At 46.0% G+C, this 109798-nt stretch overlaps 1 protein-coding gene across 6 annotated transcripts; it reads right to left on the minus strand.

Moving 5' to 3' along the window:
* Positions 1-852: 852 nt before the first annotated feature.
* On the minus strand, positions 853-63516 carry JCAD (junctional cadherin 5 associated). 6 transcript variants are annotated; one of them, XM_065050654.1, is made up of 4 exons: positions 31024-31179; positions 17007-17359; positions 6759-10408; positions 853-2692 (listed from the first exon to the last, which is right to left on the minus strand). In XM_065050654.1, the coding sequence occupies exons 2-4, from the start codon at positions 17297-17299 to the stop codon at positions 2658-2660; spliced, it is 3978 nt and encodes a 1325-aa protein (XP_064906726.1). In that variant the 5' UTR covers positions 17300-17359; positions 31024-31179; the 3' UTR covers positions 853-2657. The 6 variants fall into 6 exon arrangements, with proteins under 6 accessions (XP_064906726.1, XP_021145640.2, XP_021145642.2 ...); XM_021289965.2 differs by lacking the exons at positions 853-2692; positions 31024-31179 and adding exons at positions 48188-48323; positions 63352-63516 and having other exon boundaries at positions 2717-10408; XM_021289967.2 differs by lacking the exons at positions 853-2692; positions 31024-31179 and adding an exon at positions 63352-63515 and having other exon boundaries at positions 2717-10408.
* Between the last annotated feature and the right edge of the window lie 46282 nt (positions 63517-109798).

Genomic DNA, 109798 nt, shown 5'->3' on the forward strand with positions numbered 1-109798 from the left:
TTACTGTTTTTCAACTACATCTAGTACAAAAGAAGCTTTCTGTTGACTGCTATTTGCAACGGGCAAAAGGTTTCTGGAAAGGTATTCAGCTGTGGTACCATCCAGCCCATTCCAAGAGCCGACATTTTAATTATAGCACAGGTACTGTAGAAACACTGAGCCACAGTCATTCATATAATTACACTGCATGTATTTCTTAGTTGTCTGTATCATAGTGTGAAATGAAAATGAAAGTTTTAAAGCAGTACTAGTTCTAGTCTTTCATCCACTGGTCAGTCACATAGTACTGCAAAATAAAGCTTACTAACTTTCTGGGTTTTAATTTCTCATTCTTAGTCAATAAAACCTACCCTGCAATATTGCTGCTTCCTTTGTGTTAAGATCTTGTCTGTTTATGTGCATTGGAAAAGTAATTACTTGACATGACTAATGAAACAGACATATTGCAGAAACAACTAACCCCCTCCCCATCAGAAGAAAATAAAATGCACAGAAAACTCTTGTTCCACATAGGCATGAACTGAAGGTAGCAGGACTGGTTATGTGGGACAATTAACAGCTCTCCAGAAATCAAGGATAAATTAAAACTTTCAAGCTATTGTCAGGCATCTCAGCTTTACTAGTAAGTGGGATGATGAGAGTTGAAGCAATTCTTTTTCATAACTGTTTTTTTAATAGGCAGAATTGGTTTGGGGAGTGGGGAGAAACATGTTTTGTAGCTATTTACTAGCCCCTGTATATCCTACATGGTGATGAAAAAAGGTGGATATAGTAAGAATGGTGGGAACAGTTTGTCAACAAGTATTGCTACACAGCATGCACAAGAGTTAATAAAATAAATTATACACCAGATTTTCTTTTCAAACAAGCTTTAAATAGTCCATATGTAACAGAATCATGTGTTACAGACAAGAAATTCTTGCTGCCAAAACAGAAGATGAGTGTTCTACCCTGTCGTTCTTTCCAAATTACAGACTTCGGAAAATGCATTTCAAGAAATTAGAAGATTTAAAAAAAAACAAAATTATGCTAAAAACCAGAAAAGGCCATTAGAATAGACCAGGGAAGTACATGAACAAGTCATCAGAAGAATGTTAGTACATAGGTACTTCGAAAAAAACACACAGGAGTGGACATAAAGGCTTTAAAGACACAGATACTATGCAGGCTAATTCAGTATCAAAGAGCAGAATGCATAGGCTTCATTATAAACTCCATAATTCATGCATTTGTGTGTGCAGATAAAATATACTTATAGCCATGTATTTAAATGCCTGAACTCCTCCCTAGCAACATCAGTTGACTTCAGGGAAGAATTAAACCCAGTTTTGTTTTTTTATACACCGGCCTAATCCAAACCCATCATCTGTAAAAGGGAACAAAGTGAAAGGAAGAAACCAGGTATTATATCTGAGCCACTTGGAGACACTGGGACAAAGATCCAAACCCACTTTTTGGTAATTGCTGTCACTGGAATGCAATGGCAGCAACACCAGCCCAGACGGTTCTCAGCTGTGTTTCAGAAAGTGGTTCCAAGAAGAACAATCCAAGGGTTGAGTGGAAAATAGAAATTAACCCTGTAGTACATACATACATACACACATAGATGGCTCTTTTCAGAACAAAATAAGGTAGTACTACTGAGTATGTGGCAATATGGGGTGTGCATTAAGATATACAAGTGAAATCTGCTTGGGGCACCTTCACTCAGAGGGATAAGTCTTCTTAAAATATAATATAATAATAATAATACTTCTTTATACTTGCCACTTGTTAGCAATTGTTTACATCATAGAAAAATAGATAGCATTCTGTAACAAGAAATATAGTTACTTTGTTAAAATGGGCTATTTTAAACCAGTTACTATTCTTTCATATAAAGAATTTCTAACAGCAAAACAAAAATAGGTAATACTGAGTGCAAAACAGCCAGTGGTATACTTTGCATTGGTTTGAAACACTAGTTGCGAGCTACTATAATTACACATTCTGTACACTGTACTACAAAAGTCTTCCATCTTTTAGAAGTTCTGGGGTTTTCACCTTTCTTCTCTCTAGGTGGCAAGTAAGTATTTAATCCAAGTAAATTCAAACTCTGCAAGCCAGAAATAACTTCACAATCACTCCTCGCTACCATTCTCTTGCATTCCTTCCCCCACATAGTGCAGCAGCACTTTCTACTTATGGCCAAAAATCCCTTAAGTTAAACAAAGTTTAGACTGTAGATACTTAGAAGTTTAGCTTATAAATTCACATTCTTTTAAAAATCATTTCACTAATCGCCCACGTTTACATTTACACCAAGGAGAAAACTCAAAAGCCTCACTTCATGCATTTCATCATCCCCACTGAAGACTGAAATAGAGTTCAGATGAAAACTCTTTGCCAACGGTAGATATTAAGTCTTAACGCTACAAAGCCAGATGGTTCCAATGTAGAAGTCAGATTTTTCTGTGGTCTTCACAACAGTTTCAGATACAAATAGCTAATTCCTAGTGGCAGTGGTAAAGGCATTATCAGTACACCACGAACACCACAAATGGAGGCAATTTCCAAACATCAAAGAACAAAAAAAACAAACAAAAAGCACCCAGAAAAAAAAAATCAGTGAAACATTCGTAGTAGAGAAGAAATCTCTGTTCTCCTCTCCGTTCATCTCACACCTTTTCAACTTTGGTGGGGTCATATGTATCTGAAAAAAAAGACAAGAAAACGCTATTAATAATGTATTGTGAAATCTATTCAACATTGCTAGCTATGGAAACAAGACATTGTTTTCCTAGCTTTTATTAAAACAAACAAACAAACACCAAAACTACTACTGGACTTACAGCCTTAATGATACATACTACATTCCTGACCCAAATTCTGTAGTTACACCAGTGTAATTTGGGAGCAACTTGGATCATATATATGTAGATATAATTTGGGAAACTTTGAGTAGGTAGGAACAAGCACACTGACTGCTAAGTGATTGTTTATAGTTTTCAGATGCTTCCGCAGGGAGAAAAAGACATATGATTTGCCCCGCATTGTACTGAACAGTAAGGACAAGTAAATGCTTTAAGCATCCTAGCAGTGTTTAAGGCTGGCTAAAGAAGTGACGGTGCCATCCACTCATCAGGATTTTTTCATTCGATCACAAATCTTTGGTTTCAGACTAATTCAGTAGAATGTGGGAAAGCACAGCTGCATTGCTTCACTATGACTGGACTGTCTCAGTCTGCAGCTCACATTCTTCATAAAGCACTGGACTGGCTTACTAACACTGGTCTTCATTTTCAGCCTAACTCGTGTCAGTTCACAAGGACAGACCATGCATCGGTTTTCTTTTCCTGAAGCCCCAAGGATGCTCTTCTATCAGATTTTTTTATTGGATTTATCCCAACACTGGCCATGAAGTGAGCCTTTTCCTTCACCCTCGTGACTCTGGGACAGCACTGCCTTGTGAGATCTGCTTACCCCGTGCCACCACGCACACATCTGACTTACCCTTGGCTCCCTCGGATGCACACTAATGTCATGGAGGAACCAGGGCTACCTATGGAGGAGTCTGTAGGCACACAGGGCCTGGACAAACCAGTGCTGCAGTCCATGCTACCAGGTGCTACCTTGCTCGTTTACACAACCTAGGTGTCTGACCTCACCTTAAACATCCCTCCTGTAGGCCGTGCTCCCACAGCACTCGGATTTAAACTGTTGAGCATGAAAATATGCACACATAAATATCACACTTTGGACTTATCACCCTCAGGACTTTCATGTTGATGTGAATGTCTTCATTCAAACAAGCATAAAAACCCTCAGAGGGAAATTTCTACTTCTGTGTGCAAGCGTCCATCTGCAGCATCCACACTCATACCAAGGGGAGACAGGATACGAAAGAACTTCTGGATTTGGCCCCAGTGGGTGTATTCTTGATGCAGAATCCTTTATCGTATCTCTTGCCCACGCTCCTCAAATTGCTAAGCCAGCCAAGAAAGGAGTCTGTGCCAGCAACACCTATGTTTTCAGAACTGCTTATCACTCTTCAGCCTCTTCTGGTATTTCCAAACTTCAAGAACAGACAACACATGAATGCGAAAAAATGAAGAGAAACAAGTTTTTGAGGGCTAGTGCACTCGAGGATAATGCTGTATCTTTCTAAGCTTAATGCTCTGATGGTGTGGGAAGATGCCTGTAAAGAATAGAATAGAGCAGAATAGAGTAGAACAGAATAGAATCGTTTCAGTTGCAAGAGACCCACAGGATCATCAAGTCCAACTATAACCTAACTCTAGCACTAAACCATGTCCCTAAGAACCTCGTCTAAATGCCTCTTAAACACCTCCAGGGATGGTGACTCCACCACTTCCCTGGGCAAAGCAGTAACATTTTTTCAGTTGTAAATATTTTGCCATCTAAACTGCTAGAACATACAAAAATTCTGAACTGTTCTGTGTGAGATTGACCTAAGAATAAAAAAGGCTCAGCATTTCAGAAGCCTGATTTTCCTAAGGCCAGACACATTCACACCAATAGGTGCTCACCGTTTGGCAGGGGGGCAGAAAATCAGGCCACATGACATGGAACATCTGCATGGCTCAGTTTATTACTTGAAAACTTAGCCATACCCACAGCACCCAAACCAAGGACACAAAAGGTCTAGACTGCCAGGCTACATCACACTTCCAGGGGGACAAACATTGGAGTTCTAGCACTGATACAGAAACATTTATTCCACATTTGATTAAGCTGATTTGAAATACTCTCTAGAGGAACAAAGCCAGATCAGCAGCCTCAAGGAAGCAGTCTTCAAACAGCAATGGTGAAAAGTCATCCAGTGCATTTGGGAACACTTCGGAGATTCTTCTAATGGCAGTATTTGCATAATAAGATCAGTTTCTTGCACTCAGTTTCGTCAGAGCTCTTACTCTGAGATGACTGTTCATCTGTCAAGCTGCATTATACATATGAAAACTGGTTTCTGCTAAGGGCTCTAGCCTTTGTGATGGGCCCAGTCTGCAATTATAAGACTTCAGTAATATTCACTCTCTAAAAGCAACAAATACAATGGCTTTCCAGGATTAACTCTCATTTTGGCTAGTGAGCTAGTCTGGAAGTTGGAGTGAGGGTTAACAGAGGAAGACACAGCATCAGGCCTTCCTACAAACATGAATCTTCAGTCCTGCTCCATTAAGGTAAATTGGAGATCTTGCATGCATCAACAAATTCGGGTCTCTTTGAATGGGAAGAAGCCAGTGGAGGAGACACCTTCCTGCCCCACGTGAGTGCATGTCACCTGTGGTACTGGATGTGTGGTGCAGGAAGGGACATCCACGCTACCCAGACATGAGGATGGCTGTTACGTCTGCAAAGGAACTACTGCAATGGGAACACACTGCAAAATACAAGCCTAGCATTGTCAGCAAGAGGGATAAATTTAGACCTAATTTACTGCAGAATAACTCTCCAATAAAACACACACAATCTGTTTTGATACATCCCTGAAGTCATGTCACCACAACAGTTACTGTCTTCACTCCAGCAGAAACCCCAAGGGAGAAAAGCATATGAAACGCGTGTGGGGCATACTAGACTTGATGGGCACAAGGAAGCTGAATTAGTCTGGAAAATCTGGTCTAGGGAAATACGGTTCAGAGCAGAGAGAGACACAGAGCTGTGGGATACAGAAAAAAACATGAAGGGAAAGGCTGCAAGACTGTAGGAGTCAATACTTAGAACTTATACAAATACTTCTCTTCAGATGGAAATACATAAATCCGCTTTAAAGTACGCTCCATTTAATTTCAGTCCCTCTGCACTGGAAAACTGTTAACAGATTTATATCAATGAGGTTTAATGAATAACCTGTGTAGATTTAAAGGTAGAGTGTCAGCTGTTACAGAGAGGATGGAAAATGGAAGGAGGAGATTAATATTAACAGCTTTCACACCATTCATTTGCTCACTCCAACTAATTTAATGGACTAGACATGTGTCCTGGGAGATTTATTCCTTTACACACATCTATAGCAACAACTGATTTTCAGTTGTTCAGCACAATGCCATAGGAAAACCGTTTGGCAGGAAGAACAGCTTATGTTACTTTGGGCATGCATATGGACTACACAAGTTTATATGCTTTTGAGAAATAAGGAACACACACCAAAAAAAAGGTGTTCACTGAAAAAGTAAACTTTCCATTTGACCTGGGGATAATAGTTATTTTCAACATCTGATCTGGAACATATTCATGAGAGAGAGAATTTTCCAGGCCCTTTAATGCAGTCATTTCCCAGAGGCTTCACAGAAGGAACATCAGATTTTTATTTTTAGTTTCTTCTGAACTCTGATATAGCATGTGTCTACTTAAGTATTAGAGAGGGAAAAAATGGGTATTCAAGGAGAGGCTATGATTAAATCACCACATCTTCCCAAACACTGGCACTACAGCGACTATGTTTGAACTCCGCTGTTTGAAGCTGGCCGTTCCCTGAAACAATTAGACAGAGAAAAAACCTCAGGGAGTGCTCCAGTCTCTGTGAATGAGTTTCAGTATCACAAGTGAGTTTTACAGTAACTTTTCCTAAAATGGGATCAGCAAACACTCACGTTATCTATTCCACAAGGAGAGCAAAGGGGGTGGCAAACAGATAGGGGTAGTACCACCTACAGCCTGTTACTATTTGAGCAGCGTTACGTGGGTGTGAGCAAACCGATCATGCCCATTACATAAAGAAACAGAACCCACTTGAATCTCCCATAATAGACTCTTACCTAAAGAAAAATCTCTGTCCATCTTCTTCTTGTCCATTCCACCTAAATATCCATTTTCACTGAGAGAGATAACACGCTTGGAAACAGCCCCTGAGCTTGCTAGTTTGCCTCCTCTTTCCTCTTGTACCCTCGACAGCTTCTCCTCATCCGCATCCTCTCCCGAGTCTGCACTTTTAATGCTCAGACGTCTCATCCGGGACACAGAGTCAACTTCTTTCATTCGCACTAAGCGATCCATGGCAGTCCGGCTCGGTGGAGATGCGAGCTTGCCTTGGAGTGTCTCTATCACTTTCGAGGTGCTTCTCATTCTCTTTTCTGAATGATACACAGCTGACCTGCAAACCAAGTTTTGCTCCTCACCTTGGCTGGGACTTGCAGGTTGTTCAAGAACTTGCTCGGTTACCAGGGTTTTAGCATTGGCTTCCTGCTGAGTGCTCTGGTGTTCATCAGGGTATAAAGATCGGCCTCCTGCTCCAACAAAGAGAGCACTCTCTGTCCAGCCACATTTTCGTCTGCCTTCAAAAGAACTATCTTTTTTTCCTTCTTTGTCACTTACTGTGCTCCCCACTGATGACTCAAAGTCCTGGGCACCATTTGCAGGGCTGGTCCCTGGATGGGGTCCAACATGGTCATCCGGAAGGAGAGACTCCACTGCTATATCTATACCTAAAATTCTTGCAGCTCTTGCCTCCAATGACTCATTCACAGGGATTTCCACTGCATTTGCATTTGAAGAGTGATCAGAACTGTTAGCACCAGGTCCTGCAGCCACATCAAGTCCCACTGACCTCAAATCTGGCTCAGAGCGTCCTTGGTTCCTCTTCGTTAAGGATAAGTGTGCTACCGAGCCTCCTTCTAATTCTGTATCATTTGTGAGAGTTGCACCTTTACTCAGTTTAACAAAGTCTAGGTAATTTTGGTCTTCACTCATCTCCTGCAAGACAGGGTTATTGAAAGGATTACTGGAACATGAACTGCTTGGGCTACTGGACAAAACTCTCCTGAAAGGGCCCACGCGAACTGGCTGCTTGCTTGTTCTGCTCTCGGCTTCCCCTGTCCTGGTTTCTGTTATCAGACTTCCATCTGCTGGCCTGACTCCTTCACTGCTCCCTCCTACCTGCCAGGAGCCTCCAGCACCAACGCAGCCTGGCTCGCCACCATGCTTCATCCCCACGCTCCAACTTTCAGACTTACTTTTAACTCTTCCTGACCTAAGTACAGGCACCTCTGGCACAACCGTTTCCAATTTCCCACCGTGTTTTGGCTCCTGGTTGGACTTCTCATTTCTGGATGCCCTCCTCTCTGTAAGGGCATCTGCCTGTGGAGAAGCTGCACCACTTTCCAAATCTTCTTCACTGCTTGTGCTCTCCTCCTGCTCTTGCAGCTCCTTGTTAAAACTTTCCAGCTCACTTATTGCATCCCAGGGACGGCGACTTACAGGCTTCAACAGGAACTGCCCAAACAGTTCTTTACTGTTGCAGGGAGCGCTTGCTTCTCCTTTAACTACATCTCCCTTGGGAAGAAAGCCGTTTTCCCTCTCCTGGGAAGGCATGGGCTGGCTCTGGTGGGCTTTTGGGGAGGGGGACTGAAGGACCGACGTGGCAGTCCTGGAAAATGCACTGTTGCTAGACTGGCTGAGGTACATCTGACCCTTCATGCCACATGTGCTCTGTCTGCAGCTTCTCTCATCAGAAGGCGGCCCTGCCTGTTTTGACCCGATCATGGATGCTGTACATCCTAGGAGCTTTGGAGACAGTGGTTTGTCACTATTGGGCTGCCCAGGCTTTGTATCAGGGAGAAACTGTGGGCTTGTAGGTTCTTCAGTGAAATTGGTCTGTGTCTGCTGGTCTTTGTAGTGATCACCTGGCCAGGAGCCAGAGTATTTGAGCTCTCTGTGTTTTGCAGGCTGAATAAATCTGAGGTCATTCATTTGTTTGAACTCTTCTGGTCTCCACAGCTCTTGTTTTTGTAACTCATTTTTATTGGTCATGCTTCCTGTAAGTGCTTGTAACTCCAAGTCCGTTGAAGACATACTTAAGAGACTTTGTTCTTGCAAAGCCCCATTGTTATCAAACCCATTCTTATCAGGGCTCTGGGTTATGTTGTTGTTCCTATCTGTATCTGGCAGATTGAATTCTGATTTAACTGGGATAGAGACCAAACAAAATATAGTTTCATTCATTTTTTTCTTTGAACTCTTTTTGCTCTGCATCCCGGTTCCAGGTTCAAACTTTTTCACTTTTGTAACAGTCTCACAGGTGCTGTCCATATGTGAATGTCTTACAGAAAGTTTGCCTCTTGTGTACTCCGCAGTGGCTTCATTATGGGGGTTGTGATTAGTTGTGCTGTAACTGTCTCTTTGGTCCGGCAAGGCACAATTTTCCTGATCTCGGATGGATGGTGCCAACCATCTGTTACTATGGGTGGAGCTGTCAGAAGTTCTTTCTCCCTTTGCAGGATTGGACAAGTTTGCTGCATCCAAAAAGGCACTGTTGTACTGTACTTCAAGATTTCTCTCTTGCAAAGCACCAGAACTGGGACTACATGCATTTTCAGAGTATGTAGTGTTGTCCTGCAGACCTCCTGGTGGTGCAATTCTAATATGTCGTATCCGAGGATCATCAAAGGGAATATACTGAACAGAACGCAGGTGGTCAGCGGGACGCCTTGCATGGCTTTGCTTCCCATGAGGAAGATGGTTGTCTTTGCAAGGGTCACCCCCCGCTTCAAAAGTATTCACGGCTGGTCGTTGGCAGGGGACAACCCGCTCCACGGGACCCTGCTGATCGCTGCTGGCGGGTGTGTCATCGTTAGGCACTTCACTGAGGGGATGTGGGGTTACGTTTTGGTGAGATGGGGATTTGTAAGATGGAGGAGGTACATAGACTGGGGGCTCCAAACCAGAGTCTTGAACACAAGCATCTTGCCTCGGCTCATTAACTTTGGCTAAGTAGGAGGTGGGTTCCTCTTTCTGGCAGTGGTCCTGGAAACCCATAGTTTCTGCAGGTGCCCTGGTCTGTCGCTGCAGGTCGTAGGATGGAGGCTTGAGAGGTCTCCCATACTTGGGTTTTACCAGGGGAACGAAACGGCCTCCTGTTCCATGGTGCTTGGCTGGTTCCACACTCGGTCTGTTTGGGGGGTAGGAGGGGGTTTTAGCTACACTGAGAGAGTTCTTACTGTTGGTCAGGGAGGGCATTTCCACGCACCTCATGCTTTCAGGAGAAAGGACCCTCGGCAACGACTGCGATTTTCCTTTGTTGTGGGCGCCGAGCACGTTGTCTCCCAGGGTCAGCGAATACAGCTCTTGAAGCAGCTTCTCCCTGTCACCCTCGGACATTTGCCTCCCGACCTTTTTTGGCTGGTTCCAGCTTTCCATTCCCAGACTTTGCCATTTGCAGTCATCAGGCACTTCGCAGCTTTCCTGCAAGCCACTTCTCCTGACATATCCTGCAGCCGTCCCCACCTTCAGCTGGCTCTCCTTGGTGTGCCGGGGACCCCCTGGTGCTGCAGCCAGGCCTTTCATTTCCACACAACCTTTCTGGGAATAGCCCAGGAGCACACTGAAGTCCTGTCCTCGTCTTCTCCAGTAGGCAAGATCTTTATCAGTCTTGGGCTGGGAAGACCAGGCTAATGGAGGCCTGTCATAAACCCTGAAAAAGAAACGCAATGTCACAGGTGGCTTGCATAGATGCCCCTTGTGTGTCCCTTATGGGTAAGGCCACGAGGAGGTCAAATGTTGAGTTATGCCAATGGGGTTTGTGAAATCTGTTCGCAAACAGATGACTTTATGATTTTAATGAGAGAATTTAAAAGTCAGTCATTAACACGAGTAAAGGAAGGGACTGATGCTCTGCTGGCATGTTGTTAGCTATGCAAAGCTGTTAGAAAGAGAAACAAATGCACACAGTTCGGTGCTGTGCAAAGATGCACAGCTCTCCTCGACGGACACCAGAAACAATTGTGCTGAACTTATTTCTGCACTCTGCTATATCAAAACCTATAGACATCAAGGGGACTACTGTGGTACACAAGTTTAATAGGAATCCAAAGCTAAAAAGCAGAGGTGGGGAGAACAGGTATGGGGCTATTTCATAAGATACAGAATTGTAACAAGCATGATTTGCATCCTAGTACAAGAGATTAAATTAAACATGTCATTTCCAGTGTTGATTCTTGTTCATCCTCCAAAGGGAACAAATATCTTGAAAGTACTTTGGATGAAATGATACATGCCACAGCAACGGTGATGTATCGGCACAGTTCTGATTAAGATGGAACCACTATTTGAAATCTGAAGTAGCTCAAAAGAAGTATAACGCTGTTCTGTTACATAAAAGACAGATTAACTCCAGCAATGTATTACTGAAATATGAAAGACATTAGACATTTTATTGCATATTAGAAATTCAGAACACACATTTACAGGAACAGAAAAGTTGTCTGTGTGTTCTGAACAGACTGCAAACTATTTAGTGTATTACTGCAGAACAAAATTGGTATCTTTCTATATAAATAATTAATCTTCTACTTGAACCATGTTCTGCTATTCTTGTACCTTAGGTGTCCAACAATATAACTGCCTTTACACTATGAAGCTGCCACCAGCATAAGACTGGAAAGAAAAATCAAAATCGACAGAAATAGGACAAGTACATAGATAGAACCTAAGAATTTATTTCTCTTCCCTCTACCCCAAGGTATATAAACCGTGTCATCTGGTTCTTTTTTACTAAAAACAATGATATATACAAACAGCAGTTTGTGAAAATTCAGAATGAAAACTAAGCAATCCAGATCCACAGCAATTTTCTTGTATGTATGTTATTAATAACTTCATCCTGCGACTATAAAAGTTTAAAATCCAAACTGGGATAAGGAGCATCTTGTTCATATTAATTCAACTGTATTAAGACTTAACATCTGAACAAAATGTTCTGCCTCTGAAGCACAAAGTACAGTTCAATTGCCGAACCCCAGGAAGTAACAAACGACTTTGTTAATCAGTGAGATATAACAGGACACCTCCTATATTGGAAAGTTGATTGCTGTAACAATGAACATTTCCATACCTCTCTGCATGTGGAAACATGCAGCTGAACAAATGCTGCCTTCTGAGATTATCAAAACTACCTTTTCATCTCATTCCCATGCTTCTATGGCACCATTTGTATCTGCTTTTACAAAATGAGGTGAGAAACAGGGCCTAGAAGTACTGAGGAGGGAATGGACAGATAGCTCTGTTTGATTTTAATCACCATCGTAAAAGGGTCTATAGAAACCGCAGGAAGTACAGAGTCATAGATTCCAAGATCAGCAGAGACGGCTATGATTATTTAGTTTGACATCTTGCTCAACACAGGCCATCAGACTTCCCAAAACTATTCCTGCTTCAGCGGTAGCGTGTCTTTTAGAAAAGCATCTAAAAATCTTTATCTTTAAATTTCCAGAGATGTTGTTGCTAAACTTAATTCAGCATTAAAAAAAAAAAATGAAGTCAATCCAAATTCTTATCGACCCAAATATAAAAACTTCGGGGGAAGGAGGTATGGTAGACAATAATACTGAGACTTGCAACAATTGCAACTAACAGCACAAGGGTGGAATAGGATGGTTGCTTAAAGGATTTAATAGGAAATCAGGAATAGGGAAGGAAAGTGTTACTTGACTCTTTCCTAGGAAACCACTAAAACAGAATAGTTTTGGTTAGTTTGCTTTTTTAAAAAAACAAACAATACCCAGGCTCAAACATTCATTAAAGTAAACTAGCCCTAAGTTAGGACAGCTTCAGTTACGGAAAGGATATTCCTCCGTTTATTAAAAGCTGTTTTAAAGACTAAATTTATTTTTAAAGATTAAAAGATGAATAACTAGGCTCCAGCAATCAATTTCTGAGCGTGATACAAACCACTGCGACCTGTACTATGTCATCATTGGAACGTGAATGTAGAAAAGACATTTAAAAGGAGGTACTTGGTGCATTTTAAACCTGACCTTTTCTACGACCTGTTCACCAGGTGGACAGTATCAGCCTCTGCAGCTTCTGGCTCAGGCACTAGAGGTGGTTGCACAGACAGGGTGTTTCCTGGTCCCTGTGAGCCCCTGGCGAGGATGGCACTGCGATGTGCAGGGGAGAGGATGCTCCATCTCCTCAGGAACCTTCCAGCTCAGCTCTAGCCTGAAGACTCTTCTGCTCCCAAAGATGGAGAGAGGCTCCTGCACAGCTGCAGGCAGCAGCTGTGGGAGGCAGGACAGCACAACCACGCTGCTCATGGCTCCTTCCAGGATACACGACACTGTTGAGTCTTGCTGTGAAGCGAAGTGGTGGCAAGGGGAAGCACCCAAGAGCCACCCCAAGTTCAAAATGCTTCACTACAGCCTCAGCAATGCTGCATCTCTGGATGGCAAATGCCCATTTTGCTGCAGTCTTTGCCTTCATGACGTATTATCAGTGAAGGGACCACACAGTCCCCCTCCACAGCAGCCAGTCTCTGGCTGTGCCACCACAGAACTCTGTCTCACTCCAATGGTACCGACACACGAAAAAAGCGCACACCCGGACACAGTGGCTTGTAAGGGCTTCATAGCTGGGAGGCGTGCCAAGGATGGAGCGGCCCCATGGGACCAAGGAGGTAGATTTTAACATTATGAACTCTTTCATAACAGGCCTGCTTCTAACAAATACCACATTCGCTGTCATAGTGCTTTGAACTGATTATATATAAAATGAATCAAACGAAAACCATTAAAACAAAAAAAAGAAAGTACTGCTAGCTTTCTATGAATTTTAGGCCTTTGCAAGAAATAAGGCCATCAGTCCATCCTGCACCAGCTGCATGACTGCATTTCACTAAGCCACCGCCCTCAGAGCAATGGCTTGAAGCTGCCCAGCTCCCCCAGGGCAACGCTGGAGCAACAGGACCTTGCACAACGCACAGAACGGGGCTAGAAGTGAAGGAGTGTGGCACAGACTATGAAGTCAAACCCCTGAAGAATGAGGTCACTGCAGGGCTATCTAGCAACACCACAGGAGCTCCTGTCCCTGTTTCTGGCTTCAAGCAGCCGGCGTTAGACATCCAGTAGCTCAGGCTAGGGGAGCCACAGGCACCAGGACAGACTTTGTACCCAACGAGGAGGCATCGTTAAGAAATTTCCAGGACTTGGCAGCAAGGAGGAAAAATTTTCAGAGGGCTGTTCTGGATGCTGACAGCTTCTCTTCTATTTTAGGATCCTATCCTCACATACACTCTTCCAAGCCTCAACACTGGGAAACACCAGTACACTTGTCTCATTTTTTACCAGCAGGTTATCTCATTAATGATGCTATCTATTTATCTCTACATTTGCTAGCTACCAACATAGTTCCTCCCACATAAAGAGCTAAGCAGAATGCCTCTTCTCTCTACTCAGAAGAGAAACAGGAGGGAGTTCTTCTGCAAACCCTCTCATCTCTACCCACAGGATCATCTTTCCCATTTTCTCTGCCTTGTCTCCTGTTCCAAAGCTTTACTGTGCAGCCTCCTAATGCTCAGTTAAGCAAGGACAGCCAGGACAGTCCTCCCACCATCTGCTCCCCTACTCTTTGCCTGAAGAACAACAGGATGGAGCAAAACATCACCTCCCCGCTCTGCCGGGGTGTCATTCTCCCCTTGCAAGCAGTAAAAGTGGGTGGTGTGATGTGCCCACGTGCAGTTGCTGTGAAGCCTCTTTCCTCCTTCTCAGCCAGGACTGATCAGCAGAAGAATCCCAATGAGCGGAGGTAACTGCATCATCCCCTGCCGTCATGAAACACTCTGAGCCCTGCAAACGTGTCTGCGAGGGCTGCAATGAGGTGGACAACATCACTTCCGTCGTGTTCGGAGGGTGATTAGTTCTGCTACATCAGTGGTCTGAGGATGAGTGTGGTTTAGGTAATTCCTTATCTGAGGAGCCTGAGTCATGCTCCAAATTGTTGTGGAGCTGGTCAAGGTCTGGGAAGGTGGTTAGGACACACACAGCCTTTTCTGGCCTTCTCAAGCCACTGTGCTGCAATGGGAAGGCAGCATCAGCAGCTGGTTGCAGGAAGCCTGCGATGCTCAAAGAGTAGCATCTTCGTGCTGGACCTTGCTGAGTGGTTGTCCCCTCTTTGGGCCCAAATGGTCACCAAGTCTCTGCAGTGTGCAGTTCTATCCCAGCCTCACAACCAGGAACCTTTTTCCTACGATAGCCCAGAAGCCAGACAGCAAGACCAAGATTCCTGGTGGAGTTCACTATAGCCCACATGTAACAACCCAAACCACCCCTAAGTGGGTCATCACAAAAATCTTCTCTTCCATTTCAAAACAGCTCACACTTGCATGGCAGCACTGTGCCTCGGATGCTACTCCCAGGCAGGGGAGCGGGTCTGGAGGGGGACTGTCACCCTGGAGCTCAGCAACCGAAACACAGTGCTGCAGCACCCAAGCTGCAGACAGCTTCCCCGGATCTGGCCCACGGAGCTTGCTCCTTCCTCACTTCTGTGCCAGCAGGACAGCAGCAGCGCCAGGCTCTGCACCAGAGATGCTCTGCACACCCAGGGATGGCAAGAAAGGGACAGCTGGTACAAAGGTTTTCCCTTGTTCGTAGCTGCTAGTGCCTTGTAAGAGTTCCCAATAGGCTCTCTGGGAATCAGAATTTGCTGCAACAATAATAGTAAAAAAACATTTCTATTTTTGAGGAAGTGTGATGAAGCCATTTCCAGGGCTGCATTTCCTATTTTATGGGGAAAAGCCACTTTTAAAAATCAGGATATAATATTTAACTATGCTGTAAACTGACATGTTTCACCCCTTGCATTTTGAGATGTTGGAAAGAGACATTCAAACTGTCAGAGGGTATTAGTTTGTATTTAGCCTCCTCCAGCATTACAGATACCTCTGCTACATTCAAGAGGCAGAGCAGCCCCCTCCCCACTGCCATGCACCCACCCAGGCTCTGCTGTACAGCACTATCACTTCCAGCCTTGTACAGCCATATCTTCTTCATATCAGTTTTTCTACATGCTATAAAATCTGCTCCAAGGCCAAGCATCACCTCCCTTGACACCCCTGCACACTCTCTTCCCCTGCTACAAAACCTTTTTCCCTTTCATTCTTTTTTCAGTATCTTTTCTCATTTTATCATAATCCAGTTTACTTCACTCAAAATACAACGTGAAGGATCCTTCTAACAACCTTTAAACCTGCATCTTCTCCTTCCTTCTCCAGAAGGGATAGTTCCACCTGGGGACCTTCAGTGTGGCTGGGACTCGCTGCCCTCGGACTGCTTTACATCTGTTCCTGCTCCAGGCAAGCAGGCTCACAAGGGGAAGAGATATGAAGGGAAAGAGCAGACAAGCCCAGCAGTCAGGGGACACGTGTCCTTGCCACATGTTACCAAAGGTCTTCGTAAGAGGACAAGCTCCCAAGGCAACAGCATTTTGCCCTCCTTTCAGTTTCAAGCACCAATTAGGCAGGAGGAAGGGGCTTTTCCTCATAAACCATCGTCACACTTGGGCTGGCTTCCAGTCCTGCTCCTGGCTTCCAGTTCTGCTCTAGCCCCTTTCCTTTGTTCATCTGCAGCACCCAAATAGCCACAGAACAATGGCCGAGCGCGGTGTGTACACACAGCTCTTCCTGCCCGGCTGCCGCGGCCCCGGCGCGCACGTACTCCGCGGTTGTGCAAGCACGTTTATGGAGTGACGACAAGAGCTTCCACTGGTTTTGAGCTGCTTTGAAAAGAAACGCACAGGCACCTTCTCATGTTTACTCCACGAGAGTGGCCTTAAAAAAAACAAGAATGTCCTCAGTGAATGCAGGAACACCCAAGGAGACCTGCACATGACTTAATCTACAGCAAAACCCAGGGCATGTATGTGGCAGAAGCAGCTGGGTTCAGGTTTTTTAAAAACTGAAGAAAAGGAAGAGGTTTTGCCCCCCTTTTTTTTAATATACTTGGACTACACTTTTCTAAGCCCACCAGTAAGGCCTCTCTGATACATACCATATTAGTAGATGAAATTTTCCCACACCTGGCCACTTCCCATCACCCCAATATTCTCAAAGGCCTTGCTCTGGCAGAATGTGAATGGATGCACCACTGCTTTGCGTGGATTTCCAGCGCATGGAAATTGTCACTAGATGGGAGCAGGAAAGGATCACAGGAAGATGGTGTCAAGGGTTAGGGTCATGCTTAGTTATCTGTCAGGACCAAAAAGCAGAGAAAGCAAAGCCATGGCATGATGCTGAAACTTACCCCCCTTCTGAAGTATGAAAAGTGGACAAACCCTGAAGGTCATGGTGGTAACCAGGACCTGCTTGCCTCCCTTGGCTCCCACAGCTGCTTTCCGTGCTGCTCGAGTTGGTTTTCACCAAAGGTTTCTTGCTGTAAGCCCCGGCTCTCGAGTCTGCCTCAAACCCATTCAGCATTCTCTGAGCAGATCTATTCCCTGCGATGTCATGCCGGTATCCATCATAGCTGTTCTCATACGGGGGATTTTTGGACAATTTGTATCCATGAGAAATCAGGAGGTCCTCAACACTGAACATATTGTGCTGGTTTCACTCACAGCTGTGCCATCAGAAAGCTCTTTCCAGAAGGACCCATCACTGGAAAATAAAACCAGAAACAAACAGAAGGCCGGTTTAAACAAGGAAAGGTATCTTTGATCAGCTGGTAGGCTGCTGGAGCTAAGAGCCTCATCCCCTGGCTCCAGTCTTCCACCCTTGTAAGAAGACAGATGAAACAAAGTGCATGCAGATGCCAACGCATCGTGTGCTGCCCTTCCCCACACAATACACCTCCACACACCCAGCCAAGCAGCCTGCTGGTGCTGACTCAGTCCGTTTCACTGAAGAATTCACTGGTGATTGCAGCTTTCGGATTTCACTAAGTGATCTCAAAAACATTTCTGCACAGGAGGTAAGCCCACAATTTGAGTCAGGCGTTTCTGTAAAAAATACATTTTCCCCCATCATGAAGAGGTGTGCTCTGTATTACATTTTAAGTTGCTGCAGGAGGAGGAGGCGGATTACAGGGCAATATGCCTCTCCCTAAAGCTCTGCATATTCCAATTAAGAAAAAATGTTCACATGAACAAGGACAAAATATGCATGAGAACAAAAGTTCATTATGCAACCACATGAGAAACCCAGGTAGTATCATGCAGTACTCCAGGTGAACAGTCTCTTTTACAGATTACTTTCTTTTTGGCCTGTGTTGGCCTGTTGGAAACCAGTAATCTTCAACTAGAGTAATACAAAACCTAAGATTTCAAGTGTGGTCTATTTTCACAGCACACTTCCACTGCGTAAAATGACTAGAAACAACCTGAGATGCCTGTGTCTATTGTGTCTCAATGATTTCCAAGACAGTCAAGATTTTTCTTCCCAGTGACAGCCCTCAGTTCTGCACTGACTACAGCAAAGATTCAGCAAACTGAATTATTGGCCGGAAAAAATCTCTATTGTCTATACCACTCTCGCAGCTTGTTATGGCAATTACAGAATATGCATTCTTCCAGAGTTTTAAAAAGAGTGGAAGGTAATGATCTATTCTGTAGGTTGTGCACAACAATGGACACATTCTGGTACATTCCTTCTTGCTTGAACTGTGTTACCAGAACAGGGAAAGAGGCGAGAGAGGGAAAGAAGGAGAGAAAGAGGGAGAGAGAGAAAGAGGGAGAGAGAGAGGGAGGGAGAGAGAGAGGGAGGGAGAGAGAGAGGGAGGGAGAGAGAGAAAGAGGGAGAGAGAGAAAGAGGGAGAGAGAGAAAGAGGGAGAGAGAGAGGAGGGAGAAAAAGAGAGAGAGAGAGAGATGGAGAGAGAGGGAAAGAGAGAGAGAGGGAAAGAGAGGGAGGGAAAGAGGAGGGAGGGAAAGAGGAGGGAGGGAAAGAGAGAGAGAGGGAAAGAGAGAGAGAGAGGGAAAGAGAGAGAGAGAGGGAAAGAGAGAGAGAGAGGGAAAGAGAGAGAGAGAGGGAAAGAGAGAGAGAGAGGGAAAGAGAGAGAGAGAGGGAAAGAGAGAGAGAGAGGGAAAGAGAGAGAGGGAGGGAAAGAGAGAGAGGGAGGGAAAGAGAGAGAGGGAGGGAAAGAGAGAGAGGGAGGGAAAGAGAGAGAGGGAGGGAAAGAGAGAGAGGGAGGGAAAGAGAGAGAGGGAGGGAAAGAGAGAGAGGGAGGGAAAGAGAGAGAGGGAGGGAAAGAGAGAGAGGGAGGGAAAGAGAGAGAGGGAGGGAAAGAGAGAGAGGGAGGGAAAGAGAGAGAGGGAGGGAAAGAGAGAGAGGGAGGGAAAGAGGAGGGAGGGAAAGAGAGAGAGAGGGAAAGAGAGAGAGAGGGAAAGAGAGAGAGAGGGAAAGAGAGAGAGAGGGAAAGAGAGAGAGAGGGAAAGAGAGAGAGAGGGAAAGAGAGAGAGAGAGGGAAAGAGAGAGAGAGAGGGAAAGAGAGGTGCATAAAGAAGCAGTGAAACACAGAAAAAGATTTGTTATGTAAAACATCAAACACTCGAGATGATTTTCCCTGCATGAAGAGTTCATTGAACATGCCTGGTGAGTAGTGTGCGTCCTCAGTAGTAGCAGGTCTACCTGAGGGACAGGAGCCCAGCACTGGCAGCTGTTCAAAAGGAGATTGCCTATGCAAAGATCATGAAAAGCAAGCGCATTTTCTACACAGCCCTCTAATGCTCTCCTTGGGCAAGAAGAGATGGAGAACTTTGTTCACTGCTGCTGACAATAATTTGCTTCAGATGGAACAACTTCTGAGATGGCTGCTGCACATTTATTAGTACAAAGTGTCTGAGGCTACATACACGCAGGAGTTGATGGGTTGGCTTAGAACATAAACCAGTTTCTGCGGTGCAGCACTCCATGCATTATGGCCACCTTTTGCCTATCCAGCACCCCATCCATTTTCTGCTCCCGCCCCTCTCCTGGATGCTCTGCAGATGAAGGAGCTGGTCGGTCCAGCCGCTCCGGGCCAGCCTGGTGTATGGCTCCCAGGCACACAGGGACTCTCCAGCCGCTCTGCCATGTGCTGCCCACAGCCATGGCGCTCGCCCGAGGACAGCCCACAGCGTGGAAAAACAGGCGCGGGTTGTTATGCAGAGACATAATTCAACTGGTAACCTGGAACGCTGCAAAAGTGGCTTTTCAGTCTGAGAGCCTGCTGAGCACTTAAACTGGTTTCTCTCTAGAGCTTAATTAATCTTTTCCCTTTTCACACATGTAACACTACACACCCTTTAAAAACAGAGAAATCAAGCTCTGTGCCGAAGATATTTTAGGAGTATCCCTTGCTAGAATAGGACTCCAAATTCCGAGTAAGTGCTCTAAGTGAGCCAGCAGTAAGTACAAACAGACAGAAAGCAGGGAGGAGCAGGACCCTTCCCTCTTGGAAGGAAGGGAAGGCTTTGTGGGTTATTTTTGAATGCTGACCTAAAAGGCTGATTTTCCATCCACCCGCCGCCCCGAACCGTGCAAGAAGCCAGGTATGAGCAGAGCAAGGGGAACAGCTGGCTGCTAGAGCTGTTCAGCTTCTAACAAGAGAAAGATCCAATGTGACTACCATAAACAGCAGAAAGCCCATCGGAGCGCTCACAGGTGCAAGGAAGAAATGTGCTTTTCCTGCTATTATTGTCAGGCTGGCTTGGAGCACACCTTAACCCTCTCTCTGCCGCCCGTTGCATAGTGCCACCAGAGAGCCAAAGATTAATAGGCAGGAAAGCTCCAGCCCGTGGGGTTTACTCTGATCCTCTTTTTGGCACTGGTGGTGAGGAGCAGCAGAGTGGAAATGCACCATGAGGAACTGGTGCGACCATTTCCTCTGGCTCTGCAAACGTATCACATGTAGAAGGGAAAATCCCGTGGTGCTGCGGGTGGTGGGACAGCCTGGTTAGGAGCCGGATTCTGTCACTGTGCCCACCACAGATCTACAATGGGAACAAACAAGGTGGAGAAGCCTTCACCCCTCTGCCTGCCCTGGTGCCCTCAGCACCAAACCCGACGAGCTCTCCCGAGACCCATCACATGGAGAAAAGCTCTGTGCCCATGGCACAAGCTCCCAGGGGCAGCAAAAGTGGTGGCAGGGAACTGCTAGCTGGGACACTTTCAGGACACATGCCCTGAAAGGCCATGCAGAAGTCACATGGACGTACCATCCCCCTGCACAGAACCCAGTGGGGGGCAGGGGAGCCGGAGGCCCTGCCCCAGCAAAGCCTGCAGGACATCAACCGTGTCGGCACCCAACATCCACAAAGGCCAGCTTTCCAAACCTGGCTGCAGTGCTGGGACGCTCTTCCCACCCTCCCTTAGATAAATAAATCTAAACCAAAAAAAGAAAAAATATCAAAGAAATTAGATTGGCAGGAGTAAAAAAAAAACATTGCTGCAGCACTGTCTTGTAAATAATCTGTCAGACTGGGCCAAAGAGTAAAGGCAAAGAGCTTCTAATTCGAGGGAAGATCAACAACGCTGGAAAACAGTTTGTTTTTCCAGCACTCATTTGTTTTGTTTGCCAGTGACATCAGTGCTTTCTGATAGGGTTTGCTTCCTGAGGATGCCTGCTATCTTGCCAGCGTTTCCGACTTGTCCCCGTCAGCCGGTACAACTCCACATTATGCTGGAAACAGGGGCCAAGCTTTTCTCTGGAAACTTCTCAGCAACACTTTCAGATGCAAAGAAACAAGCACAGGCTGACTGGTGGAAATCAGCATCACTCCCCCTGTACGTGGACACAATGGGGACCCGCAGCCTCGGCAAGCGGGACACAATGGGACCACCAGACGGAAATGTCATCAGAGCACCTCGTCTCAGGGTGCTCTGTTCAAAAGCAAGGATCTCATTGCTGTCCCTGAGAAAAGCCCAATGCACTTCTGAAAAACACCCTGGAGAAATCTGGTGCTAGAGTTTCCGCTGAGCTGCTTTTGGAGACCATTCTTGGTGGGGGAAATGCACTGGTTCCTGTTGATGGCCTGCTTTTACCTGCAGGTTTTTCAGTGGCAGGGGTTCCCAAGCCTTATTATTTTGGGAGGTGGCACCACCACCTGTACGATGACCAGTACAGCGATGAGAATGCCAGCACTTGCAGCAGTGGCAGGGGCAGCTCTGACCTCCATGCTCTGATATGGCCTGCATGCGTTGAATTCTCTGCGTGGCGTCCAGAGCAGCCCATTGGCGTGCTCCTTCCCTTAACCCCGCTTCCAGAGAGCATCCTGGCACAGCACCCACTTATTGGGTGGGAGACCAGAAGTGACCGAGAATTTGGCCCTGGTTGCCCTGTGTTACATCTCTCCCACCCTCTGCTACCTGAAATAAAGTGGAAGGTGGCAACCCTTCCATTGTTTGAATATGACCCCTAGAAGCCCTTCTTGAGCATGATTTGTCCTGCTCACCTCTGCACAACTACTTATAGCATTTTTGTAAGCAATTCTGTACAACTTCACAGAAAAGAAAACATCAAAGGAACATGATTCGTGTTGCAAAATGAAGCATATAAACATAATGAATTGCCAAAATCAAGGCACCTTACATGGACACACGATTTGCCACAGTCTGTAATTACATGACTTCAGGCTACTGAAGGCTGCAGCCTCCTGCTTCAGTTGTACACAGGCTAGGTGATGCTAGTCTTCCCAGGCTTTATCTACAGCAGCTATCCAAACACTGCTCTGACGACAGGGTTACTAACAGGCATTTGAATTACAAAGCATATTATCCAGATGGGTCACACATTAAACTAGTTTATCTTCACTCACGTCTGCCTGACATTATTCCCATTTCATATCAGACGTGTGCCAGACAGAAGTATTTATGCAGACAGACTAAAGTGTAAACAATCCTCTTCACTCCAGGCACCCATTCTGAAGTGTCTACAACCTGATTTTTTAAAGAACATAGCCATAAAACTGAACCAGGAATAGTAAAAGCAAGTGCTGCAAGAACCTAGTGCCTCTGCATGTCAAACCAGGTGTAGCAAGTCAGGTGCCCATGCAATGAAGACATGGGATATGCCAAAAAAATCAGTTGCAGTAATTTGTCTACCTCACTCTACTCTGTACCTATGCCTGACTAATCCAGCACCAACACTTTTGCCCAGGCAGCCCCCACCTCTCTCCTACTCCCATTAGTTCTTCATCACTGTGCAGACTGGTGCCTTCATTTCCCACTTTTCCTTCCCACCGGCCCCAGCAACCCTTCCCTGCCTTCCCATCTCCCAGTCCCACCAGTCTGGTAGCTCTCCCTGCACTGCCCACTGCTGTGTCAGCCCACCCTGCCCTCCTGCAGCCCTCAACAGCTTCTCCCCACCAGTCCTCCCTTCACATCCCTCACCCCAACTTTCCTCCTTCTCCTCCTGACCAGCTTCTGTCCTGTCTACTTTTCCGGCAGCAGCACTTCTGTGCCAGTTCTCTGCTCACAGAGACACCATCTCAGCTGTACCTGGCAAAAGCAGGAGCTGTCATTATGGGGACAACCCAGCTCCACCGCCGCAGCCCTGGCAGGGGCACCGTGCTGCGGCTATGCACACACGCTCTGCTCGAAGAGCTGTTGGAGGCATGAGCACCGTCCCTGCGTGGGGCCTGGTCACGAGTGGGCTGCTCAGCACCAGAGCATGAAGGGTGCTGATGGATGGGAGGGAAAAAATCTTCAGAAAATAGAGCAGCTAGAAACAGAGACAACTCTGGAGAGAATGTGTGTGGACGTCTCTGAGCCTTGTCACCATAAATCCTGTTCCCGAATATGATGGCACCGCCGGTCTCAATCAAACAGCTGGAGGATTTCTTTTCTTTCCCCTTTTTAATGTGGGCAAAACAACATTCCTTCTCTCGTCCCTCCTAGTTTTTCTTGGAAATGGTTGAATTGGTTTAGCTGACAATATTAAAATAAATTTAGCCTGAGAGAGAGACACAACCTGAAAGTCTCAGATCAAGTGATAAAAGCTTGACAGACTACAGCAATGGAAAACAGGTTCTTGTAGTAGAAGTTTCAAAACTAGATGGTAGTACTTGCTCAGTCTAAATATAACCCTGAACAACATCCCAGGAGAATATGTAAGTCTTTGGTCATTGTAATCACTCCTGTTTTCTCACCCTGGTTTTGCATGTGTGCATGAGACAATTTATCAAAAATAAACACATGAGACTTTTACCTTAATCATTTCATCTTTTTTGGAACAGTAAAGTCAGATGGGACTGTAAACGTCAGGCTGCTGTGTGTGCAGCTGCCCCGGAGTTCTGTGCCCCTGCCCTCTGCTGCAGAAACAACCACCAGCACATCCCTGGCTTGCAGACACACGCTCCGTTGGGAAAGACAAAATCCATGTGTTTGAAGAGCCTTCAACAACAATGTTCACTATGAACAAATACTAGATATTTAATTCAAAGATGATAGTCTAGAACACAGAAGAGATTAATTTTATTATAAGTAGGATGTATTCAACTCAGCAGAGCTTAGTTAAGCATAGACTAGGAGTAAGGAAGTAGGGAAGTAGGGAACTAGTCATGAGTAAATACCTCCCAGAAATTCTCAAAGGATGGATGAAGGGCAAACATAGTATCTAACTTCAAACAAAAGGGGGAAGGAGACATCTGAGGGTATCATAGATCAAACAGCCTGGTTTTGATATCAACTCAGACAAATTATTATTCAACCCACTTGCAAATACTTATAACAGGTGTTGATTTATCACGGAGCAGGAGGGAGCAAATGTGTGATCCAGTAGGACCAGCGGCAATTCCAGCTCCCTGCTTCTCACCCCGCACTGTAACTGCATCCACTCCCACATGACAAAGTCATGAGAAAAGAGAAAACACAGACTTGTCAAGAACAAATTAAGTCTAATCAGTCTAATTTTCTTCTTTGACGGAGTTGGGAGCATAGTGACTAGGGAGGAAAAAACAGTAGAAATCACACACTGGAATGAGGAAAGCTTTTGATGGATACATGTGACAGTCTTATATGCAAACCAGATTAATATAATTTAGGTATAATTTACTCTAGTGGGTATACAAATGTTTTGAATCTGTACTCCAGGAATAGTTAGTAAATTCAATGTCAACCTGAAAAGACACATAAGGGCTGTGCCTCAGGTCTTGCTCTGTTCAGTATTTCCATTAATGACTTGTAAATTAGAATAAAGATTACAATTACAAATCTGTAGGGAGTGCTGCAAGCATTTTCAGGCATTAAAATTAGAATAAAATCTTAATAAATCAGAGACGCAGTCTGAAATTAGCGACTGAGATTCAATACGGGCAGGTGAAGAACAAGGATGCAATGCAGAAGTGCAAAATGGAGCAAAAGAGTCTTGGGGGCTAGAGCCACAAAGAGAGAAGACATTAAGAGAAGCACAGGGCTTGGCACACAGAGGTGTATAGGCTTGGAGACATACTAAGAGGAGCATTATGTCAGACCCTTTACTCCCTATATCAAATTTTGGGCCCTACCTCAAGCAAGATGCTGCTCCCTACCACTTGCTCACAAGAATTAAAAGTTTGGGAAGTGTGACCCCTTGAGAAGAGGGTATAAGAAACGGTCTTGTTTAGCTGAAAGAAAAGGGAGGAGGAATGAGGGTGAAAGAATGAGAGATGATAACAAGTTTCAAATATGTCAGGCTGCTAAATACAGTGATAAACTTGAAATGCTCCCTGCAGATGTGGAAAACCAAAGGGACTGGCTTAGCATGCAGCAAGGGAGATTTAGGTTAGATATTAGGAGGAACTGTCTACCCATGATGATAGTTAACTACTGGTTATGCTGGGAGGCTGTGAATCTCCATCAACAGAGGTTTTCAAGAATAGGCTAAATGATGATCGATCAGGAACAGTGCAGATGAAGCAGATCTTGACTCAGAACCAAGGGATTTGGGATGGAAACTAAACATTTTTACAATCTTCCTCTCCTTCCACCCCCCAAAAAGGTATTGTTTTGTTGGCATGCCCCACACCTGGAGTTTCCAGACTTTGAAAATTGTGTATTTCCCATCTTGATTCCTCAGTTACAGTTTGTTGGCCTCCATTCTCTCCTATGGGGCTGGCTCCCGGTCTTTGTAATCCCACATGAACCTCCATGGTGAGACACATAGAGCTGAGGAGGATCAGTGCACTGATTTTGGGGAGCAGAAGTCCTCTGGGGATGTACAAAGAAGTAGTGTTAGAAGTACAACTCCCCGAGGTAATACATCATACACACAACTTTGTTTACCTGTCTGATCTTCTCTCCCACAAAATCAAAATCCTTTTGTACAAGACACCCAGTCTTATAAATAGCCACTCTGCCTGAATTACAATGTGGCTTCCTCCCCCCATCCCTGATACTACTGTCCAAAGTAAAACAAACACTTTATCACAAAATGCCACCAGTGACCTACCTCGCACCCCGCTGTCCTGACATCCTCTGCTCTGCAGGGAAGGGGACAGGGTGCCAATGGCAGGGAGGCTGGGCAAGGGAGAAAACACCACTCAGTAGGAAGAGAAACATTGCCTCTCCCCAGAGATGGGAGGGATGGGGAGGCTGAGGCACAAGAGATGCGCTCACATGGAAGGATCCCACACAGAGAAGAGGCAGTGGATGACCTGAGTGGAGGCACAAGAACAGAGTCCTGGCCAGAGGACTTGTATCAGATCATGGACACGCACCAGACAAAACTTCAAAAATTTCCCATTGCAGCCAACACCAAGAGCTTCAAAGCCACTAATGCTAAATGCATAATCATCTCTGCTGACTACATGGGAAGAAGATGTGCCAAAGCCATGGTGTAAGATAAGCCAACTTTATGTTGGCTCTGCACATCTTCCCAGACCTGCATGTCTCTCCCATTCATCTCACAGAAATTAAAAAGAAGTCTGTGAATTTTTGTGTTTAACCCTCATTACCTGTGGGCAGGAGGATTCACATTTTTTCTCTAACACAGAGATTCACAGACAGTGAAAATTACAGCTCACATCCTCTTTGCATTCTTTGAGCAAAAAGTCGTCACTGAAATCACTGAGGAACTGTGCCAAAGAATAAATTAATGATACTACGTGTCTCCAATAAAAGTAGGAAGTGGGGAGGAGAAGTGTGTTAAAGAGTTTCTTTAACTTGAACAAGGTAGTTATTCCTGTCTTGCATTTCACTGGTGCAGATGCATCAGCAAACTCACTGTGGCATGAAAGACAGCACAGAGCATCTCCTGGGGGAGACCCTAACGAGTGACGGCTGCTCTCCAGGGATTGCCAGCCCCATTTGTTAGGAGGTTTCAAGTCATGTTTTAAAGTTTACCTTCTCAGATTTGCCACGAAAAAATGGTAGAGAGCTAGATTATTTTTTTTAAGTACCGTGGGTACTTTAGTACTGTATTCACACAATGCTGAAACATGTCTGACGATGCATGGATGGGAGTTTGTATTTGAAATAATGTTGATTTTTGCATTTGCCAAATCCAGCCCCAATCAAGCACTGATTCGCTGAGGCTCCTAAGCATCCACATAGAAGTAAATGCATACACGGAGAGTGGAAACGTCCAAGTATGCACAGATACTGCTGCTTGTATTAGCTGGTTTTCAAAATGTCAACAGCTTGCTTCCACCGATGACAGAGCAGCACATTACTCCACTGAAATTGGTCCAGATTTTTTTCAGAGAAGGAGCAATTGTTGAAGAGCACTCATTGCTACTCTGTGCTCCAGATACAACCAGTCCTTAGACCAACTGGCAGCATATGGTGTATTTCCTCAAATGACAGCTTTTGTTTGTCACAATAGGAGAACAAAATAGTACATTTATTAAACAAAGTGTAATTAGCCAGCTCTTCCCTCCCAAAAAGGAACTGCAGAAGAGGATATTTCTTAGGGCTTGCATGAATGTTTCCAATGGTGTTCATGACACTTTTGTACAGATCAATCTACTATGGTGGAACAAAGCACAGGGAATCACATTTCTGGCTCACATCTTAAAATCAAGATGTTAAAGGCTAACCATCACACCTAAAATACCTATGGGCAAAGCACTAATAAGCTACTCCCATGCTAGGATTCCATCATTATCATTTAACAGAAAAGCCCTCCATCTGTACAAACCAAAAATAACCCCAAAACTCAATAATAACTGTATTAAATCTTTCGAACTACTAATTTTTAATAAGGGATCCATCACATAGCTGAACTTCTTTGAGGTGACAGTGACATGACTTATAGAGCCTGGGCTCTGTGATCAAAAGGATTACACACATTAGCATCCTCCTAATCACAGCAGGACCGGCCGGCCCATCAGGCCAGGACTCACGGAGAAGAGATCCGTAAACAAACACTTCGTCCTGCTCACAAACGTGTCTGGGAGCGGAGGCACTCCAAGGTTGGTGGGGTCTTCTCCTCTTTCAAAGAGATAAAGATTATGTCTGCTGGAGTAAATAAATTCTCAGCATAGCCTCACATATCTGTTTGTTTACTTATTTTCAGACATTACTATCCTCTTCTGTGTTGTTATCCCTTTTATATTACCCTTGTATGTATAATCAAATGCCCTCTCTTCTGGATTGACCCTCTGCTTCTTCCTGTATTATAGACGCCTTTGATCTTTCTTTCTTGCATCTGTGCGTCCTGCCTTGTAGTCCCAGCAGGATTTCCCCCTGACCTCCTGCACTACCAGAAAACAAATGCCAAAGTAGCATTTGTGTGCATTAGTGCTTAAAAAAAAGAAAAGAAAGACCGACACTGGAGAAGCCTACGGGGAAGCCCTGTGGTGCTGCCCGCCGGGGAGGTGAGCCCAGGCTGCTGAAATGTGGCCCAGCTCCTGAGCACGGGTGAGAGCCCCGGGCCAACCAGGTGAGCAGCCATCATCATGATGGGGGAACAGCGACCATCCTAAAACTTCAGAAACAACTGTTAATTTTTACCTCTTTGTCATACACTTGATGACATGCAGGGTGCCCTTGGCACTTTCAAAAAGCATATCTTAGCCTTTAACATTTTTTTAGCTATCTCAGATTCCAAAACCCTTTCCCTTGTCCCACCATGTGAGATGGTCCAAGTTACGGCAGGAAAATTCTATTAATATCCTAACTGTAATACACTTGGGTGCCGAAGAGGCTGCTGCTGATCTTTGTTCTCGGCAGGCACTGCCAAGACCAGAAGAACTGAGGGTTATCTCTCAGCAGATGTAGAAAGATGCCATCAGTTCACATAGAGACGTTAACAATCGCATCAAGCCGGCTGAAAGGCCGACCAACCCCTTCCTTCATAGCTGGAACTAGTGAGTAAGCTTCCCCAGCAAGCCTGAGCCCACTGGGCTTGAAACAAAGCACAATAACAAGGTTACAAAAAGTGAGATAACCCTTTCCACTCAAGAAGTGGAAAACAACATCTGTTAAAAAACAAATAAAACGGTGTAATGGCTTCAGCAAGAGACCCAGAGGATTTCAGAGATGCAGCTCGTGGCTTGGTCAACACATTGTGAACAGCAAATTACAAGAGAACAATTGTTTCAGACGAAGGTCTCCCACCCCAGAACTCCCTCAAGGTTAATTAGAATGGCCTCCAGCCAAATTAATTAGAAGAGAAGACTTGGGTAGGACTTTGCTATGCACTCGTAACTAGTTCCAAGGTGACTTAGAAGTTCAGAAATGCATCACCTTCCAAATAAAGCCTGCTTGGCAAAAACCAAGCTCACATGTGCCATGTCATTTCTCTGACAATCAGAAGAAACACTTAAAAGTAATCTTTCCCTAACTAATGGATAAGGCAGAAGAATTTTCTGCATCCTTCCTACCAAACAATATGCCCTTGTTTATTTTCTGTGTGCTTTTTAGGTCATAAGAGGCCAGTGAAGTTATGCATATAAAGAACAATATACTACTGTAAAATGCCGCTTGATACACACAGCCCAGCCGACTCTGAAAGATTCGCCTTTTCCAGGACCTGGTGAACACATATTGCACCATGGAGAAATCCTGAACATCACCAAAGGAAGGGAAGATGCAGAAGTGGGCCCAGCCTTCGAAAACAACAGACCAAACTGGTATTCTAGTTGATATTATACCATGCCCCGGTGGCACAGCTTAGGAGAGCACCCTGCCGTGAGGGGGACAGCCCTGCCTAGCTTCTCTATCCCGTGGCAGCAACCTGCCTCGGTCTCCTCCGCGCTCCCGCTGCCCTCAGCATCCTTGGGAAAGGGAACATCTGGCAGGACCACACTTTCTTTTTTCCTCCAAGTGGTTCCATGGTGAGTGGTAGAACTGCAAGAGCATAGCAGGGTAGGGCAGATCTGGCCTCTGTGATTGCAAATGAAGCGCTGGCACAAATTGAGGCTTTCGCAGTGGCTGTATCTCCAAACTGCAGAGCCCTTCTCTGTCGTTAATCTGACATTCTTTAGTTTGAAGCTGGAAGGTTTCTATTTTCCATGTGTTTCTTACCCACAAACAGCAATAGTGTTTCTGGACAGAATCAGAACTTTTAAAGTAACACAGACAAAATGCTTCAGCTCATGCAAAGAAGTGTAGCTGAATACTTTTTGGCAGGACACAATTCTCATTGTCACTAGCCAAGACTTAATGTCTTGACTGTGTGGATCAGAGTGACTACTCATAATAGTACGTCCTATTTTTACTTAAAGACATGGGCTGGAGTAACTTAGCATGTAGGGTCCACGCCACAAAAAAAGCCATTATGTTCAACTCTTGACAAAAAAAAACCCTCTTAATAGATGCAAGAGTCCTTTGGCACAGATCCAGCAGCAGACTAAGGCCATAATTCGTAATTCTCAGGCAATTATGAAATTACCAAACAGCACAGATCTCCCTCTAACATAACAGGTTTTTTTCATCTCCTTTGCAACTGTACATGGTTCAAAACAGCCACCAAAACCGAAATAACCCCAAAGATCTCTTTGACTGCTGTGTAAATATGGGAATAAGAATAAACACCAAGAGGGGCGGCAGTTGATGTGATGCCACAGCCTGGTTCAAGGGGCCGGCACTGAATGGCAGCCGGTGCCCGGTCCCAGCGCAGGGGACGGCAGCAACGGGCGCTACATCCCGGGGAGCGGCTCCGGCGAGCGGCACCGGCAACTTCCCGGGACCGCTGCTTCACCCGGCTCCCCGGGGAGCCGGGCCCTGCGCTGGGCTCGGGCTGTGGGCAAGATACACGGGGGCGAAGAGAGGAACGAGCAGGTGCAAAGCGGCCGGAGCAGCGCTGGGAACCCGAGGGATGTGTCCCCCCGCTGCCGCCCATCACCGCCCCGCGACATCCCCAAGCACACCCCGTCCTCCTCCTCCCGCTGCCCGCTATCCCCCTGCCCGACCTGCCGGGACTCACCTCTCCAGGCAGCCGCCGCAAGACCCTGGGGTGGCGGCTGGGGCCGCCGCGCTCAGCGGCCGCGGCAGCCGGGAGGCGCCGAGCCCGCGGCGGGACGGGGGGGGCGGGACGGGGCGAAGCCGGCCCCGCCCTGCCCGCCCCCTCGGTCCGTCCCACCTCCCCCGCCCGGACCGCGGGCGGTTCCTTGCGCTTCGCGGCCCGGCGGCGGGGCAGCGTGCGTGCGGCCCTGGAAGTGGCTCCAGGCGGCAGAGCCCGCCCGTCCCGGGCTGCTCCCTGCGCGCCCAGCTGGGAGGCCGGCTCGGAGAGAGAAGCCAGAGGGGCCTGGGCCAGAAGCCCGCCCCGGGAACACGCTCCTGTGGCGGGCAGGTTGTCTTCTCCGACAAGTTGAACAGGCACCTTCTGGCCCTTTGCTCCTTGCCTGACCTAAGCGCATGGCTCAGCTGAGAATAAAGGCATCAGCTTTCTCAGCATGAAGACAACCTGCAGACGGGGGCCACCAGGGACAGGGAGGCACTGGAGGAGACCCTCTCAAAGCTGGTTGTGCCTGCTGCCACCTGGCCGCACACTCGAAGGGCTCATCCTCCCCATTGTTTTCACTGGGACATCTGCAAGTGTTTTTAAAGCATTGCTTGTTGCCAGCATCTCCACCTCTCTCCTGCCCGTCATTTATTCAGATGTTAGAAACAAGTAAATAATTTGCAAATCTGTTTTGATTTAATGAGACTCTCAAAAGGGAATATTTGTGAATCATTCACTTCACCAATTGCTTGGGCCCATCAACTGCTCACCATGTCTTTAATGACTTTCACCCTAGGCTATCAAAAAGTGCTTTACACATGTTCATAAACTGAAGTCCTATTCAATATGTGCTCTAGTTAATAGTGGGAAAACTAGGCCAGTGAAGTTATGTGGTGAGTCTAAGGTCAGGGGAGAAGTCCACAGGAGAGGCCAGAACTGACTGCAGGTTTCCCAGTGCCCCCGTTTCGTAGAACACTGGGAGTAGCTGTCATTGACCCACTTTTCCGCAGGCGTCTTCTCCTTTCATGCTCCAGCAGCGAGGCTCTGGACCTGCAGCCGCTGACACATGAAGCGCTGACCAAGGGCAATGCCACCAGGAGCAGGGGGACCTCCAGTAGGACCCCGTGCCAGCATCTGTTGCCCTGTCCCTACAGGGTACCTGTGGAGTTCTCTGTGGCTTTTGTGATTGGGAAAACTTGTAGCCGGCATAGTAGAAAGTTTAGGTTTTGTCACAAAGCAGTTTCCTGTGGGTGTGATGGTAGCACGAGTTTCCATCAAGGAAGCCATGCTGGCACAAGTTACGGTTTATTATTTAAATCTCTTGACTCTGACAGGCAAATTGGGAGTTGTGGGTTTTAAAAATACCTGTCTCTACTGTCTTGTATGAAAACAATTCCAGGATTATTTTCTCATCTGCGCGTCTGCAGCTCTGAGCTGTTTGCCCTCCTTGGTTGTAGGAGACAGTCCTGTTTACATCCCTCCTTCCCAAGCCAAAAATGTTTTGCTCCCTGTTGGGTAGTTATGGTGCACCATACAGAGCAGCTCCTTGCTGCCAGAGCTCTCGGCTCTCCCTTGGGAAAACTGCTGTGGCACTGGCTTCAGGGAGTGGGAAGAGTGGGGCACAGGCTGGAGCTGCCACTCCAGTGAAGGAAATCTGGATCATTTACTCGACAATGTCAAGGTGAAGGGAAGGGACACATTTTTGTCTTCAGGAGGCTGCAGCCTGCAGAAGGTACGATTAAAGCACAGAAGACAGCACACCTCAGAGCTGCCTCTCTGCCTCTGGGGGTTCTTTTTGTTGCACCTCTTCTGAGAGCACTTTGTGGGCTGTGAAGGGAGGTGTAGCCCTTGGAAGGAGGCACTTCAACAGATTTGTTTGGAGTCCTGCAGTCACTGAAGATTTCCCTCAAGTCAAGTCAAAGGGTCTTGACCTGAGAAACAGAGCTTTCCTTCTGAAAAAAAAAAAAAGCAGCCACTTCTGCTTGTAGCTCTCCTGTTACAAAACAAAACCTGGAAACCTGAGCTGAAGTTAGCTCCACGGTCAGACACCAGAAAACAAATTGCATGATTTTTGAGATAATCTGAGGGATCTCCTGGGCTGGATTCACAATTAACGACTGATGGTGACTGATAGCCCCAAGTCACATCCAAGTGGGATTGCTCAGTGGGTGGTGTAATGCATGAAGCCATTATTCTGCAGTTTGGGAAGTCTGAGTGCCATGCTCCTTGGTGGCAACGCAGCTTTCAGGGACTCTTTCTACTCCTGCTACATCTTGCTCTCTGCCTGTTAGAGTGAAAACTCTTTGGGCAGATGTTGCTTCTGGTTTTGCCTAAGGTCAGTGCCCAGATCAATGAGGCTGTAGTCTCAGGTGGCTATTGCAGTGCAGACTATGACTACCAGAAGGGCCAGGATGAAGAATAGAAAAGGTGTCAGGAAAGCAAGTCTGCTTTTTCATGGTCAGAGTGAATGTATACAACTGACGGAGCATTGCTCCTCTGCAAAGCCCATGGTCCTGTGGCCACCTAGGGAGATCTTCCTCTCCCAGCTCTTTCCAGAGAAGTGGATTACAGCCTGACAATCTTCAGTTTAGATTTTCAGCCTCAAAAAGGCTGCAAGTACTAAACATGGCTGCAAGAAAAGTGTACAAATGGGGTTTGTGGAAGAGAAAAAAGTGCTGAAGCCTCTGCCCTGCCAATGAGGACTCCTGAGGTACGTGAAAATCAGTGTGATGGGACAGGGTGATATGATGGGGCAACTGAGGAAAGAGCTGTTATTGCTTTGCATGGCTTGTAGGGCGTAAGGAGAAGGGCGAAGAAACCATGAATCAAATGTCATCAGTAGCTGTGTGCGGCAAAGGTGTGTCTGGACAGGAGCATGGAGGGGCTGCACAAACCCAGCAAGCAGTAAAGCTGTCCCCTGTGTCGCAGTGGTCGGGTTCAGACCAGTGTCCTGTGGGACATGGTGGAGCTGGTCCACGTGCTGGGGCAGTCAAAGAATGCCAGGGCTTGGCTCCTCAGGAGATGAAGAGCAGCGCCTGCAAGTCTGAGTGAGTGGCCGTTATGGACAGAAATCCTGGAAAACAGAAACACACGAACACAAGAGAGACAGGCCAGATGGGGGAAATACTGATGAATTAATGCACAGGGAAGGGAAAAGGAAAAACACAGGCATGCTGCACGCCAGCCAGCTCTTCAGCAACAGCACTGCTGCATGCCATTGCTGTGTGATGAGTGAATGGGAAGTCCTGCTCTGCTTGGTGCAAGTTATTGCTGCTTTATGCCTTTATAATTCTCCCTGAACTTAAAAAGTCCCTGATCAGGACTCCTCTGTTTATGTTTTATGTCCCATCATTAGTGTTGCTGCTCAGGGCCAGAGCTGTCCTGCCATTCCTACCAAGCTTGTTGCAGGCTTGGAGCCTCATTTCTGGAGGTGATCCTACATTCGTGGTTTTCACATTGAAATCAAACAGATTTTTTCATAATTTGGTGTGGTTTGAAGTGACTAGGTGCATTAATTATCCCCTGAAAGACTGTTAACAGTTTCTGTCTTAGATCCAGTTGCCGGGAGTGTATTCAGGAACATACACTGAAATCACCACATACCTGAAGTTTACCATAACTAACTAGCCACAGATGTGCTATTAAACCCGTGCTTATTTTTTCCTCTTGTCTGTCCTATATAGCACGTTACAGCCATCATATATTAAACTTTCTTAGAACAGATGCTAGTCATAAACAAAGCAGCTATTACCGTTTTGCAAGAAAACATGACACATTACCTATCCTGTCAGTAACCACCTGTTTATAGAATCAGCGCCTCTTTTTAGTTTGAAACAGAGGAGCTTCAGATATTTTATAGCTACATCAAGGGAAACATTAAGCACTGCCATGGAGAGGAGTTGTTTTCATTTGACAGTTCTTTGGTGCTTCTTTAGCTCTATTTTGACCTGGTATTTGGGTATGCGGGTCTTGAACTACTTTATCGCTTCCTAAGCATCCCAAAGAAGCAGATAGGATGGGTGTGGGTCTGTATCGAACAGAGGGAAATAGCTCACGGTGTCGGGTGCTGAGCACTCTGCATGGATGATTTAGTCCGCAGCAGTTGGTGTCTGTGCAAGGTGTTGGTCCACGGGCCGCTGGGAAGGAGTAGTAGTTCGGTGCACTAATGGAGCGTTTTTTCCTTTAATGTAAGGGCTCAGCTATCAACTCTGTTAGATGTACCTCAGAGTCCTAAAATATGACACATGAATGTGTGGTGGAGGGGAGGGAAAAAATGGGGGAAAAAAGCTAAACAATAAAAGAGTAGTCAACATGGAGGAAGTGTACACACATACTGTGTGTGTGAAGACACCTGAACGTTGTGAAGACTGCTGAAAAGACTGAGGTGTGGCACACAAATTACCCTTCAGAATTTGGCTGGTTTACATTTGGGAAAATTAGGTAGTGCTCCCAAAACTTTTGAAGTTTCCTTTGCACTTTTTAAAGTGTTAAGTATTGTTAAAATAATCCTTATAGTTTTTCATTCAAGGACTTGGCTCAGGGTACTCAGCAAATGTTAATGAGTTTCTCATCATAACACCCAGGAGAGATGGGAGGTTATCACAGTAATTAGCCCCGTCGCCAGGCTAAGGAACAGAACAGTTAGGCCTCGTTTTTCAGGAGAGTGTCCTGACCAAAATATTTGTGCAGTCGTTCAGCTGAAAAGCCCTTGAGAAGGGTTAGGAGCTCCAGCTGGCCACCCAGCAAGGTGTCGGGACTGGGGATGGAGAGGGTCATCCCTAAAGGTAGGGTAAGATGAAAGGGGAATAGTGACGCAGTAGCAAAGCACACTGGTGCTGGATATGTCCTGTTTTTCCTAGTTTAAAATTTGCTTGCTTACTACTCTAGAGAAGGCTAATCCCTGCATTCACTTAATAATGTAGATTTGATGCATTACGTACAAGGGTACATGAACGGTACAATACAGATCTTATCACAGGTCCATCGATCTCCACGAAGGTACCTATGTAGTCCAAGCTGTGATGGCCTGTGATAGTAATTTTTGCTAGTGATGTGAGCTTCAGTCATTAAGGAAAGAAGTGTTGTACACACTGGGAAGTGAGGTCATGGCTGAAATGCATCCAGACAGGAAGGGGTCTTTTTCCAAGCACAGGCAGGGTTTTAGCTTGATTTCTCTAGTCAAAAAGAAGGGGCTAGCAAGACTTGTGGATCCTATTAACATTACTATGTGGACTGGTGCTGATGGAAAACACACTTCAAATAAGGCAAAAGAAAATCACACCCTGGTTAGATCTCATGTGTTTTCACGAGATGTGGGTGACCTCCAGGCAAAATGCCCACTTCACCCTGACTTGTGAGCAGTCAGCCGCTACCAGCCAACACTCAGCAGCCTGTTGGGTCATGCTCGACATCCAGGGTAGGTCTAGTCGAACAATAGGGTGCACCCTGTCCTCTCACTGAATTTCGTGCTACACCTCAGCACGGTCCAGGTGTGACTCCAGGTTTAGTGTGGCAAGAGCGGATACTGACCTGTTGGTGTTAGAGCGAAGGTTGAGAGCAAACTCAGGGTGTCCACAGGCGTCAGCTAAAAATTCTTTGCCTTTTTCATGAAACTAATTGCAAACCGACTTCGAAAAAAAGCAACTTCAACTTCAGCTGCAAACATATTAGCAATGTAGGTAATTTAACTCACAAACACACAGCATGTGCTGAGTGGCTCTTTATCTGGAAGAACAGAGTCTGAAATAGCCAGGCACCTGGGGGAGGAGATGCACAAGGGGCAGGGTGATGAAGGTATGTGAAGTAATGTAGAAACAGGAGCGGCAGTTTGGGAATGTCTCCTCCCTTTCCTGAACATATATGTATAAGCAATTACCTGGAAGGTGGCAAATACAATACTGATAGAAGGATTCTTATTTATTTTCACTGATACTGTGAAAATCACTGCTGTAAGATACACCTGAAGCCCTGAGGTTCATAAGGAACAAGCAAAAATATATACTGACCAGAAAAAAACATATAGTTATGGCAGTAAATGTCAATAAATAGAGTCTGGAGGGGTTACACTCTTCAAAGCTTTGGCCAGGCTGTAATTATGGGCAAAATGAAGGAAACCTGCCCCAGAGCAGGTTACCCACTTCCCCCAGCCCCGGTCAGAGCTGCTTAGCGAGGCTGGGAGGTGCTGGGGAACCTGCGCACAGCCAGGCAAGGACATGCAGCAGGACAGGGCTTTGGGATGGTGACTGTAGGCTGTGGGCCAGCTGTTGGCATCATAGAGATGTAGGAGATAAACACAGCTTCAAAATCGAGAGTCCATCCTTCCCACAGCAATTGCCGTGGTTTGAGCGGCGTGGCTTTGGGAACGGCTCATGCTGGAGCTTCTGGGAAAAGCCATTCCTCGGGGAGCGCAGGTTTGTGCTGGGGAGGGGGGAGCATTGCTGAGATGATGCGTTTTAATGCAAAACCACAGCACACAAGGAAAAGGCTGTTTTTATAAATGCTCTGTGGCATAGTTCCTATTAGCTCCATAAGGACTTAAATAATAGCTATTTAAATTTAACTTAGAGAGTTCAGCTTTTAGCTGCGGTAGCATTAAATTTTGAATCATATATTTCAAAGGGCAGAACTGTCCTTTCTGAAATACTGTCTCCCTCCTGTAGATCTACATGAGCTGGTTTCAAGAGATCGAGGGGACAAAACTATCTGTAGTAGGTTGCTTGATCTTTTTTGTAAGAGAAGTTGAGCACAGGAGCAAGGGCAGAGCATGAAGAAAGGCTTGTCTGTAACGAGTCTGCTCAAAAAGTTCAACAAGAGTTTGCAAGACCCCTTCATGCCAATGCATTCCCACAAAAAGCCTCACCCAGAAAGCTGAAATTACAGTCCTTCTCCATTAAAGAGAAAAAATGTGAGAATGGCTTGTAATTTTTGAACCAAAAAAGCTATGTTTATTTTCCAAAGAACAGCCCCTTTAAGATGTGATCATCATCCAGGGTTAAAGAACAGCAAAAAGCCCACAGAGGGATGGGCCCTTGGTGGCTTAACACCCAGCACCGGGCATCTGTCTCCTCAGGCGGGGGGACACTCCTGTTATCTAGCTGATATATACCAGAGCGTCACGGCTTTCTGTATCCAAACACATCTTGACATTGGAGATTACACAGATCCCAGAGCCCTGGAGAGAGGCCAGGGACGTGCACCCGCCCCGGAGCAGCTCACCACCACGGGAGCCGGCAGAGGCCATGTGGAGCATCGTTATCAGAGAGCAGTGACATGTCATGGACATCTCAAACGGGCCTTGGGGTCAAAGGATTAAGGTTCAAATCCATTCTTCATAGAAAAAAAATCTCTTCCAAATGCTTGGCTTAAAGCTATGAAATAACACAGGGAGTGTGCTGTTATCTGTGGGGGTGGTACAGACCCACCTCTGCTTCAAGTGGGAATCCGAAAAAATAAAAATATAGCTGTGCAGAACATCCCTGTTGCACAGACTGATGCTTGCCAAGCTGCTTTCCTTCCCCCTCACACCTGCTGATGGACAGGTTTAGAGGAGCGAGTGGGGACGTGTCGTTAGACCCACAGTAATAAACTTGCCATATGCATGTATGTTTTAGTCTTTAATTTAACTCTAATTTGCTCCCATATTATTTTACAACAGGGTATGCAGTTCTGCAGAGACTGCTGTCATCCCCATTTCTTACCTGCTCTCCACTGGAATTGCTTTTAGAGGGGCTGGAGAGGAGACACTTTTTTGGAAAACTACTTTTGCCAAGAGCTTATCTGAGCAGCATCACAGAAACATGGTTTTGCTTGATAACCTTTAAAGTTATAGCAACTGTGCAAAAGATTGCAGCACCAACACCAGAAAGTCAGCCTGCACCATAAAGGTTTGTAGGTCTATAGGGATTGTATGTGGGTTTGAAAGTCATTGAAATCTATTAATTATCTTGTAGAAGTTGATACTGAAATTCCACAGTGCTTTTCCTGCCAAGCTGAATTCTTCCGTTTCCCGCCTTTTGTCTAGGACTAGAGGGAAAATGGAACCAAGCACCAATATAATAGAAGATTTTGATTAGGCAAAGCCTCATTCAGATTAATCAGAAGGTATCCATGTGCATTTTACTAGGTTATTTTGGTCTGAGGCCACCTTCTGTACAATTTTATGCAGCCCCCTGATTCACTAGAGGGCTCTCAGACTCATCAGTGGAAATTACACCTATTTACACCCTATTTTCTGTGCTTTGGATTAGAAACAGCCACCATGGAAGCCTTAATTTATCACACCCTTTCTTTCGCTGGCTCAAGCTTCACCACCGATATTTGGGCACATTGCAGTGCTGTGATACAGAAGTGTCACACAGGCTCCCATTCAGAGACAGGCTGGTTAAAGACCAGGGGCATTTGTACCACACACACTCTTTAATCACATCGCCGCTGTGCCCAAACCCGGTCATCCCCACAGGCATGTCCCCACCCTGGGAGGTCCCACATCCCCCTGCCCGGGCTGGAGGGGACCTCCCAAGACCTCCCTTCACCTCACAAAGACCTGAACCTAGAAGGAGGCCCTTTGTTCAAGCTGTTTTGGAGAGCCTTGTCTGTCCTCAGGAAGGGTCTGGGAGAAAAGCAGCCAGCCAGCCTCCAAATGAACTGCTGTTTGAAAGGAGGTTAAACCCTCTTCTGTACATGCAACTTATAGTCAGGCAGACAACATTAGAGGAGCCAAGCTGCATCCACTCGAAGTAGAAAGTTTAAATAGAAATGAGTCTTCTTAATTCAGGTCTGCCTGTTGTGCCCTGCAGGCAGTGTGCACCTGCGACTGTGTGTCCTCCAAAGTCACAGTGCACTTGCCCAAGGTGAAAAATGGCACATACAGCCTTAAATTTAATTTCCATCATTTCTAGAAGAGCCTCTGTTTTTCTTCTATTGAACATGACCATAGTGGTCATGAGCAGCACCAGAAACCATGTAAATACTTGACACACCTCAGCAAGGAAATGGAAGGGTGAGTTGTGAAGCTCAGAGTGTAGCTCAGGTCCTTACAAGCGGCCACTCATATTTAAGGAAAGAAGCAAACAACCACGACAGGAATGACAATACTACTGTAAGCTGCTGTCCTCTTCTACCTGCTGGGAGCCACCTTCCTCCCTAACAGGGATGGTGGGAGCTGAAAATCTGTTTCAACACCATCAGTGGTACTAGCATGGCTGGTTTTCTGGAGTGCACTAGGCCGATGGTTTTGCAGTGAAGCCAGTGAGGAAAGCTCTGCTGAGGGATGTTTCCTTGTAGAAGTGATGAAGGAAAGGGCTTGGGGCAATGACACCATAACCCAATACAGCTGTTTCTGCAGTCATCATTTGTTCACATCCTAGGATGCATTAAAAGAGCAGCTTGGAGCATTTCTGTTGCTGCTTATCCTCTGACTGGGCTGTTGTTAATGCAACACTCACTCAATGAAGTGTTTGGGATGAGGTCCAAAAAAGCACTTAGGTGCCTAAATCTAAGACAGCAATTCACAACTGCCTAAGGACTTAGGTTCCTCCTTTTATACAGCCCTTCCCAGAACCTCTTTAAAGACTTGGACTTCTGCAATGAGGGTGACTCTGGGTTCTGCAGCTTTAGCTGGGCTTGGCCACCAGAGCCTGCCTTCTGCCTCTGTGCCATCCAGCTCTGCAGGCGAGGTGGCTGTTTGGGGTTGCTCAGATGCTCTGTGGCTCTACCCTGAATTCTCCAGCCATGGCTGGTGCTGCCCTTCCCCATGGGCACAGCCACCATAGAGGTGGTGGTGCTGTCTGGCTCTGTGCAGCCAGAGAGTCATGACGAGCGTGTCACAAGGGTGACAAGGAAAGAGGCTGCCTCTAGCCTGGCTGGAGTACATTGTCCCCCATGTAACACTCCCAAAGAGGGGTGCAGGATAGATGTGATGAACAACACATCATTGCAGAAAACGGATGTCTGTCTTCCATTGCTCTTGCTGGTGGCCTGACAGGGAACAGTGGAGCCAGGTGGACTCTGCAGTCTGGTGGCTGCTGCCGGTGTGGAAGCTGGGTGGGTCATGGGATGCCAGGCTCAAAGCTACTCATTCTGTCACCTGTCTGTAAAGCTGTACGAGAACTACCTAAAGTCATTCCTAACATGGTATAGAATTCCTCCATTTACCAACTCTCCTACTACATTGCAGAGTATGTCTATCCATCTGCCTCTTTCCTCAAGATAGAGCTCAAAATCATTACAGAAATCTGTTTATCAAACTTCTGTGACTTACGGGGAGTGAGAGAGTGCACAGTTGTTCTTCTGTTACAGCTTGTTCACCTTGCTCCTGGAAAAGCTGATTACCTCCTGGGAAGCTGTCTGGGTAGGGGACAAGCTGGGGCGCGTGTGCTGGGAATGCCTGAGTTGGGATGGCAGCACCCCTTCCCGCAGCCCGAGGATCTGTCTGGGTGAGCTGACAGACACCTTTCAACCACGTTCACATGTCTTGCCATGAGATCTTTAAGCTTTGTCAGGTTTCTTCTCTTGTCTGACAAAGCAGTTAGGGGTCTGTGTAACAGACACTTGCACTTTTCCAATGTGTGTCTCAGGTAGGGCTCTACACACACAGGCTGTTTTTCTCATTAAGCCCTTTGGTTCCTGCAGTTTACCTAAATCCTTGCTGGACTGTAAAAGGCTTAATCGATGTAACACATTCACTCCTGATGATGTCAGGGAGACACTGTGCCAATCTAACAGATGAGCTGATCTGATAGCTGGTAAATTTGGGATGACAAACAAGGTTTATCATGTTAAACCAGATGCCGTCAGCACCCTTCAGTCCTGTAAAAATGCTCTAATTCTTCAAAAAGCTATTACTGAGACATATAAGGAAAACATGAGATCTGAGCTCCTTCCCGTTGCAGCCTTCTGCTGCTGGCTCCTCTTCCTACAATCAGGAGAGCCTGATGTGGAGGCATGTTTCTGAAACGATCTCAAAGATTAGATTCTGTGTCTTCTCTGCCTACATGTGTCCTCAGCATGAAAACTACAGAGCAGCAGAAGAGAGAAGATGAAGGCTACTGTGGGATGGAAAATTAATCTCCTGTGGATCTGTCCATGCATGTGTATCTGGCTGGGCCCTGTACTTCAGCCATACTGCAATCTGTATTTCAAAGGGACCATCATTCTTCCTCAAACTGATGGTGCTGGCAGAGCAGTAGAGCTGGCAAGTGAACTTTCAGGAATGTCTGTATCCTTCACAATCCATGTGAAATAGGTCCAAGTAGTAATACTCTTGGAGAGCCAGATAGACTTTGTAAAGGTTGGAAGCAGCAAAGCACGCTATTAATAAAACAGTCACAGTGCCCTTGGATTTGTTGTGATTGTGATAATTATAAGCAGAAGTTTTCTTTTGTCTAAGCCAAAGTCTTTGTTGCTTAGAGCTGTCAGAGGCAGATGAGTAAGAGGGCTTCATTCAAGGGACAGCGGTGTCCGATCCAGCGAGTCCCATCAGTCCACTTCGGTGATTTCAGTGGAAGAGCAAAGAGGTGAGGTTGCCCGAGGGCCCTCTCTCCCATCCACTGTTAACACTAGTGCAGCTCAGAGTAGCTTACCAAAGGTGTCCTGGCTTAGGGAAAAAAAATGAATTTTTCTGGATGTGTACAAGCATACCCATGACCATATACAATGGTAAAAGCTAGTATTACATAAATTGTCATATTTATTATACTATTAATGCTGGCTTATTTTAAGAGAGTAGCTTCAACAGGGATAAATAAAGGGCATATTCTCAAAATACTGGGAACCAGATAGAAAAGAAGAATCTGCTCATAAGTGTCTTTTTTATCCTCAGCCAAATGTTATGAAACTAAGTTGGTGCCTTCTGGCAGTATGAGCCTGCTTAGGAGGGGAGGGTTTGTTCTGATAACAAATAAAATTTCCCTACACGTTTTCAACTGTTAAGTCTCAGTCACTACCATTAAGAATCAAAGTTTTTGTTCTCCGGAGACCCAAGCACCCACCATTTCACTTCATTTGCAGTTGAACAGGTTTACAATTTACACTATGATGTATCTTTTAAAATAAATCCTGGTGGAATTAACCAATATTAAATTTCAGGTGCAGCGGGAAAATATACAGCAAAGCACATTTATGCTAGAGACAGAATTTTGTGCCTAGGTATGCTGCAGTGGATATTGCTGAAAAGGGCAGCTTTTCTGCAAAGTTCTGTTAGATCCCCTCAGCAGGAAACAATTATCTGTAATACCTATTTCCACAGAATTTCGTAAATCCTTCCCTACAGGGATTTCACCTTTCATTGTTTCTCCTGCACAGGACAGAAAATCTAACTGCAGTGGTACAAAATCAGATTTTAGCCATTTTTTTTCAGCCTCTGGCATCTGAAGGGAACAATCTCATCTCTGATTAGAAGGAGATGGGCAAACAAGGTAAGAGCTGATGACCTGAGTCTCAAGATGACCTCTGGAGGTTCCTTCCCACTGCACCCGTTTCGTGGTGCAGTGCTCAAGAGAGGGGTGGAGAGTGCAGTGGTGGAGTCCTTGCTTTGGGGACACTCATGCCTCGGCAACAGAACAGGTCAAAATCCAGGCATGCCAGAGCCCCAAAACATCCATGGGAAGGAGCACGGCTGTAACCTGTGCCTGCAGTGGGGAACCCCTCACAACACCTGTCATCCCCCCTTGTGTCCTCTGAATGTCATGGCATCCCCATGGCAGAGCCCCAGGCTGCCTTCAGCCACCTTCTGTTTTCCTTCCAGCTGAGGACGACAGCCATGGCAATGGGGAGTCACATTCTCAGCATGTTTTTTGCATTTTTCACTGATGTCCCTGTCTGCTCTTACATAGGGAGGTATCTCACTGCATGGCTTCCTGACAGTGTGGGCAAGCCCTGCCTGTGCAGTCAGTCCCAGAAATAACCCTTGACTTATGTGAGGGTCTGCTTTCTTCTCCCATGTTGGAAAGAAACTCCTGGTTCAGCATGGCGGTGCACAGACCCAGAACTGGGCAGCACGTGCCCAGGGAAGGAGGGTGTGTGAGATGCTCCAGGGAGGTGATTGTACAGCCAGAGCAGGGACTGCTCTCTACAAGCATTTCAGCGTATGCAAGTTACCATGTACCAAGGTTTTCTTGCAGAATCCACCTTTTTCCACCTCTTCAGACATTTCTAGTGGGGGGAAAAGACAAGGATTTTGGCTATGTGGTTAAGGTTGCAGGTAGGGTGACCCTTGAAATACAAGACTGTCCATTTTGGTGTCCACGGTACCTGGCAGCCTGGCAGCAGCAGGACCTGGCCTGCTGAATGACAGGTGCAAATAAACAGTTAGATGTCTTAGCTGCATTTCCCAGCAAGAGAAGGCTTGTGAGGTTGCACTGTCTGTCTGTCTACCCATGGCAGTGTGTGGCTCTGCCAGCTACTTTCACCCAGTCCCAATGAGGGAGGCGTTTCAAAGCCATGAAGTCCGCACAGGTTTGGGACGTGCAATGAGCTGGGTCCATGCTCAGCACCAGCTGCCCTCGGCCCAGGCAAGCACTGGATGCCAGGGAGGGCAACAGACAAGGCAGCGCAAGGTGCTGGGCCCCGCAGGTGAGCAACCTCATGAGCAACTCCATCCCTGTTTGTCCCTGTCTGTCCTGAGCTGTTTATTAACTCCAGCCCAGATGACCTGACATTCAGGTAGGCCGAATCTGATTTTCCGGCTGAGAGAGCCCTCAGATCTTTACCATTTCTAACTAGATTTCATTGTGGAAAGCACGCTGACCTCTGAGACCTGATGTCCAATGCCAGCAGCAGAAAGCACCAAGCACGCCCAGAATCCTCAGACCTTTGCTGAGCCCTGGCTGCAAACTGGGGGGACGAAGTAATGCTGGAGCAGCCCCTAGACACAACACTCAACTGGGGGTCTGACCTGGGGTGCCGCATGGGTGCTCGTGTGTCACCTGGCGTGCAGCTCCTCCCTGCATGGCTGGCATTCACGGGCTGCTGGATCTGGAAAATGCAGCCTGTGCCGGGAGGACACATGGGGCAGTGAGGTCCTGGTGCCAACAATTTGGCAAGGCGTGCGGGAAAGGCAGGAGGCACCTGGGCAGCTGTGGAGGCTTTAAGGGTAAAAGAGAAAGGGATAAAAAGCTGGGAAAGGCGGGGGGGACGGTGCAGAAACAAATAGAAAGAACCCTCTGATATTTTTTGAGTTGTTAGGTCTTGTACCAGAAGATAGAAAAATGAAATTCAAATTTCTCAAGGTATTTTGTTTTTCAAAACTTAAATTACAGGTGTTGTATTTTAAATCCACTGGAAAAACTTGCTCAAAAGCAACATTTTCCCACAACAAGGGACTTAAAAACCAATGATAAAATCCCTTATTCTGGGAGGAACACTTTTAAGTCACAAAAGTCTTGAGTAGCCCTGCTCCCCACTGTGAATTCTTTAAGACATGCCCAAAGCTTGCCTATGCATATATGGAGCAGTGACTTGCTCTTCTTTGGGGTGTCTTTGTGTTGGCCTTGAAGCTGCAGGAGAGCTGCCTTGTTTCCTCCTCAGCAGAAGGGCATACAAAGTCTGATGCTACCATCCAAGAAATGTGAGTACAACTGTGGAGGCACACAGACCCACAACACTGAAATTTAAAGCAATGGACCAATTCTGCAGTGCTGTTAATATCACTTGATGTTCATCCCTGATTATCCATTTGTATTCATGGTCTTTTCACTTGCTAGAATCATACTGAATCCCACTTGAGATCTCAGAGGAACAGGGTAAAAAAAAAATTGCACAATAATCAAGGTCTCCTTCAAGGAAAGCGTAGGATCTGGATAAATCAGCCACAACCCAGTAGGAGTGGGGATATCCATCAAAAGTCTGTTCCCTTAATTCCAAAGTCCAGGTGACCACAAAACATTGTTTTGTAGAAGCCAGGAGAACAACAACCAAAGGTAAAATATTTGTGCCAGTAAGCTCTGTATACTGGAAAGCCCTGCTGAAGTGGTCACAGGAGAAAAATGAGAATAATCACAGGCTGCCCTTGCTTCCCATGGGAGGCAGGAGGTGAAGGGCAGCAATGAGGCAGCTGAGGGCAGTGGGACAGGCTGCTGAGGGCTGAGGGCTGCGAACAGGTTCAATGAGTACTGTCTTGGCCATGTGGAGCAGCGCCTGCCTGGCAGAGGGAGAGAAGCTGGGGATCCTCCCTGGGGTCTGGTCAGCCCCCTGGGGGTGCAGCTGTCCAAGCAGAGATGCTCCACCTTGCCCTTGCCCTTACCTCGCTGAGGTCTGGAAAGGGGGTTTGCTGCACCATGTCTCAGCATCTTTATAGAGGATTTCTATTTTTCAGCCTAAGTGCCTAGTTCTTATTTTAAGTTGGATATTTTTGATTTAGTTGCAGCATAGCCATGGTGTCCCATGACATGTCACAACATTTACAAAAATCAACAGTAGTCCTTTGTTGACTAGGAGCACTCCTGGTTATTTCCAAGTGTGATGGGAGGAGCAGAGATCCTGCCCTTCCTCAGCAATATGTCCCCAAGGAGGATGTAATTAGTGAATTGGGTTTTTCAGTCTTTCTGCTGGGCGATCTCTGATTGACAGCGTGGGCCAGCCCGCGCTTCTCTCCTTCATAATAGTGGAAGCTTATCTGCCTGCAGTGCCAATAAAAATAAATCATCTGGTTGCCTTATGCTCTGTGTGGATGAAAACAGAGTCATCAGTGGTCTGTGTACTTATATGCTAACTTTACGCCCACAGCATTTTTTTTTTTTAATTAAATTGCAGGATTTAGAAGAGTACTACTATGTACTGGAGAAGAATGGAGGGGTGAGTCTCTGTGTGTGTGAATGATGAAGTTACAATACATTCATTGTTCAGTTTAAATAATGGTTTTTCAAACTAAGTTTGCATGTATGAGTGTAATGTTCTCATTGACTAGAGTGATGAACAATAGACCACCCACAATTTGGGAGAGTGCTATGAGTTTGTCCCTTTGTGGGCAGACATCACTTAGTTTTCCAGCCCCATTCTGCTGGTGTATCTCCAGCCTGCCTTAATTGTTCCTTCTAGATGAGCTGGAAGCATATCTGGAGCACATAATTTTCCAGAGTGGCCTTATATGCAGTTACAAGAAGATTTGAAGTTGGGAGTCCACAAAGCCTGGGGAGTTGAGACATTTACCACTTATCCAAAATCCAACTTCAGCATTTTCCACTCATTCAGTGTGGGAGTAAATCAGGATTTATTCTTCTAAGTCATGTGTTTACATCACTTTAGAGTGGGAAAAAGTGAACAAGCCTCAACTGCCAAGGGGAGACCAGGTAGCCAGCTATTTTTTTTTACTATATACTGGGTATCTTAGCTGCTTTGCAGTAGTTTTGTTATCTTCCCTGTTACCAGTCCCCCTTCTTTCATAAAAAAATGTGTAGGCAGCCAAATACAATGCAGTTCATGGAGGAATCACTCCCACTCAGGTCACATTGAGATAAAATTATACAACTTCAAGCCACCGAGGGCACAACCCTGGGTTGTATTTCCATCTGGAACATACATCCTTCCCCCTTCCCCCAGCACTTGTAGGGGAGATGCTTGGACAGGTTGTTATTTACGTCGGCGCAAGCTGGTGGTACCAGGCATGTCTCCATGGTAGTGAAGGAAAGGATTAGCGTCGGCATCATTGCACGGCATATGTATGCGATGAGATAATAGACATCTGGCTCTGAGCGGCTACTGGGACTCTGTAAATCCCTTGTTTTGTAGTTTTGTGCAGAAAAGCTACCTCCATGACAGTATATGACTGTATAGTCTGAAGTAATAAATTAAAGATTGTGTTGGTCCTTACAAAGCACTGAGCTGTGTAACACTGCTTTTGGGTCCCCAGCTTGGCACTTTTGCCTGGATGCCCCTGCAGACTCCAGTGCCTGGAGAGAGACTCAGGGAGCTCTCAGATGTCTGTGAGCTTCCTTGTAAATCCCCAAGGTTTGCTTTGCTTTCTTACATCCCAGCAATTTGGCCAGGCCCAGCAGCTCAGCATCTACCCTTGGGCTGGATGTCTCCCACCCAAGACCCCACATATGATGCCTGGCTGAATCTTCCCCAAAACCACAGACCAGGTACCCCTCATCACCTCCCCATCCCACACCACTGCTGACAACTTGCTCTCCAGGACACGGGATGTGCTTACCATTTTCTGGGCCCAAACAGATGAAAATGTCACATCTGTCACTTCTGGGATGGGAGAGATGAGCGTTCAGGTCCCTGCTCCAGGCTCAGGTTGCGCATCACATTCAATTGCTGTTTAGGATACACACCCTAAAAACCTGTGTTATTAACTCAAGGTTAATATATAGTTAACCTTATTACACATTGAGGACATTACAAATGCCATTAACATTCACCACTGTTGAGAAGCATGAGAGTAAACAACTCATTAGAGAGTGCTGTGACTGTGTCGAACCTGCTGCAGAACATACAGCACGTTCACTTCTGTGATGGGGCATTGCCAGCTCAAAATCCCTCAGGATGTGTACGGGACCAAATTCAACCTTTTCTTGTCCTGCCCTACAGCTAAACTGACTTCAGTTTGCATCCCTGTGGCTTTATGTGGGAAACTGGTGGGATTATTTGATCTCCAGAACCAAGAATAGGAATGAAGTTTCCGATTCTAGTGCATGATATTCTGAAAATATCTATTTGAGTAGCCAGGTCTGAGTGAAAAAAGAAATCAAATAGAGGGATATGGAAAAATCTCTTTATGCCTATAAAAGGATCATTTTGAAACCGCAGGATTTTGTATAGGAACCTTTTTCCTTAAATAGTAGAAACAGTCTCTGGGTGCATTCCATCAGTGTAAAAAATGGGGGTTAGAGGAGAGCCTCTGTGTCCGGCAGCAGTTTCCTCTCCTTCCGTCTCTCCCTCTCCTCCCCCCGCCACACATGTACCTTGTCTTAACCCCAGAAACCATGCTTATAGGAAGCATGAAAACAGTATAATTCCAAAATATATATATTTATACACACAGATATAAACAAACACATACATATATATATATGCTGTGCAGTTAAAGAGGAACTGCCTGGAAGGATTTTTTTGCATTCTTCAGGAAACACCTTTCTGTCCCGTTTTCCCACCAGGATAAACAAAAGCTGGCAGTGAATTGTGCTGTGTAGCTGAAACCCCAGCGCAGGCTCCTACTGCAGGCTCACACCTGCAGCCTCCCCCTGCCCGCCACCGGCCGGGAACCAGGGGAATCCAGCCCAAAGTGCTTCGGCAGAGCCCAGGCGAGGGCAGGGGGCCAAATCCTGCCACGCAAAACCCTGCTGACATCACGGAGATTAGATGGGCTGCTAATCAGGACAGCAGGATTTGTGTCAATCTTTTGCTTAGGATGTGATGCCAAGTGCCCCAGCAAAGGGTGGCTGGGGCTGCCAAGGGACCGGGTCTCCCCAGGGGCAAGCAGCCATGAGGGTGGCACTTGGTTTTGGGGTCCCCTGTGTATGCTGCTGTGGGGAGGAGCAGTAATGTGGGACCAGCTCTCCCAGGGCACGGGACCTCAGTGCTCCTCAGGACAGAGGTTCTGCTGCTGCCCTTTCCAACTTGGGGCTCCCAGGCCAGTAGAGGACAGGAGGGGAAAGATTTATGTGACTTTGGGGTTCAGTGTCCTCTTTGCAGTGGGTTGGTCTGAGGGTGTGATGGGGAAAGAATTCAAAAGGTTTCCATCTTCAGAATGGAAATGGGCTCAGTTGAGACTGAAAATTTTCTGAGGGTTCTTTATAAACCAGGGTGATGGTTTTAGTGCTTTCTAAGAGAAGTCTCCTGTGTTCACATTAGCATGACGAAAATCTCATGCAGAAGGGTCCCCAGAGACCCAGGCTGACTCTAGCCCATCCCTCCACCCCACGCTTAGGTCAGTCCTTACAGATGTCTGGATAACCTGTTCTTAAAAACCACTAATGACAGAACCTACACAGCCTCCTGAGACAAAGTATTTCAGTGTTTTACTGCTCTTGGTATAAGGAACATTTCTTAAATCTTTCTTAACTCCCTTCCAGTCAGACCCAGTACCTACCCTCATTGAAATTTTAGCACAAAACTGCTATCTACAGCAGGGACAGAGAGCAGCTTTCTTTTAAATTACTTTTTAATTTTTCTTTTCGCTCAGCCCCTTATGTGCCTGAAAGCCATTATTTCTCCCTTCAGATGTCTTTTCTTTACTGAAACCCACTTTCTCCAGCTTGCACATACCTGTATACACCTTTCTTGAGGAATAGCATTCTCATCCATAAAAAATCTCTAGGTGAAGTCTCATGCTAACAGGGGGAGCTGAACAGAGGGAAGGCAGATGTCTTGCATGCTGTATTTCTGTTTATGTACTTGACAATGGATTCTGGTGTGTTTGTTTTTTTCACCAGTATGACATTGTTGGCTCACACTCAGCCTGTGACCCATCACAACAGGCAAGTCCCTGGAGCTGAACAGCATTCAGGCAGCCAGCCCCAGCCTGGCTCGGGGATGCTGGTGAGAGGTCTCCGTTCATCCCTGCCAAACCGCATCTTGGGGCTTTTCAGTCCCTGTCTCCAGTTTGTCATTCCTGCAACCTACAGCCAATGCAACACCTGCTGTAGCTGCAACAAGCACATTGCTCTATTTTTCTATTGCCCAAGCTGTCAATGAAAATGTTGGCTAGTTCTGGTATGAAGGGAGAACCAACTCTGGAGTGACTGTGTTTCTACTTCTTGGACCCTTGCAGCTTTTGCTAGGTCCTGCTCTCTACAAAGGTCACATGCACCAATTTCTAGTTGTTAGTGAAATTAGAAAAAGACAAAAAGTACCTCTAAAGCAATTGCTCAAACTCCTTTTCAAAGGGCAACACATCGTACTGCTGGAGAAAGCACGCTCCATGTACTGCTCTAGCAAGCACCTCTTGAACATTTTTTTAATGTGAGCTGGCAGCAGACCAGGGTAAATGGCACGTTCTTTTTCCAGTGCTTTGGCCCAAAGTGTGTATTTCAGAGGCTTAAAAGAACAGTCAGTCAATTAAATGTGATAAATGAGGCCATTTGTCACCAGCATTTTATCTTTTCTTTTAAAGTATAAAACGAGATAATGAGCAGGGCTTGAAGAAATCCTTTGTGGTTTTGGGAGCCAAGGGCACATGATATACAGAACGGATTTTCTGCCTCTCCCATCATGAGAATGTGATCTGACAATACTCACCCTCATGACACAGAAATCAGAGACAATGTTAAGACAGGGTGGGGGAAAATCACTAATGGATGAAAAAACAGTGACATGTTGCAATGAAGATAAGAAATGCACTTAGTTAAGGGCAGATCTACCCCCACTGCAAGCCTCCCATTGCAGGTGCTGGTCAGTAAGAACTGACAGAACACAGAGACCACTGCGTAGAAGCTTTAGCTTACAAAACAGCTTCCGGTAGCATAGTTACCAACACTTCACCTACTCAGAGTGAAGCCAGCAAGGTATGCACCTAGGGGCAGACTGTGGTTGATGGAAAAAATGGATCAGCCCTTCCCCTGGCATGGGAGATGGGACACACTGATGGGCCGTGTGAGCTGCAGGGTCTTGCACAGTGTGGGAGTCCCAGGGCTTTGGGGCTCCAGGTGGTGGGAGGTTATTCCTCCTGTGATTCCATGGGTCCATATGGCCCACTGGGAGACCCCATTCACTGGCAAATATGTCAGCAATGCAGTACAGGTCTGTGGCCTGTAAGAGTGGTGGCACTTAGGTAGTGCCTGTATCAGTGCGGGTTAGTATCCATGGCTGGAGGCTAGAGCTGGACCAGGACCCAGCACTCCAGCTCTCTTAAAAAAAACAGCACCTTTCTTTCTGCCAGGTTCCCTGAATGTGTTTCCGTCCTGTGTGCTGTCCTTTTCTATCCTGTGCATCTAGGAATTAGGAGACATTTACTCCACTGTGTGAAGCCTCTCCGCACCCTTGGGATGTGAGCTTGTTAACTGTATCGGCTGTATTTTACGGTGGCATATGCCCCACCTAGTCAATGTTACTTCTGCACCCCTTTCCTGTCTCCCCTCTGCATCTACCCACTTGTGCTACCACAGGAAGAAATTACTCTTTTTTTTTTAACTTGTTTTCTCAATCAATAATCAGTCTATACTGAATACATTGAGGCAGGAGTGCCAGTAAGTATGGTTGCACAAACACGAACAGATATTTAAGGAGATGAAAGCCACTGACAGTTTGTCTCTACAACTTATGTTTTATTTACATCCGTATTGTACTGCAGCCTTCCATTTAGTCCTGGGATGAAAACCCCGCCTTCTTGCAAACATGGACAGCCGCACACATGCCTCTGACATTGAGTAAGTAATACACACAGTGCATGGAAACATATATTTTAAGAAAACTACCCAGATGCATGAGCAACAGGAGGTACCAAAGTAACTCAAAAGACGAAGAATTAAAATCTGATTAAATGAGTTGGGTGAACGGAGGTCCCAGTCAGGTACCAAAGGAGTAAACGCCAAACAGCATCAGGTTAGCCTCAATTCAATGAGTTTCCATCTGATAATGAACCTTGTGCATGGCATTTGCTAGGGTTCTGTGGGGAGGGCTGCCCACCTCGGGCCCCTGGCGACCCAGTGGCAGCAGCACACAGTCTGTTGTACCAGCACCCGGGTTTCCAACACCCATGGTGGCCACCACACGAGTGAGGTCTGTGCCTAAGGGGGTTTTTCAGATGAGGTTTCAGACAACAGGACCACAGTCTGTGCTGCGTAGAAGTGCTGGTGAGAGTGTCGTGTCTGTCCCTGCCTCCCCTGGCAGCAGGCTCAGCTCCAGCCCACGGGTTGCCCGGCTCTGCCTTGCTGAGGGGATGGGATAATACTGCTGAAGCCCTTGGTGGGCTGCCCAGTTCCTCTCCTTCCAACTCGCTTGCTTCCAAAACAAATTCCTGTTGCAAAGGCTCAGGCCCTTTCCACTCTGCATTCCTGCCTGTAACTGGATCCTTTTTGAAAATGAGGTGAACTGATACAACTCAGTGAACTCAAAAGGAAAAAGATCCTAAGTAATTGTTGGAAATGACTGGAAAGAAATATCTTGTAAAGCAACATCCTAATCTAAACAGAGAACTGAATATTTCAGAAGCAGTTAGCTCTGAAATGGTGTGTTTTTAAAAGCACGACTTACCATGGGCAGGCAATAGCAGTGTGAGAGTCGATGCTGATGCCTTTCCGATCCTCACATGCAAAGCTGGTGGGACTGCAGCCTGCACCATTAGGAGGTTGTGAAAAGGTGCTGTTACCATCCCTTTCACCAGCAGTGTGGGAGACCCAGCACTGCAGCCTCTAGTTATGGCCCAAGAAGTGAATGTCCCATCCTTTCTGCAGCAGAGGTTTGTTGGTATCCTATTCATTTGTCTGGGTTAAGTGAGATGCGGAGGAGTGGGAGGCTCTAACTCCAAAAAGTTCAGATTTACAGCGTCAGGAAGATAGTATCTTTGCACTCACTTTCTATGGTTTTCTTTCTCCTGTTATCTCTACAGAAAGCTGAGTGTCTTGAAAACTGCATTAGCCTTCCTTAGGGAGGCTTGTTTTCAGATATCTTCTCAACCTGATTTGGAGCAGGGACATCAAAGACAAGACAAATCTGGTCCCCTGTTGACTTGGATCCATTTGGAGCGGTTCTGGGCAGTTGGAGCTTGCCATGGTGTTCACAGTCTTTCGAAATATTTACTTATCTGACTGACTAGAGACTTATTAAATAAGTTATGGTGTCTGCACTTCTATGTAAACAATTTACAGTGCCACAATTGGTGCTGGGTGCTGTTTGGAGAGAGGTAAGACTGATTGTATACACCGGGCTTCAGTTTAGAGAGTTCAGCCCCGGGACTGGGCAGTATTGTACGTAATAAATAACAACAGTTAGTCGTGTGGACTCACCCTGTTTCAGTGCTCATAAAGCCACACCAACATGGCCAAATTAAACCAATGCTTCTTTGAGGAGACCTTGGCTGCGCAAACATTAGGGTGCCTGGTACAGTGGTCACAGTTGCCTGGCTCTGCTCTTGCTCCATGTCTATGCTGTCCACAGACCTCCAGCATTTACTGGGCAGAAGGAAATGGCTGCTTTGTGGGTTGGACAGACAGAGTAGATGTGGGGCATAGCACTTGAAAACCCTTCTCCAAATCTAGGAGGATGGAGGTTGAGAAGTGAGTATCACCATGTCCAGGAGGCAGTTCCAGCCTCTGCAAGAGTACAGTGAAATGCGTGAGTTTGCTCATTCTGGCACAGCTTCAGGTCATGGTACACGGGTGGGTTTCCTCAGTCTTGCATTTTTCAGTGTCTCATATCAGGTCTCCAGGGACTTCCAGGAGGAGATGGGCTTTCTCTTACAGCGCCTTGGGTCGCATCACCCGAGTGATGATCACCAGATACTGTCCACTACAGGTGTGCGGGATCATGAGAAAAACCTATTGCTTGGTGGAAGAAGTGTTCCCACCTCCAGTGGAGTGACACAGGAGTGTGATTGCTGTGGCTCATGGGTGCTTGCAGCTCAGCTGGTGGACCATAGGCACTGCAGATAAGCACAAGCCCCCATCAGACACCAGAGCAGAAAAGACAGGGCATGGACTGATGTCAAGCTGAGAAGAAAAGTCAGAGGTTTTGATTCAGTTCAAACCGAAAACAAGTTGTTTCAACTCTAAACCATCTGAAATTAAGTGACCTGGACATGTCTGAAATGACATTTTCAGGACCGTGCACCTCCTTCAAATTTTCTGCAGTTTGAATTTCTATCCTGATTGTGTACAAAGACAAGGGCATGACTCTCAGAAGTTCCCATGAAATGGAAATGCTGGGCCCAGTGCAGCCATGTGCAATGGAGGAGCTGTGCAAGATCTACTGCTGAAAGGCAGAAGCTTGGAAGGAGAGGAAGAAAGACCCCTTTCTTGCTACCAAGCAGCTCTTCAGATTGACTAATCCAGGCAAGAAATTAAAACAAAAAAAAATTAAGAACTTTGTTCTGCAGATACTCTTTCAGACACATTCACTGTCAAAAGTCTATGCCAGATGCTGTGAATAAAGAATGGGAGGAAATTAAAAGGAGGGAATTGACCCTAACACTGACACAAGATGGCTGGGTGGATGCAAGCTGGATAAAGGCTCCACACACCCATGCATGGAAAAATGTGCTTCCTCTGAACAGAGAAATGTAATGGGGTATTGATTTGAAATTATTGAACTGTGATACTACACCTGTGTTGCTGACGATGGCCTTGTCTGATGGGGAGAAAAGCACAAGGAGGTCTTTCCAGTTCAGACTGGGAAAAGGAAAAGGATGTCTGAGGCAGACTTTCCAGATGTTGCATTCACATTCAGTGCCCTCCCGATGTTCAAAACTGTTTCTGCAATCATCCTCAGCCACCAGAAAAAGCTAATTGATCCCCCAGCTTCACCAACAGCGTTTGCTCTCGAAAGGATATATCTTTTCATTTAGTCTGCTGAAACTTGCACTCTGAACAAGAAGGATCAAGAAGCAAAACGCAGCCTGTCTCTTCCTCCCAAGGGAACCCTCTGGACATGCACTGCTCGTAGCAAACAAGAGAAGTTTTCAGGGGGACCTGAGGGACAGCAGGCTGATGGCACCACTCTCAGTCTCCATGGAAACACACCCCAATGTAATTAATGATAAAGAACCGGGACAAGAATAAAAATGATTCAGAGAAGCTCTGTTACTTCTTCTCTGTTTAGGTCCCGTGACTAAACCCACACAGAGCCTACAATAGGGAGATGATCCTCAGTTATAGCTAAGGAACAACATAATGAATTATCTCCTTTGCACGCACTTTAGCTGGTGAGTAATCTATTTTCTACTCAAACCCATGTTGACTACAGAGATTTTGCCAATATCTGATTCATCAAGATGCTGGAAAAATGTGTAATTAGAAATTCAGAAGGACTGTAGCTCTCCACCACTTATAAACTGATGATTTCGGGTAAACTCTTTGAGAGATAACGTTAATACAGTCAGTACTTGGGTGAAAGTTCACCTTTAGCTAAAATTAAGTACAAAAAATGGCCTGCTAAGTGAAGAGTTTGAATCTTCTTTATGTACAATATAAAATTATTTTTATTTTGGCTGGTGAGTCCTTCTTAGATTTGTGGACTCCAACTGAATAGTGCAAGAGTGTGTTTTATTTGTCTTGAAGGTCTTTTGGTCAGAAAATGGCCAGAACTGCAGGTTCTGAAGTCATCATTTAAATACTACAGAAAGGTGTCAGCAGCCTCAGCTTCATCCCCCGTCTGGCGAGAGCTGCATAGGGTTGGCCACCCTGTGTTTCCAGCCCCAGCCGCTGTGTGTGGTACCAGCAGGAACAGATGGCTCTAAGACCCACTTTCCTGCATCTGAAAAAAGCCTGTTCCTGGAAGTTACAGGGTTGTTGAGTTCCTGGGACAGAAGCAATATGAGCACTGAAACTTTGCCCTGTGACTCTGGGAGCTGCTGGCAGGATTTGAGGGCTGGGTCTGTGGAGCAGGCACCAGCTTTCGGAGCTGCGGGATCTGCAGCCCGGGCAGAAGGAGATGCTGGCCCACAGCACGGTGGTGAGGCCAGAAAGCAGTTCAAATAAATTTTTAAAAAAGCTTGGGGTCTTTTATGAAAGGCAATCTTGTACAACAATTTATAAAGAGCTTGAGGGATGTTATTGTTTAAATAAATATTTAAGGGAGATTCCTCTCAATTTAAACACAGCAAGCTGTAGCATGTGGAAAGCAGCAGCATTTGATTACATATATGCAAGAGGCCAAAGCAAACCATTACGAACAAAGGCAGCAGAGGAGGATAGAGCAATTTAATTTGATTCTGTTTCTCCAAGAGAGGTTATTGACAACACCATTTGTGCCTGGTGCCAAAGTGCAGCAGGGGTACAAACCCTGGCAGTCCCAGCAGTGGGTGTGCAGTGCAAGGAAGCCATTCTACAAGCCCCATTGGTGTTTTGTCTGATGGGATGGCTGGGGATAGAAGTAAGTGCAGGATTTAGCTCTGCAGGTGGTGCCCTGCCTGGCAACTAGAGACCTGATATGCGGCAGCAGGACTGTGTGCCCCAGGAGAAGGGGACAAAGGTGGGCATGGCTGATCGTGCCTGAGCCATCACGTTTGTTGGCCAGTCTTTGACAGATACACAATGACAGCCTTGATACGAGAGGGCAGCACATTGCAACAGGGGTTCACTTTAAAACCCTGCTTGATTTGGTTGAGGCTCAGGGATGGCAGCTCGGGTGAGAGCTTGTTGTGCTCTGTAGCTGCAGAGCTGGAGTGACCTTGTGCGGTGAGCTCGGCACAGCCAGAACTCCACACCGTGCACTGCCAGAGGTTTGAGATGTGGAGGTGCTTTCTGCCCTGCAGGTGGAAAATGCCAAGGGCATAAACATCCAACCAGCAGCAGAAAATAAGAGAAAACAAGAGAAATTCACTGCTGAGGGACATCTAAATAAAAGTGATAACATGCTAAAAAGCCATAGCAGTTCAAAACCTCTCAGTGAGTTTGAGTTTATTAAGAACCCGTGTAGATCATAAGCCTCAGATGTAGACCATGGGATTCACAAGGGTGTTATAAATCAACTGATGGAAAAGGACCTAGGGGAACCTATGACACTTGTCTCAGGTTGGCAAATCTGAATTTATGTCTGGGTAGAGGTTTCCCAAAGGTCTTCATCAGTGCAAAAGGCTGAAATGCTCATCTTCCTCACCCTTTGAACAAAGGTAACGTCATTGCCTTACTAGAAATGAGTTTTTCTTTTTAACTGCACATTCACTCCCCACTTGAATTTAAGTCACAAGCCAACAGAGCACGAAATAAATCACTTTTCCAAAGTGTCACTGGAATTGGAGGATTCTGTAAAGGTCACACAGTCCAGGTGACAGGTATTTCATGGCTGCATATGAAGATATGGCAGATCCCCTGTATGAGGTAGGACATGATTTATATGGGAGAACACTGAATTATCAAGATGATTACTGGGTGCCAGGGCAGCATCTCGGTAGGAGAGAAAATCTGTGCATGCATTCATGAACAAACTTCTTTGATGTTTCACCCTATTCCATGTCACTGGGCAGCAGAATAACCTGAAGACAAATTTGTATCTAGGGTCCAACCACAGGAATGTATCAAGCTTCTCTCAGGGCTGGAATCAGCATGGTTCTTTCCAACCATGGTATCTGGGGTCCTCAATGTTACTATACAACCACCTTCAGAAAACCAGGGTCCTGGCATGGTTCAAGGGTGGAAGACCTGGCCCACACAATCTGTGGAGAGACTGGGATCTGCAGAGTAGGTCAGAAAATAGTTTGGGAAAAAAACATTAATTTCCACAACAAAATAGCTCATGATTCATGACTATTTGAAAACAAGTGAAAACTGGGAATTACACAAAGGCCCCATTTTATTCATTGAGGAACCACAGAATTAATTGCATGTACTTTAGTTTCCAGCAAAGGCTAAGTCTCATGGCACAGTATTGTGATTGTTGAACTAGTCATGTCCCACATACTGCTTTAATTCAGAGCAAAACTGTAGGAAAAGCATGATGTGATATAGCCAGTAGCTAGCTTGTAATAGAGGTGGGATAGGAGAAGGACCTGAGTCTCAAGTAGGTCAGGCAATTCATCAGGCAATAAAGGTTTTAGGTTAGCACCCATGAGGTGACCTCACTCTTTTGCTGGGCTGCGTGCAGTGAAAGGAGCTGGCTGGACCAGCCAGGGGTTCAGATTAGGAGATGGCGGCTCTTCCAGAGCTGTACAAGAAAACTTATGCACAGGCCTGACTGCTTAATTCTTGATGTTGCTTCACACTTGTAATCATCACATAAAAGTTGTAACAGCAACAGCTTCCTGGATTTATTTGTTTTGTGACAACTTCCACAAGGACATCCCCAATAAGCATCTCTGGTCCTTTGACTGTCAGTCTCCACTCCACCCATCTGCTCTCATCCAGCATCAAAGTTTAGGGCACAGTTTGTCACAACATCCACACAAGCACTTTCTTGTTTTCTTCCATGACACTTGGGGCAGCTACCCATAAGCATCCACCACCACTCCTTTTCCTTTTCTGTTTCAGTTCTCCTGCAAATCTCTTCTTAAAAGTTCTTGTGACATTCCTGACAAAGGCAAGGCTGTTGGTTTGCAGCAAGCACTGCCTGCCACACTGGCCAACACCATCGCACGGCTTCTTAGCACTCCTTTATCTCTCAGTAGCTGTCTGTAGGCAGCTCTGGTCTTCTCACATAGTCAGCTCCTGTGGAACAATGGCTTTTCTTTTGGTCTTTATTTCTACATTGTCTCACACAGCTGAGGCCTGGTGTGTGCATAGACTTCCCAGGAGCTGTTGAAGATGATAAAACTTCACTGCCCAGCTTTGTGGAAGGAAAGACACACGGGATGCTCCATGGCCTGCAGCCATAAAAGAAGTGAAGGAAACCACCTCTCCCAGCCTCTCCAGCAGGAGTGGAAACAAGCAGGCTGCAGCTCCCTACCTTTCAGTGTGGAAATCACGTCAAGTGGCAAAATGGAAACCCTGACATTTCACCATCTGTCTGCAAATGCATACAAAAATAGGCTATAAGAATACTGTTAAGACTGAAAAACCCATGATGCCAAAATTAGGACTTCCTTGTGCTATGTGTTATGATACACTTGTTAATTAGATGATTACACAGTGATTTGCCAGAGGTCTTAGCTTTTTCCTATGGTACAGGATGAACTGTTGTTACTGGAGAAGGCATTACATAGAATTTTTTTTTCCTTAGTGTTCAATGCAATCCTAGGTTGCGTTTGCTACCCAAGTCCTCATCTGAATAAAAATTGCTGATTTTCCCAACACTGGGAAATTTCAGTGACACACCTCCGTGTAGTCTCTTGGTACTTCACAGAGTTCTCTGAGCTCTGGTACCTCTGTCAGGGGTGTGGTGCTGCTTTAGCAACTTGAACGAGATGGAAATGGCGAGAAGAGACCTGTGTGCAAGCAACTAGCTTGATCACATCAAGATCCAGTTTGTCATGGGTCTGGCGTGGTCACCTGCCCTGGCTGTCCCCGCTGTGTCCTTCCCTGCAACCATGCCTGCATCTACCCTTGCAGGCTTCACAGGTCCCACAGCCAGTGCCTCAAGGTGGTGAGCTGAGACCAAGGGGTGCTCAACAGACATAGCTGGGGCTGTGCAAGTGTTCAGCATCAGGTGGCACTGGACATGCTCAAGGCAGAGTGCCCATGTACTCCCACCTCAGGAGCAGGTGTGCAGTGCTGGGCTGTCATGGCATCTGCAGGCAGGGGGGCAAACACCGCAGCTACTGACTGGTGACTGGGGAGAGCCTCAGTGCAACCCAGCACAAAAGACCCTGCAGGGAGAGCAGGACTGAAGCCAGTTCTGCAAAGGCAGCACTTTTCTTCCTAAGAGGGGACAATGAACAGGGCAGGTCAGGTTTCACATCAGGCTCTGGCACGGTCAGACTCTCCCTATGGTTCACACCTTGACATACTCCTCCCTGCTGCACTCCCAAGCCCTCTGAGCCCCTGGCTCCTCACTTGCACCATATACTCCCCATCCCAGTCCCATGCCATCCTTCAGTTTTAGCGTCCCTTTAGCACCTGACCTTCCGTTAGCCCCAGTATCCCCAGGGTCCCTGGGTGCCCCCTGGCTCTGCAGGAAGGGTTTTGAAGGAAGAGTGCTGTTCCCTGCCTGCCTTTCCATTGCCCAACCCTCTGCCCTGAGCAGCACTGCAGGAAGAGCCCAGCTCCATCCTGCTCCTGGGGCTGGGGATGGCTCTGGGGCTGCAGAGGGGGGACATGAGTAGCCGCAGTCCCTGTAGGGCTACAAAGAGGCAGCAGGAGCAGCAGGAACTCAGTAGCACCAACTGGGTGCACAGGAGCACTGGAGTTGGCACTGGGAGCTGATGGGATGCTGGGCTGAGTTGCTCATGTGGGAAGGAATCTCAGCTGATTTTGACTACACTGCCCTAGCAGGTTTCTAATAAGTTGCTATTTTTTCCCTTCAAAGGCTAACACTAAGCCAAATTGGAGGAGATTTACAGAGTAAGAAAAAAAACCCCACAGTCCTAACAAAAAGCTGCCAAATTTCAGATCTCTGCTCCAAAATGCAGAGGGATAAGACGCATCCAAGACAAGGATCACCAGGTTCCCTCCTCCTGTTTCTTCCTTTCTTTATTTTCCAGTTGGACAACAATGCCTTTTTCCCTGTGCTCCTTCTTGGAAATGGCTGGACAATTTTGGCTGAAATTTTCCAGAAAAGAACTTAGCCTAAGGCATGCAATCAAGTTGGAAGAACTCAGTCTAAATGGTTCAAGTCCGGCAAATTTAAAGTAACTGAGAATACAGTATTACAGCGGGACACATATGAATAACTTTAATTATAGGAGCTGCATGCAATCCCACCTTTGACGCATTCAAAATTATAATAGCTGATGGTGCTGTTCCATTCATGTGCATCTTATCACGATTCACATATTTCACAAGTAAGAAAGCTTTAACTCAGTCATCCCACTGAGCCTTCCCACACCCCTTCCTACTCAAACAGCTCTTCCCATCTAACAACTGGTCATACAAAAAACCACAGTTCCCTTGCCTCCAGTATTTGCACTTGAGCTTTGGCTTCTTGGATAGAGGCAACTGATGCTAAAATGGGATTGCTTTCTGAACTAATGTAATCAAAATTAATAAAAGAAATAAAACAACACACTCCTTTGGCAGGTTCCCATGCATATTTTCCATAAAAGTTCATTTTTCCACAAGAACAAATTGTGAGTATGTGGGGGATTTGCACTGAATCTTGATACAGAGCTTAGGATTCTTGGCACTGCTTGGGACATTAAAATGACATCAGCTCCGCTTTCTATATTGAAATTTTATAGTTGCTGCCTGACCGCATTTCTTTGTTCTGCACATATTCTCTCTCCTCAGAGCTGCCTCTCTGCCACGACATGCTGTACATGAGTATCATGAAAAGCTGTATATTTGTATTCCTTGTAGCCCTGCTTGCCCCTCCCTGTGCTGGACACCCAGGGGATAAAGCTGCATTTCTTCCTCCGGGACAAAGCAGCGTTGTTGGCTCAGGGGACGAGGGCACCTTTGTAGCCAAGAGGGTTCCCCACAGCACAGCAGCTCTGTGCTGCGAGGGACCTGGCGTGACAAGCAGCGTCCTCCTCTTTCCTCCGGAGGAGCAGAGGAGTGGAGTGTGTGCTGCTGGGTTGACATGTCTGCGGGACAGCAGGGATCAGGGGAGGGCAGTTGTCCTAGGGAGGACCCTGTCTTGCTTCCCCTGGGGAAGGGAAGGGAAGGGGGAGTGGAGAGGAAGAGAAAAGGGAGCATCTCTGGGTGGGAGATGAGGCTTTCTCCAGCACGGGCAAGGTGTCACCTGGGGCAGAGTTTGTTCAGTTCTACCTTTATGAGAGCACAAGGACCTTCCCAATGCACACATACTACCCCATGCCAAGGGGCACGGAGGGGACAAGCAAAAATCCAACTAACGGTGTTTCTGAATGAATGAGCTGTATTTCTGTACTATGCAGCAGCATGACCTGCTGTGTTTGAACACTGTGCTGCAGGAGGACTGTTTTGGTACTCGGGATCCCCCGTGAATCACAGCACAGGGCAAAGGGAGAGTGTTGGGACTGGGAGAGTTAACAGGCTCCAGCACTGGGAGTACGGTTCCAGAGGCATTAGCACAGACATCATGCTTGTTTCCTGGATTTCAAATAAAATAAGGATTCAAGGAAAAAATGATGCTTTCCTACATCCCCTGTGACTTGGAAAGCAATAAGAGCAAATAAAGGCAGATAATTATCTGGCACGCCACATCCAAACATTTCTGAGAGCATCCTCCTGCCGTTACTGTCAGAGTCACGCTGGAACAGCATTAGCATATACTCTGTAAACAGAGTCAGTGGCATCCTCCAGCACAGCCTCAGCCTCCCGTGCAGGGATTACAGCAGCTGGGCAAACCCAGGAGGGACTGTACCTGGCAGACAACAGAATGCCAGTTTTACTTTAGTCTGGCTTGATCACAAGAGTGAGTTATTTCCTACATTACCTACATGCTCAGCCTCTCTAAAGTGTGACAGAGAGTAGCTGCTGCTGGCTTCTCTGTGCAAGATTATAATTTCATCATTTCACTGCCTTCTGGAAACAGTCACAAGACCATAATAACAGTTAAAAGATTGTGAAGCCATTTGCCAAACATTTCTTGCTCTATAAGCAACAACATTTTTACAATCACATTTGCAACAATATTTTTGCAATCACATTTATATGCTCCTTTACAAGCACATGCAACAACACACAGAATGCAGAAAATCCTTACCTTGCATGCCCAGAGGAGAGAGCCTGGTTTCCTCTCATGGATCAGAATTTGGATGAAAAACAAAGCCAAGAAAGACCCTTGAACAGGCTCATCTGCTGAGAGTTGTCTAAATCCCAAGCCTGCTCCTGCTCGCAGCTCTAAGTTTGTGCTCTGAATAGAGGCTGTGTTATTTTAACCACAGGATTTCTAGTCGTGGGGGAGGAGAGATGGATTAGGTACGTTTGCATTCTAATGCTTCACGTTTACCTCAACTGAAACCAAGTACTTTAAGTCTGATGTAAATAAGTACTGCTAAGATATAAATTTCAAGAGCCCAGTAACCAATTATGCTTAAACTAACATGCTAAATCACTGTGGAAAATTCCAGAGGAATAAGATAACATAGTTTTGTGTTCTTTCCTAAATAAAAGGCATGTGTGGAATTTCATGCTAGATACCATGACAAGTGAGGGGCAGCAGAACTGTGCAAATTAACCTGTGTAAGGTGTCATACCTCATAAAACAATATTCTTAACACCTGTTAGCATGGATTTCAGCAGGCACCCCAGCAATTTGGGTTTTCATGGCTTGTAAAAAGTATAGATATGAGGGATTTGAATCTAATATTTCAAAAGAGCAAATAAAGCTTTTTAAGGTAATAAGGGAAGATTTTTAAAGGCCGTGAGGTCTATAGTTCTGCAGGAGCACGCACATTAGCCCGCTGAACAAGTGCCTTCTCCGACAGGGGTGTAAGCTTGATACTTCCCTGCAGCTCATGGATTGCTACGGAAATTGTTAAATGCAGGCAAAATATTGTGCCCAGGACACTGGTTTGGGATTTTTATTGTTTAATCCAGCTCAAGCTCTGCCTTCATTTCCTGGTTTATGACACTTTGGTGCCGCAGCTGCTGCAGTTGCAAAGCATGGCTGCAGTCCAGGCTTGCAGGGGCACCTCTCAGCTGATGGAAAAGAGATCTATTAACTTTCTGAGAGGTATGATTTGTAAATAAAAGGCCTTCTTAGTCTTTGGGCTGAACTGAGGAAAATGATTTGCATACAAAACACTAGAGGAAAGGGCACAAATTCCAATTTGTCTCTGACAGCAGAGGCTTCAGGAACACAAGTTTAATTCCATTTTTAATAAAACCTGGCTCTATAAATAACATTATCTTGCACTTACATAACACTCTTCATCCCAAAGCATTCCCCAGTGCTTTGCAGACGTAATCATCCTGCCTGAAAACCACGGGCAGACTTCCCACCCTGGCGTGGAGGATAGTGCCGTCCAGCAGCGCTGCCTGTGCTGGGCAGGGGACAGGCAGTGGAGCATCCCGCGGCAGCTCAGACAGAGCATCCTACGGCAGCTGGGCTGGAGCATCCCATTCGGATGGAACATCCCGCGGCAGCTCGGATTGAACATCCTGCGGCAGCTTGGTCGGCTCCTGTCCATCAGCAGGACCTGGCAGCTGGCTGGGGTGTCACAGACACTGCCTTGTTCTTGAGGTGCCGGCCAGGAGCACAGGGTGTCAGCTTGTTAGGCCACCTGGGCACCACTACCTGCAGAAGAGCCCATGCTGACTGACAGGTCTGTTATTTTTAATGACCAGCAGTGGTCATTTTTAATGACCAGCTAAGCCCGCAGGTTCCCTAAAGGGACAGGGTCATCTCTGGAGAAGTTAGCCTGCTTCCCAGAGCTTAGGCTGAGCTCTCTGAGCTCCTCTGGATGCTTGGTTCTAGCCTGGCTCACCATTGCAGGGTAGGCAACTGGGATTCCAAGCATCTGTGTCACAGGCAGGGATATCCACCTGAGCTAGAAACAAAATGTCCCCAAACCTCCCATCAACATGCCTCTGGCCCATTAACCAATATCTTCTTCCACCAGTCGAGCAGCTCGCTCCTCCCCGGATGACTTTTTTTGGCATTGCTGTAATTGTCTTAACATCAACCCTGCTGATGTTTCCCAGCTACAGGTCCCACCTCACCCTTGCATGAGACCCCGCAAGGAAAGCAGGCATGAGAAATGCTCCTGGGATGGGGGCAGGTGTTGTTACAGCCCTCCCAGGGGGAGCTCCAGCTGGAAGAGCCCAGGTCTCCCAGTTTGCAGCGATACTGGCATGACGGGCACCAGACCTGTGCACCAACGTTGCAAGCTGGTGGAGAGGACTTTAGGAAGAAAGCAGCCCCATGTCCTTTTCTTGTGCTCCCTACTCCACCTGGATGTTTGCATGTACAAAGGAGGTTTCTGTGCTGCAGAGGGGTATATTTTTCATTTTTGCTTAGCTGGCTCAATAGGAAACAGCAGGAGGAAGAGAGGCCAGCAGAAGTTGCTCTGCAGGTTGACCTGAAAAGAATCCATTTTTCCAGAGAAACTAAAAAAAGGTGGGGGTGAAGAAAGCAAAAATAATTTTGAATTAAGTGAAAACATTTGATCCTAATGCATGGTTTGTTTTTTCTGGTGTATCTTTTATGTCAGATTGTATTTAAAAAGAAACAGCACTTTAAAAAACAAAAATAAAGGAAATGAAGAGTTTCATTTCTAAAGTGTCAAGGCAAGACATTTCAGCATTCTACTTCGCTGCTGTTTCTTCAGGATGCAGAAATAAGTAGTAACAGAGAGATGGGTTTAGTGTTTATTTGTTTTTTCCTCCTAAACAAGTCAACAAACTGGACTCAAATTCACAAACTGATTCACTAAAGTTAGTATTTTTTATCAAATAAACAAACAAGCAAAACCACCAACAGCAAAAAACACAGTCTGTCTGAAACCTTTGCCAGATTTAGGCTCTGACACAGCAGCCAGCATCTGGAAGTCAAACAGCTGCCTATTGATGAAGTTTGTTAGTTTTCTCTTGTGCCTTGAAGCCATTCAGACCTGCTCCCTGCCCAGTGTGTCCTCTTGCTGCAGTGCAGACCACAAACGTGCCCGCTGCCTCCAAAACTAAGTCAGGTCCACACAGTTTCTGGAGCTCTTTTCCTCTTCATCCAACCCTAATATTAGAGATCTGAGCTGGAATAGCTGTTTCCCAAGTGTAAACAGCAACAAATTATTCCCAGTCTGTGAGGGGAACGTTCCCTTTCAGCATCCTCTGTGTGATGCTGGATATTTCTGCACCATAATCACACCGGGCTGAGGTCTGTGGGCTGCGGTGCTCACCTGCCTTCCATTAAAGCCTGCAGAATAAAACACAGCCCATGCTAGAACTATTTAGGGATTTAATTTTGCATTTCAGTCAGTGCTTAGATGAACCGGGCAGCAAATGAAAGGAAATTTGAAGCACAATGAACAGTACAATGAAGTACAATTTTGCAGCAGCAAGAACTCCCACACTGGCCTCCCCTTCTGAGATAATGGGATGAAGAATTCATAATAGACATTGTTGATGAGAAATTACATGTTAAAGGAACCTGAACAGTTGCCCACCTATTTTGCATGCTTTCTCCTTTTTTATAAAATGAACCGAGAATTAGAGATAAAGAGCTTCTATTTCTTTTGAATTAGGGTACCGCTTCTAGAAGTGATATTGCCAATCCACACAAAGATCTTCCATTAGAATCCACACAAAACCACATGGCTGATCTAGAAAACACAAGCTTTGAGGAAAAAAAGCCCATTGGGAATGGTGGCAGACCACATTTTCACACTTCTGCTCTGCAGTTTTGACATCTGTTGTGAAAGAAAGCAAATGTTTTCTTTAATCAAACTGCTCCAGAAACTGAAGTTCTGAACCATCCCCTGCCAACATCAAGTACTATAGGATACCAAATTGTGTCTCTCTATCTGCCCCTCTTCTACATCCCATTTCCAAACCTTTTCTGGCTTGCTGTGAGTATGAGGCAGAACAAGAAAATCCATGTGGATCTCAGAAGGAAGAAGATGCATTTCCTGAAGGGCGAATGAGATAGCTGAAAACCAGGCTATGTAGACAGCTAAATTTCACTGGGCACAACACTGAAAATACTCCTAGAGAAGAGCTGGTTTTGCTCAGCAACAGAGAAGTGTCAGTAGCAGTGCCCAGTGAGACCTTCCACTCCAGAAGACGTTACCTCCTCCTCCAGTCCCACCAGATGGGCAGATACAATTGCTACTACTGAATATGCCTCTGTTATGAAATGCCTTCTCAGGTCCCCAAGGATATTAAATCCGAACAGGCAGCTCATCTGTCAAGTGAGGAGCATTTGTACTAGATATGTGACTTCTATAAACTGAATTTCTGCCTTGGAGAACTTGTGTTATTAGAAAGCTCTGCTGTTGTGGCAGGAGCTCTTTGCATCTCCTGCAAGGTTTATATACTCATCTTTACTGTGGAAAGGAAGATTGTATATTGTGACATTCAGGATTAAAACCAAAGGCAACTGAGTTCTGATTTATGAGATTAAGGGTTTTCCCTGGTTTAACAAAGAATTCATGTTCTTGCAGTCAGGTATGTGTATCTTTAACACTGTGTTACCAGTAAAGGTCAACCCACGCCATGGGTAAGAGCTGTATGTGGTCTCACAGCAGCGATGCCCCATGGACTGTGCTGTCCTGCCCACAGTGATGGTGTGTATATTTAGGATGCTGATTATTAATCCAGACTTGGAGCAACATGTTGCCAATCTATCCTCTAAATATCAAAAGTGTGAACAGAAGTAGCACAAGAACATGATGTGCCTCAGGAGGCCCATGTGCAGCAAGTCCTTCTGGTGACTCAAAATAAAAGTATGGTCAGAGTGATGGTCCCCATAGCCCAGAGGATTCTTTCGCACAAACTGGTCCAGCTGCAAGGTGACAAGATAAAGTCCCTGATTTAGAGGGTGTATTCAAGGAGACGGGAGCAAATAACAGAGGTCCTTGTTCAGCTGGAGGTGTCAGGGCATGTTGTGGAAAAAGTGCAGAAACAGCAGGCTGAGAGGAAAGGAAATAGGTGTTTTGGAGCAGGAACCTCAGAGGTCCTGAAAATTGAGGCTAATGAGGAAAACAGAGTTAGCAGAGCTCTTTGCTGAACTTTATAAAATGTTGATATTTAGGCAAAGCATGTGATGGTTCTTGTTATAAAATAATATTGATTCCTCTTTTCTCTCACACCTCTGATTACAGGATTCCAAGGACCTCTGGCAGATCCCTGTATCATGAACCACAAAATGAACCATCTTAGTGGAAGGTGCCGTCATGCTGATGATGTCTGGTGGTGGTGGTTATGGCTTGTCACTCCATGCCATGAAAGAAAAATTCAGAGCTGACCACCAGGAAGGGAGTGGGTCTGACCTGAGAGCTGCTCTCCCGGGAAAAGGAGTAATTGCTGCTAACGAAAGTAAGGGTGGGTGAGACACAAATTGGAGTCCTGTCCTGTGGCCTCTGTGGCTCCTTGGCTGTTTTCACGTAACAGTTCTTGATGACTTCAGCAAGGTAGGAGGCATACAGGCAACATGGAGGGGAATAAGTCTCCTTTTAATGCATTCAGAACTGCAGCCTGCATCTCTAAGAAAGCCTCTGTTCCCATGTCTTGCCTTGAGCTACTTACCTCTAATTATTTCTGTTACAATTAGCAAAGTGGCTATCCAGACTGCAGTGTGAAACCTGTCTGAAGGAAACACCAAGCTAGAGAACCTGCTGAATAAATAGGTAGGTCATGAATAAAATGCAGAAAGTGTGGCACCACACCAATCTTTACCTCTTGTACTGCTTGCAGAGCAGTATTTATGTTTTGCCTTTGTTTTTCTTGCAACAAAAGTTAACCCATGTATGATATTATAAGGCTCAGGGGAAGATGATTCACCAACTTGCTCACAGGCATCCTCCAAACCTTCATCACGTCTAGCAGCCCCAGAGGAATTTCCTCAAAAATTATGAAGTGTGCATGGAAGATCTAAAAACCTACTGAGCCCTAAAGGCCTTTGCACTACTCAGGGTGGGTAGGACAAGATGGGGACACCTCTGCCTCACCATAGTCATACCAGCCATGAGGACATTTCCACATAGAGATGTCAGGTCCTTCTCTAGGGCTCCCTGGGGAAACACACAAAAGGCTCCTAAGGAATTGCAAGATCTGCTTTGAGTTTGTTTTTGTTTGTTTGTTTTTGTTTGTTTGTTTGTTATGTTTTGTTTTGTCTAAAGCAGTACAGCTAAGACAAGGCCAAATCTTGTGCTTTTCAGACAAGTAAGAGGCCTGAATAATGTACTTCATCTCAGAGACCAGGATTTGATCCCCAGATGTATTGCAGACTCCCTGTATCACTTTGGCAAGTCACTTTGTGATGGATTTTCATACACTTGGCACTAAATCCAAGTTATTAGAATAACTATATAAGGCAAGATCCCCAGAAGAGTTCACTTCCCCTTGTCCAGAGTTCTTTGGAAGAATTAGCCCATTATTTTACTTGCTAAGTGGGAGAGCTCAGTTTTTTCTGAAAACCTGCTCGTGCTTGGCAGCCTGAAGTTCTTAAGACACTCTATCCCTGCACCTTTATGCCTCCATTCCCATCTGCATGTTGAAAGAAACCATCTTTCCTTGGAGCCCTTCATCTGGCTTTCCTGTTCCAACCATGAGTTCCCAGTGGTGAGACCACTCTCATGTGAGGTGTCCCAACCTCTCTGGCACAGCAGGTCACCTCTGACACAGACCTACCTGCCCCTGTTATACAAATATACACCCTTGGTAACAGGAATTGAACTTAAAGAAGCAAACTGCACAGAGGAAGGACACTAAAAGGGGAATTAAAACATCATGTTAGATTCCTCTTTGGTGCACTTCAATTTTTCTTCTCTTGTAAGATCCTGGGTGTTTGGGACCTATTTCTGCTTTGTACACTTAGAGGATTAGAAGGCACATTTTCTGGGATAGTCAGTGTAAATCCCCTTCGTGTTTTTAATGCCAAAGATGAAGAAGGATGAGCTGGCCCTGTCTAGAGTGAACATCAGAAGGAGGAAAACACAAGGATTTCCCAGGAAGTATAAAGAAACTGAGCTTAAGGTCAGAGCAAACTGAACTTTCCTCAATTTTATGGGCACAGCAATTCTGCTTGAAATTTTTTTAATGAAACTGTCATTTAGCATGGGATTTCTCAGATGCTGGAACTGCTCCTTTGAGCTATAGAAACTTACAAGCGGAGCTACAAGAGCACTTGTACTCAAATTATACACTGCCCCTAGCAGATCAAAACTCGTTCCTCCCTGTTCATATTCCAGAAAACCAAACATCACACTGTCGATGTGGATCACTCACTGATTGGCAGTGCACAAACCTTTAGAGGTGATGGAGAAAAACAAGGATATTTTTGGCAAAGTTCTGATCATCAGACTCGGATTTGCACTAAGACCAAAGAGCTTACAGCAAACTTTCCCACCAGAAATTACAAGAAAGCATGGCAAAATTCCGACAAATTGTGCAGAGGCTGACAGATGAGCTCCCAGCTCCATCCTTCACAGACACAACTTGCAGGGCTGACAGGATGATATTTTTGAAATTGTGAATGCCTGGTAGAGAGCTATAAGTGCCAGTGGCACCTTCTAAAGCCAGGGAATCTGGCACTTTATGGGCCAGATCCTGCTCTGAGGGCAGCTCTGTCTGCCCTGTGGTCCGTGCAGTGGATGTCCCTGCACTAGCTGCCAGGGAGCAAACAACGAAGCAGCTGCTGACGGAGTCAGGGTCAGCCCTGTCTCATGGCCTGTCATTTCCACCTGCCCACAGCAAGTCAGACAACTCACAGGAGGCCACAAGTCTTATTCTGGGCACGGACTGGTTCAGTATGGAGAAAGCATCCCCAAAAGATGAGCAGCTGCATCTGTCTTTGTACAGCACAGAGCCGCTCTCCTGTGCTTGCCCCCTCACTGCCATTGCAATACAAGTTTGTATTGCTTAATCGCCATTCAGGATGTGGTCAGAGAGGACTCCTGGGCAGTGACAGAAATGCAGTGAGATTTCCCACCAAATAAAAGGGTTTATGAAGACCGGAGTGGGAACATTTACCTGAGCAAAAATAAGGTGCAAATACCTCAGTTCTATGCGTTACCCCCTCATATGAATGTGCCTGAGTTTGAAGCTGGTTTTACTATACTTTAAGTAACAAAATGAGTGCATATCTTTCCTTACCACCCCCTTTGCAATGCATTTCAGATCTCTACAAAAAGGCAATGTCAGAATGTGCTGGGCTGTACAGAGGGAGCGGCCTGGATTCAGAGTCTTTCACTTTTAGCTAATCTTTTCAAATCTATTTAAGACGGAAGCAATTTGAAGCTCTTACCCTCTGAGAACTACTTGGCAGCTGAAATGAAATGAATTAGGCCAGGCTCCAGAGGATGTGATGTTGTCACAGGGGGGTCGGCAGCAGTCATAGTCAGCATCCTGATCCCCCTTTGCAGATGGGGCAAAGAGAAACACTACACCCTCTCCACAGCCACATGAGGAGATAAGTGAGATATTGTAGGCGTTTTCTTCTCAAAGCACGACTGTGTCTCTGGGCACAAAGTCTGGCTGCTGTGCCCCACTGCTGCTTGGTGGCTTCCCTGCCCAGACGTGAGCAAGCCAGAGCCTGAGGGTGGCAAGGAAGAGGAAAGCAAGGTGATTTGCTGCTGAAATTCAGGCCCATGCAGCATTTTTCATTATTAGTCAGCTTTGTCTCCTTGATCTTGTTAGAATTTTTCTTTTTCTTTTTGCTTACATCTTTGTTTGAAGGAGATGTGGTTGCACTTGTTAACAATACTCAGAAGCAAAGCAGTTAACCAGCGATTATTCCAATGCATCTGGGTGTTATGGTATTCCAGAATGACAGAAAGTCTATAAACAGGATTATTTTTTAAGGATTGTTATTTGAGGCAGGGCAGAAGAGCAGTCCTCCAATCTGGGAAAACTCACAAGATCTGACAAAGCTGAGGAAGCAGAGGTCCCTGCCTGGTTTGCCTGCACCAGCCCAGCTCCCCTCTGAGGGCTGCTCCGAGGAAAGTGAGGAGGGAACCCTCAGGCAAAACCAGCTCCTGTCTGCAGCTCTGCCACTGCGCGAGCTGCTGCGGAGATCCGGGGCCCTGGGGTGCAGAGGGGCTTTGTGCCGAGAGCCACTATGGCAAAACCGATGGGTTTTAACTCCCCTGCATGCTGCTTTCTGTCAAAAGTGACACATCGCTGCAAAACATCCCCATTTTGGCCAACTAGCATTTTCAAATGGAAAAAAACATTGAGCTGGAAAATATCCAATCGGATCTAGTCCTCACGATGCGCCGCACTGAAACACTTTCTATGCACTGGGGGCTGGCATAGCTTTCAAAAGGAAGTGAATCCAAGAGGAGCCTTAACAATGCACCACAGCCAGCATTGGTATATTAAGATAGCAAAAAATCTGTGCATTAGCAAACCCAGATGGTGCCATGAATGTGACTATAGCAAGTCCACATCACTGTTGTGGTAATGATGTTGACTGATCAATAACTCAAAGTCCCATGGAAACCAAGCTGCCTGAAAACAAACCCCTGAAAACTCCTCCTATTTAAACTCAACTGCTAAGCAAAACAGCAAAAAAAAAATTGCATGAATTAGACACTCAAAGCTCCAACCTACTTTTTGCTGCCCCTTCGTGCTTCCTGAAAAACGGTAACATAGTGTTGCCTGCATCAAATGAAGATTAAAATGCTTTCTGAATTTAGGAAACCAAAGACTATAGTGCTTTACTTATCTCAGTTTCCTGTGAATCTGCAGATATGAGTTTAATCATAACACTGCTTCAATATGTCACACAAACATGAGTTTCAGACTTTTTGTGTGAAATACTTGGTTTGCTCCATTTTACAGATAAAGAAACAGAAACATGGGAATTTGAATTGCTGGCTTTAAGACACGCTGTGTATCATTGCCAGATTGATGGCTCAGAGTGTGACTCTTGACTTGTGCCTGACTCTGATTTTGCTACCCCAGAAGTTCACAGCAGAATAATTCAGGTGATCTTCCTGGTGTTGGTGGACATAATCAATACCTGCTCAAAACTCTTGGCAAGTACCAAGAATTTAGTGTCAAACTAAAGAGAGCTCCTGTGACTGTGAGGATCTGAGCACTGTCCTTCCAGTGACCCTGCTTTTTTTGCAGTTTTCCTTTTCCATCTGCTGCAATCTCGTGCTGTCGTGGTGTGTTGTCCTCCTCCTGCATTGCTCTCCCTCCTGCTGTGCCCTTGAGGCTTTGAGAAACTTTGGGAGGGGCTGCTAAATTTTCAAGAAGCCAACTGGATCAGAATGCAAATCTTAAAAAAGAAGGATAACCCCACGCCTGCAAAAACGTGCCTCCCATCTATCCAAGTGACAGCACTGTGATGCTTGGGGGATCCTGTGTTCACACCTCGTGTAACAGGCTCTTGCTTTTCTTTAAGGCTTCAGTTCCTGGAATAAACTGATTATGTGAAAATGCCTGAGTTTATTTAAGGAAAATGTTTGTAGCTCTCTTGTTTGGGGAGAAAAGCTCAAAAATACGAAGCTGAAGGATCAAAATCCAGGTGGCACATTGAAAAGCTGTTGAATATTTTCTTTTAGCTCACCCCTCAGCTTGCCCTTGCTCGTGAGGTGCTTTCTCTCTTGCGAGACCGTCCTGTGCCTGTTGGGAAGCCCTCTGAGCCACAGGTCACATGCACTTCTTCCGTGAAGTACAATTAACACGCTGTCTTGATTATAAGTAAGCACCAGGCTAGACTGGCACCCACTGCAGGACCGGCTGTGCTGGAAGGGGCACGCGCAGGCTGAGCCGAGGGAGCTGCCTGCACCAGGAGTGCGGTGTGAGGTCTGCAGCAGGAGCACTGCTGGGAGCTCACAGGAGCCCACTTGGTGCGGGCGGTGGGCACGGCACGAGCTGCAGCACAAGCTGTTGGGAGAGACGGCGAGGTTGCGCTGGCCTGAATACCCCGTGGAGATGTCTCCTGAATGCCAGTCCTGCCTTAGGCACAGCCAAAGTCCCATCCTCTCGCCTGTCAAAGGAGTCTTGACACAGGAACATGTTTGCTGGATCTTCCTTTTCCCATTTCAGCCAGACAAACCAAATTGCTCTTTAATTTTCCCCTGGAGTTTTTCCTCTGCATGGCTCAGCCAGTGGTCACTGTAGAGAAGAGCCAGCAGGAGATGTGGTGTGCGCAGATGTTGTCATTAACATCGTGTTCATCTTTGGAGCAGCATGGTGCTTATGGTGCACTGGTGGCATGTTGCATTTCTCATTGGGCTCCCTGCTGGGTATCTCTGTTGAATGGTGCCTACTGGGCTCTCAGCCACATGGTGTGATGGCCAGTCTGCCTTGTCAGCTGGTAGCCACGCTGGGGAGCCTGTGCTGTGTGCAGGCAGGGGCTCAGCCAGGGTGCACAGAGGTTTCACACCACCAGCTCACACTCAGGCTGTGCCAGCGAGGGAACTTCACTGCATCTCTCAGTTTCTACAGCTTTAGCATCTCCAGGGATGCTGGTCTCATCAGCCAGCAAGAAGTACCCCACTGCAGAGAAGATGAAAACCCTTAATAATTTCCTTGCACAGATGCTTTTTTTGGATGATGTTTCCTTGCATCAATGAAGCTCAGCCCTCTGCTCTGGTCCCACAGGGGCAGGATGAGCTGACCTGCAGGGCATGTTTGCTTCCAGGGCTTTTCCTGGGCTGGTAGGGAGGAGCATAACAGAGGCAATCTGCAGCATGACCAGCTAGGGGAAGACAGCACTAATAAACAACACTAATTAGTTGCTTTGGGAGTGCTTGAAGCTGTGGATGGAGACAGCTGCCCTCATGCACTGGGATGCTGTGCCTTCGCTGCGACTCTCCCTGGCCAAGCACCTTAAACCCAGCCACAGCATCACGGCCCCCAAGCATCTCCCAGTTCTCTCAGAGCCCTCCCTGGGAGGAAAGGCTGGAGTGAGTGCCCCAAAAGCCAGAACTGGGGAGTGACATGTCCCCTTTCAGCCTCCATTCATTAGTGGTGTTCATTACCCCAATCTCTGAGCACTTCCAGAATGCTGATGAATATGTCCTCACCATGATGACGAGAGGAGACCAAATGGCTGGTTCAAAGTCGTGTTGGGGGACTGTGCCTGTACCCGACGCTATTGCCCCTGATTGACAAACTGATGAAGTGTTTCTGTGAATATTTTATTTATGGATCTTTAGTAGAGAATAATGGTTTTGAAAAATATAATGAACAGATTTTTTGATTACCAATATACCTCAACATATGATTGGAAAATATCCATATAATTAAAATATTGTGTTTGAAAGCTTATAACCACCACCATAGCTTTGCTGAATGAACAATACGTAGGTATTTTTGACCTGGCAGTTAGATTCATAGGACTGCCTTGCAAGTGTCTCTCTTGGATTTGCAGTGTGGCAGTACCTTTTCAGGCAAGTAAGAAAGATTTTCTTTTCCCTTTCTTTCTCCTCCTAATTTAAACAGGAGGAAGCCGCCTTAAAATGACTTCACTTCAGTATGAGACTGGAAATTGTTTAAATGACTGTAGTGAGGAAAAAGAACAAAATAGCAGAGAAAGGACACCAGGGGAATATGATGCAAAAAGCAAGCAACATTTTCTTTTTCTTGCTGGCATAATGGCCAAATGACACATGTATGCTCTAGATGGGGCTTTTGGAGATAGAAAAGCTTCATCCAGCCAGGCTGCTGGTCTCACACCCCGGGGAGGTGCTTTTAGAAGGACAGCTGGTGCCATGAAGGTGGGATGTACTCCCAAGAGCAGGTCACCTGCCCCTCCATGGCATGTGTCAGGGACACCAGCAAACCCAGAAATGCAGGAGACACTGGAGAGGGGATGTGGAGAGGGGATGTCTTGTGTGCTCTACAGGACCCTTCCCCACCACAAGGAAACTCCACGTCTGTCTGTTGGCAGACACTCCCCTGAAAATGTGCTTGAATTTGTCATTATTCAGTAGCTGAAGGACTGCAGTGGACTGTGGGTACCCTTAGTGCTCCTCTGTCCAGAGAAGCCACAGCTCTGCTGGGGTCTGAGTCCTAATGGCAGCAATGGGAGGCAGCAGTGGTGGAAGATGATGCTGGTGGTAACCTGGTTGCTCTTAGCTTGTTCGTCCCCCTCACCTGGGCATGAGGAGGCTGGTACAGCTGGTTGTCACCATGGTTAATTCCTGCCAATGATCTTGGCATCAGAAACCCAGTCCTGTGGGATGAAGAGCCATCAACTCCTGGTGCATGTCCTCATTTGGGTGGACACCAGATGGTGCCAAAGCCTGGTGGGGGTGGAGGGAAACCCAGCAGCCAGGTGTTTAGTCACCTGAAATGTGCTGCTAACCCCACAGCAGGTGAGCACCCACCTGCCTCCACTCCTTTCCTCACAAATGCAAAATTCAAATGAGGGCAATGCTTGTGTCCTTGCTGTAGATGAACCTGGAGTCTAACCCTGAGGTTTGGGGGCTGATCCCAGATTGCCCATGTTGACCTCTGGATAGGGAGCCTCCCCTGGCATGTGCTGGGGACTCTTCAGACCTTGAGAGAAACCCAGAATGTAAGGGGTCCTTAAGTACTTCAGGCAGTGGTTGAAGGTTCATTTGTGAAGTGTTCAGAAGATGTCAGGTAGTAAAAGCAGCTTTATTCATCACTTGTGCTTTCAATATCTCTTTTGAACTTGGTCAGGAGCTGCTCTTGCCAAACGTTTGGTTCTCATGTGGCATGCAGCACCACACTGGTAGAGGCACTGGGTGCTATAACAGAGCAGACAGTTATTTTGGTAGTTGTCTTCAGGCACTCAAAGAGTCTGAAAGAGCTTGATTTGTAATAAACTCCCTGGAGCACAACACAAGTGTCGGGAGGGAGCTCAGGGTGCCCTGGCTGGGCTGGGTGGATTGTCCACCCTATGCCCTCCTGTCTGAGCACAAGGACTGCAGAGACCCGTACCATGGCTCACTCGCAGCGTGAGTTCATGATTTCAATCATGAACTGGGAGTTTTACTGGGATAAGGAGTGAAGGGACAAGGTCCTGTATTGACAAGGGTGGTATTTAACAGCTGTCAAGTGTACTGACATGGAGGAGAAAAAGCGACTTACATAAAGCCATTACAAAAATTGAAAGCAATTTAGCACTAATGCCTAGATTTCACTTCACTCTCTGCAGGGAAGATGGAGAAAAATACTCTGTGTGCTCTCAGTTTTCTGTTTAAATGGGCAGGTTTCCTTAGGAAAAGCCTTTGGCCTGCTAATAGCTAATACAGAAATGCTCCACTTTCTCCCAGCTTTTTAAAGCTGTTCTTCATGTCTGCTTTCTAGTTAAACATGCAAGGAGAACTGAGGAATATCCAGCTACAAAATGATTGCTTAAACCTGTTATATTTCAGGATACTACAGCCTTGCCTGAAAAAGCTTTTGCAAAAATTTTGGTTCTGGCAAGCAGATATGCGAGCTCACTCAGTGACAGAGAGGATGCAGGCATTATTTCACTGGAGAGTGAAGTTTAAGTCTGTTTTTCTCTATAAAGCAAGAATTCACCCAATGAAATCTGAGAAATACAGGAAATCTCAGCTGAAAAAAAAAAAAAATCAAATATGCCTTTATAGTTAATAGTCCTTGAGTCCTTCCAGGGTAACAGGCTTCCTAGAGGTCTTGCCATCACTACACAAACTCAACAAAACCCATAATACTCACATCAGGGCGGGTGTTCTACAGAAATGGTGTACAAGATGTCAGACAACTGCTCACCAGGTCTCTTCTTACACTGCACCAGTGGACAGAGAAGAGCAGTTCTCAGGAAGCCACCCAATGCTGTGGCCAGGAGTGGACATAAGCACTACCTGGAGAGGTTTTACAAACATGCATCCAAGGACACACAACAAATTAATACAAAAGAACCAGAGAAAGAGTGAAGAGGATGCAGGAAGAAAGGAGATCTTGAAATAAAATGCGGGGCATGGGGGGTTCAATGCTACCATAGCACAAGGGGTCACAAAAGAAAAAAATGTATTTGGTGGTTTGTGTTTGGGTGGTGGTACAGGGCACACACCGAGGAAGGAGAAGAGAGAGAGAAAGAAGTGACATTCGTTTCGAAATAAGAAACTTGTCACATGGTAGGGCATTGAACCATCCAGAGAGCCATGTTTGCTCTGTATACTGCCATGAAAGACAGTCCATCAGCTCCCCAGGAGAAAATCCTTATCTGATAGCTGATTTTCAGTGTGACCTTGAACTTAAGTGTGTGAATCCCGGCCCAGAAGTGGTTTTGTCCAGTTTCTGGAAGTACTGCAACGGGAAAGGCGTTGAAGCAGTTATGGACACTCAGGAAACCCCATCAGGGGACCTGGCAGCTCCAGCCTGAACGAAGGCTTGGAAAACAGAGGTTTCATTCCGAGATATGCCAATAAACTTATGTGTGACATTGGAGAAGGCAATCCACCCACCTCTGCTTCACTTTCACCATAAGTAAAATGGGAATAATCACCTTTTCTGTATGATTATTTCAGTTCTGCTAATTAAAAGAGTACATAAAGATTCCAGTATTAATTATTAACAGTATTAAATAGGCAGTTAATTAGAAAATAGCCCATATCTTAAGAGCCATTTCTTTCTCTTCTCTTCTCTCTCTTCTCTTCTCTCTCTCTCTTCTCTTCTCTTCTCTTCTCTTCTCTTCTCTTCTCTTCTCTTCTCTTCTCTTCTCTTCTCTTCTCTTCTCTTCTCTTCTCTTCTCTCTCTTCTCTTCTCTTCTCTTCTCTTCTCTTCTCTTCTCTTCTCTTCTCTTCTCTTCTCTTCTTCTCTTCTCTTCTCTTCTCTTCTCTTCTCTTCTCTTCTCTTCTCTTCTCTTCTCTTCTCCTCTTCTCTTCTCTTCTCTTCTCTTCTCTTCTCTTCTCTTCTCTTCTCTTCTCTTCTCTTCTCTTCTCTTCTCTTCTCTTCTCTTCTCTTCTCTTCTCTTCTCTTCTCTTCTCTTCTCTTCTCTTCTCTTCTCTCTCTCTCTTCTCCTCTTCTCTTCTCTTCTCTTCTCTTCTCTTCTCTTCTCTTCTTCTTCTCTTCTCTTCTCTTCTCTTCTCTTCTCTTCTCTTCTCTTCTCTTCTCTTCTCTTCTCTTCTCTTCTCTTCTCTTCTCTTCTCTCTCTTCTCTTCTCTTCTCTCTCTCCTCTCCTCTCCTCTCCTCTCCTCTCCTCTCCTCTCCTCTCCTCTCCTCTCCTCTCCTCTCCTCTCCTCTCCTCTCCTCTCCTCTCCTCTCCTCTCCTCTCCTCTCCTCCTCTCCTCTCCTCTCCTCTCCTCTCCTCTCCTCTCCTCTCCTCTCCTCTCCTCTCCTCTCCTCTCCTCTCCTCTCCTCTCCTCTCCTCTCCTCTCCTCTCCTCTCCTCTCCTCTCCTCTCCTCTCCTCTCCTCTCCTCTCCTCTCCTCCTCTCCTCTCCTCTCCTCTCCTCTCCTCTCCTCTCTCTCCTCTCCTCTCCTCTCCTCTCCTCTCCTCTCCTCTCCTTCTTACCATAAGGCATCTGGCATCAGTGCTGCACGTATGTGATGCTGCAGCAATCCTGCTCTGCCTGTCAGTCTGGCCATAGGGCTCATGGACCCAGCACGTGGGAGCTGGGAACCACCCCCCTGAGATGGTCACATCAGACATGGGGTCACTTGGGGAACATGCCACTGTTGCTCACTCTAAACAGAGGAAGCTGAAGGCTGGTGTGTGGGGAACAGCTACAAGCCCTAATGAAGGGCCAGTGTCTAACAAGCTCTACCCACCCTACTGATTGCAGGAACAGAGTAATTATGTGCTCCCACACTCTCCTTGCTGATGGGATTCCTAGATAATCCATTTAGCTGGCCATGAAAATCCTTTCTCACAAATCAGCATGCATCATCACCTACAAGCTACTTACATACAGTTGTCTTATTTTATGAAGGATTTATGAGGACAATAAAAACTGAAGTAATATAACTGACCCAACTGTGATCTCAGTTTGGATTCAGCCTAAGGCTGCTGCATTATATTAGCTTGGGTCATCCAAAAGGAAAATGCCATTGACAGTTGTGATGGATTTGAATGGCCCTTCATTATATGCAGTTGAATGGAAAAATGAAAGAGCATTTCCTTCACCTCTGTGGACTCAGCCTCAGAGACAAACAGTGACACTTCTTGCAAAGGAACATTACCCATACTGATATTTAAGGTTTGCTCTTCATTCACCTGACTCACCCTTTTCTTTCTGTGCCACTCTTTACAGCCAAAACCGCCTGCCTTGTGTTGGTGTCTTCATGCCTGCAATGAGCATGTCCATGCTCTTCACATTGTATCAGAGCAAAGATGGATTTTTCAAATGGCTTGTCTTGTCCTAACAGCTTCACTATCAATACTCTCCCCAGTTATTTTGTGAGGTAACATATCTTTATATGAACATATATGAAGCCTTAAGGTTTATGTTTGAGAAAGATGTGCATAATAGACTTGTAAGTAACAATGCAATTTACTTAACAGAAATTATCCTTCTTAAGGACTGCTTTATATTTCAGGATCAATGCTAACTATAATCACAAGGAAATAACTGGAAGACTAAAGGCTCACACCTACCAGGTCTGTATTATGAGAAGATGACTAGGGGAATGCATTTCCCCAGACTTGTGTTCAACAGTTTTTATGCTGGTGGAACTTTTCTTAGCCAGAGAAGGAGCATCATAGGTTGGGAACCCTTCATTACCTTCAAGAGTTTTGTCGAGTAGGTTGTTTGATTTCCTTTTAGCTTTAGCTCAATAGACCTGTTTTTAAAACAAAACAACACAGCTTCTATCAATCAGTGATGAAGAATATGTGGGAAAAAAAGAGCAAAAAATAATTGAAGACAATGGCAGTTTTGTTTTCCTCTTAAGGGAATTCTCTGTTATTGGTGAATTGTGTAAAAGCAAAAGCTAAGACACAGCTGAGGAAAAGTCAGTATGGACTGAAGTGGGAGTATAACTAATCGGGAAAAATTTCTACAGAAGCATTGGGATCTCCATCAAAACAAGGCTGGGAGGAAAAAAAATAAGCACTACAGTAGCAGTCATTTTCTGTTATATTGATATTCATATAATCCACTATGACTTCAGAAACAATATGGATTTGCAAACACATCAAATTTCCCCCAGCCCACATGGGCATGGGTAGGAGAACAGCAGGACTGTGCAGACCATGTCCCTGTGGCAGCGCCATGGGTCTGGAGGCTGGGGGAGCCAGCCCAGATGAGGTCCCTGGTACAGCGGGTCCCCTCAGCCTGTCTTCTGGGCTGCAGAGCATGAGCAGACTGTGAGTCAGGTTCAGCCAAGCCCCCCTTCCCTAGGGCTGGATGCTAAACCCCAGCAGTTAATAGGGCAGAAGCTGGCAACGCCAACCCTTCATCACTCCATGGTGCAGGAGAACAGGACACTTTTGTCTTTGACTGTTCATCCCCCACCTCTCACCAGAGCTCAATTCACCTCCAACTCAGGTAGCTACCTGACAGCCTGTGGCTGTACATCACATTTTGTGTTTTAAAATAGGAAACCCCAATAGATGTAAGAAGCACATTTCATAAATATCAAGGGGAATGGCTGCAGCAGAAGCTAGGGCTGCACGGGACAGGGCTGAGGGTACAAATCTGGAAGGGACAGGGCTGGGGGGAACAGGACTGGCAGGAACAGGGCAGGGGGGGACAGGACTGCCAGGGTCAAGGCTGGCTTTCCAAGCTGGGAAGTCAGCTACTTCTCAGCTGGGTCTGAGCTGTTTGCTCTGAAGTGCCTGATGCTGCCCGGAGCCCCAGGGTGTCGGCAATCTGTCCAGGTGATCTTTGCAAATATGCAAACCATCCACTTAGGGAGCAATTATTGTCTTTTTTGTATTCCCTCCTGCTCCGCACATTGCTTGGCTGCTTTGCAGAGCTGGCAATTCCAGTCCCTCATTTAGGGACTGCATATTTGCATGCAGGCTGGGCTAAGGTGTAGCCCGGTACTCCCACACAGGAAAGAAAAGAAAAACGTTTCTTCCTTCCCTTGGCTGCCAGGAGAACACCAGGCACTAAGGGAACCAAGCAGACACCCAGACGCAGCCCCACAGAGAGCGAAGATTGCTCTGAATTTGCAGTAGCAGCAAAATGTCCCAAGAGCTGATGAGGGGAAGGAAAAGGGAATCCTCTTTTATTGGCCTCACTTGGTCTGTTTGATTGCTTTTTGCCCACAGTGTCCTGGAGAAAGACCTGTGAGTGAACTGGTGTTTTCAGATGAACTGGAAGTACATACAAATGGTGCAGGTGAAGGGTATCCAGGAAAAGTCGTCTCCAAAAGGAAGAACTGGAATAGAGCAGAAAGGGGAAAAGGCAGCCCGGGGGAAGCAGGAAGGAAGGGATGCACCACTGCAGCCCAGCAGCTCGGGTGCCTGTCGCGGGGCAGGAGCAGCGCGGCCGGAGCTGGCGCTGGAGTCGCAGCAGCTGCACAGCCACCTGCCTCTGCCAAGGGCACGGAGGAAGCCAGATGTGCACGCATTCTGCTGGCAGGAAAACGGCGCTTTCCTGCAGAAACCGTCTTTCACGATGGTTAATCTCTGCTCAGGGCTCACCTTGCCAAACTGAGAAGTTTTTCCTTTAGTGACTATTTATTCTGAGAGCTGAGGAAACTCCATTCGATGACTTTTCTCTTTCTATTTCATGTCTTCAGCATGTCACGATGTTTTGGACAAGGCGGCTGGGGTTATGTAGCAGAGCTCCCTTGTAAGGGAAGAGGTGTCATGCCCTGGGAGCAGGTAATTCTTGTTTAGGTGTCAGCCTCATCGGAAACATGAAGCTGCTAAAAGGACCCTGGAGCTCTCCATGGACACAAGCAAGGCAATACAAAATAAACTCTGAAACAATCATGATGCTGCACTCTTGTCATGGGTAGGGAGCTTACTCCCTAGCTTAGGCTCAGGCTGCTGTGCTAATGGGATGTGGTGGGATCTTCTGAATTATAGTAGCAACTGCTACAGGAAGGGTTTGGGAAACTGTAAAGGCTTGAGAAAGGACAAAGGGCGTAACTGGAAGGAGAGATAACACTGCTTTGTGAAACAGTGTTCGAGGCACTTTGTGTGGCTTTTCAGTTTATCAGAGATGAGTTCAGAGGGCTGGGATCACCGCTTGCTTGGGTGGGTCTCATCTGACTAAGCACAGATATATTTAATCTTATTCTTTAGACTCCCTTTGAAATCAGTGCAGAGAAATAAGCATTTTAGGAATACAATTCTCCTTCTGTTGGAGAAGAGGTCTAAAACAGGTGACAAAGATTGTATCCTCAAAGTACTTGTTTCCCTCAACTGAGTATAAAGAGTGTGTGGTGACTTGCTCTTCTGGAAACATCCCCACAGCAGCTGTCCGAGAGAAGGCAAGGTGAACTCCTCTGTAAGTGATGCTAAAGAGAATAAAAATGTGATCAGGGAGCTCATCGATCTTGAACACAAAGTGCAGCAAAATCAGGAGCTGGACATCAGAGCACAGGCATCTTAGACCGAAAGGAAGATGTTTTACAATGACATTAACCAAACACGAGAATGGTTTAGAATAGGCTGAGGTGGATTTTCAAAACCCAGAAACTTTCCTATAATGCATTTTTAGACAGAAATACTGTAGTTCAAAGGCAAACTAATTCACGGAAGCTCTGGCCTGAGCTGCCTGGGAAGTCAGAATAAATGTCTATAACAGTCTCTTCTGATTCTGTACCCAGCAAATCTAAATGGCAAACCGAGGACTGGTTTCACCAGCTTTAGTACATTTTTTTTAAGGTTTGCAAGTTGCTGCACTACAGTGATGAGAACTGGATCTGATGGGCATTAGTAATGCTGAGCTCACCACAGCTCCATTTCCAGTATCTGCCACTCCTCCACTGGGGCTGCTAGAAGCAAAAATATTTCTTTGCTGTCCAAGGCTGTGTCAGGAAAGCAATTCTTTTGAAAGGGAAATGACTGCAATCATTCAGGGTTTTGCTCCACAGAACAAAACGGGACACAATTGAAACTGTGATGTTGTGGAAAGGCTGGGGAATGCTTATTTTCAGGACTGAGCCACCACCTTTTTTTTTTTCCCACATGTACCTAGTTACTGCTCATTCCAACACACGAATGGCACAAAGCTGGACTGGGAAAAAGGCTGAAATGAACTTCAAAGAAGGTCAGTCGAGCATTTTTTTCCAGACCAAACACTATAGGTGCATTGTTAAGGAAAGATTGAAGGGAAAATCATGCTTGAGCCAGGTCAGCAGCGAAGTGCAAAGAGCAGCCTCCCCATGGCTCTGGCCGTGCTTGGCTGGTCTGTACAAGGCAGGGCTCTGCACTGCATCCTGCCACTGCCACATCGTGTTAGTTAAGCCCTCTTAGAGAGGTTTAAAGTAACACACTGCCGGCTCTTGCATGAGCTGTCTTCATCTCACAGTTTTCCTGCTTAAAAGCAGAAAAAAAGAAGGGTTTATTCCAGCAGGGGCATCCCTCTGTTTTAACCCTTAATTTTAACAAACTGTACATGAAAGATTTTTGTTGTGATTTTCCCTTCTGCCTTTTGTAGTATATTTTTCATTTGCTTGAGAAAGACATTTCACAAATCCTTTTTTTAACTTGCCTGCACATGTGTAAGTACATGTATCTATGGCATAAAGTCTTCTGTTTGAATGCACTACCTGGAGCAGGAGTGGTGATTCTGATGAGGTGTCTGCAGGAGGGGCCCCTCAGAGCCCTTTGGGAAGACTCCTAGGCTTCATTGCATACAAAGATGTACTACAGCAGTGTAAGATGATGGGTTTTTTGCTCCATGGCCAACTGGGAAAGTATCGGACCACCACACCTGAACGCTATACAACCTTTCTTCATGCGTGTGATCACTTTTTCTCCTGCTGCTCTGCTTTTGGCTGTCTGTGTTTCTGCAGTCTCATGTCACCTCCTCCCAGGTATCTCCATGTCTCCCCCAGTGACATCCTTGGCACGGCACAGCTTCCCCAGAGCTGTGCTCTGTCCCTAGCATCTCATCACCATGCCTAAACCCCCCCATGCAAATTCTTCAGTCACTGCTGTTCGCATTGTTATTTTGAGTCACTGGAGCTGGATATTAAAAAGATCTGTTTAATCTTTAAGTCTCATCCCTTTTTCATATGCAAAGATCAAATCCCTTTTGAGAGGACACACTAAATATTTAATGTTATACTACACTTGATCTTCACCAAAAGGCTCAGAGAAGGTATTTGTGAAATCTTAGGCTTAATTAAGAATTGCCTTTTTTTTTTTTCCTTCCATCCTTAAGAAACAGCAAGTCATATTTAAGAGAAAACAAATAAGGGGAAGCACCATGGTGTATGAAGAATAGGAAATGTCCTGCAGGGTATCTTCAGCATAGGTGAGGTGTTGATGTTCAGCACCCCTTCGTGGGCTCTGCAACCTAGTACCTGGTACAACACTGGGACCCGGTGGGTGAGGGTCCCCAGCAGAGCCCCTGCCTGTGGGTGGCCATGGGACGTGAAAAGGGACAGCAAGGAAATTGAAAAATCTACTAAAAAGAAGCAACAGTGTTCAGATTCAGCTAGACATGCTGGCAATAGTGCTGCCCCAGAGATGGGATACAACCTCCCCTGCCCGCTGGCTGTTGGGAGGAGTTTGGTCATAACCTCAGCTCCATTTCTTACCTCAATGACGCCAGTGCATTCACCCTCTTGCAGAGAGATAACAGGACCCCCATGCTGCTCCTCCTTCTCCCTGTGTAAGCCTGGCAGGACTGCGGTGGCTTGTTGGGCATGGCTGGCGAGAAGGGCTCTGCATGGCAGCTGGAGTGAACGCTGCCTGCTCCCTCCGCAGCTGCACAGCCTCACCCAAGGGGGTGCGAAAGAGCCCGGGACACATTTCCATGACTGATACGAAGGACGGGGTGGCAGAAAAACACCCAGCACCCTGTGCTACCACACGCATCAGTAAGAGCTCCACCGCCAAAAAGTGCAATGAGAGAAGAAATAGTAATTCAGAGCTATGTGATTAGAGAAATGGCCTGATTAAAGAAATTCCAAATTTTAGCAACTTGCTTAAAAAATAAGATGTCAGCACAGGGAGAATTTTCTATATGAATACCTGTCTGATTACAGGTTTCTTATCTGCACTGTTCTTAGAGAAAAGGGGTGAGTTTGTGACACGAGCCTGCTTCTCCTTGCACTGCAGTCCTGACCTGCACAGAAGGAAACCTTCTGGAAGATTTTGCTGTGTGTTCTGTGCTGAGTGAACACGAACATAAAAATACTTTTTAATGACTAAGGAGAAACCCAGCAATCCCTGTAGTCAATGGACCACAGGAGTTATAGATGAGAAAGATCAGTAAAATTAGGTCAGTTGGAGCATCCCTGTGTCAGTGCCAGAAAATCTTAAAGGGCTGGCTTTAAAGAAGAGTAGGCATACACATCACAAAATGCAGAGGTTGTAGGGGGTATAAGTCACCCCTGAGCATCCCAGTCCTAACAGGTGCTGTCCTGCTGAGGTCTTGCAGTGGCAATCAGGAATTCAGAAGACCCTGTATTGCTGCAAACATTCATTTGACCTTGACAAGTCACTTACCCTTATGATTTTTCCCCTGTTGTCTGTAGAAGGGTGCTCATGTGAGAACCAATTGCAGCATTGCAAGATGCTCCGGTCTTACAGTTAGTATAACTACCCGAGCAGTTAAGATACCTACTCTAGGTTGTAGAGACAGATCAGCACAAAACTAGAGCTTTGTGTGAGGCAGGTCTGGGATGACTCCTCAAATTCTTGTATCTTTTGGTCTTTAACTCATTATAACTGTTAGCTGCACTGAAAAGCTCATCTCTGGAAAACCTTCAGGGATCCTGTTGTCTGTAGTGCTGGGGAAGACAAGGAAATCAGGTTGTGGGCATAAAGGATACAAAGGGAATGAATCCTTCACTGTCTCTCATGTTATTCCAAGTGTTGGAAGAAGCAGGACTGGGAGTAAACAAACATTTTCCAGCTCACCGGTCTCCTTACTTCAAACCCCAGGGTTTTCAGGGTTTTCAAAACTATTAAATTCAGAAAGAAGTAGGCTCCTTAATGCTCTTGCTGTTGTGACAGCCCCATAGCCTGATCAAAAGGCAGCAGAAAGAGAAGTTCAGCAAGGATCATCTGGACCTGCACAGCACCAAATTCAGCAGGGTGTTTATGGAATCCTGCAGCAGCCTATTCCAACAATGATCATCCCAACAGGCTTTTAGAGAAACAAATTCAAAAGCAGGGTAGTCCCTAGGTGTTGAACAACCCCAAACAGCTGTAAGGAGGCATTTTCAGCCTCCCAGTCTCATGATTTTGATGACCTTCGAGTGATTTTCAGACGGGTTTTTTTTTTAGGAAAGAAGATCCCAGATGCTCTGAGAAATGACAAGGGAAGGCAAGGCCTGGGTGTATTACCCTTGTGTTGCTGTGCTGTTGCAACAGGCTCAGAGCCAACAGCTTCCTTGCAGCTGTCTGGTGGATGGAGAATTGATGTCTCTGGAGATGACTGAAGTAATTCAGATGTGCCACCTGCCTTTTCATATGTACAAGGTGGCCCTGTGTTTCTCATGCGGTGAGGACACAGTGTTTAGGAGAAGAAATTTGACACCTTGCATGTGCACTGAAAAGAACCCATAAGATTAGGCTGTCCACCCTTCCCCAGACCTAAACCAGTTGTTCTTTATGACCCTGTCCTGTGAGATGCTGAAGGACAAGCCAAGCCCAACCTATGGCTCATGGCATCACTCCAGAAAACACTGACTTGGGCCTGCCTCCTGCATTGCTACCAGATCACTGTAGAGGGAGAGAAGCCATGAAAAAAAGTCATATGATTTTGTTCACAGGCCACTTTTTTGAACTTTCCTTCTAAACTCCTTTCCTTTTCTTCCCACCCTCTGCCATGTGTTGATGTGCTAGAAAAGCCACAGACTGGTGATGCCCAGGATGATGTTACACAGGCACAGAGCTGGCAGATGCTTCTACTGGTGGCTGTCCAGCCTTGCTCCTCTCCCAGCACTCTCAGGGGACCTTGTCACCATCTGCTCCTTCTGAAGTGCAGGTTTCCACACATACCGCTGGTGCTAATAAGAAACATCAGGGTTACTCCAGCAGAAATGATAATTATCCCCTGCAGTTGGGTAATGATTTTAGTACCTTCCCAGTGGGAAACTGGTTACTGAAGAGCAAACCTAACAAGCAGCAGAAATTATAATTATCCCCTGCTGCTGGGTGATGATTTTAGTATCTTCTTAGAGGGAAATGGGTTACAGAAGAGCAAACCTAGCAAGTGGCAGAAATAACACGAGCTGAGCCAACCTCTTGCATAAAGGAAGAGCAGTATAAAGCCCATGTATGGTCCTAGTCTTTCAGAGACAGCTTCAGAAACGTATGTGCTGGGCGGCTGTAAGAAAAGCTCACTCATGGTTGGTGCCTTCCCCTGCCCAGGTGTGGTGGGGCTACCTGTTCAGCACCCACCCATTGGGCACATATGGGCGTTATCCAAAAGGCTCCATGTTGCTGCATCTCACCCACACTCAGTGCAAGGCAGCAGCGCTGGGGTGGAGGGTGCCTTTGGCACCTCCAGTGGGGACCAGTGGCCAGAGATAATGTCCCTGCAAGCATAATGCTATACTTCTGTGAATGGGGCCAAGGCTGGTGTGCAAGGAGCGTCTCTGAGTCTGTCCAGCACAGCACAAAGGTGAAAAACACGATGTCTCCATCAAATAAAAGGAAGGAATTGCTAAACTCAAGTTGCTGATGTTTTCCACTTTTTTGGGGGCTGAAGTGTTAATCCCATACCAGTCTGGTGCTCAGGGGGAAGAAAAAAAATGTGCTTTTATTTTGGAAGACAACATCAAAAAGTCCAAAGCAAAACAAACAGATGAAAAGAAACATGACGGACTGTAAAGAAACATGCTGGACTGTTTCTTTCAGATTTTTAACACTTGCCCGTCACATATATTTAGATACCTGCCCTTTGTCTATTTTGGATACTTTCAGCACTCACACGCTAGCAGCTCGTTTGCAGGGGAGCCCAGCCAGCATGCCTGGCCAGGTGTGCGCCGTGGTTTCCAGGACCATGTGGTGCCCAGATGCACAGCACAGTGTCTCGCCCCTGCGCACAGGCAGCGTGCTGGGGTGGCTCCTGCCAGCCCTGCTCCCCGTCCCGGGTGGTGACAGCCAGCGCCCAGCAGCCCTGTCACCAAAACAGCTCTGCTCACATAGACTTGTGGCTTAGGGCTGCGTAGTTTGTTGTGCCTTGTGTCTACTAAAGCAGATGGTCTTGGCTGGTTTTAGAAACAGACCACTATCCGTGCCGTGGCCAGCAGATGCTGGCTGCAACCTGCAGTGTCCTCTGGGTAGGAGAGGCCACCAGGGAGGTCAATGCAGATGGATACTCATTCTCTGGCAGGCTTGGGGCTGAGCAGGAGCAAAGCCACAGGTCTGGGTCTCTCTCTGGTTGAGATTTCACTTCACTGCTGGCCAACGAGCCCCTGGCACTGAGTGGCAGGCAGCAAATGCAGTGACAGGTCAGCCCAGCTGCTTCCTCCTGCTTGTGACACTACACCAGGCAGCATGGTGGCATCCTCTGCTCTGGTCAACAGTGTAGGCACCTGCAAAGCACAAAGCATCAGGCTGCCATAGCCGAGCATGGCCTTTGTGCTGTTAAAGGTGGGATTTCTTCAGGATGCCTTGGTTAACAAAGGAAAATTAGCAGAAGGAGGCTTTTCCCAGCTGGGAGGGAGTGTGGGAGGAAGTATGGTGGGTGACTCATACAATGCCAGCCCAACAATCACAGGAACTTGCTGGAGGAAATGACTAAAATAGCCATGCGGGGCAGCCCTGGAGAGCTGCTGCAGACAAATAACCAGGACATAAAAGCTGAACTTGCACAAGGTGAGAGAGAGTGAGCAGGGAGAGGGAGAGCGGAGGTCTCAGAAGAGGATGACGGAGGGAATGGCTGCCATCCTCTAACGTGAAGAACCTTCCATAGCGATGGCTGGAAGGTCAGCAGCAGTGCCAAGGGGTGCAGGAAGACCATGGCCTTCCCTGAGCCCCTTAGGACAGGCATCACAGGTCACCTTTAGTTTCTGCTAAGCTGGGACTAAGCAACTGATCATCAGCTGTGACAAAAAACAGCCAAGCAAAGGTTTCTTCTCCCTCTTCCTCTTTTGGAAAAACACAACCATAGGCTGTTATATCAGCCTGAACGCACTAGGAGGAAAGTATTTTCCATGTTGCTGCCTGAGAAGAAAGGCACAGCCTCATCCCTTCCCTGGCAGGGGGGTCAGGGCTGCCCTGGCGCCATGCGGGCAGAGACCCCAGCTCCATCTACTGCTGCACACCTCAGCCTTGACCCCAATTGCTCAGCACCTTCCTGCAAAGTACAGGACGTTTTCTTGAAATGGAGGCTCTAACAAACAATCTCCCTGCAAAACAAGCAAATAGAGGAACACCACTGTACCAGCCTTTATTTCTGCATGAGATTCTCCCTGTTGGTTATCGCTGAGATTAATTTGTTTCTCCATTGCAGCTATTCCCTATATAAAATATATAGCTCTGATCTCCCTGCATGCAGTATTGAAGCTGATTCCAAGTTTTGTATGGTTAAATACTACCACATGCTTCAAGAGCTCTGTACAGCCTTTTCTATAAACTAGTGTAAATCAGAGTAAGAATTTGAAGAGCTTCTTGCCAAAAGAGAGGGTGTGCCTCTCGCCCAAGCTAAACTCTTTTCTTCATCTCTGCTCTGCTCACAGTTAACCTGCAGCATAGCAGCCTGGGTTTATACAATACCCATTAGGTCCCATACAGGGAAGTGCAGGAGAAATATAACAGCCCAAATCATCAACAGACATGGAAGTCTTTCTGATCCTGGTTAATTCCTCAGCATCCTGGTTACATTTGTTTGTCAAAACACATGAAACCTTGTGAAAAAATATGAAAGGGGAAAAAATTATCTGTAGGACATACAAGGCAGCTGGCCCCTGGAAGCTCAAATAGTCCTTCTTCATCTCACCACTCACAGGGCCATTTCAAGCACAGGAATATCATTCATCACCATGACAGCCCAGAGCATCAAATATCCTTGTCATTGTGGGGAAATGCACCTTTCAGCATCTTTGGGAGGAGAGGGCTTGTTTGGGAGGAGAGGGGTTTGTTCTTGCTGAATGCAGCTAGAAATCAGAGTGAAGCAGAGCGCAGGTTGACCCTCAGTTACTTGAAGACATGTTCCTGAAGGACACGTGCTAGGGCTAAAATAAACAGCTTGTTTCCAGGAGTGCAAGGAGGGAGCTGTTAAAAATCCCACTGGAGGGGAAATTCCTGGGCAGCCTGGGGGTGACATGTGGGCAGCCAGGAGTCCAGCCTGTGGCTTTCTTTCTGACGAAGGCTTGTTCCAAAATAGGCGATGCTTTCTACGGTTCTCAGCTGCTGCAGATGGTGAGAGCACCAGGCACTGGGGTGTGGAGCAAAGCTGTGTGCTTTGTCTCCATCCACACACCCCTGTGGAGCCTGGCTGGCATCAGGACCAGGGCACATGGAGCATAGCTGATGTTGAAAATGGAGCAAGGCTCTTGAGAAACCCTCATTTTCTTTGCTTTGGGTAAAACCCACCTGCTTTGGAAAGCATAGCATAAGAGGCCACATTTCCCAGGGCAAGCACAAAACACAAACCCATTGGAAACGAGGCATCAGTAGCTCCTGTGTTTACCACGGGCTTGATTATGCATGAGCTTATTTTATTCCCACACCTTCCAAGGGCTGTCAGGGGTCAGAGCTCTGTGGCGTGGTCCCTCAATGTTTCTGACAGCCATAAGGGCTGAGTGTGCAGCTGCACTGCCCTGCTGCTCTGAGAAGGTGACCCAGCAGGATTTCCTGACATTTCTCCAGACCTGTCCCAGTTTGGGGCTGGATACCACTTTTTTGATCCACCGAGAAGCTGGTTTCTTGCAGTCCTCTCCTGCACAGAGGCTTAGAGCACTGGAGGAGCTTGGCCTCACCCTGGGCTGATGACAAGAAAAATAAGCACCTGAAGAGAGGAGGAGGACGTGGATTGATTTGGTTTCAGTCTGTGCTGCTTGCACACACCGTTGGCTCTTTGGAGGAGTCTGAAAAAATCCACTTGATTAAAAAATAGAGAAACAATTAAGCACTTAATGCTGTTTACTTTTGCAATAGGAACAATTGATCCTTCTTCCCTCTGACTTCCACCTCTGACCCCAGTTCCTCACTCTGCACACAGCCAAGCATGGTTCAGACAGGGAAACAGTAAGAAAGATTAAGACTCTGGACTTCAGTTACAAGTGTAAATCAGCTTTGAAATAGTCGCATTTTTTGGCCTAACCAAAGGAAGTAATCTGTATAAATCAGGCTATGGTCACTTTTTTTGTTATAACTAGAAATATGTCAGCTTCCTGGCTGTTGGAAATTTTCTATTTGGTTTGTTTGTTTTTCACGACACTGGGATCATGAAGAATGTTTGAAGAGAAACTTAGAGCAGGGACAAGAAAGAGGCAACATAAAGGCACTGCTGTGACAGCGGCTGCTGGCATGGCCAGGCACAGCAGCCCTTGGTGGCACACCAGCAGCAAGCTGAGCAGAGGAGATCACACAGCATCCCTGGCTGTAAAGAGAACATGTTGGAAGGAAAGGGAACACAAGGAGGAACCGTGAGACCCCATGATGCCTCTGCTCCTTTGGGGTATTTATGTTTATGGTTTTATTCTGTATTTTGCCACACTGGTGGGTCTCCTGATGCTGACATCCTACAAACCCATCCCTTGTTAGCTGGCATGTGGGTCCCATCATCACCTGGAACATCAGCTCATTACAGATTTGGAACAAAGAGGCAACCTGCCACATTGGCACTATCAGCTCTGGTCCCAAGACCTCCCCAGGGGTCCCAGCAGCATCCAGCATGGAGCCCCCAGGCCCAGAGGCTGCACAGCTGCTGGCCACAGCTCAACCGGTGTCTTGGCTCACTTGTCAGTAGACAGTTACTTCACTTTAGTAAAATGGCTAAGTAAACTATTTGCTCTGCTTAAACATACATTAAACAGATTCAGCATTCATTTTTGTCTTGCTCTTTCTTAATCCAGATCATTTCACTGACAGAGTTCATGCTACAGCCCAAAGAAGCAGTTACATTTGCAAAACTGGACTGTAGGAGTGACCACAGTCTCTGATGGCAGAAAAAAAATCAGCACCAAACGTCCACCTTGTGCGTGACAAAGACCAAGAGGCAGCCCAGAACAGCCTTTGGGATAATAGCTTTGTGTGTGAGAGACGGATAGGAGAGAGAGTAGAGGGTGATGTGAGACAAAGAACACATTTTCTTTTTCCACTTGTAAAAAATGAAGTTTTAATTTAAATGTTTCAGGGCTATAGTGATGGGAGAGGAAGTACCTTGGAATATAAAATATATGAAATGTCTCATGGCAAAGAATAGCTGAGAAATGCCCAGCAATAACAGAACTTCACCTTCACATCTGTTCTTAAATATGTAAACCATCTAAAACTCCACTGGGTAGTTCCTGCTGCCAAATCTGGATGTGCTGGACTTTATATTAAAACTTGCTTCTTTCTGTAGCCAGCTACTGAAGTCTTAAAGTAAAATGTGCTGTCCATCCCTTTGGTTTCCCAGTGTTCTTTTGCTGCTCAGTGTCCCATATGGCACTGATGCTAGATAAGAAGCTATTTAGCTAAAAGCTCTCTCCTGCTCAAAAGAGAGTGTCTCCTGCAAACATGGCACCAATACAGGTCAGTGTCTCTGACGACAGGGAAATGGCATCTCCTTTTCTGAAGTCACCTTTCTGTTGGCCGTGACAGTGTGGCTGCCACTGACCAGGACTCAGGCTTTGCAAACAAAACCCAAAGACGTGGGGAAGCAGCCTCTCTGCTTCCAGCACTGACATTGCCCAGGGTGGGTTAGCTCAGCCCGAATGGCACCACTCGGATGCCGCCGCTCACCTTACAGTGGCATGTGCCTGGTCCCCAGCCAGACTGCCCACAGCATCCTTCATAAACCCTTCAGACATGTGCAGACTCTTTGATTTTACAATTGTTTGCAGGCTTCTATGTTTTTATTGCATTCTGAATAGTTTGTGATTATTTCCCACTGGGCTTCACACGAACGGTGTATGATGACTGTGATTTGTGCTGTACCGTTCTGTAAGTGAAGGGATTGTGTGGATGGAAGATCCAACAGGGCAGAGCTGAGAGAACGTGAGTTATCATGCAGCAATTTGGTTCTGGTGGTGGAGCCACCAGATGGTGACATGGGTCTGAAGACAGAGTGCATAATGAATCAAACACAGTGTTACTTGGCTCCTGGTGCAGCCAAGTAAGGTGTCCATTCTGACTTTTCCTCCATCCCCACAAAGCAAATAAATAATCTGTCATATCTCCTTGGAGAAACATGGAAAAAATTACTAGAATCATAGAATCAATTTGGTTGGAAGAGACCCTCAGGATCATCGAGTACAACCATAACCTAACTCTAGCACCAAACCATGTCCCTAAGAACCTCGTCTAAATGCCTTTTAAACACCTCTAGGGATGGTGACTCCACCACTGGCCTGGGCAGCCTGTTCCAGTGCCTGACAACCATTTCAGTGAAGATTTTTTTCCTAATATCCAATCTAAACATCCCCTGGCACAATCTGGCCAGGTTTAGATTGGATATTAGGAAAAAATTGATATATGTGTCTATAGATATATTTGTCAACTGATATGTGTGTCTACAGATCCACACAAATATTCCACTTTTCCAGACACCTTCCAATTCAATTTTTACTTCTCTTACATGGCAGCAAGAATGTTGGGAGCCAAAAACCTCTAAGAACTGGGCTGCAAAAAGCAGCACGTACCACCATGTCTCTGCATTTACATCTCCAATATCCACCATGGAAAAGGACAGCAGTGGTGCAACTGTCACTGCTCATCAACATCCCAGCAGCAGGGAGAGCCAAAGAGCACTGAAATTTACTCTAATCATCTCTCCCCATTGAGTGTGGTCACAGAAAGTCAGACATGATCAACCTCAGAGCACAAGTGACTGCTGCGGCTCTTCTTCGTCACATCAGAGGCAAAGCAGAGGCTGTGCATGGATCTGGCCCGTTCCCCCAGCAGCACCCCGGCTCACAGTGGTGGGGCTGCCCTGCCCACGGCTCTTCCAGGAGCAGACAACTGCATCGTTGGTTTGGTTTCCACACCACCAGTGTCCTCCACATCAGTTTCTGGCACTCTGCTGGGCAGTCTACATAGGGGCTGGCCTTGGCAGTGGGATTGACCCACTAGATTCTGTAGAAATCACTCTTTGGTCATATCCAGATTAATAGAGAATGACACCATGAAATTAATTTTCTGTTAAACATGGAAAAAAATACCACATAGAATGCATCTCATTTCTAGTCAAGCCTATATGTAGGACTTTCTCTCCAAGTTGAAAGTGCATGCTCTAGAGCGTGGAATTTAAAATTTAATTGAAATATTTTAAGAATCTCAAAACTGACAGGGGCATGGGCTTGGAATGAGACACCTGTGCTTCTGCCTGCTTAGGATTCAGTGTGCCCATCGTGTGTTGGCTGTGTACTTGACTTTAGACATTGGAGATGAAGCCTGGGTCTCCATGCTCACTGTCAAGGTATCTCCCAGGCTGGGGGTATATATTCCTAGATTTTTCTTTTTTCTTTTTTTTTTTTTTTTTTTGTCCCAGAGCAGTGGGTAATATTTTCTTGGACAGAAAATACTTCCATTGAGCAGTGTCCAAAATCCGATTGTCACACCATGTCTGAAACTACGGAAGGATCCACTCTCACTGAAAGAGCTGAGAAGGAAAAAAGTGTCAGCACGGTGCAGAGAGGCAGCTCTTGGCACACAGACAAGATGGGAAGATGGGGAGCAGGCTGGGGCCAAGGCAGGTTGCTGGGGTGATGTGGACACATACGGAGAGAAACAAGGAGGGAGACTCGTCCTTTCCACCAGCTGGCTGAGGGGCTCTGCAGACAGACAGGCAAAGGCCAATATTTCTGAAAAAGCTGCAGTGGTGTATTAATGCAGAGAGTGTTCTTCTGCTTGAGGAGGCAAACATAAAAGGCAGACAAGCACTTTGGAAGAAACCCTGTCATTTCAGAGCACGCCTGCTCTGTGGAAACGTGAGGACTGGCACGCTTGACAGTAACCGCTGGGAACTCTTCCCTGAGCCTGCTCGAGGCTTGTCAGGAGCACCATCAACTTGTGCTGGGCTCACTGTGGTGGGGCAGGTGGGCTCCTGTGCCACATGTGCCACCCCAGTCCTGGGACAGCCCAGGTGAGGGTCCCCAGCCCCAGCAGGGAGCGAGGCGGAGGAGCAGCTCCGTGTCCTCTGCCACCCTCTGACAGCTGTACAGCTAAAAGCTGCTCTTTCGTGCCATTAGAACTTTTAAACATCATTAATCTTTCAGGAAAATTCTGAAGTATTCTAAAGCACACCCTGGGTAGACAGTTAAATTTGTAAGTTTAAGCAGAATATTTCACCTTTTCACTGCAAAGATTCAGCAATGGTACCCCTTGCTGGGGATGTCATGATGTCAGTGCTGGGGCTAGGATGGAATATCTTGACCAGAACTCTCCTCCTCTGCACAACAAACCTGAAATTTTCAAGTATACACCACAGGGGTTTAAGCATACAACCCTTGGGCCCCTGAGAGCAGGAAATGTGAGCCCATGGGCATGCTGCAAAGCCCATCTCCTCCCGTAGGCACTGAGGGAGGAGGATTTAGAAACAGGGTGCTGGAGGCGAGTGGGAGGAAAAGGGAGGGGAGGCAGGTAGATATATAGAGGTTATAATTAGATAGAAACATTGCTGCTGTGGTCATTCTTTGTGGAGTTGACTACAGAACTGAATAATAAAACCAAACCAACTAAACAAACAAAAAAAGCCACAAAACCAACCAAACAAAAAAATGCTGTGAGCACTGCAGAGAATTAACAGGGAAGTGCATCCTTGCTATAGGATATCATAGACTTCCCTGAGACTGGGGGAAAATCTGAAGTGGATCAGGTTAGGGAACATTTAAGCAAATTGGACATGGGCCCGTGGACACAGGCCCATGGGACCTCATAGGATGGACCCATGAGTGCTGAGGGGCTGGCCAATGTCATTGAGAGGCCAGTCTCTATAATCTTTGAAAAGTCATGGCAATCAGTAAAGGTTCATGAAGACCAGAAGCAAGGAAATGTTGCTGCTTCTTCAGGAAGGGCAAGAAAAATATTTGGGGAACTTTGGCAAAGAAGGTGAGTGGTGCCCTGGGCTGCATTAGACAAAGCATTGCTGTCAGCTTGAGGGAGGTGATCCTGCCCCTCTCCTCAGCACTGGTGAGACCACACTTGGAGTGCTGGGTCCTGTTCTGTATATAAATACTTGATGGGAGGGTTTAAAGGAGATGTAGCCAAGCTCTTTTCAGTGGTGCCCAGTGATGGGACCAGAGGCAATGGGCACAAACTAAAATGCAAGAAATTCTACTTAAGTATAAGAAAAAACTGCTTTATTGTGAGGGTGGTAAAACACTGGAGCAGGTTGCCCAAAGAGGTAGCAGAAGCTCCATCCTTGGAGACATTCAACATTAACTGGACACGGTCCTGGGCGACCTGCTCTAGCTGACCCTGCTTTGAATAGGGTTTGGACTGGATGATGTCCAGAGGTCTCTGCCAACCTCATCCAGTCCATATTTCAAATTGTTATGATCTTTGTCTCTTCATTTGACCATTGATACAAGGATTCACTTTTTTTAGTGAATGACAGATAAGCTTTTTGCTGGTAAGAAGCACCTGATATACCAGACTTTATTAGCTCTCAGCCCAAATGGAAAAATCTATAGATCTCCACAGGCAGTAAACAACGCAGCTACTGCATGTACCCCACAGAGCTTGAGAGAATTGTCCTGGAATAATAAGAATTTTATAGGAAAATGCCACAGAACAAATGGCATTATTATTCTGCTTCACACTTACAAGAGTATGAAAAACCTTCTGGAAAGACTCTTTAAAATTCAATTTTAAAGAAATCTGTGGAGGTATGGGAAAGGTTTCCCAGCTCACTTGGGACTTGAGCAAAGCCCTTTCTAATCGATTGCCTCATACTTCAGCGTCAGGAGAAAAGGCCAGGCAGGTTGGCTCAGAGCTTTGCAAGGAGTGCTTTGGTGCCTGGGACATGTTCTCCTGCAGAAGCAGCTATTCCACATTAAAAATACATATTTTTTTACACAGCAGCTCACAGCCTCACTCTGAGACAAGAAAGCTGTGCCGAGGGAAGTCCAATGCTGTGAGGTCTGTGGCAGGCAGAACAGATGCGTAATTTCATCCTGAAAGAAACCACCTCCTTCTACGAGTTGCCTCTGTTATCCCTCCAACCACTACTGGTGGCATTTGCCTTTCTGGAAAGTGAGCACACCGCACAGAAGAAGTAATTTGTCTTCTCCATTTAGGAAATGATTTTGCTGGCAGAGCCAGACACCTTCTTCGCTTTTCAAAGTTTTCCAAGCAATGTGGTAGAACGTTTCTAAACACACACCAGTGAAGCCCATCAACACAGTTGTTGCTTGGCTGGGAGCACAGGCCCTGGCAGGGACATGTGCTTGGTGTCACCAGCCACTTGCACCTCAGCTGGTACCCTGCTGGGTACCCTGACAGTGGGACGACCTGCACCTCGTGGTGCCATGTGTGACTTCACGGAGCCATGAGGAGGCTTGGCTGTGGTTCAGCTAAGTAGTAAATGTTTTTTGACAGGGAATAGCACTATGAAGTTTAGTCTTCTGTGTTGCACTGAGTCATCCAAAATTATGATCTACAGCATCTCACCACCCACTGAGTTGCTACTCCTGGGAGCAGACCACCCAATCTGTCTTTCTCAGTTTATCGCAGGCTACTGTGAGGCCAAGTTCTCATGTAATCCCTGTGCACTACAGGACAGAGATCTTTCCAACCCATCACCTTTGCCATCATCAAGGACTGGTTATGCTTTAACTCCATGCAGATATAAGTTGTTGTTTTTTTTTTTTCTATTAATACTAGGGATAAATTCAAAATCAAGACAGGAGGTGGTGTTTTGCCATCTTCTGACTGTCAGGATCTGCTCTTTTCCCCAATGTTGAATGTGCAGAAGAGGGACATCTGTGTAGGACATGAACTTAACACCAGAAAGGTGTGATGCAGCAGTCCAGCACTGAATACACTGGCAGGTGAAAGAAAAAGTAGATAGAGAGCAGGAATTATTTATCTCAATAAAGAACCTACACAGGACTTTTCCCGGCACAAGGGAGAGAGAAGATTAAGGTTCAGAGGTAGGTGTGAGCAGGTCAGAGGAGGAGGGCACAGCATGCAGCCCAACCCTGACTTGTGTGCTTTTAGCATCATGAAAAGCATGAAGCAAAAGGCAGAGCTCTGGGGGTCACAGGGCAGCGCCTGCCCTGGCTGCTGCCGGGCATCTGAGTTCCAGGGTACAGACGCGGCAATTGCTTGAAATGGCACTGGTTCATGCACACAGGGCAGAGCAGCAACGGTACCAAGAAGGAGTGGACTGCTGAGGAGCCTGAGGATTGCAGCCCGGGGCAGCAGGGCTCCAGCTTGCAAAGCAGACGTGTCTCAGATGGGTGATGGATAAATGGCCTGTGTTTATCCAGAGTGAAGTTAATTACTTACAAAGATTAAGCATCACATTTACATACCACAGTCTCACAAACGGCAGCTTCAGGTCTCACCTCATCAAAAAAAAAGCCTCTCTGAAAGGCAGAGGGGGTTTCTCTTGTGGGCTATCCCATGTCACATTCACCAACCAACCATTTTCCATGATGGAAAATATTCTCCTGTTTTGAAATGAAGTGGATGACACGAAAGTTAAATCACTGCAACCTGTTTGAAAATCCAGGTGCTTGTGGCAGGTTGATCCTCAACCCAAGTCCATTGGCTGTGCTTAGTTACAGCTGTACGGCTCTCTTAGGCATGCTGCAGTATGGAGCCACTCGTGCTGACAGCAAAATTCAACCTGCCTTTGTTCACTGGTTTTGAAATACAACCGAAAATTTTCCAAGCTGTTTAAATGCCTTAAAAGGAAGAAAATGGAATTAGAACACGTTTCACACTGTCTGTGTAGAGAGGAACTTCTTCTTCCAGTATTATACAAAAGAACATGTGCTTTGCGTTGTATCTCTAACAGGGTTGAGCAGCACAGGAACACTCTCATGGACTTTGCAGAGGAGACGGGCAAAGGAGGGAATCAAGCCCTTTCCATGCTAACAGATGTATTCACTTCCCTGGGCCAGAATTTCCATTTCCAGGGAGAAATGGAACACTTTGCCCAGGGCTTCGGAATTGGAGAAAAACCCAGGAGCATCACAGCAATCAGAGTTTCCTCTCACCCTTATTGGAAAGCTGGGGCTGATTTTCTCTGCCAACAGACAGCAGAGCAGCAGCACCCCCACCCCGGGGGACTTTGGGTGATTTGGGGAATGCTGCTGCTCAGGAGGTTCCCCAGGAAGGGGCAGTGGGGGAGGATGCTGAGACATGGCACATACCCTAAAACTTCCTGATACAGCACAAGACATTTTAAAATACCCCAACCAGAGCTGCAGCTTGTTTGAGCATAGAAGCATAATTGCTCCCAGCTCCGACATCACGTTGGATGAGGACAGAACTTTCCACATCATCTCTTCTACAGCTAGAAAAGCAAAAGCTGCAAGGTCCGTGCTCCTGCACAAGGACTCACTTACACATGGGGATTTCCCAAGGAGGAGTGCAGCTCGCTGAGCCCAGCCCTGCGAGAAGCTCCCTGCGTCACGGGATGCTGTGCGGGCACCAGCCACGGTACAGCGATGGTGGGGGCGGTTGCCTTGGGAATAACGCCCACGAACGTCTCTTCTGGATTAAAACGTAAAAAGAACATAAATTATTAGAAACTGGTCTGATATTTACTGCTGACAGGCTGGAGGAGCTCATAAAAGTGAAAGAAAACCGAGCTTGTAGCTTCCTGTGCTCGTTAGACACAGGAGGAGACAAACTGCAGGTTTTGTCCGGGACACTTTTATGGCCCGACTTCCAGGGGAGGTCACTGCATGGCCATGCAGATGCCTGTGCCCACGCAGGAGTAAATGCAGGAGCAGGAACAAAGGGAGAGCAGCTCCCTCCGTGGCAGCCACAGCTGCAAGGGTGTGCAAAGCTCATCTGAACGGGTGTGAAGAACTCAGCTGAAGGGTGTGCAAAACGCATCTGAAAGCGTGTGCAAAACGCAGCTGAAGGGTGTGCAAAATGCATCCGAAAGCGTGTGCAAAGCTGCTGCCTGGAGCAGCTGCAGCCAGAACTCGCTCAGGAAGGTGCTGCACAAGCTCCTTTCCAGCAGCACGGGGAAATCGAAGTCTCCTACATTTTCTTGCCGTAGCCTGTGCTGAGCCACCAGAGCACACACGTATTTTGCTGTTGACAGTTTTCACTAGAGGATGGAGTGGCGGAGCCACAGTCACTCCCTCATATTGCAAGAATAGCACGGGCTTAGACTACAACAGAATTTAATCCAAATATTTTTACTTTTACTGATATAGGTAAATTGCTCTACTCTACTTCCATTGATTATCTATGCCAAAAAAGTGAGATTGAATTTGCCTTTTATCAGCCAGGTAAATAACAGTAAGAAAAGGCTTTCAGTGGTGTTACAGGACTATTGTCACAGCTGACACACATTAATAGTTTAACAGCCTTGAGCTTGCTCTTGATTCAACATCTGGCCTCGCTAGGGAGGAAAGCACTGCTCCCTCTGAGTTGTAACAGTGGTTTTGTAAATCTCAATATGTTTTGTCTGGTATAAAGAGGAGCTTGTTTCTGAAAAGGGTACCAGCAGGATAGGCTGTTACAGCTCAACAAGAAACTTTCACATAGATGTATATAAAATGCCCTAGAACTGTGAGGGAGGTACAAGAAGAATTCCATGAACAACTGAGAAATCCAGCCTTGAGCTTTTGAGCATCTTCTCAGCTGCATCCTTAGTGCCAATGGAGAAAATCAAGGGGGGGCTCATTTCTCTTAATTTTTATAGGAATCAGACCAAAGCAAATGCCTTTTAAAAGTAGCTTTATTTAAATTAGTGCATTAAATAGATGCATATAAAAATAGCCTAATATGACAGTAACTATTATACCATCCAAATCTAAATATGATCTTCAAGCCTGACAGTCGAAGTGTGTGTGGTAAAATCTTATAAAAATGTGTTTTTTCATCCTGTCATGCTCCTCCTTATTCTGGTGTTACAGATATTGAAATCAGAAGATTAGAGTGTAGCTCAGGATCAGTTCTCCTTTTTTTCTACTACTTTCAGCAACAAACAGTAGTGGTAAAGTTAAACAAGGTTATAATATCTTGTTTAATTAAAAACATCACCATTATTTGAACATTTGGAATAGTCAGCTATGCTTTTAACACTGCACCAACTGAGCTATTTGTTGGATCAGTTGGATCGAGCTTCCAGACGACTTCCCATTCTTCCAGATACACACTGGCTCATTTACAGAAACAAAGACGGGGCTGGAAGGGACGACTGGCTCACCAGACCTACTGGCCATTCATCACAGCGTGATGCTTCAACAGAAGACATGCTCTGTCTCTTCTTCCCAGCATAAACTGCTGTGTAATTGATTTTTCAGTGATTTTTCAAAGATGCTGAAAGGATTCAGGATTCGACACTGGAGCCCTTTGAAAATTTGAGCTCCATTTACATACAGATGCTGCTGTGTGTCAGAACATGGTGTTCTCCTCTGTGTTTGCATGCATTTCACATAAGAGTGTGGTAGCAGAAATCAAAATCCCTTTCCATTATTATTCTTTATGCCTTTTTTCATAATGAAGTACAATCAAGATCCTCAGTCAGCGACTTCTGTTGAAAGCCATTCAGCTACAGATACACAAACACTGACTGGGGTTTCAGGCCTAACAGAAGAGAAATCTGACCTTTAGGCAGGTAGACAGACTTTTCCTGGCTTTTGTTTTTTTTTTTTTTTAATTTAAGCCTCACCGGCAATTTAAAAAATAGATTAAATCAAATTCTCATTATGAGGCTGGAATAAAAATATCAGAGTTAACACCCACTTCCCTTCTGAATTGTGCTGCAACCTAAAATCTTTGATCGCACATATTATTATTGCAAATTTATTATCACCTGTCTTAGTATCTTTCCTGTATGAGACAGATTTTCCTAAGATAACTAATTGAAACCCAGAGAAAATAATTGCTATAAATGGTTAGGGCTGATAGAGAGGGGAGAACAACCTCATAAAAGTCCACATTATGCTAATATACATGCCAAGAAAAAGTATGATCATTAGACAACATCATGTCCAGCCAGCAGGATTTATTTCCTTCTTCCAGAGGGGAAAAAAAAAAGGGTACATGATCTGATCTTGGAATGCTGCCTCCCACGGCTTCAAAAATCTATTCAGCTCTCAAGATATGGGACAAAGAATGTAAATTTCTCCTTGAATGTGTGTGGTGTGGAACCTAAAAAGTGTGAGTTTGGCTGTAATGTTTGCCATAACACATTTCACCCACTGGTATGAGAAGAAGCCAATAGTTATTTTCAATGAGATGCATCATTTGGGAAAGCATTGTTCTCCCCAAAACTGTGAGGCACAATATGTGCCTCAGCTTCCCCCAGCTCCAGAGCAGTATCAGCTGTGGTGCTGCTGTTTATGTAGATAACGGTAACTGAGGACCAGAGGGACAAACCTGGGAACTAGAGCCTGAGGTGTCTGCATGGGCACACGCAGAGACACGACGTGCTCTGAGGGGTGCGTGATACCATCCAAACCCACCAAACAAACGCAGCCCCAGATCCCTCCCTTGGAGCACTCGCATTGGGAAAGAGATAAAACTTGGTTCTTCATCTTCAATAACCATAGGCTTTCCTGGAAGGAAGAGACATCAGGGGAGAGCTGGTAGACTCCTAAAAGAAGACATGTCGTTATGATGTGCAATGGGGTGTCCAATAAAATGGTGTAATGTGTTACACAAAATTATGTCCCCTCCTGCCAGTTTGCAAAGCCCGGGTTGACTGAATAGGCAAACTGCAATCTGACAGGTGAGCAAGATTCTGAAGCACTATTGCAGACATCAAAAGGCACAGGGCTACAAAAAAATCCCAAGCTAACCAAGTTACTGCCAACTTCCCCTGACTCTTAAGTACATGAAATATCTACATGAACATAAACTGCTGTCAGGAACTCATGCTGGAACAGCATGACTGAGTATTTCTAAGGGCCTTCTCCTTGACACAGACCCAGACTTTAATTGCAGTGCTTGGGTAAAGAGTAAATGAGCTGTTTAATCTGAAAAATTAAATATCCTTGTACACAGACAGTATCCAGCTATGCCAGCTAGACAGCAAGTATTTCACAGCAAACTGTTTATAGCCTACCTCTGCCAGGGGAACAATTTTAGTATCAGAATAGGGTTTTTCCTGTCATGCTTCCCATTCCCAGACTTCTTTGTGAAGTCTGCAAACAGAGATGCCAACATACCCCATTCTGACCTACATAGCAAACAATTGGACTTGTGTTCCTGCCGCGTTATCACCGACATGAATCATTGTCGTGTCTCCTCTACGACCTGGCAAGATGAGGAGTTTTCTGCTGGGAATTGTCAGTTGAATCCCGCACCTACTGCTCTCATGACACCAACTGCATATTTTGTGCTTATCGCAGAAAAGAAAAACACCCAGCAGAAAAAGGCTCAGCTTTAAATTTTGCTCTTTGCCAGGACAAACATGGGAGCAAGTGAAGCACAACTCGGAAAGCTCTAGCTTATTAAACTCCAGGGAAGAATAAAAATGGGTTCATCAACCTTTTTTAAAAAATAGAATGAAGATGCTAGATAAAAATGTGCATCCCCCAACAACATAAACTACATAAATCTGAGGAACAGAAATAGCTGTGCTATAACATCATTATTGACTCTTTCTGCACATGAGAGGAACTTTAGTGTTGTGTCTTGCTGTTACTGGAGTCAGGAGGGAAAAAACTTGCTGGGAAGCGGGCACGGGGATGACCAACCATTCTTTGCCTTCTCAGGCTTCTCAAGTCCCTGGGTCAGCTTGGCAATGAAAGGTCCCCACTGAATCAGAAAGATTAACTCCAAGGGAAGGTGTCCCTGCTGGGAGTGAGCAGCTGGCAGCAGTTAATATTTATAGTCTTGGGCTGCAATGGTGGGTGAGGTAAAAAAAAAATGTAGGAGATTTGGACTAGGTGTCTTTGAATCAAGTCTACATTAACCTATGTGATCTGAAGCTTCTCTCTTACCAGCATTTGGAGCATAAAATCCTATCACTTATGCCTAACTGCCACATACTTGTAACCCTATACATGTGGGATAAAATTAAATCAAGACAAACCAAGACGCTCATATTCTGCCTTTATAATTTATAAAGATAAAATGCAGATTTTTTGCCAGGGCAGGGTTTAGGAACTTTAGATATCCTGCTAGAAAGAAAATTATTCTCTCCCCATTAAGAGATATCTTTCAGAGCTTGTCAGACATCCAAAATATTATTTCTACTCTCTTCATTAGAAACTATGTTTTGTAAGCAACAGAGACATACCCTTCACAGACCACCATTTACTTAAACAAATTATTAATCATAAAGTGATGTTGGAATGCAAGAAATGCTACATCTCCAAGCACGACTCAACAGCAGTTGGTTTGACCTTTGTTTTGTTTGGAGAATCCCCAAGGTTACAAACCTCTGTTGGGTGAACTGAAGCTGGCTGACAGGTTGGCTTTCTCAGGGTTTTGTTTTCTTGGTTTTCTGGTGGGCTCTTCAGACATAGTAGACACTGAGAGGTTCCGAAATCAACAGTTCAAAAACATTGCTCTGCAAAATCCATCCTTGTTTCATTATGCAACAAACCTCTGCCCACATCTGAGGAAGGAAAGCACCACATATTTTATTCTTTATCTCATCAAAGACTTCAACAGCATGATGGAACAGCAATGTGCTGAATAAATACAGAGGGAATTTTTTACTGTATTATTTATCTTCTAGAATAAATATAAAATTAACTGCTGCAAAACATTTCAAATACTGAAAATATTGCCTACAGTAAAAAAGGGAACTGAAGTAATACAACTGAAGTGGGAAAAGTGTGAAAGTCTGTTGCTATCTGTAAGTATTTGCAATTTTGGGATAAATTAAAATTATAATATTCCACATTCCTAAGCCAACTGCAATGCAAATCCTCTTAAACACAGATTTTAGCGCAGAACTGTAATAGCTGAAGTCTTTAGTGTCTCAACAAAACAGATCATGGTCGTTTCAGATGAGCCCTTACTGGGCAAGCTCAGATATCCAGCAACTACAGCAAACCCTCTTTTGACAGGTGTCCGAAGAGAACGTGCAAAAGGTAGAAGTATGAATCACCTAAAGAGCCACAGAACAGTTCTCTACATTGTGTTTTTAGAGACACAAAAATCTCTGAATCTCCTATCACGATGGAGTTAGTAATGCTTCTCTTTTTATTTACTCCAGTGGCTAAATATTCACCCTCCCATGTCTTGGACATTGTAATTTCCATTCAGTATGCTCTCCCAAATCTCATCCTTTTATAAATGTAGTGCACCACTGGAGGATTACAGAAAATTAAGGGAGGAAAATTGGTTCAAGAGGCAAAGCGATGTTCCTTGTTATTGCTGCATTGTTATATGTATTACTTTACACTACATAATTCTTTTTTTGTAATTAATCTATTATTAATTACCATTTACCTAACTACTTGAAATATGAAGCCTTCATGTATTTGCCCAGTTCTTTCTCTCATCCTAACAATCTCTAGCAATAGCTCCTACAGAACAACTTTAGAAAACGAAACTGAAGATGTAAATATTCAGAAACAATGTAAATGATACTGTTTTTCAACCTAAGACCCCAGCTGCTAACATACGTACCTTTTCTCCACAGGAAACCAGAGTTTTGCCTATGCTCAACATGAGAAAAAGCAATAGAGAATTATGGGAATTGTTCCATCCCGTGGAGTCAGCAAGACAAAAGGGAGGCTATGCCTTGGTAATTCATGGGGCTTTTACCTCCCCTGTCGGGCTGCGAGGATAATACCTAGAAGACATATTCTGGGAGTTGTTCCATGCAAGATTCCTGTACAGGGCTGCACTGTTTACATTGACCACAAATCTGTGCGCATAAGAGAGCTCAGCATGGGAACAAAAACCTATTTCTGAAGTCTTTTTGTGAAACAAATTGAACACAGTTTTCCCCATAACAACAGGGGAAAACAGAAATCATTTTGAAGGGTAAATCTTTTCTCAAAAAATTTGCAGGGAACTCCTGCCTTCTAACACTACTGTGTTAAACAAGTCCCATAAATGAGAAGACTTCCTAAACATACATGCTCTGTATAGGTGAGGCCATCAAGTCCAGTTAATTGATCCCTCTATGAGCCATGGAAAAGGCAGTGGAGACTCAACATACCCAAGAAATTAAGCAGTTGGAAAAGTTATATTGCAATGTGAGGGCTACGTTTTAAAAACTACCCTTTTCTTGAATGTAGCGATATTCACTATTGCTCCACAAAATGTTACAGGCCAAATAAAATACTATTTTTTACAGCTCCAATATGATGAAAATACAATGGGGAGGGAAAAAAAAAGCAGGAAGGTCCTGCAAAATAAAGCAAACAACCCTCTACTTAGTAAAGAAAGTATGAGAAACAGGTTTGCAAAAGCAGTGGATCAAGACTTTCAACTATGAGGATTTATGGAGGAAGAGATTCTATCTTCAGGCACAGGTTAGCCTTGTATAAATCCTAACCCTTGTTTTAAACAAACTGACCCCAAATTACTCATTACATTTAGAAGAAATTTGTACTAGAAGAGAACCTTGGTGGTAATTTTGCCATAAGCGAGACAAAGCATTTGGAAGAGAGAGCTTTCCAGTGAACATGATGATTTCACTTTGAAAAACTTGCTAATTGTTGATTCATCAGATCTCCAAAGCAGCCCAGGCTGGAAATCATAAACTTGCTTCAGTTGAACTTGGCATGGACCTTTAACTAACTTGTTGGCAAAACTATTTTTACAAGATATTTTTACATCTGTCTTTCCTTCTTCCAAAGGTACAAAATCATGTCAAGTAAAACCATAGCCCATACCCCCCAGAGTATAAACGAAACCGAACTCAGAAATACATTTGCAAGAATGAAGATGTGCTGTTGTAAGAACGTGTTTCCTTGATGACCACAAAGCCAGCAGGAGCACACAGTGCAGCTGCATTGCAGCTGAGACCCCAACTGCTCTGGACCCAGAAGTAACAGAGGATCGGCATGAAGTTCTGCTGGGCAGCAAAGTTCTCTTCCACAATCATGCAGGTGTGGAAGTGACGAAGTCCCGGAGACGCAGCAGTGCTGCGTCTCCGGGACTTCGTCACTTCCACACCTGCACAAAGGTCTCTATGCATTGTTATGTTCTTTGCAGATGCACCAGCACAGCTGAGGTTAGCTCAGATGTTTCCACCATGCTCCCCCACGGAGGTACAGATATATTTCTTGCTGCTCTTCTCTCATGCCAATCTGGTAACTCACCACCTCTTATTTTCCTGCAAATCCTTTTAGAAATTAATTTTTAGGCAGGATTTGAACACAAAAGGGACTTTGTAAGCCGGAGAAGGGCAGGGGCCATATCAAGGCTTTCAGCTAGGAACAGTAAGGGAGAACAATTACAACCAACAGTTAAGTGAGGCATCGGCGGACATGGATTGAGAGCAAAGGATACAGGGTGATGGGAACAAGGGGGACCTCCAGAACAATGAGAAAGGATGAACAGATACCCACCTCAAGGGTACAGATACAAATGTGTGCAGCCTGAGGAACAACCAGAGCTTCTTGTGCTGTTACTACAGCACTGTTAGAACAGCAGACATGGTGGGAGCACTCTGATGGATGGATACAACCTCCTCAGGACAGACAAGGAAGGAAGGAAGACTGGAGGGGCTCTTTACACGAAGGAGCAGCTTGTATATTTGTGATGGTCATCTGATTTGGAGTGTGAGTCAGGATCAGAAAAGAAGCCACTAAGAGTGGCAAGGATGTGGCAGTGTATTGCAGACCGGCCCACCAGGGTGATGAGGACAGTCAAGCACTTGAACAGGTTGTGCAGAGAGGTTGTGCAGTCTCCATTCCTGGAGATTTTCAAGGCCTGACTAGATAAAGCCCTGAGGAACCTGGCCTAATCTCAGACCTGATCCCACTTGCAGAGGAGGCTGGACTAGGTTTAGAGGTCTCTCCCAACCTGAATTATACCATGATCCAAAACCTAAAGGACAGAAGCCCAGGCAGGAACTGTAATTTTAAAACTGAGCCAGAGGAATAGAGCATCTGCTACCAGCCAAGAAGTCTCAGTTTTGTGACTGTTTTAGCCGCGAGCGTCACAAACAGATGCCCACCCAGCAGCTGACTGTAGACCAAGGCTGCAGATGCCCAGGAATCTGCAGAGGAAAGATGGAGCAGGGGCAGTTGCAGCAGAACCCATTCCTGCAACTCCTGTAGGCACCAAACATCTAGGCAAGAAAATCAA

This window comes from Columba livia, chromosome 2 (genome assembly GCF_036013475.1).
Source record: "Columba livia isolate bColLiv1 breed racing homer chromosome 2, bColLiv1.pat.W.v2, whole genome shotgun sequence".
NCBI classification, from domain to species: Eukaryota; Metazoa; Chordata; class Aves; order Columbiformes; family Columbidae; genus Columba; species Columba livia.

What these genes read in the sequence shown, in the direction of transcription:
- JCAD (XM_021289965.2), bottom strand. Translation starts at nt 17,299, where the DNA reads ATGTTCAGTGTTGAGGACCTCCTGATTTCTCATGGATACAAATTGTCC. An exon ending in TTTCATACTTCAGAAGGGGG is followed by an intron (nt 10,409 to 17,006) that starts GTAAGTTTCAGC and finishes TTTCTTTTTCAG; the next exon opens with GGTTTATGACAGGCCTCCAT.